Raw genomic sequence first — 144,179 nt, forward strand, 5'->3', positions numbered from 1 at the left:
TAGAGAAGTTGTTACAAGTATATAATAAGTATTTAAAAGACTTCCCTCAAATGCCATTACCGAACTTTGAGGATACAACATTGCTTGAAAATAGATTGTTGTTTGAGGAGTTATCATATGATCGTGAAGCTCTATGCGAAGAGAGTGAGAATTTGTCAAGGAAATTAAATGATGGACAAACGGTTGTATATGAAACAATAATTAACGATGTTGCATCGAATAGTGGTGGGTTGTTTTTTTGTTTACGATTAAGGGGGGACCGGAAAAATATTTATTTGGATGGCATTATCTTCAACATTGCATTCTAAATGTGATATTGTGATCAATGTTGCTTCAAGTGGTATAACTTCTTTGCTTTTATCGGGAGGACGGACTGCACAGTCTAGGTTTGCAATACCTATCTCTCTTAATGAAGACTCAACATGTAACATTAAACAAGGAAGTCGCTTCGCAGAATTGATTGTAAAGACAAAGTTAATAATCTGGGATGAAGCTTCAATGATTCACAAGCATTATTTCGAAGCGCTAGATAGAACGATGAGGTATTTGCTGAGATTTGTCAATCCTTTAAGTGTTGATAAAACTTTCGGTGATAAGATTGTTGTCTTTGGTGGTGACTTTAGGCAAATATTACCTATGATACTTAAAGGTACAATGCAATATATTGTCTCTACAGCTGTAAATTCATCTTACCTTTTGGAATAGTTGTAGAGTGTTGAGGTTGACAAAGAATTTCCATTTAAATAGAATAGACCCTCGCGTTGATATCCAATAACTTGAAGACTTTGCTAACTGGATTGCTTTTATCAGTGATGAAACAATTGGGGTCCAAATGATGGTGTTGACATCGCTCACCCTCTACCGATGATCCAATTGTTACAATTGTCAAAAATAATTTTCTATGTTTAGGAATGGCAAATGTGACCACAATTATCTTGAAAGTCGCGCGATCCTAGCACCAACCCTTGATGTCGTTAATTATATAAATGATCATATGAGCGACTTGCATGTAGCGGAGAGTAAAACATACTTTAGTTGTGATACTATTTGTAAGTCCGATTCGAATAATGATATCTTTATAGACGTGCATACTCCTGAATTCCTGAATGGGTTACGAGTATCTGGTGTACCTAATCATTCATTAATAGGGATGGCAATTGAACTCGCCCCCGATGGGGAAAACCGTTCCCCGCCCCGACGGGGATGGGTTCGGGGATTTATTTCGGGGAACGGGGGCGGGGATGGGGGGAATTTTCCAATCCCCGCCGGGGGCGGGGACGGGGACGGGGAGGGCATTCCCCGCCCCGGCCCCGACCCCGATCCCCGATCCCCGCCCCGTCCCCGAATCCCTGACTAATAATATTAATATTATATATAAATTAATATCTCTCTTGTATATATTTAATCATATTCTTGAATTTCCATGTAATTAGTATTCTAGTTTAGGTACATACATTTTATGTTCATTGTTACCGTAATACCGTACATATATCTTGTATAAATAGGCTATGTTTATTTGTTTAAATTATTATTGAACATAATGTATTATATTCTTCATTCTCTATCTCTGCATATTCTCATGGTATTAGTAGATGATTTTTTTTTTCATCTTTGCGATTTAAGATTTTTCCTTAACAAAACTGTGTTTCTCTAGTTTTGTTAAGAATGCATATTATATTATGTGTGTTTTTAAAAATAAAAAAAAAAAAAAAAAAAAGCATGAATCAAAACGGGGCGGGGATTCCCCGTCCCCGAAAAATCCCCGCGGGGACGGGGATGGGGAATAATTCCCCATCCCCGCCGGGGAACGGGGCGGGGACGGGGAATGGGGGGGACATTTCGGGGACGGGGACGGGGACCCCATTCCCCGCCCCCGCCCCGCCCCGTTGCCATCCCTATTCATTAACGTAACTCATCTTGAATATTGTTGAGGAATGTTAATCACTCGTTAAATTTATGCAATGATATTAAGTTGGTCATTACCAAATTATTTGAGCATGTCTTAAAAGCAAAAATAATGACGGGTAACAACGCGAGGAATTTGGGTGTTGATTACTGGGGTGACTTTGATCCGTTAGATCCAAAATTGCCATTTGAATTCCAAAGAAACAATTCTTTCTAATGTTTTCATATGTACATGAAACACTATATAATGTTCGATTGCTATTAGAGAAACCATTTTTTGTACATGGTCAATTGTATATTGTTGCATTAGAGTTAGCAATCCCAACGATTTAAAATATTGATTTATAGTGAATTTGAAAGGACTCGTACTATAACTACTAATGTGGCTTACTAAGAAGTTTTTTAATAATTTGTAATTTCAATTTGTTTTTAATCAAGTCTTAATAAATTTTTTTTTTTAAATAATTAGCTAAATATATACCTACCCAAGAAGTTTTTTTTATTTCAATTTCACATATATAAAAAAAAATTCCTAACTGATCGACATACTTATTTCATATATAAACTTAATAACTCAATAACGGCATGTTTGGTTCACGGAATGAATTTTGTGGGAATATAAATACTATTCCATAAGGAATGGAATATGTAAGGAATAGAATATAATTGAAATTGTATTCTATTGTTTGGTTCGGTGAAGGAATAGAGTTTAGGAATGTTATTTCCGTGTTTGGTTGGTGGGAACTGCTCGCCGCTTTGTCGCGACTCCATCGCCACCCTCCGACTGCCCGAACACAGCCTCCGTCACTGGCTGAAGGTCGAGGGATGAAAATTGTCGGGAACCACCCGCCATCGCAACCGAAAGCCGATCATCAATCCAATCACCCCGGTCGCTTTGTTGAGTCCCCGCAGTGCTCCCAGGAGGTCGATCGACGACGTCGCCCGACGCCCGCTGGGATGGTCGCGGGAAATTGCTCCGAAGTCGAGGACTGTCGCGAACCTTTCGCGATCGCAATCGACCTGCGATCTCCATTCTGACCACGACGATCCCTTCCTTGGGTCTCTTTGACTTGTCTGGTGAGTGAAGGAAGGCCATTGCCAGCCGGAATCGTCGCCAGAGCCGTCGTCCCAAAAGTCGAGGGACCATGAGCGGAGGATTAGGGGTAAAATAAGAAATAGGAAGTCAGTTGGTGGTGCCTGGAATTTCTTGAGTAGTGTTTTTCTTTGTTATTTGTTGGTGGATCTTTATTGTAAAACTGAGTTGAGTTATAGTGAATTAGTATACATCATTGTTTTACACTCAACTTATATCATGTTCATTAATTTTATTTTAACTACTGCTTAGCAAACATTGAATTACTTTTATGATCGTGGTGGTGGTGGTAGTGGCGGTGACAATGTCGGTGGCTGTGGCGGTGAAATATGAAACAAATTTAATTGGGGGTAAAATATGAAATAATAACTTTAGGCTATTCCTGAGAACTCAGAAATAACCTAATTCCAGAGGGCCCAGGAATCTCTATTCCCCTTACAAGGGGAATATGTCATTCACAACAACAATGTTCCTGGGAATAGATGTGTTTACCAAACAAATGAATAGATATATTACTGAAAATGCTATTTCAATAAATACATATTCCACTAGGGATGACAATGTGCCCCGTCCCCGTTGGGGATCCCCGTCCCCGTTGAGGACAGGGATGGGGACGGGGAAAAGTTTCGGGGAACGGGGACGGGGATGGGGAGTTTGTGAAATTCCCCGGTGGGGACGGGGACGGGACGGGGATACCCCTTCCCGCCCCGCCCCGTCCCCGAATAATATATATATAGTTTTAGGATTTAGAAATTAGATATAGATTATTAGAATTTCTTTTTGCGTGTGGCTAATACAGTGTACTATTGATTTAAACATAATTAGTTAATTACATAAAACACAGTTACTGTGTATATTGAATATTACATAGAGTATAATGTATGTAATTAAACATAATTGTATAAAGCATTGTGTATATATATTGAATAGTATAGAATATATGTATTTAAATTCTAAACATAATTACATAAGCATTGCTATACTAATACTGTGTATATATTCAAATATATTATATATTATTGAATATTGAATGTTGAATTTTTCTTTTATAGATTTCGATTTTTTTTTAAAATTGTACAATGGGTTGATCGGGGACGGGGAATCCCCGTCCCCGCCAAATTCCCCGTGGGGACGGGGACGAGGAATTGTTTCAAATCCCCGCCGGGGATGGGGACGGGGACGGGGACGGGGTTGGGTTGGCGGGGACGGGGACGGGGAGTATACTCCCCGCCCCCGCCCCGCCCCGTTGCCATCCCTATATTCCACGAACCAAACGTGCTATAAGTGTAACATGATATCATGTGTATACATGAGTCTTATTAACAATATAATACGAAGTATGTTTTATTAGGACTATATAAAACCCACATCACATACCCCCATAAGTCCTTCGTTTTACACCAGAGTGACTTCAAAGGCTTCTGAACATGTACGGACAGCCGTCGCGGGAAACTGCTCCGAAGTCGAGGACTGTCGCGAACCTTCCGCGATCGCAATCGACCTGCGATCTCCATTCTGACCACGACGATCCCTTCCCTGGGTCTCTTTGACTTGTCTGGTGAGTGAAGCAAGGCCATCGCCCGTCGCCAGAGCCGCCGTCCCAAAAGTCGAGGGACCATGAGCGGAGGATTAGGGTTAAAATAAGAAATAGGAAGTCAGTTGGTGGTGCCTGGAATTTCTTGAGTAGTGTTTTTCTTTGTTATTTGTTGGTGGATCTTTATGGTAAAATTGAGTTGAGTTATAGTGAATTAGTATACATCATTGTTTTACACTCAACTTATATCATGTTCATTAATTTTATTTTAACTACTGCTTAGCAAACATTGAATTACTTTTATGATCGTGGTGGTGGTGGTAGTGGCGGTGACAATGTCGGTGGCTGTGGCGGTGAAATATGAAACAAATTTAATTGGGGTAAAATATGAAATAATAACTTTAGGCTATTCATGAGAACTCAGAAATAACCTAAATCCAGAGGGTCCAGGAATCTCTATTCCCCTTACAAGGGGAATAGGTCATTCACAACAACAATGTTCCTGAGAATAGATGTTTTTACCAAACAAATGAATAGATTTATTACTGAAAATGCTATTTCAATAAATACATATTCCACGAACCAAACGTGCTATAAGTGTAACATGATATCATGTGTATACATGAATCTTATTAACAATATAATACGGAGTATGTTTTATTATTAGGACTATATAAAACCCACATCACATACCCGCCATAAGTCCTTCGTTTTACACCAGAGACTTCAAAGGCTTCTGAACATGTACGGACAGCCGTCGCGCGGCGGCGGCCGTACGCCGCTCCCAACAGGCGCCAACTTTAATCGAAACCCTAATCTATACTATCAGCAGAGTCCCAATGTCTTCCCTATTCCCTTCCAAAACCCTTATTTACAATATCAGAATCCTAGCTTTCCATTCCCAAACCCCAACTTTCAGTTCCAGCCTCAGCCTTCGAGGCCGACGGCTTCCGTCGAGAGGATCGATAAGGCAGTGCTGAAGGCTCACCGCGAAATTCTCGCAACTGGAGAGGTTGTGTCAGCATGGAAAGTGTCTCAATCAGCTATGGTAATACTCCAGGCTGACACCTGGGACGCTTTGGGTTTCCAAATGCAGCAAGTGCCCTCTCTTCACCGCCTTATGCTCACCGAAGGAAAGGTAAGAATGAATATTGGTTCTATCAATCGTTGGTTGAATTTACTGTGTTCCCCAATTTGTGCATTTAATGAAAACTATAAATTTGCTTCTTTTAACTCATGAATTCAATGGCAAATTTACCAGGGAGTATAATTTATAAGCTTTCTTGTTGAGCTACTTCTGTCATTTTCCCAACTATTGTATATTTGTATTGTAAGGAACAAATCAGTATTGGTGACAAAAATTCCAGCTAATAACTAAGGGGGTGCGTGGAACTTAAGTATCATACTGATAACTATCAAATTGGAACTGTCTTGGAGCTCTATCCTGCACATAATCAGGGTGAGATTCCTGCAACTTTGGGCATACCAGTGAGCAGGAGTAGGGGGTGACTGAATCCATCTAACAGCTTGCACAAAGCTAGTGTCAAAGCCTTATTGAGGGAGGACATGGTAACATGTATATGAAAGTGCTATCTTACATTATATGTGCAGCACATTCAACTCCTTAGGTATAGCCTTATAGGAAGGAATATTAGGTTAACATGCTTGAATGTTTATACTTTATAGGCACCCTGAGCAGTGGTGGATCCTGGATTTTGAACGAGTGGCCACACATTTATTAATATAATAATATCATTAAAAAATTGAGTGATGGAAAACTAATGAAACTATTATGAATTATAGGTACGTAACATAAATTTTTTAAAAATATTATTTTCAAAATTTAGCAGGGGCAAGTGCCTCATCAAACTTCTTATAAATCCCCCTGACCCTGTTGCTCAATTGTTTTTTTGATGGGGGTTTATAGAGAGGATTTATTAGCTTACTTGTTTCTGGATTTTGAAACAATGATAATATAGAGTCTAATGCAATGTAATTCGAAGTAGAGAGAATTGAATTGTAATTTTTTTAACATTTGGCTTGGCATCTTTCCCTATTCTAAATAACTTCGATTACAATTATAATTAAAATAGAATTTATTAAAACAATGTCTTTAGAACCATTATTGCAGTACAAAAACACTTTATCTCTCATATATTAAAAAATTACAATATACTGAGAAAATGCATAGTTAATTGGAAAATAGAAATCCATGCAAACGAAGACTTGTTGTCAATGGTATATGCTATGTGCTACTGTTCTTTAAAATCGGAATGAATTGTTATTATTTTAAAAATTGTGACAACTGTTTTTTTTTTTTTTTTTTTGCTCTTCTAATATATGTATATGTATATATGTGTGTGTGCATGTATGTGTGTGTGTATCCATGTACTATTGTTACCTTCAGAACATACTTTTGAGAGAATCATAATGACATGACCAGTGCAGAGCACAAGCTAAACCTATAGTAATTTTGTATAATATATCATTTAATTGCGGAGCTTGTTCATTTGTTTGAATACTTTTCAATTTTGATTTATTTCTTTATTATCAAGTTCAACTGGCAATTAACTGTGATTAGCCAGGTTGTATAATTTTGTGCACCTCTTAAGGGTTAGTCCTTCACCTTTAAGTGTATTGGGGCACACACTAAAGTTGAATGGATAAAATGGATCAATTAAGATTCATGGGAATATAAGATAATTAAATTGCTCTAAAGTTTGAGGGGCATACATATAGTGTCTCCTTGTTTTTCTACATTCGTATGCAATTGGAATCTTGTAGACCTTTCAAAAATTTTCTTATATCTTTTATCTTTTTGTAGGTTAATGCCTTCATTCACTGCTTTGTTGGTGCTCGAAGAATTACAACATTGCATGATTTGGAAATTGCAATATGCAATACAGAGGGGGTTGAGCGGTTTGAAGATCTGGAATTGGGGCCTTTGGTGAAACACCCATTAGTTATACATTATTTTTCTCTCAGTGCTGATGTCACAGAAGTTTGCAGAATAACAAGTGAGGAGATAGTGTCATTGCTTTCTGAGTTCATGGATATGAATAAACAAAGAAAAGTAGAAATTGAGGAGCTTTTGGATTTTATTGCAAAAAAGAAATCTGTAACAGCCAAGGAAAAGCTTGGTGTGCGAATTCAGAGCTTGGGGTAGGTGCTCCTTTTCCTTTAAATGAACATTTGGTGATTTATATTGGTAGAACAATAGATGCTATTGTGGTTAAGTTACTTTACCATTGTTATAGTGAGACAGCTAGTGTGTTTGAATTATATACCTTCACGTCAAAATTTCATCTTTTATGTGACCTTGGGAGCCCTAGAGCAGACTTCTCTTTCTTGGCTTGTTTCCTGGTTCTGAAGTTGAGGAATATTTTTAATTGTATTTATGAGTGCTTCACTTAATTACATGATTATTAGCCCATTAACTTCCTTACCCCCACACCTTCAAACCTCTCCTTTTGACCATAAAGTGAGCCCTTATAAGATTTTTTGTTATCATAAAAAAAATCCTTTTCTTTCCTCTTAAATGTGAAAATGAAAGGAATAAGGATTGAATTATTCCATTGTTCCATAGATGGAATAACACAATGTAATTTTTCTAGGTTAACAATTGAGTATTGCTAATGTGCTTGCTGTGTTCTGACGGGAATGCCAATATTAAGCAGTCAAGTTGTTGTCCCCATTATCATAGCAGCTGTACAATGTATAATTTAGTTTTATGTTTCTTGTAAAGAAGTTTGATCATTTTCTGTTGACTAAGTTCAGTGTAAAGACTATTTGTTCATAATTATGCTTATTTGAAATCAATTATACTTGCGCAAATTTGTTCCTCAAATATTAAATGCTCTTTTCTTTCTCTCTGATTTTATTTTCAGGATGCATATCACATTAATCCGACAAGCATGGCAGTTAGAAATCACCACCGTGACTAAATATCTTGAGAGGCTAACAAGGGAATCTAGTAAAGAGACCACAAATCGTTCTCTCTTATCCTCACAGAAAAAGCTGATGGATGAACATTTCAATGCTATATCAGAGCGTGTCAAATCATTTTCATCTGTTAATGGAATTCATTGTGGAAAACACATAAAGTTTGTATCTTCCTGTTCCGAGGATAGTGCCAGTGATGATGACAAATCTGAAGATGAACAACATGGAAATGATGCACAAAATGAAAACAATAAAAGCTCTGACAGAGTGAGTACTTGTCCCTATCCATCAGTTGCTGAAGAAATTACACGTCTGGGATGTAGCAAGAATAGTAAACAATCCAAAAGAAAGAGAAAGTATAGCAATGTTCAGAGTCCTGTTACTTCACCTCAAAAAGTGAGCAAAACAAAAAGGATCCAAACACCATTCAGTAGGAAAGATCGGAAAAATTCTGGCATAAAGGATAAATGGCTAGTGAAGCAAGAATCAAGTCAATCAACTGATTCAATTGATTGCTCATATAGCAGTGATTCAATGAAGATGTTCATTACCACTTGGAAAGAGACATGTCAAGCAAACAATGTGGATGAGGTATGGAAGACACTCATTTCATTATGTTATAAGTTGATTCAAAGCCCTTATACCTTTTCTCTTTCATAAGCTTTCTGGGTCAAATCTTGGGCTGTCAGTTGTTGGCTATAGGCTTCTACCTGAAGCAGGCATAAGAGAATATTTATGCTAAGATGATGGTGGTTGAGGTGGCTATGTAGTTTCTGTGTAGTATTGTACATGTTGATGTGTTAATCCACTAATTCCAGAAGTCTGTTGAAGCTGAGTGCCTTGATTTTACAATTTTCTACAAGTAAAAGTAAAGGGATGATCCTCTATAAATCTACAATCATGTCCTATGCATCAGATATATTCGTTAGATGCATGATATCAATTTGGGTGGTGGGTGTGTGGGGATTGGGGCAATAGATGATTAGGTGCAATTGTGTTTCTGCTTCTTCTATTCCCTTGTTTTCATTTTCTGATTTAGGGGTGTGCTTGTGAAGTTTGCATGCAAGATCCTTTCCTAATAACTAAAGAATCGTGTATTAATTTCTCCTGTCTCCACAATGTACAAGTCTCTGCTATATATAATCACTATGTCGTTATTGGTCTACTTCTCTTTTAAGATGTTAGTTATTTCTATAAAATGCTGATTCTGGTTTATTATTGTTGTTTTAGGTGTTTGAGAAGATGATTCAATTTTATAAGACAAGGAAGAGAACAACAGCAAGAAAGTTGTTTTCCTCATACCCATTTGTTGGCTTGCTTCATATTGCTGTAAGTTTATTGGAAGCATTAACTTTCACATTATGAATTAAGTATAGTAAATAATGATTCAGAGACACCTCAGAAAGTAAATTCATATGCACTGGAGTATTTCTTCTTCTTAAGTATTTCTATGATCTTCTGCAATCACATTTTGTAATTTCTTTTAGAATGATCATTAATTAGAAAATTGTGGAGTTTATTAATTGTTGACTATTTCCATATAATGCCTGATAGTGATATTATTATATTGGTTTTGCATGCATTTCATCTTTGTTCTAGCTAACATCTGAAAACCCATCAAATTATCTCAAATCACAATAGATATCATACATATTCCATCTACAGACTCCAAGTTATATTTCTTTCATGGAAAAGTTATTTGCTCATTATCTATTAAGTTTGATGACCTAATGTGTCGTTATGGTTGTATAATAATGTGAGTTACTTAGTTAACAAGAATAACCACAGTTTTGTAAAAAAATGTTAAAAACTCACATTTTGTTGGACCGAAATGCATATAAACACCGTTTTTCTTTTCTCAAGTATTAAGTTTATACTGGTTTAGTTAAGGGTAAATTATTGACACATGCTTGGACAATAGGGAAAGCAGGTCTACATGAACAAAATTCAGTAATAGAAAAACTTTATCTCACATTCATACTGTATGTAATATAGTTCCGTCCTCAAATTAATGAATCTGAAAGATTGTAAACCAAAAGAGAGAAGAAACATGGTCATGCATATAGAAACTTTTATCACTTCGGGCATGCCATCATGTTATCCTTAATTAAAATAACAAACTTCTTGTTGGGTGTCTTGACTTACATCAGTTTTATCCTTATTCATATGATTCGGTGATTGATACTATCCTATCATAACTTTAGATCCTTCTAGGGGGATGTTTTGTGTTGTATTAACATCTTTGTATGTTTAGGCAGTTGACTCATTGAATTTCATGTGTTTGTGATAGGTAACATCTATTAAAAATGGAATGTGGGATAGCATCTATGATACCTTCCAAAGTTTCAGCCAACTTGATGTAGCAAACACAGTTTCTGAGAATTGTTCTGATTTTATATCCATTGATGTTGAATCACCTAGAAGGAAAGTATCCAGTCTTTCTCCAAAACTTTTGGCACCTGAACATGGTGAGTCAAATTGTGCTGATCTTTTATTCTCCTTTGCATGTTTTATATTTCTCTGAGTTCTTACATTAATGATTGTTGGGCCTAACTTATTTCGGAGCTTACGTACTCTAAGTCTCTAAAAAGTAGTTGGGCTAAACATTTAAAATGTAGAATTGTAGAAAAGCTTGACAAAAATAGTTGGTCATGCTTATTTTTTTCCCAGATTCTGGTGAACTTCTGTTTGATCAATCTAAAGATTTTTAATTTGGTGCTCTAAAACCTCTCAAACTCCTATAAATTTTTTTGATTGCTGATCTGCAGATCTCACTTTACTCAAAATCTTGTATGTTTCTACAGGTGTCTCAGTTGACGACATTGTGAGCAAAATTTCTGCATATCTAGAGGTTGACAATGACAGATTTAACTGCATTAGTTTATGCACAGATAAGTTCATTATCCTGAGGAAACTCTGTAAGCTTGAATCTTGGCTGTCGGAGCAGTTCTCTACTAAGGGATTTGAGTCGCTTGGTTATGGGGATATATGGTCATTCATGGAAAAACACATGCATCTTTCTGTACTTGCTTTGCAAAAGAGCTTGACAGGTGATACTTCTGAGAATATTCCTTTGAGGGCCTCAATGCTTGAGCTTCAGTTGGATGTTTTACTGTCGCAGGCTTTGCACCGGTTATTGGACAATGAAAAGTTAAACATGAAAAAGGTTTCAGAGTTGCTAGCTAGACAATTTCCTTTAGTATGTTTTCAGTTGGTACAGAGTGATTCATTGGTAGAATTTGATGATATTACAAAGGAGAAAGCTGATATGAGCTCGAAGTGTGTAATATTTTCTGAAACTTTGTTGAGAACTGATGCATTGAGTAAAAGTGGGAGAAATATCTCAGAAACATCTGGCTTGGAAATTAATATAGGAAGTGAAGCTGGTTTTCATAGTATGTTAACATCCAAAGATGCTATTAAAGTTTTGCTCAATGCTCCAATGCTGACAGATCTAAGCTTGTGGTCACACTGGGACATTGTATTTGCTCCTTCGCTTGGTTCTCTTGTTGGTTGGTTGTTGAAAGATGTTAATAACAAACAATTGTTATGTTTGGTGACAAGAGGTGGAAAAGTAATTCGGGTAGATCATGCAGCAACCACTGATTCATTCTTAGAAGTTCTTCTGCAAAGATCTCCTTTTGAAACGGCAGTGAAGCTGTTATCTTTGTTAGCTTTATATGGGGGTGAAGAAAAAGTTCCTTTGGCCCTCCTAAAATGCTACACTCGCAAGGCATTTGAAGTTTTCTCAAAAAATTCTTTGGAGATAGATTCAATTGATAATCAGAGTATGCCAATTGGTTTAAATACTGGCTCACTGAGAAGTGAGGCCAAAGTTGGAAGAGCCAAGTCTGTTGCATCAAGATTTATACTTGAGTGTCTGGACTATCTACCTGTTGAGTGCTGCTCTTTTGCTGTTGATATTTTGCTCTCTGGTTTGCAGCAGTTTACGAAAGATGCTCCTTCAGCTGTGCTGGATGAATGCAAAAAGATTAAACAGCGTGTCATGCTTCATGAAATAGGGTTTTCACTCGGTATTGTGGAATGGATTAATGATTACCACACATTTTCTGCTTCGTCATCAGTGACTAGCTTATCAATGTATTCTGAGTCTTCATGCTTACAAGACAACAAGCCTGAGCTAAACACCAGCTCAAATCTATTGCAAGTAGTATCAAAGAAAAGTCCCTTTTCTGAAGTTAAAAAGGATTTCTCTTTTGAGACAGCGCTGCATGATGGAGATCATAGAGAAATGAGTCACATTAATAATACTTCTGATGTTTCTGTTGATTGTTTGGGTGGAGGCCCCCCACATCACTTGTATGACCTTGACCTCGCTCCGGCCCAGTTTATTGAATCTATCAGGCAGGAAGAATTTGGTTTGAATCCAGATATTTCATCAGTTGAAAGTGAATTATTGAATAAGCAACATGCCCGGTTAGGCAGAGCACTCCACTGTCTCTCACAGGAGTTGTATTCTCAGGATTCACATTTCCTTCTGGAACTGGTAAATATTTTATGCATTCTCCTTTTTTTTTTTTTTTTTTTTGGTCTAGTTTCAGTAAGATACAGCAGCCTGGAACTGGCATGCACTCTACATGTTTGCTGCAGTATTTCACTACTCTAGCTTTATTCTCATGTTTAAAAAATTATTCACTACTCTAGCTTTATTCTTGTGGCTCAAAAGTTTCTTACTGCCTGTTCTACCTCCTTTTTGGTATGCAGCAGTAATTTTGAACGGTGAAGTTATGGTTAACAGTATGGATTTTACTGTCTACCATGTGACCGAAATATTCTCAAGATGATATATTTGTAAATATTTAGAAAATACTTTGGAGTACTGAACTGAGTTAACATATTTAGCTATATTGGTATGCTATGGATTCTTTACTTTTATTAATATGGAATTATGGATAACAAGTTTGATGTTTGTTCTTTACTTTATTAATATAGGTTCATACTTATTAATGTATCTAATTGCATTGCTAGTATTCTTAGCTGAAATGGTGGCACAAGGTTAATGTACTTGGTATTTGCAATTTTGCACTCAGCTGGAGTAAAATTAATATTGTTTTGTTGCCTCTTCTTTTGGTGTCAATTTTAATGTGTTTTAAGACTCTTTGTCCAGATTATGGGAATATCTAAATTATTGTGCCTTTGGGCAATATTTGTTTGGTTCAGGTTCAGAATGCTGATGACAACATCTACCCTGGGAATGCTGAACCCACATTGACATTCATTCTTCAGGATAGTGGCATTGTAGTGCTAAACAATGAGCAAGGATTTTCTGCCAAAAACATCAAAGCACTTTGTGATGTTGGAAATTCCACAAAGAAAGGACATAATTCTGGATATATTGGGAAGAAAGGCATTGGTTTCAAATCAGTGTTTCGGGTATTGCACATTATTACATCTGTTGAATTTCTTATTCTTTATATTCTCAACCTGAGTTCTCTATTTTGCAAAAAAAAAAAAAAAAAAATCTGCTGGAAAAAAACCTTAATTCTCTAAAAGCTTACATTTTCTTCTTATGGTTTCAACTTGTCAAAAGCTTTATATGCACAAAAAATGTCATGGTTTCCCTGGTTACCATACCTTAAGAAGTACGTAGCTTTTATCTGATTGAACAAATTAGTTGCAGCAGTTGCCTGTACTCGAAATATGATTGTTATTAACTACGCAGGTTTAATCCTCATTACTTCTGCTGCTTATGATAAAAATTCTGAACTAAAAGGTGTTCTCAGCTTGTATTCATACAGCCTCTAACTCAAGTACTTTTGGTTGTTCTGCAGGTCACTGATGCTCCAGAAATTCATTCCAATGGTTTTCATATTAAGTTTGATATAACTAAGGGACAGATAGGTTTTGTTTTGCCAACTCTTGTTCCTCCTTGTGACATTGATTTGTATACCAGACTGGTTTATACAGATACTGAGCCCATCACTTCTAACTGCTGGAAGACATGCATTGTCCTCCCTTTTAGATCAAGCATGTTAGAAGATTCTGCTATAAATAACATTGCATCGATGTTTTCAGATCTTCACCCATCTTTGCTTCTTTTTCTTCACCGCCTTCAATGTATCAAGTTCCGAGACATGCTCAGTAATTCATTTATTGTTATGAGGAAAGAAGTAGTCGGCGATGGGATTGTTAGAGTTTCCTGTGGTAAGGAGAAAATGGATTGGCTTGTGGTATCCCATAAATTACGGGCTGATGTAATTCGTTCTGATGTGCAAACAACAGAAATATCCGTGGCTTTTACATTGCAGGAGACAGTTGATGGAAACTACAACCCATACCTGAACCAACAGCCTGTTTTTGCTTTTCTTCCTCTGAGAAAATATGGCCTGAAGTTTATTATTCAGGGTGACTTTGTTTTGCCTTCATCCAGGGAAGAAGTTGATGGAGATAGCCCTTGGAATCAGTGGCTACTCTCTGAATTTCCTGACCTGTTTATTAATGCAGAAAAATCATTTTGCAATCTTCCATGCTTTAGAAATAATTTAGCAAAGGGTGTTGCAGCATATATGAGTTTTGTTCCCCTTATAGGGGAAGTGCATGGATTTTTTTCTAGTCTTCCTCAGATGATTCTTTCTAAATTGCGGATGTCCAACTGCTTGATTCTAGAGGGTGAGGAGAATGAGTGGGTTCCTCCTTGCAAAGTTCTGAGAAATTGGACTGAACAGGCTCGCACTCTTTTGCCTGATAGCTTGCTTCGTGAGCATCTTGGCCTTGGTTATTTGCATAAAGATATAGTTCTATCTGATTCTTTAGCAAGGGGTCTGGGCATTGAGGAATATGGACCCAAGGTTCTTATCCAGATTTTATCTTCCTTGTGCTGTATGGAGGATGGTTTGAAATCCATGGGCTTGCCTTGGCTATCAGCATGGCTAAATTCCATCTATATGATGTCATCCTCAATCTCTGGGCAAAGTTCACCTGAATCTGAGATAGGATCAGATCTCATAAAGACCCTGAGAAAAATTCGATTTATTCCTCTTTCAGATGGAAAATTTAGCTCAATCGATGAAGGTCCTATTTGGTTGCATGCTGATGCATTGAGTACTGGCGTTGGTGACAAGTATGGACTAGACAATTTCCCAAGGTTGTATGCTGGACTTAGAATTGTGAATTCTGCCCTATTTTCTGCAGATACAGCTTATGAAGCATTGTGCTTTCAAGGATATACTGTAGAAAACATATCAAGGATGATGTATAGAGTTGGTGTCCAGCAGTTATCTGCACATGAAATAATAAAGATGCACATTCTACCTTCTTTTTCTGATGGTCAACACACCTTAGCACATAATGAACTAACGACTGATTATCTTTCTTTCTTGATGTTCCACCTACAATCAAACTGCCCCATCTGTCTTCTGGAAAAAGATCTTATCATTGGTGAATTACGTAACAAAGCTCCCATTTTAACAAATCATGGTTACAAGCGATGTGCAGAGGTTCCAATCCATTTCAGCAAAGAATATGAGAATCCTATTGATATGAAGCAGTTAGTAATGGGAATTAGTGTGGAGTGGCTTGAACTACATAATATCTATCTAAAGCATCCAATTACACAATTGCTGCCAGGAGGAATTTCAAAGTGGAGAAACTTCTTCATGGAATTGGGAATCACTGATTTTGTTCAAATTGTTCAGGTTGAGAAAAGCATTGCTGATCTATCTCCCATGGTTCTACAGAATATAACATGGGATAAGGACTTAATTTCTGGAGGATCAAATGTCAAAGATTGGGAATCTATAGAATTGGTTCATTTGCTATCACAATTGTCTGCTAATCATGATAAAGAGAAATCAAAGCATCTTTTGGAGATCCTTGATTCATTATGGGATGATTGTTTCAGTGATAAAGTCAAAGGTTTCTTTTTTAGTTCAAATGGAGAAAAGAAAGTCTTTGAGTCTTCATTTGCCAGCAGCCTCTGTAATGCACGGTGGATTGTCTCGAGCATGGATGATGAGCTCCACCATCCCAAAGACTTGTTTTATGATTGTGAAGCAGTGCATTCAATTTTGGGTGCCTTTGCACCTTATGCTGTTCCAAAGGTTAGTTTGCTTATTACCTTTTTATATGAGCTTATATATATCCAGTTCAAACTGGTATTGTTGCCAAATATATGTTTTAAGGTCTTATTGTGTATTTATTTGCAATTTGCATAGCAAGTTTGGACGCCAATTACTGAGAAAAACCTTTGTAAAATGGTGCTGATAGCTTGCCCTATAATTCTCTAAATAGCCATCATTTTGTGTGGGCTTGTAGTAATTTACCCCATAAAAGGCTTCTTCAGAAAAATTAGACAGAATATTTTCAGAAATATCATGTCATGATTGTCATCTCTTCCCCTCCTATCTTCTCCTTCTCTCTCTTAAGATTTTTAATCTCTGCAGTCTGCACATCTATTTACTGCTCCTGTGCCTTTCAAAATCTAGCCAGCCTCAAAGCAGTCCTGAAACACCCATATTTCTTTACTGTACCAGTCCATCTAAGCCCCACTTCATCCCTCACTTTCACAAGTTCGAGGGCAACCTACACAGCTTATTATTTCTCTAGGTTAAAGCCCTGCTTGTTTGGTGTTTGATGCTGGAGTTAGCAAAAACTATTTAAAGGTCATAGCATCCAAAAGGAATAAAATTTGTTCATTTTTCTAAACTTGTTTTTCCATTAGCTTCAAGTTAATAAAGGAAATATACTGCAGATTTGCTATATATGTAGAAACAATAATGGCGTTATTCTTGAACCACATTTTTTACTTGGTTTATAATCTCCCATGAAATGAGATCCATGTCATAAATCTGTGGGAATCATTCTGTGTGTTATTGCATCCATGAACATTCTTTACTAAATGTGGAACTAATTAGTATTGCAGCTAATATAATTCTACTATTATTCCTAGTCCAAATATTTCAATGTTTTTGCTTTGTTTTTCTTTGTTTTGCTTTCTCTATTCTATTATTCGTTGCATGTGATATTACTTTTTTACTTTATTAGTTTTACTAAATAATCCCATTTGTGGAATTTTAAGTTGCACAACTGTCTTTTTGTAGCCAGATAGGTGCCTATTATTGTGTAATCTCATTTCTTACTACTCCCTCCGTCCCATTTTGTTTGTCTAGTTCGGTTAACGAGGTTTGACTGAAGTTATTTTTAATTCAATTTTTTGTAATATTAAGTTTAATATTAGTATATAAAATTTATATATTTAGAAACTACATTAGAAGTACTATTAAACACAAAAAATCAAATTTAAAAATAATTAAAAATTACTAAAGAAAATAAGCAATGAAGAAAGGGTTGGTTTGACCAATGAATAGTAAACCGGACAGGTAAAATGGGACAAAGGGAGCATTTTATATATATATATATATATATATATATATATATATATATATATATATATATATATATATTGAGTACATACTATATTATCTATATAGTATTACTGCTTATGAATAGACCTATTATATTGAAATATATGGACACTGCTCCTTTTTGAATTACAGTTTTGCTTACTTTTTCTTAAAGCAGGTGAGGAGCAAGAAGTTGGTGAGTGCGATTGGTTTGAAAACTCAAGTTACAGTTGATGATGCTTTCTCTATTCTTAAGGTTTGGACAAGATCTGAATCATCTTTTAGGGCCAGGTATACCATCTTTTTGGCAATGCTCACAATATAAGAATAGTCTCCTTGTGTCCGAAGCTATCTTATTGTTTTGTTCTCAGTACTATTTACAAGTGAAACCTAAGCTTTTTGAAAGATGCATAATTTTCACTTGCTCATCTAATTTTCTAATTCTCTCCCAGGTTGTCACAAATGTCTAAATTCTACACATTCATATGGAATCAAATAGCTACTTCTGAGCTACGAGTCGTGAATGATCTATGTGATGGTCCTTTCATATTTGTCCCACACATATCTGGTTCTTCCCCTGAGGATGCTGTATCTGGTGTATTTTTATCACATAAAGAAGTCTATTGGCACGATTCAATGGGTTTTACTGACCAAATGAAAATGGTCCGTCCTGAATGTGTCACGGGGTTGACTCAATGCCCTGTTTCTAAAATGTTATGTGGTGTGTATCCTAGCCTCCATGATTTTTTTGTGAATGTGTGTGGAGTGGATGAGTTCCCTCCTTTCCATGGCTACCTTCAGATTTTGATGCAGTTGTCAGCTGTTGCTTTACCTTCAGAGGCAGCTAAGACTGTAAGTATCTAACAGTCTAATACTAGCAAATATAAACACTGCCCTTTTTGAGGGTACTAGTGTAAGAATGCAGCTAAGTTTTTTTTTTTTTTTTTTTTTTTTTTTTTTTTTTTTTTTTCCAGGTTTTCCAGGTATTTCTGAAGTGGTCTGAAGAATTGAAATCAGGCTTGCTTAGCTCTGAAGATATCAAATGCTTGAAAGATAATCTTCTGCAAAAGGACTTTTTGGTGCTTCCCACAGTACAGGATAAATGGGTATCTTTGAATCCTTCTTTTGGCATCATCTGTTGGTGTGATGATGATAAGTTAAAGAAAGAATTCAAGCATTATGAGAACATTGACTTTTTATACTTTGGAGAACTTAATAGCGAGGAAAAGGAGTTGCTTCACTCAAAGGTCTCAACTCTCATGCAAAAGCTAGGCATCCCTGCAATTTCTGAGGTAAGCTTGACCTCCTTTTGCCCACTGTTGTACTTGTGTACACTGTACAGTTGTCCCTGGATCCTTCAAAGTTCAAAGAGTGGTGCTGAATGGGACTGTTTCTATTGCATACTGTGGGTTTTCTTCAGCTGCCTGTGTTGCTCTCTAAATTGGCTTTAAAAAAAGAAAACTTGGCCCTTTTAAAGTAAATTTTGCTTGTTTGGTTATGTTGTTTACAAAATCATCTATTGCATAAATCTCTAGAGAGGTGATTTTGGGTATTTTACTGGAAATAACTGGAGCCAAATTACTTACCCAGATTTTTTTTTTAAAGAAAGGAAATATATGGGAACAAGTTTTTACAGAGCTCCATTTATTTGTAGCAGAAATGCCTTGGAAGTTATAGCTCTGCATTATTGTTATACTAATCTATCTCTACTGTGTTTGTGTCTATCTATTTATTTATTTATTCATATAGTAAGTCCACGTGCGAACATCAGAGCATGCATTAATGTACTGAAGTTGCATTTTTCTGTACATCCCCACTTCTACCAACTATTATGTGTCTTCCCTCCATTTAAAAACTGAATGCAATCCTTGGTCGCTTTTTCTCATAATCTCACTCTTTTTTGGATAAGCTAGTCTATCTCTCATATATGTATGTATTTACATATGTATGTGTATGTATGTATGTATATATTGAATGTATGTATATCACTGCATTCTTTGAGACACTAAAGTTGCAGTTCTTTTACACACAACACACCCGTTTTTCCCTCTAAGACTACAAATGGACCATGTGATCCGAAGATATATAGAAGTTAGCAACTATAAGAGAAAATAATGTATCCATCTGCTTAAGTTGCAGTTTTTTAAAACCCCTGCTTCTGCCCACACATTACCACTGGACCTGCAAATATGCATGTGTAAAGGTTAAAACCAAGAGGACAATATGTTCAATATAAAGCAAATAGCATGCTATGATTTTCTAGTATGCTTCTAGTGCAACATAATTAAATTCTGCAAGCATGGTCATAAATATTTGTATTCACCTGAAAGTAACTCAGATTCATGTTCTTTCATCTATATGGTTTTTTGGATGAATGTTATAATATGTAATATTCCTTTGTTGCAGGTTGTAATTCGTGACGCAATATATTATGGTGTGTCTGACCCTAGCTTTGTTGCTTCACTGGTCAACTGGGCTCTTCCATATGCTCAGCGCTATATATACACCAATCATCCCAAAAGATTTTCTCAGCTCAAGCAATCTGGATTTGAAAACCTGAGATGTCTAAAGATTGTTGTTGTAGAAAAGTTGTTCTACAGAAATGTGATTAAAGGATATGAAATGCGATCCAAGAAAAGGTTCGAGTGCAACTCTCTTCTAAAGGTATCAAAACTTGGCAGTACATTCAGTATTGCGTTTGTTTGCTGTTCAGTACATTTAGTTTTTAATGCTGTTCATTTACTAAATAACCAGAAAATGACAGTTGCTAGGAGGAGGGAAGAAGTTCCTTTCTGGGTTGTTTGCTAATTATAATAATCCTCATAAAAACTAAATTATGTCTATCTATAGATGCAATTTAAAAGGCTAAATAATTTTGTAACTTGCTGCTGCAATGTTGTTACTTTGTTTAGTAGGAGTTTCTTTTCTGTTATTTCTCTGAACTTCAGTTAACTTGCTGCCCTAAAATGTTTTCCTCTTTCCTTTGCCTGAGATTCTGTGTTTAGAGTGAATTTTATTGAAGGTGCCTTGTTTAAAAAAATGTATATATTTGATCTAAATTCCTAATGTTTTCTGTGGTGACTTACAGGACACTGTATTGTATGTTTCTCGAGAATTAGATTCACACTCTGTATTTATGGAACTTTCTCGCTTCATTGGTGGTGGAACCCCTGATCTCAACTTGGCCAATTTTCTTCACATGATCACAACCATGGCAGAATCAGGTTCAACTGAGGAGCAGACTGAATTCTTCATTATAAATAGCCAGAAAATGCCGAAACTCCCTGAAGGAGAACCTGTTTGGTCCCTTTCAGATAGCGCGTTTTCAATGGAAAATGAGGAGGCACTGATGACTAGCTTTGAATCCGGAGCAACTAATGAACCAAATCCAGTCAAGTTCAAGAAGAAACCCGGGATAAATTCTAATTGGCCACCTGCAGACTGGAAAACTGCACCTGGTTTTCATTCTTCCCGTGCATTTAAATTAAAAACACAAGCAGGCAATGGTGACCAAGTTTTAAGGGAGGATGAGATGGCAGAAATTATGAGGCATCCAGAAAAACACCCTCTTGCCCCAACTGAGATCAATTATAGAGGAATCATTGAAGAAAATTCAACATCAAGTTTACCTCGGGCAGGTGCACAAGATGCTGGAATTTCAGAAGATAGATCGTCATATATTCCCATTGCTAATATTACACCTGGTATGAATATGGGTTTTGATTCTTTTCCTGTTGTGACTACATCAGAAGATACAGTTTCAGCTTCAAAGTTGTCTAATTTGAGAGATGGAGGTCATCTTTCTCTCAGCCCAGCCGATGCTCAACAGGCACTTTTAACGGGTAGACTAGGAGAATTTGTTGCTTTCAATTACTTCAGCGGAAAAGTTGGTAAAGCATTTGTGAAGTGGGTGAACGAAACTATTGAGACTGGGCTGCCTTATGACCTCGTAGTGGGAGATGAGGAATACATAGAAGTGAAGGCAACCAAATACGTCAGAAAGGATTGGTTCACAATAAGTGCAAGGGAGTGGCAATTTGCAGTTGAAAAGGGTGAACTTTACAGCATTGCACATGTCATATTATCAGCTACCAATACAGCTACAGTCACAGTATACAAAAATCCTGCCAAACTTGTCCAGCTTGGTAAGCTGCAGTTAGCCATTACAATCAATTGACTTCTATTCTCGGATATTGCCCAGAATGCTGGAATTCTGACGATCCTTCACTAAACGAGTGAGATCCGAAGAAAACAAACTCTATTTACTAGACATATGATGGGGATGGGATATGAGCAGTGTTAGATTTTTTTATATAGGATGCTGAGCTTGATTCATTGCGGCCAAATTTCATTTGGAGATGTATCATTGTATCAAATATAGGAGCAGGGAGGAAGTAGGTACATAATGTAGTTTATAGTGATACTGGGCTAGTGGGATAGGTAGTTTTTTTGCTTTTTTTTTTTTTTTTTTTTTTTTGAAGCAAAATATACATGTTTTGCTTTAGCTTGTAGTGTTGTAGACAGAATTCATTAGAGATATCTAAAGCAGAACACTGAATTACAGTATTAATCTTTATTTATTTGAAGATGAATTACATTTGTCGTTAATGTCTATTTCCCTCATGTTCGACAGTTTTTGATAAATTTTGGTTAATATCTGTCTTCCATATCATATATAATCAATATTTAGTGGAAGTCTGGAGCAATAGCTTGAGCTTGACAATATGATTATTACAACATTATAATTTACGTTTATTGCATACTTTCTTTACAGGCAAAAAAATGTGTGAGATATCTCGCGGATTTTTGTCGTCCGTGAGATGGGTCGGATTAATATAAAAATGTAATACTAATTAGGAATAAAGTGTTTATTACTTAAAATTGTAATACTCTTGAAGAAAAATATAATACTTTTACATTTTGATTTAAAAGTATTACATTTATAAGTAACAAACACTTTATTCCTAATTGGTATTACATTTTTCAGTATAAGTATTACATTTCCATATTGACTCATAGAATTCTAGATAGATTTAACGAATCATAAACACTTTAAAAAAGATGCAATGATATTTTTGTAAATAATTCGAACTTTGAAATGCAAGTAAATTGTATTAAAAGTACCGTAACAATTTCATAGAATGCACCCAAGTGCAAGTAAAATGTATTAAAACTATTTAAAAGTGCAAGTAAAATGTATCAAAAGTGCAACAATATAATGTACACCGAGCAACAATATTAAGTGCACCTAGTGTTATCATTAAGTGCATCAATGTGAAAAGATAAATTATTTCCACTATTAAGTGTAAGCACACTTGCATATGTTACTTGTACTTTTAACACATTTTATTTACACTCAAAGTTCGAGTTATTTATAAAAATGTCACCACACTTAAAAAAAAATACATTTGATTATTGATCTTTTCAAATGGACAGCTCAGATTAATCATTATTTCTCTCCTGGGCGCCGGTTTTCCCTGGAGTGCTTCCCTATAAGGCTATAATAATCTTCCATGTAAAAACTATGGACAAATTTGGGTCTTCCATCTTGAGTCTTTTTGTGGCTAGAATTTTTTTCTTATTTTTTATAGTTATTTACTCTTTTAAAAAATAGAAATGAGTGCTTTGGTAATTTGGAGCGTGTTTTGAATGTTGAATGTGATTTTAGGAGTTCAATTTATGGTAAATTCGGATTCTCTTGACGCTATATTGTTTAAGTATAATATTGTTTATTTTTATGATTGATATATATGTATTTTTTTGCGGACAATGTATTGATGTGCACTATGGACTCAATAGATGTGCATTTATACTGTTAGTTTTGTGCATTTTAGATGAGGAACATTGAGGACGAATCATATCCACTTATCAGGATTCATCAATGATTAATGTTTTTAGTAAAAAAAAATATATAAGGTCACTTTTATAATTTAAGTTTACAATATTTATAAAACATGCATTTGCATGGTGTGCATTTTGATTTTCTAGTGTGAATTAGAATGGATAAACATAGAATGGGAGAAAAATTCAGACTATCCCCAATTCCCCATTTAGACGGTAGAGTTGATTTTTGGTCAAACAGATTTGTCATTTAGGATTGGAATAAGGTTCAAATTGGCCACTGAACATAACCTGAAAGTGCAATTAGACCATTGAACGAAAAAAAAATGCAATTAAGCCACTGAACACTCAAAAAATGTGCAATTTCACCTGATAGCAGGTTACCATCAATTTTAGCAGGTTATCTGCTTACGTGGCAGCTGAGTTGACATTTTTAATAAGTTTTAATTAATTTTTAATAAATTTTAATAATAAATTTTTATTAATTTTTTTTTTAAAAAAATAAAAACGACTTTATTTTATTTTTTATTTATTTTTTTCTAATTTTTTAATAAAATTTATTATTAAAATTAATTATTAAAAATGCCAACTAAGCTGCCACGTAAGCAGGTAACCTGCTAAAATTGATGGTAACCTGCTATCCGGTAAAATTGCATACGTTTGGAGAGTTCAGTGGCCTAATTGAACATTTTTTGAGAGTTCAATGGCCTAATTGTACTTTTTTTTTTCGTTCAATGGCCTAATTGCATTTTCAAGTTACGTTCAGTGGCCAATTTGAACCTTAAAGGAATTGACATGCTAATTCGGCGGATATCTTTGAGGCCTTTAAGTTTATCGTAGCCATTGATTTATTAATTTAAATGGCTATGATTTGCCCACAGTTTTTACGTGGGAGGTGGTTTCATATGAGCATGACTCTCAAGTAAAATGTGATTATTGATCTCATGCAGATGGTAATTTTGTCTTTTTAATGCTTGCTTAATCCAACCAACACTAATACAAATCCTGAAGTCTATTTTTTCGACGACAAGTCAAACAATGAAATGAAATTCCTATGTTATTTCTTACCTGTCAATGACTTTGTGGTCTAGTGGCACCAAGTTGCTCTCCCATATGAGAGGTTGTGAGTTCAAGCCTTAGTGGATACAGTATTAACTCTGTGGATAAAAATGTTATTTCTTATCTATTTCCATTTCTTATGCAATAAGATTTCTAATCCCTCAAAATTCATTCCGTGAACTAGTGTGATAGTTATAATGTTATATGCTAATAAAGTCTCACATAACTATGTAAATATAGCAATATAGCATCTCAATAACTCAATTGAAGGCTGAACCGCATTATCATTTTGATATTAGAAACTACAATCAGTACAAATAACTGAATAAGAAACTCATTGGATAAGACTGGAAACATAAAGAGATCCTGTAGAAGTGAGAAGACAAATAAGATAATTTTCACATAAAAACAGGTATGTGGTGACATTATTATTGATAACATGATTTCAAGACTAGTAACATAGTCAATATTATCTTCCCTTTTCTCTTGTTGGGAGGGGAGAACAGTGAAATTAAGGAATACAAAATCAAGCAGATGATCATGAAAACTCACCGGTCAAAGATTAAATTGAGCCCCAGCCTCCACCCCCAGGGGTTAAAATCTGAAGGACCTCCCCAGCCTGAGCCTGAACAGTGTTTTTTCCACCAAGATACACAGAACGGTTATCTTTTGTAATGAGGTAATTGAAGCCACGAGCACCGTCTTTGCCCCCCTTTAATCCCCTTGGGGTATGCACGCGCCTTTCTGAAAGGATACTCACGACAACTGGCCGTCTGAATTCTATCTCCCTGAGAAGGCCATCCCCTCCCCTGTGTAGTCCAGTTCCTCCACTGTTCTCTCTTATCGCAAACCTGTGCAATATAACTGGGTACCGCTGTTCAAAAATTTCTGGATCAGTCATACGGGTGTTTGTCATATGACACTGGACCCCACTGGTGCCGTTCCAAGTTGGGCCAGCACCGCTTCCACCACCAATTGTTTCATAATATCCAAAAGTGTCATCCCCAAAGGTTAAATTGTTCATGCAGCCCTGTGAACAAGCACAAGCCTGGAATGCAGTAAGAATGACATCGGTTATTCTCTGAGATGTAAGAACATTACCACCCACAACAGCAGCCTTATCACTTGGGGAGAGAAATGAGCCTGGAGGTATATATATCTTCACAGGAGCTAAGCAACCTTGATTAAGAGGGATGTCAACATTTACCAAACAGCGTAGGCAATAAATGACTGCAGCAGCTGTCACTGCTTCCGGAGCATTCCAGTTACCATAAACTTCAGGACTGGTACCCGAGAAATCAAAGAGTGCTTCTCCCTTTTCAGGGTCAATAGTAAGTTTTAAGTGTATAGTAGACCCATCATCCATGTAATCTTCTTCTTCAATGGTCACCAAAGCACCACTTTCCCTGAACTCAGATGATTCAGAAGAGACTTTAGCAGCAACAGATTTGAGCATTTCTCGCACTGCTCCTTCGGCGTTTGCCTGCACATAATTCATGTATGCCTGGACAGTCTCCAGGCCATATTGATCGATAAGCTCCTTTATAAGGGTAATTCCTCTCTGATTTGCTGCCACTTGTGCATGAAGATCCGATAAATTATCTTGAAGCCTGCGTGTTCCTGGAATTTTATGAACTGGCTCATCAGAACTTGGGAACTGAAGTAGGTTAGTGATTCCTTCTTCCTGAAAAATACCCTTCTCTACAAGCTTGAAGGCTTTTATAGCAGCTCCTTCCTCCCATATGAACTTTGAGAAGGGTGGCATACTTCCAGGAGTAATACCTCCAATCTCTGCATGATGCCCTCTACTTGCAACGAAGAATATCAATTCACCTTGATTAAAAACAGGTGTGATGACAGTAATATCCGGCAGATGGCTACCTCCAGCAGAAGGATGATTGGTAACCAAAACATCCCCTTCATGCAGATTATCACCCCAGTACTGCAACTGCCACCGGATTGTACTAGACATGGCCCCCAAGTGAACAGGAACATGGGGAGCATTTGCCACCAGGCCCCCATCAGGACCAAAGAGTGCACACGAGAAATCTAGCCTTTCCTTGATATTTGTGGATATGGAAGTTCTCTGCAGGGTGCGGCCCATCTGTTCAGCAATTCCCATAAACCTGTTGTTGAAGATTGAGAGTTGGACAACATCTGCAACTTTTCCCTCTACTTTCAATGTACTTGAAGTTGTCTCAATTTCTATTTTGATGTTGCCATATTTGGTAATAGTTGATTTACAGTTGGGTTCTACTATCACTGTGCTGTTACCATTCATAATAATTGCGGGTCCTGAAATAATATGGCCATATGCCAGATCCTCAAGCTTGAACAAAGGAGTATCAAACCATGCATTCCCAAAATAGACCTTGTAATGAGTTTCAACTTTAGGGGTGCATGAGGCAGGTTCTAATGCACGTGGCTTCAATATATTAGTGACTCCAATACCACGAACTCTTACATCACATATAAGTATATGCCTGTTTTGGAGTTTAAATCCATATTCCCGTTGGAATAATTTGACAAACTCACAGGCATAATCACCCTCAGACCCATCATCAACAGGTCTTTTTACCATGATTGCTGTATCTGTTCCCTCATACCTTAGATTTAAGTATGTTTCAGTGATGATATTTTCCTCTCTGAACCCTTGTTGTTGCAGACTCTCCTTCACTTGCTTCAGCAAAACACATTCTCTGTGAGAAGCCTCAACAACAGATTCAGGGCCATAAACAGCAGAATATGGTTCCTGTGCCTCTTCAATCACATCTGCCATTCCCATCCCATAAGCACTCAAGATCCCACAGAACCTGTGAATTAGAACTTCTTTCATACCCAATGATCTAGCAATGGCACAGGCATGTTGAGGTCCTGCACCTCCAAAGCAAGCAAGAGCATGGTTGCTTGTCTCATGGCCCTTCATCTCAGTCAATTGCCTTATTGGACGGCACATGGTTTCATTGGCCACATTCACAAATCCCTGTGCAATCTCCTCCACAGTCATATCCTTTGCTAAAGGATCCTGAGTCTTTCTATAGGAGTTGATATCCTTTGCAAGTTTCTCAAACTCTTGTCTAGTAGCATCAACATCAAGTGGCTGGTCTTCATTGGGACCAAAGATAGATGGGAAATATTCAGGAATTACATATCCCAAAATAAGATTTGCATCTGTTACAGCAAGCTGCCCTCCTTTCCGATAGCATACCGGTCCAGGGTGAGCACCTACAGATTCTGGTCCCACTCGAAAAGATCCAAACTGAAACTTTAACTTTGAGCCACCTCCAGCAGCTACAGTGTTTATGTCAAGCTGAGGTGCCTGAATAATAGTGCCAGCAACCTGTGTTTCAATAACTTGTTCGTAGCTACCAGCATACCGACTAACATCAGTAGATGTACCACCCATGTCAAAACCTATGAGGGCCTTGTTTGTCTCAATTCCAAAAAGTGTCTGTGAGTAACCAACTACACCACCTGCAGGACCAGACAGAATTGCTTTGTGGCCAGAAAATCTACTTTCTGGTGCAAGCCCTCCATCTGATTGCATAAATAAGACGTTCAACTTCCCTAGTCCTTCATCAAATTTTGACATGAACCCAGATAAATATTCTTTAATAACTGGAGTCAAGTATGCATCCACACTTGCTGTGAAACCTCGAGGCACAGCTCGAACCATAGGAGTCAGAGCTGATGATAATGATACATGCCTAAAGCCCAAACTCAAAGCTAGCTTTTCCACAAGTATTTCATGGTGTGGGTAAGTATAGGAATGCATCAGAACCACAGCTAAGCAACTGATTCCTTTTTCCAGCAGAGATTTGAGCAAAGGCTTTAGAGCTTCTTCATTGAGAGGCTTCACAACTCTTACATGTTCACCTGAAACACCCTGAAATATTGAGTCACAAGAGTCTGAATTTAATTCCTCCTTATCAAGGACGAGCTCAACTCTCTCGTCGACCTCTACAACCTCCTCATAAAGATTAGAGGGTTTGGATACAGTGAGGTCAAAAATATTTGGACGAGCCTGGTTACCAATTTGCAGCAAATCTCGGAAGCCTCTAGTCACACACAATGCAATCCTCTCGCCTTGTCTCTCTAGCAATGCATTTGTTGCCACAGTTGTACCCATTCTTATCCATTCTATCTTGTCTGTAGGTATTTTGGTATTACGGGGAATCTTCTGTCCAGTAAATTCCTCCAAAACCCTCCTAATTCCTTCTACAGGAGCATCATCATAATTAGATGGATCAACAGACAGTAGTTTCATAACACGACCTTCGGACTGTCCTGGAATCTCAGCATACACATCAGTAAATGTGCCCCCTCTGTCAATGCAAAATTTGAGTTTCTCTTCATTTAGGCTCCCCATTGCCACAATCCTGAAAATTATCTGAGATTAGAGATGGCGATCACTTTTTGTAAGTAGTAAATAAATGTATCTGTATAGGAATACAACAAAATGGAATCCATCACAATGATAGAAATGCATGGGAAGGATCTCGAAATAAGTTTATTTTATTCAAAATACTAAAACCTACCAAATTAACAATCCAAAGGTTCTGAACCAAACATAAAAGGGTGATGTAAAGTACCTCAAACCAGACGTTAGAATGAAACGGAGAAGCAAAGGAAGCATAAAAATCACTCTAACTGATTCAAAAACAAAAGTCGATAAAAGAACTAAACTAGTCCGTCTTCTCATTTAAAACTCATTAGAAACCTTTTCTTCTCCAATTTCACCTGGTGTGAGGAGCAGAAAAATACTAAAAACAGATAAATTGCTAATACATACACACATACAAACTGTTTCAGCTTAATCAACAACAAGCAGAGTAAAATCATCAATCCTTTAAAAAAAGCACAAAAAGATGCAATACTCCATCGTCGTTCATTCAAGTCCATAAGCTCAAGATCAATACCAAACAGGGTCGAAGATGCTTGAAATTTTTCGTTTTCAGTTTGTTTTTGCACCTCTGTCATCGAATCATCGAGTAACAATTCTTACTAAGCAATGAGTAGGACTAATTCGATTCACATACACTTACTACATCAACTAATAAAAAAAAAAAAAAAAAAAAACAAGAATTTAGACAATCATATAAATCAGTTCACGATAAACATAGCTTTGACTAGACATTAGCAACAAGAATAAATCAGATAGGTTACGATGACTAACTGATTGCACTGCGAAACGGAAACTGCGGCGGAGGTTTTGGTTGCGTAATCTTACGGTGGTGCAGAGGCGAGCGGGAAGAAGAAGACGATAACAGCGTCCTCTCCAGTCAGACCAGCCTCATATAATTATTTTTCCACTAATTTGGGTATTTCTATTTGTAGGATTTTGTTTTATTTAGACAGTATTCACAGTAGTGTAATTAACGGCGGCGCTTTTGCGACAGTGAGCTTTAGAAAGAGAAAATGATGTGTACTCTCCCACTTAAGTGAAAAATTACTTTCTCGTTTTTTTAAATCAAAATGTTTTTATTCCATTAATGGTTAAGAATTTCAATTAATGGTTTATTCCGTTTGAAAGTATTAGTGAACGGTTTCGATTTTTTTTTTTTCTTCTTTTTGAAAACCAAGCAACTTCAATCATTATAACAAACCCGAAATACAATCAGGTGGGATAATGTCCCACACACCAAGGACAGATGATGAAACAGTTGCCCTCATCAGTGCGTGAACCATATGGTTTGCTGATCTTTGGACATGGCAGACAACAACGTCGACAATATCCCTAGCAAGAACCTTACCATGCTTTAATAATAATCCAACATATGATAAATCTACAGACTCAGAATTATAGTTGGTGCAGAAGTTTAAACAATCCGTCTCAAGAATTATATGTGACATATGGCGCTGTTTAAGGCAAGTCAGGGCTTCCTTGATAGCCAATGTCTCTGCCATATAAGGATCAAGTTTGCTACGTAAGAGACCATCATATGCTGCTACAAAGCTACCTGAATGATCCCGGATCACAGCACCAAACCCCATACCATTCGCCATAATAGTAGCATCCACATTACACTTCAGTCGCCCTACCGGAGGTAGAGACCAGGAACTAGACGAAGAAGGCAAGTTGTGGCTAGCAACTGGAGAAACGACATAAGTCCTGTGTCATATTAATAGTCCATTCCTTAGAATGCCAAAGCATATCATTGCGCACCTTTCATAGACTCCACAACCTTGCCGCCATACGCAAATCTTGTTCCAAGTCATGTATATCGAGAATCTCTTCCACAATTGACCTTAAGGAACGACCATTCGAAATGGTGTTACAGCCCCAAACCTGAGTAGCAATTGGGCAGTTGAAGAATAGGTGAACGGTAGTTTCTGAACTGGAGGTGCACAACAGACAACCACCACCAACAAACACATGTTTAAGTTGTAGATTTTCTCTTAAAGGGAGGACATTACGCATACAACGCCATAGAAAGTTCTTTATGTTAGGTGGTATTCTTAATCTCCAAAGCCTTTGCCATTGCGTGAATTCTGTAGCACTCTGGGAGTTCATATCGGTGGAGACATGATTCTGGTATCCAGCACGGACAGAGTATAAACCTTTTATGTCTCCTTTCCAACTCCACAAATCAGCATATTCCAGTGAAATAGGGGTGTGCATAGTACGAACCACATCAGACTCCATAAATAAATCTCGTAGCAGTTCTTCATCCCATTGTCCATTGTTCGTTAATAAGTTGCACACTCTGGCTTCCTTTAGTTCATCGATACAAACAGTGTCCAGTCGGGGATTATCAACCTTTGCAAACCATGGCCAGCCCCAGACAAGAGTATCAAGGCTGTTACCCACTCTGCGTATCACACCAGATTTGAGTAAGTATTGACCAGCTAAAATACTACGTCATAAAAAGCTTGGGATGTGACTTAATGAGGCATACAAATATGTTTTAATTCTTTATAATAATTCATAAATTATATTATTAAATTAGTTTTTCAAATTGTATCATTTATGTATTGATGTAATGACTATTTTGTGATTTGAAACTATGAATTTACAAATTTTAAGATTTTAAAAAAAAAAATTGAATTAAAATATTTTAATTAATCCGTTAAAAAAATTGATTCAATTAATTCAAAAATATGAATTTTGATTTGGTTAATGGATAAATTATTTTGCAAATTTGGTTAATTCGGGTTGAATATTAAACGAATGAATAACCCTACTCTAAGGAGTTCTTTCTCAAATAATGATAGGTGTATTTTTTTTTTTTTTTTTTTTTTTTTGTACGTGCAAGACAAAAAGTATACTTCAACACCAACAATAAATTAGGTCAGACATTTTTTGGAGAGGTTATCCCATTGTTAAGTTAGTAGGAATGAAGTACTATGATACCTGCAATATTGGTATTTTACCCAATTCATGCATATTTAGCAGAGTAGCCTCACATTATGGTTTCTCTCCCTAATTAGGGGTTTCTCTCGCCTCTCTCCCTTCTAGGGTTCCAGCGTTTTCATTCTACCAACTGACGGCACCGGCGAGATCGTTCTTACTGACCGACGGCATCATCGACATCATAGTAGCGTGGTCAGCACAGCAGAATGATGGTGGAGTTGAGGTGTTGTCCGAGCGCTAGGCCGACATGGCAATTGAAGAAGAAAACAAGGGTGTTGCAGCAGACCAAAGTTTCCAACCGGCGCCGGGCGAAACGGGAAAGGTGTATTTGGTTGTTGGCCGTTTCTTGATAGTGAAGTTGATTAAGGTGGAGTATATGCGGCAGATTTTAGCATCGGTTTGGCAGCCGGTCATGGAAATGCGGGTGACAGAATTGCACTTTAACTTGTTCCTCTTTGCCTTTTACCACGAGACAGATATGGTGAGAGTGTTGGATGAGGGACCCTGGTCCTTTGATAATGACACGCTAGTCTGCAGGCAGGTCTGTGATGGGTCTCTCCTGGGGGAAGTAAAATTGGATACCGTTGATATGTGGATACAAGTGTATGATCTGCCCATGAGATATACATCTAATGAGATTCTGGAGCAAGTTGGAAATTATGTGGGATCGTTTATTCGGTGTGATAATCGTCATGTTGGTGGCCCGTGGAAAACCTTCTACCGTGTACGTGTTGCGGTACCAGTTGACAAACCATTAAAGCGGCGCATGAAGCTAATACGGCGGGATAAGTCCTGGGGCTGGGTGAATCTCAAGTACGAGAGACTTCATAATTTTTGCTTCTGTTGTGATATGTTAGGGCACCTCGACAAATTTTGTGTGAAGGCTAGGGCTTTGGGTATCAAACCGGAGTTCTACTCGTATGGTACCTGGATGAGAGCAGGGAAAACCCGTGGACCGAGGCATGTGGGCGCCTCGTGGCTTCTACCGCCGGTGGACACTGTACGACAGCAACCAGGGCAGCCGAGCATGGCGGAGGAGGGCACGGCTTCCTCGGATGATGGCCAAGGGGATGTACGCATGGCAAAGCCGCATGACTTGGAGGAGGGGGTCATAGCTTCGTCCAAACGCTGTCAACCGGCGGTGATAGCTCGCCGGTGGAAGGACAGACAGACAATGGTGGTTCATAAAACTTGTTGATGGCGGGTCCCGGATCCCAGACCCGCCCGACTCAATGTGTACGTTAAGCTGGAACTTTCGGGGCTTGGGTAATCCACGAAAAGTTCGTGAAATTGTGGACATGGTGTCCCGTAAGAAGCCTGACTTTGTCTTTCTAATAGAAACTAAAGTGAACCGTACACATGCAGAGCGTATTCATGTTTCGCTTGGTTTTGATGGTCTTTTTTATGTGGATTGCGTTGGATTGAGTGGTGGACTTGCTCTGCTACGGAGGAAAAATAATACAGCAAGACTGATGAGTTTTTTGAAGAATCATATTGATGTGGAAGTAAGTATGACTGGTTTGCAGAACTGGCGCATGACTTGCTATTATGGTTTCCCTGACCGCAATAGACGAGGTGAGGCGTGGGATTTGATTAAGTCATTAGCTCTACGGTCAGATCTACCATGGGTCATGGTGGGCGATTTTAAGGACCTCTTATTTCAGTATGAGAAAAGAGGCGGCAACCCGCACCCGGATATGCTACTTCGTGAATTTGGAGAGACTATTGAACAATGTGGACTATCCCAGTTACCTATGGACGAATATCCGTTTACGCGGGAGAAAGGAAAAGGCACACACATGTGGATTGAAGAGCGGTTGGATAAAGTACTGGAAACAGATAGCTGGTGTGGTCCTGTGACAGGGGCGGGGGTATCTAATTTATTGACTAGAATGTCTGATCATTCAGCCCTCTATCTGGGAATTCATGATCCAGTTGGAAGGGGAGGAAGAGGAAGAGATTTTCGTTTTGAGATGGCATGACTTTATGATGAGGGGTGCAAGGATGTGGTGGAGAAGTCTTGGGAGGATGAGAGGAATATGGGCCTGCAGGATTGTATTGCATATTGTGGCAATCGCTTGTCACGATGGGGAGGTGACCTATATCATAAATTCGGTGAGCAGATTATGAACCTACGAAACAAACAGTTACACCTGAGGGGGCGAACTGATCCAGCCTCACTCGCTGAACTCCAGCGCCTGGAGGAGGCCCTCACCAGTATGGAAGCCTAAGAAGATGCCTATTGGAGACAGAGAGCCAAGCAACACTGGCTAAATGGTGCTGATGCTAACACGGAATTTTATCACAGGTATGCTTCCCACCGAAAGAAAAAGAATACACTTTTTAAACTTATGAATGATTATGGGGAGTGGAAGGAAGGCGATGCTATGAAACATATTATTTTGGAATACTTTGATAATATTTTTTGCTCTAGTAATCCTACGAATGGTGATGCCCTGTTTGCTAATGTGATTCCACGAGTTACCCAAGCCCATAATGAATCACTATTACGGCCCTTTGAATCGAGTTAGGTTAAGGAAGCTCTTTTTGCAATGTTCCCTGATAAAGCACCTGGCCCAGATGGTATGAACCCGGGGTTCTATCAGCACTTTTGGGATGTCTAAATAATCGCTCTTTCCCTTCTGGTTTGAATGATACGGATGTTGTGCTGATCCCAAAAAAGAGTACTAAATAATCGCTCTTTCCCTTCTGGTTTGAATGATACGGATGTTGTGCTGATCCCAAAAAAAGAGTACCCCTGAAGTGGTATCTGATCTTAGATCTATAGCTTTGAGTAACGTGATCTATAGAATAATGACTAAGATGATTACTCATAGAATGAAGCCCTTGATGGAAAGTATTATATCTGACACCCAAAGTGCTTTTATACCTGATAGACTGATTACAGATAATATCCTCATAGCAGCTGAGGTAGGGCATTATTTGAACGGGAAAAAATGTGGGGTTGTTGGTTGAGGAGCTCTCAAACTGGATATGGCTAAAGCCTATAACCGTATGGAATGGTCCTTTCTTCATGGAATGTTAGTGGCTCTGGGATTTGATGGCAGGTGGGTAGAGCTAGTTATGTTATGTGTGACTACTGTCTCATATAGCTTTATGATTAATGGTTTCGGTAGCTGGCCGGTTACACCCACCCGTGGCCTAAGACAGGGAGACCCTTTATCCCCTATCTGTTTATTATTTGTGCGGAAGGTCTTTCCGTGTTATTACAGCAGGCACAGAATAGGGAGCTAATACATGGATGTAGGATTGCTAGGGGTGCCCCACCTATCTCCCATCTATTTTTTTGCAGATGACATCCTACTTTTTTTCAAAGCAAATGTGCAAGAAGCCACTGAGATTAAAAATTGTTTGTCTATATATGAGAAGTTGTCTGGACAGGGAGTCAACTATCATAAATCCAACATATGCTATAGCAAAAATACATGTCAGGAGGACAAGGATGAGGTGGCCCAGATCCTAGGAGTGGCTCAGGCTCCAAATTTTGGAAAATACTTAGGTTTACCCTCTTTTGTGGGAAGGAATAAAAAGGCAGTTTACTTATATTGAGGATAAAATTAGACAGGGGATTGGATCATGGAACAAACAATTGTTATCACAGCAGGCTGGTAAAGAAATTTTATTGAAAAGTGTGGCCCAAGTTATGCTTACTTTTTCAATGAGTGTTTTTTTTACTGCTTATATCTGTCTGCACAGCTATTGAGAGACTCATGAACCGTTATTGGTGGGGATCATGAACTGACCGGGGGCATTCACGGGAAAGTATGAGATAAATTATGCATCCCGAAAAAATATGGTGGTTTGGGCTTCAAGGATTTGAGAGCATTCAATTTGGAAATATTGGGCAAGCAGGCATGGAGATTGCTTACTAACATTGACTCATTGGTGTCTCGTGTATACAAAGCCAGATATTATCCTAAGGAGACCTTTTATGAAGCATGCTTAGGAAATAATCCCATGTATTGTTGGCGCAGTGTTGTGGCAGCTAAGGGGCTAATATGTAGTGGTGTGAGACGGTGTATTGGGATTTGGGAATGGAAATTCTACCTTAGTCTGGAAACATCTCTGACTCGAAGACAAGCTAGATCCAATGATTCAAACTGAGATGCCACCGCAACTAGCTGGGGCCAAAGTCATGGGGCTAATTGATCAGGATATTGGCTCGTGGGACCATCATTTGCTCACTGATATCTTTCAACAAGTGATGTACCTAAAATCCTCAAAATACCAGTTTCCTCCGAATATGATGATGTATGGTATTGGCATGGGGATCCTAATAGTTGTTACTCGGATGGCTACAGGCGCATAATTGAAAATGTGGCTCACTCTATGGAAAATTAAAATATCACCCAAATGAAAAACTTTTCTATGGAGAGCTATAAGTGATAATCTTCCCACTACCAACAACTTGCTTATAAAGAGGTAGAAGTTGATCCGATGTGTGCCATGTGTGGAATCATTCACGAGGACACTATGCACTCATTAGTTTTGTGTGGCTTTGCAAATTCCATATGGACTCAATCCAACCTTCCACTCCCCAATGTTGTGCCATGAATGGTTTAGTGCAATCTTGAATGTTCTAGACACTAATGGAATTATGTTCGCAGCGCGAAATGGTGCTGTTTGGGATGCTTGTCTACCGATGCCAAAGAAGTTGCTTGCAACCGCTATGGCCACTATGCAAGCTTGGCGGAGAGTCCACCACCGAACAGCTGCTCTAGCGCCGGCCGCACACGCTACCGCCGCAGCCAACACTGCCTCTACTGCCGATATGCCACTGCCGGCCGAACTCAAGGCCCACGCCACTGCCTATACCGCCCAGCAGCCACCGCCACCACTATTGCTGCGACCTGGACAGCCCCACGAAATGCCAATAAGGCCAAAAAAAAAATGTTATATTGATGCAGGTTATCATCATGGGACGAATTCAGCTACGATCGGAGCAGTCCTCCTCAATGCCGACAGCCGCTACATTTCGACCTTCAGCGCCCCCCTCCTAAGTTGCTTCTCCCCTCTTATGGCCGAAGCGTTTGCATGCAAAGAGGCCTTGTCATGGCTAAGGGCGCGTGGAGAAGAGTCTATACAGCTACACACAGATTGTCAAACATTGCAGTGTTATCTATCTGCACCAGACATCCCGTCTCGATCGTACATTGGGTATGCTATCAATAGTTGCATAACTTACATGTCTGCTTTTAGTTCTTGCTCAATCACTTCTATTCCTAGATTACAGAATTTACTAGCACATACTTTAACTACTACAGCTTTTAATTACACTATAGCTATGTACTGAGACAACTTCCCGCCTGACTCTATTTCAGTTTATCTATAAATACAACCAAATTGGTTGACCTTAAAAAAAAAAAAAGAAAGAAAACAGAGTAGCCTCAAAAATTTCATGGCCAAGCAATTAAACATGTAAAATGACCAGACATCTAAAGAAAAGTAAAACCAAAACTTCATTGATCACATCAGCGAGTCCAAACAGTTGAATCAAAGCAAAACCAAAACTTCCAAATTCAAGTTAGTCCCTGTCATTCTGTGGGAGAATAAAATATGGTTCATGGCAAGGAGGAGGAGGATACTTTTACAGTCAAAAATTAAATACTACTCCGTATTAGAAACTGCCAGAATTTTCATTTACAATACATTCTTCAAAATGTGCAAAAAGAAAAGAATCACAAATGCTTGCTCATTCCTGACATTCCTTACACCTATAGGGGAAAACAAGCTTGTCTTGAGTGAGAAGCGCACTACTGTGACTTTGGCTTTTGAACCTTCACGTAGGGGAAGAAACCTATCAAGTGCTTAATTGTTGGATTCCATCCCCGCTGCTGTGCACGGCAATACATTAAGAATGTGTTTGCAAAGTATGAATTGAAACCCATGAGCACATGCCATAATGCATGACCCTGTGGATTGATGCTCCACCTTGAAATGTCCTTGCAAAATTGACGATCAAATAACCAGCACATGGTGCCAACCAATAATGTGGCCAAGTATAACTTTGCAAGACGCTTTGCCAATCGGTCTTCAGTATAAATGTAATATTTGTACATACGAGGAATGCAAAGAAGGCATAGTAATGCATAATGCACCTTAAACCCGATTGCAAAGCGAACTTGTGAATGCACAATGGCAAACACTGCACCATAAAGGAATAAAAAGGTGGGCATAGTACTCCGGTAATGCCAGTCTGGTGAGTAGAGGATGTAAATATAAAGTAGCATTTCCCATACCATTGGTGTCTCATCACCTTGTTGTTGCCTGCCAATCAAGATCCTTGGTTATAATAAAATAACAATACACAACATGGCAAAGAGAGTTTTTTCCCATGGACATGACAAAAGGGATGAAACTTTTTCCTATGGACATGACTATGTATGCACAAAGTGAAAGAGGTGGATGCAAAGAGGGCCCAAGGAGGGGGAAAGTATGATGGGGATGTCAGAAGTTGGGAGACATACAAAGTATGGTTACAATTCAAGTATGATATGGGATAGTTACATTGACAATGATGACTTGCAAGTTGCAAGGCCAGAAAATATAATATTGCAGGTTCTGAACAAGACAGAGGGTTGATGGACACTGGAAGGAGTGGGGGGATATGTGGATTTCAGAGAATTACAAGGACTCTTCTTTGATTGGATTATAAAAGTGCTAAAATTCTGTACCAGAGATTGAATCAAGGTGGCAAGTAGGAACTGACATGCAAAATAATCATAGGAGAAAGACGTAAACCAAGGGGATTGAAGGGACTCAACAACAACACTACAAGTAAGATCTATAGCAGAGAAAGAAAATCAGAGGCTTTAAGAAACTGTCCTTGGTAGCTACTGGCAAGTACTTGACCATTTCAAATTTTGTGTTAGCTCTGGGTGAAACAGTTTTTGGGCCAACAGGATTTGACATTCAGAGTTTTGTGAATGCTAGTTTATATATGGGGTTTACCTACTTGGTGCTTTCCATCTCATAAAACAAGCAAATGAAAAAGCATTGAAATGTTAAAAAAAATTAAAATTTCATGTGTGCACACGCGAGTGTATTTATGTATGTAGGCACAACCAACACTTGGCAAAAAATCTCAATATGGTGAACTCTGTCAATTGATAGACAATTTTTCATGACTTCAATGACAGGTCAAGTACATTAACATGACAACTAAAGGTAGTGGAACACTAGTATCGAAAAAGAAAAGTTCTAATCACTGAGGGGGATAAAAGATTTTATCAAATACTGATTCATTTCCCAATTTCCCATATATGTTAAAAAAAATAAATAGCCAAGGATTTGGCTAGAATGTATTCTTGCATGTATATTTTATACCCTATTGAAAATTTGAAATAGTAAAACAGTCAAAAGTAAAAACAGAAATAACATATTAACACTGAATAATAATGCATTTACAAGGATTACAGGTCCACATCCATCACATAGAATAGATGAAGTTAATAATACCATTTACAATAATGGGAGATTCACCTCAAACATGGAGCAAATAGAGTTCAATTGCCTCACTTTCAAGCATATTGTCTGTTCAGATCTTAAATCATTTGACACATCATGACTAGAAAAATTAAAGTTGACTAAGAAATTCTGAATGTTCTCTATAAATATAAACTTTCACACAAATACGAGATTCCATGTAACAACCCCAAAATTACCAGTTAATAACATACCCACAACATCCAAGTCAAGGGTTGGATTTTGCATGACAGTGGCATTCTTTTAGCTTCTTCATAGTTCATATAGCAGTTTGACAAAAAAAATTATGGAAACTTATTAATTATCATAAATTCTGAGACAACTAAACAACTTTCATATGCAATCAATTGATGAGATTCCTAGAACTACGGACATTCAATAAAAACCCAGCCTACAGTTTACAAGCAAAAAAAGTGTTAGAGCACTCACATTCGCTGCAGTGTGGCATGATAAAGCATGCTTCCTATGGCAAGTATTATATTTGATATGTGGAGGACACTGAACCTTTTTTCAAACCTTTGTCTCAAGGCATTAACAAGACCAATGAAGGCCAAGAGAATGCATGGAACATTTGAGATGGTGTTGAAAAACTCTGCGATATAGGAAGAGTGAACATAATTTGGTTCACACCACTCTTTGGTAGATGTCACAGGGCCCCAAAAGCTTGATGTGCCACCTGCCATTCGTCAAAATTTGCACCTAAAATTGGAAAGGAAATGGATACTGGTTACATGAAATAGTTTGCCAGGGAGAACCCCTAAGTCACTAAAGTTGCCACCAATAGCAGTAGCTGCAATAGAAAACGCTTACCATACACAAAAAGTCAAAAATAGTTTAAAACAATCCATACAAAACCATTAAAACATGAAACATTTCAAGGGTCAAGATATCTATGTTAGCTCAAAACAGTTCAAAAGTTTTTAATGTGAAATTCTCAGATAAAGTAGTTTTTTTCCTGAAATTTTCTAAGGGGGGTGTATTCAATCAAGACTTTTAAAGAGTTCCAAAGACTTTTAAAGTGATGGATTTTAAATGACTTTTGTAGACTTTCCTAGAATCTTTTAAACTTTTATTAACTTTGTAAGAGTCTTTAAAAATCCACAGGACAAACATTTATAGACTTTTAAAAACTTTTTCATATTAACAAGTCTACAAAAGTTATTAAAACTCTAAATTGAATACACCCTTACAAAACATTCCATAACTTTTATTAATACATTATTTATAATTCTCTTATAAAAATATATTTTAAATTAATGTATTGCAATAAAATAAAAAATAAATATTGATTGTCACAAAAATACAGTATATTATAACAAAAATACATATATTAATAATCAATGAACATATAATAACATAAAATTATGTTAATTATATATAAAAAAAATTAAGTATATTAATTCTACTGGTTATAAAAAAAATTATAAAAGATTTCTGCTGCGAACAGCAGCAAGATGCTGCTACTGTTCGTAGCAGATTTAAGTAGAGTTAAAATCTGCTGCGAATAGCAGCAAGCTGCTGCTGTTCGCAGCATGTTTGTTGCTGGGAACAGCAAGCTTGGCTTGGCAAGCTTGCTGTTCGCAGCAAAACAAAATTGCATAAAATATATAATAATAAAAAATAATTATAAATTATTATGAAAAGTTTGAAACGTACCCTAAAATTTGATAGAAATTGATAAAAATAAAATTATCTGGTTTAGATAGAAGAAAAAGTCGGTAGAGAAAATTGAAAAGTTTGGGGTTGGAGGGTCGGATTTCATCTATTTATATTAATGAAGAAAAGAAATCCTATTCTGATAGAGTCTATGAAAGTTGATAAATATTTGAATACCAGTAGACTTTTAAAGACTATAAAAGTCTGATCTATTTATATTAATGAAGAAAAGAAATCATATTCTGATAGAGTCTATGAAAGTTGATAAATATTTGAATACCAATAGACTTTTAAAGACTATAAAAGTCTGAAACGAATACCAGTATACTTTTAAAGACTTTTGAAAAGTCTGAATCGAATACAGTAGACTTTTAAAAAGTCTTTAAAAGTCTAAATTGAATACCACCAAACTTTGAAAGTCGTTAAAACTCTTTAAAAGTCTGGATTGAATACACCCCCCTAAGAAAAGAAAACCTTAACATCAAATTCTCCCTAAAACAATCATTTTACACCCACATTTTAGACCTATGTACTTTACAATAAATATTATCTTCCCTGATCCTCAAACCAGACCATTCAAGTTCTATACATATTATTACAATTGTGATTCGACTAAAAAACAAGCCATAACAACACAACTATCATAAGTATAAAGTAGGCATCAGCCTTCATATTTTCCAGCACTCATTGCAGGGTTTGATTTCCATTTAAAATGAAGCCTCTAATTATAGATTCATAATTAGCTATTACCTTGGCTTTCGAACTCTGACTTCCACATTAAACAAAACTCTTGAGAATAAATTAAAAACAAACAAACTTCTCCAAATTGTGAAATCCAAATCTAAGGCAAACCACATTCAATTACTAAAACCGACTCTAGCAAATGCCAATGGCACATTACAAAGCCGAGCAAATAATTTACAATAAAAACAAAAAATTGACAAAAAAAACACGAGTGGTGATATATATTCATCTGTGCATAAAAACGCACAAAATTATATGAATTTCGTGCATGTATTCGATTTAATATACACGTATACAGAGAGAAACTGACCTTTCAAAATCAGATCTAGGTTTTTTATTCCAATTTCAGTACCAATTCTCTATAATCTCCAACGCGATCTCTGAATTTTGCGTCTGTAGTTCTCGCCTGCGCTCCTAGGGTTGGATCTCAGGAGACAAAAAAACGAAGGAAGAAAACAGAACGTTTTTTTCCCGGACAGGAGCTTGGCGACCGGTTCATCAATCATCCGGTTCCTAAATTCTTTTTATTTTTAATTATTTTTTTTTCTTGAGAGGAGTTCAGTCCATTTTGGTACACGAGAAGTCCGAATAAAATACTGCCTTAAAATGTTCACTTCATCGTTATTCATAATTGTTTTCTTTGTCCCATAGCTATTGTTTCTTCTTGTCCATGAAAAAATATTATTGGTTTTCATTTTAGAAGGAATATTCTTTTGATAGATGTGTTCAATCCGTTGGAGATAAAATACAAAATAAATAAATGTATACTTTATTAATTATTAATTACATTCTTTTTTTAAAAAATAGAACTCAATTCATTAAATCAGAGCCAAGAATAGAAACAAGATACTGGGGTGGTAAATCAAACCACTCCTCGCGAGCCACATCTAAAAGTGTTAGCTACTCTTGTTCAACTCTGTCATATTCCGCACTGCCAGTTGGGTCTCTTCGAGGCTTAAGGGCCTCAAGCTGTCTTCTACACCGATCAATTCGCTGCTGGAAGGCCTTATTATATGTACGACCCCAACGTTCAATGTCTCGGGCACAACTCGACCCTATGGAAAACATCCAGGCCAGATGTCCTACTCCAACTCTGCTTCACCACTTCCTTAAACACCTCTTTCCGAAGCCACATCTTATCAAAGCAAAATCTCTTGCGCCGAGGTTGGTGGTTGATAACTATCGGAGTCAGTAAGAGCGGAATGTGATCACTATATGGGAAGGCAAAGATGTCGCCGTAGCCCCCCTCGAACTGCTCCAACCACGACTCAGTAACCAAGATCTTGTCCAGCTTCTCTTCAATCATATTCGGTGTCCCTTTAGAGCGCTGCAAAGTAAACTGGTATCCAGCAAAGGCAAAGTCAGTTAGGCCACAATTATTGATGGCCTCCCGAAAACCTGCCAACAACCATTCTGGATGGGGTAGTCGATCCCGTTTCTCACTCTGGTGTAGAAGGTCATTCAAGTCGCAGAGGATCACCCACGGCAAACTACTGATACCAGCTAAAGTTCGCAACAGATTCCATGACTCCCGTCGATGATGCCTCTCCGGGAAACCATAGAACCTTGTTAGTCTGAACTCTGGGGTGCCCACATCCAGTACCAAAGTGGCGTCAATATGATTAGATGAAAACCCCATTACCTCTACCCGTATAGCTTCGTCCCACAAAAGAGCCAGGCCGCCACTATGTCCATGCGCATCCACCACCAACATGTTATTAAACCCTAATTTTATTCTTATTGGTTCCATTCTGTGCTTCACAAGTAAAGTTTCCATTTAAAACACAATTTTCGGCATCTTGTCACGGACTAAGTCCGCTAACACTTGAACTGCCGTCAGGTTGCCAAGCCCCCGGCAATTCCAGGACATAATATTCATAATCCTTGGCGGGCTTGCTCCGCAAGTCCCGCCTCCTGCAAGTTTTTTTTTTTTATATCCTGATGCCTCACACTCCATCCCCACCGCATCAACCCCATCAATTCTTCTTCGTTTAGGGTCAGAAACCATCACCTCTGGAACCCTAAGACCGTCAGTTGCTACCTTCTCAGAGGTAGCCAACGAATCCACAACAGTCGTCTTCCACTTCTGCCGTTCAACAGTGGTCTCCAGCGGAATCCAACGCTGCCCGTTCGACGGCATACCCCTCCTATTGCCAGCCCAGAGCCATGCTCCGTAAGGCCTATTAACACTTGCTTCACCAGGTTTCTCATATTTGTGACAAAACCTTTCCCCATGGCCTATGATCCCGCATAAGAAGCAGAAAGTAGGCATACATTCGTATTTAAAATCAATGATCGCCCACCCTCCGTTATCCAACCTTAACTTCATCTGCTTCTTCAAGGGTTTAGCCACATCAATTGCCACCCGAACGCGGTAGAAGGACCTCATTAATTACAAATTTTTATAATCTAAATTTTCCAATTTCACCAAATGTATTATCCAAAATCTCAATATTCTACTGCTACTAAAAACAAATCTTAAGTGGGTCTTTTCAACTACTAGATCAATGTCTTAGGGGCTATTAATTTATATTTTTCAATTAAAATTGAATATATTTGACTTGTCTGTACATGTGAGAATGTCTTGAGAACGCATCATTCGATTTAATCATCAAGTTTAAGTGTATATTATGAGTCTTTGTCTTGTAAATTAAGCTATAACGTGTGTTTTTTCAAACTTAAAGGAGCCACTTCTACGATAGATACTAACAAATAATAAGAAGTTAGGTATATTTTATCAAAAGTACGGTAACCTAATTATTTAATTTCGTCGACATTGTTATGATCGATATAGTAAAAAAAATTATATTTCAATAATGCTCAATGAGCATTAACATTATGTTTGATTTATGGAATGAAAATAGTGGAATATGAACAAAATTTTACCATGAATTAATAAAATATAAAATATAATTTTATTATTTGGTTGAATAAGAAGTAAACACTCACAAAGTACCTTGTGGTCTGATGACATCGATCACTATTACTATTTCAAACGAAAGGTTTCAAGTTTGAGTTTCATCCCAATTCATAGAGTTTATGTCTAGCTTCAAATGGATGAAGGTTGATGGATTGGAAACTTAGATACTAAATGTATCTTTTAAGTTTAGAGAGAGTGCTAGGTGTTCATTACAACTAGGCTTGCTAAATTCACTTAGAATGTTCAAATTTCAATTCAACTCTTTGTTGAAGGAATTATTTATTTATTTATAACTTGTAAGAGATGAATTCCTTCATTTTGAATTCAAATCCATTTGAATTTTCTAGTTAACCCTTGTTCTATATTATTAGTAAAAAAATAATTGTGTCTAAGATTTTTTTTTTATTCAAACTTTGTGTTGTTTTACGTGTAGTAAATGTTTTCCTCTACATTTTCAAACACTACATTTGAAGATTTACCAAAAAGTGTAACCCCATACTTAATATGCCAAGATATACCTTATCTTCACATATGCCAAGATATACCTTGTCTTTTCCATTAATTGAGTCTAATAGCTCATTTTTTTTTCTTTTTTTTTTTAAACCAAAATTTTTAATATAAATCTTCTGTTCAAATATCTTTACTAGATGAATAACTCTTGGACTGTGGGACTTCTCCCCACCTGATTGTATTTCCGAAATTTTGAAGATTTAATATATGCTCGTTATTTGGTTTTCAAAAAAAAAAAAAAAAAAAAGAAGCAGAAAACTCTTCTATTTGAATATAATGACTCTTTTATATAAAGATTTATTTATGTTTTTATTTTTTTGCCAAGACTTTTGATGCTTTGTCTTTTGATTTAGCTCTCCTTTGTTCAAATAACTCTTCTAAATGGTAATCTCTATTGAGATTTTAATAGCATCTATTCTACATATCACCAGTCTTATAATTCTTTTGGTTTATACTTGCCAAATGAGTAATGATTTTAATTGAAACTTTTGGGGCTAAGGCTGCTTTTATCCTGGCCTGAAATTTTTTCAAAGGCAAGCTCACATGGAATTATAAGTTATAAGTAGTATTTATATTTTAATCATTTTAATGAATAATTCTAATTTGTACTTTCCGGATTCGATTTCCTACTTTGTTTAATTTTAATGATTTCAGGTGCTTCAAATATGTAAGTTTTAATTAAGTTTTAGTTTTATGATTCGAATAGCTATGTAACACGAATTATTTTATTTCAAGTTTTTATGTAATATAATTTCTATTCAATTATTATATACATAATATGAATAATTTGTTTAACTAAAAATAAATATATATACATAATCTTTTATTTTTGTTATTTTAAATATTTTATTATAATTTATATATTGATACAAAATAATAATTGTAGTGACAAATTAAGATTTATTGATAAAAGATAATAATTGTTTAATGTGATGTGAAAGTGGCATAGTATTGCAGGGATATAGAGAAAAATAGTAAAAGAATTACAAAATTAGTGATGTGGAAGTAGGACCCACTTTTAAAAGTTTGAGAATATTGCAAGAATAAATTCAGTCTAAAATTATCTTATTCCTAAAATTTACTCCCTTTGCCATTATTTATAAATTCATTTAAAAAAAAAAAAAAAAAACATGATGTGGCTTGCCATCCTTGCAAGATTAGCAAGGATTGCAGTCTTGGAAAGTGGGAAAAAAAAGTGTAATATCATGAGTGGGGAAAGAGTCTTTGTTACTTATTTTATTTTTTTTTACCATTTTTAATAATTTAAATTAAATTTAAATAATAATAATAACATTGATGAAAGATAATAATTTTTAAATGTGATATGAAATGTGGACCCACGTTTAAAAGATATAGAGAAAATAGTAAAGAAATTGTAAATTTGAAAGTAGGACCCACTTTTGAAAGTGAAATAAAGATAGCCTAACAATTTTATGAAAAATTTATCTATTGTTGAAAATTCTAATTTCCTAATACAATTGTACAACTTCATTAAAATTTATAAATAAATAAAATAATCATTATTATGGTCACATGCATGCATATTATTATTTTTCATCCTTTTTTTTTTAAAATCCAATTGATATCATCATAATGCTCGTATATTCTATTTTTTAAAGAGTCATGAAAAACTCGAGAGTATATTTGTTATGTTAATTGAGTAGAAAAAGGGACAAAAATGTGGCATAACAAAATTATTCTCTATTTTTTTTAAGAAGGAGACCAAAGAACGATATTCAATGTAAATTATAATTTTACCTCTAATTTGAAGGTTTGGGTGAAAATTACTTTAATTTTTATCCATGTAAACAACAATCATTAAATGAAATTTTAGAAGGATGACTGAGCTTCTTCATGCTATGCAGGAGGAGCAAGATTCAGGAGGAGCAAGATTCAGAAGGCTGCAGTGATGATGTGTTTTTCAACAAAAATTAAATGAAATTTTTGATGAAATAATTAAAGACACTAACTAAAATTTAAGTTAAGAGAATTAAATTTAAAAGTATCATAACAATTGAGGACAAAAACTAATTAAATATAAACTTTCTTGATACAATGTTATACTTGATTGATCATTTTACTCCTTAATGTGACGGACACTATATGCTATTATTAAATTAGAAGAGTAGAGAATAGAAGCACATATAGAAATACTAGTCGGACTTGCCCATGCCTAAGTGTCTAGGTTTGCACAAATACTCATGTATGGATCTCAAATACTATTTTAACATTTGGTAATCATCACAAGTTGTTTTTGCAAAGTTATGAATGAATTAAAATATTAATCATATCCAAATGTATACACAATTGATAAAATATAAAAACCTCACTCTACTTATCATAAATTATTTAACTAAAAAAAATTAGCATAAACCCTAAAATTATTTGCAATTATTTAACCCCTAAAAAAAAACTAAAAAACCCTAAAATCGATCAGCTACTCCTGAACTTACAAATTAAATGAGAGATGAGAGAACTATATTGGCTATTGGCTGATGCTCCGATCTTCATCAGCTTGATCCCCAGGTTTTTTATGTTCATCTTCTTCTTCTTCAGTGATGAACCTCTTCCAATACCAGTGCTTTTTCCAAGCTCTCTCGTTCATCTCATCTATGGGGATTCCCTTCGTTTCCGGCAAGAAGAATATCGCGAAGCACCCCATAACCACAATCCACACCGCGAAGAAGAAGAAGGTCCCGGATTTCATGTGGCACATCATCGTCAGGAACGCCTGAGCTATGATGAAGGTGCAGATCATGTTGGTGCTCACGGCGAAGAAGAATCCGGCGGTTCTGGTCTCCAGAGGGAATATTTCGCTGGGGATTAGCCAGCCTAGAGGGCCCCACGACCACGCGAATCCCGCAACGAACACGCACACCACGATCACCAGAATGTGCGCGTATTTCTCGGGGATGGCGTTCGTGGATTGCAGATGTACGGCCAGGATCCCGCCCGCGACGCACTGGCCGGCGAGCATTTGGACGGCGCCTTCCACGAGTAGGAACCGCCGGCCGAAGCTGTCGGCGAAGAGGATCGTGACGACGGTGGAGACGGCGTTGACGCAGCCGGTGATCACGGCGGATAACAGCGCGGCGTTCGCGCCGAACCCTACCGTCTGGAATAAAACGGGAGCGTAGAACATGATCACGTTCATGCCGGTGAATTGCTGGAAAAGGGCGAGGATGGTGCCGCAGACGAGCTGGGGGCGACTGGACCGTTTCATGAGGTTTCTGAAAGGGTGTTTGATCTTGTTCGCCATTTCCGTTGCGGCGACGATCTCGTCGTACTCTCTCTCCACGTTTTCCACGCCGCGGATCTTCTTCAGAGCGGCTAATCCTTCCTCTTTCTTGCCGCGCTCGATCAGGCTCGTCGGAGTCTCCTGGATGAGGAGAGAGCCGAAGCCAAGGAACAGGGCCGGCACGGCGGCTCCGCCCAGCGAAACCCTCCACCCGTATCCGGCCAACCTCGAGGCTCCATAGTTGATCAGATTCGCAACCAAAATGCCAAAGGTGATTAGCAGCTGAAAGCTACAGTTGAGGGCTCCTCTGTACTTTGGTGGAGCAATCTCTGATATGAACAATGGCACCGCCTGCATGTATGATATTAGATTTTCAATTCCGAGTTTTATTATATGTATTCTCAATATAAATATAAGTCAATAATTCACATTGCTCCTATTTAGTAAATAATTGTTAGCTGATAAATGTTAGCTAATTAGGTTATTAGAAGTTAATAACATTAGTTGATTATAAGAAGGTTTTTGGTAAATTAGCTGTTATCTGATAGTATAGCAGTTTGGTATAACTCCTTTTCTCAAAAAGTTAATTGAAAACTTGATTTGAACAGTTTTTTGAATTTTAGTATTTTAAAATTGATTTTTTTATCAAAGTCAAACAATTATTATTGGTCAAATAAGTCAAAATTGATTGATAAGAAAAAAATATTTTTAATCCGTCAAAACCTACAATTTTAACCCCTAGAACAACAAACTAAAACTATTAAACTCTATTCAAATTTACCTAGTATATGAGTATTTTAGTACTTCTTAATGTTTCTTCTCTTGATATTTCATTTATAAAATAGGGATAGTGTATCAAAAAATTCAAAATTGAAGAGGAAAAATCATGGAAGAAAATTGTTTATTCTCTATTGTTTGATGGAATATCAAAAATGAAAAGGTTATAAAGAATAAATATAATAAATTTTTAAAATACTATATTAAGTAACATTTTAATAGAATTTAATAGTTTTATTTGTTGCTTAAGAGGAAAAGTAGGGACTAAAACTGTTAGTAAAAAGCAATTGAGCGATTAAAAATGTTTTTTAGCTTTTTTTTCTTCTATTTCATAACAACTTACAATTACTACAGATTAAATAGTATATTACCTGGTTGCCAAAGCCAACGCCGGCGCCGAGAAAAATGCGGCCAGCAATGAGCATACCAAGATTCATGGCGGCGGCGTTGAGGACAGCGCCGGTGAGGAAGAAGAGGGAGGCGAATTGCATGGTCGGTTTCCGGCCGAAACTGCGGCAGCATTTTGACGCTATGAAGCTGCAGATCATGGCGGCGAGGTACAAAGAAGAGGTGAAGAGCTGCAAGTATTCATTATCGAACTTGCAATAGTTGTCCTCCTTAACCTTGTGTTTCTTTACGTAAACTGTCGGAAAAAACTTCTTCAAGAAATCATCTATGGATGTCACTCCACCTACCAATAACAACAAAACAAAAATGAGCTGAGGCCACGAGTTTAAATCGTTCAAATCTCAACCCTCTGAGCCGAGCCAATCTATGAGCAATTTAGAAATTTAGACTGATTTACTTTCTTGTAATAACGTTTGTCTCTCTAGATTCGCCCTTAATATCTACTCATAATAATCAAATGTACCAATTGCAAAAGCGGGGGAGTAAATAATAAGAAATGAAAGAAAAAGCACCTGAAATACCAATGTCGTAGCCAAACATGAAACCACCAAAGGCAGCAACGATGCAGCAAAGGAATACTTGTCCGGTGAGTTTTGCCGGAAAATCACCGGAACCCTTCTCGACGGCCATCACAGAGGCAGGCATGGCTACTTACTTTTCTGCTCCCAAGATTTGTAGAGAATCTGTGGTGGTTTAATTTGGATCTATATACATACAAGTGACGACTTGTGTATCTTTTTATAGTGTTTTTTGTTTAGTTAGAAATTTAGAGCAGTTGACTCTATGAACAGAAATATTTTAAAGATAATTTAAGGATAAAAAGAAATATTTTAAAGATAATTCTAATTTAAAATCTGGATATATATAAGTATAACCCTGGGATCTCTCAAACCGTACGTATAGCCATAATAATTGGGACTTAATTAATGCTTATCTGACTAATTCAGCAATGCCTGCTTACAATGTGGATATTGGTATCATCATCATTTATTCATTAACAGACATACTAATTGTTAATTGTTAATTACTCTGATCTTCTTTAATTAATTAGAAAATAATTACGAATAATTTTCAATTCTATTAGGTTAGTGTATACTTTTTTTTTCGTGCACCTATTAATTCACACTTTAATTTCTTTCAATAATTGTATAAAAAAAATTAAAACATGGTCTTATTATGGCTGCACATGATCTTATTTGTTCAGGAGTGCGTCAGAGAATTGGTAATAGCACAACGTACAACTCTAGTCTGGGGACATTCCTGGCTATCAGATAACCCCAGTCCACTAGTCCAGACAATTATGCCTGAGGAGTTACGAGGAGCCCTAGTGGCAAGATTGATTGATCACGAGACTAATACGTGCGATCCCTATATATTGGCAGATTTGTTTAATTCTGAAGACGTGATTCGTATTTCAGTAATACATGTTAGCCCTATGAGAATTCATGGTATTGGATGAGTGACCCAAAAGGGATGTATAATGTGAAGAATGGCTATATGCAATGATTATGAGCATACCCCGTGCCTTGATAAATGGGCTACACTATGGAAGTTAAAAGTTCCCCCAAAGTGAAGAACGTTTATATGGAGAGCTTTATGTGATATTCTCCCTACCACAAACAACTCACTTTTAAAGAGGATGGAAGTGGATCCTACATGCCCAATGTGTGGGATAACTCATGAAGACATTATGCATTCTCTAATATTATGTGATTATTCTAAAATAGTTTGGAATGTTTCACAATTACCCATCACAAATATTGTCACCAAATTCTTCCCAGCTTGGCTCACGGGTGCGATGAATATTTTGACAAAGGAACAGAGTGACTTATGGAAGCAGTTCTTTATCAAATATGGAGAGCCCGAAACGAAGCGGTGTGGAGTGGTGGGCTCCCGAGACCCGAACGTACATGGAGACGTGCAGCGGTGAGCATGCAGACGTACACCGTCGAGCTCCTCAGTTCGTGCCATCGACGGTGATTCTGGACGGCCAGCTGAGATGCTATGTGGACGCGGACTACAGAGCAGCAACCGGAGAGGCGACGTATGGAGCGGTTCTTCTATCGCACGACGGATCATTTGTTACAGATACAAACGGTAAACTTCCAGGATGTTTCTCACCTCTTATGGCTGAGGCACTAGCTTGCAAGGAAGCACTTATCTTGGCTAAAGGAACAGAATATATTGACTGTGGATCTTACAGACTGCTCAGAGTTACGGAATATCATACACTCAAATACAACGGCCATCTTATCCTACGTTGGGGTCATTGTGGACCAATGTAGGACCGCCATGACTATGTTTACTCATTGCCTTAGCTTTTACATTATATTTCGAGAACAGTTAATTTACATGCACATACTCTAGCGACATTAGCGTTTGATAAGGAACACTCTATGTATTGGGATTCAGTCCCGCCTGACTCTATTTGTACGTACATTCATTAATATATGGCTATGACCTATTTTTCAAAAAAAAAAAAAACATGGTTGAAAAAATCGCTAGGCGCTCTTTAGACGCCTAGGCGACCGTCTATTTTTTATTTTTTAAAAAATTATTAATTTGAAGCATAACAGTGAGCTTAACAGCTCTTCAGTCTTCCGCTCCTAGTTTATAACTTTTCAACTTTCAGCTAGGTTTTCTAGACATAGCCTATAGAAATTGATCAATATGTTATTTCTTTGTCAATATTGAAATTGTTCACAATATGACAATAAAATTCACAATTTCAATAGATAATATATTAAGTAAATGTTTTTTCAATAAACTATTTAAAATAAATTACATCTGACATTTAAGTGACTTTTTAAAATTATATATGATAATAATTTCACATCTAAAGTTTAATTTCTATTGTTTAAAATAAGGGGGTTTAAGCGAAATTAATATTTATTTTAATCCATAAAAAAACATTTGACCCTTGCCCAAAACGGAGGCTACGGCTGTGAGAGCATGTTTGTTACGATGCACACAATCACACAGAAGCAGACATCCTCTGTCTTGAGTGGTGACCGGCAACACCATGTGCACTCCAAAAAATATATATATAATTCTTTTTACTCAATTTATATTAAACTAATCTTGAACCCTCTCAAAATTTTTGCTCATAAATTTTTTTGTTTACTCTATACCCAAAGAATCTATATCCATACTTCAACTTATTCCAGAGTAATCTTGAGCTCTCAAAATTTTTGTTCAAGAATCTTTTGTTTACTTACAAACAAGAAATCAATCTCCACACTTCTGTCAACTTGAAAAAGTTCAAAGACCGAGATTCTAACCTGAAAAGTCTTAAATCTAAAATATTATTAGTGAAAAATTAGGAATCAAATCTTCACGGTATCAAACCCAACGCCAACGGGGTAGCTAATGAACTATTTGTATGGAGTGGAATCTCGAGAAATTCATATTCAATTTTTATAAGTGACGATTTCTTCTAGACAGCTTCTGTGCCTCTCAGAACGAGCAGCACTTAAGGTGCTGACTTGATATATGGTGGTCTATCACTTGAATTAGTCCAGCGGACATGTGCAACCCAATAATATCCCCCATCTCACCAAAGTGCTTTCTCCTCTCCTGTCATTACCAAAAAGTCACAGATGTCTTCAGTTTACCGGTAACCCATCTCTCTCTCTCTCTCTCTCTCTCTCTCTCTCTGAGTTGGGTGTTTGTTGGCACCACTGACCAGTGACTCACTTGCCAGGAAAATCTTGACCCAATAGCAGTCTTAGCTCTCTCTTCTCTCTCTCTCTGTTGCTGCTTCAAGAGCTTAAGAACAGTTCAAAAATGGCAGTGAGTATTCCGTTTGATATATTTACTTCATTCCTACTATCTATAGTGAGTCTTTTGGCGCACCGTTATTGATATTTCTGAGTTTCTTTTTGCTGCAACTGGGTTTTACACCGGATTTCTTTTTCCCTGATTGATCTATAGCGAAATTGAGCTTGACTTGATTCTTCGGTAGTGTAAGATTTGGAAAAAGATGAACCTTGGGAATTGTGATCTTTGGGGGTAGGGGAGGGGTTGTTCCCTATGCAAAATAGCTAAGACATAATTTTATCAGTCAGTGCCATGTTTCGATGACAGGATACTAGACTCAACTCTCCAACATAGTCCATTTGGATCTGGATGGATTGTAGTTGAGCATTTGAAGTTGGAATTGAAATGTTTATATATACTGTTATAGGAAACTAATTGCGGCTTAGGCTCATAAGTTGTATGCTAGCATAGAGTGTTTATGGCTTATGATTTTGAACTACCTCAAACTTCAAAAGCTGAACATTTTGTTTTATCAATTGATCATGTTCTCGGTAACTATAGACGAATGAAGTATTAAATTGGATGATTAGAATCTCTTGGTATAATATGCCTTTAATTTCGGATATTTAATATGTTCCTATAGTAATCTTAGATTATGCGGTGCTAGAGCTTTCATATGACATTGACATGGTTATGTTCCTATGTTGGCTTTGAGCGAGAGAACTATGAGGAGCATATGATTGATTTCAATTCTCATATTCAAGAACCTACAGATTTTAACCACATTTCTAACAGATTTTGTCTATTCTTTAAGTTGTGATTTGGAGTTCTTTGTACGTATAAGTTAATGATTTTAGGGCTAAGAATTATTGGTATTCCCGAATTATTTATGTAAAGTCAATTAATCCGTATCATAAGGTTTGGAGTTTCAATGGGGTAAACTCAAGATCTGTGACCCAAAATTCTGATTTAAGATATGGTTATTGTGATAAAAATGTTTTTGGCTTATTTTCTGGAACTCTGAACGAAGTGTATGAAATGAAGAAACAAATTTCTTTCTTACCTATTTTCTCTTCTGGTGGGGGTTGATTATGGTGTTGAGGAAACCTTTGGGAGGGGAATGCATTCAACCCAAGATACAAGGAAACTCTGCAACCATACAGAGAAGGGAGATAAGATGTAGGCATCGGTCTTAATGCTTTAGTCTAAAATTTTATTGTAAAATGGACCGGAATTGAATATATATTTGTATTTGTGTATGCCTGTATACTAGACATCAGTAGCTACGCCCATCCATCATGAAATTCTTGTCATTTATAATTCCATGTAATCATTGCTCAGCTAGGTAGTATACATTCTTGCCTTTTCGGATAGAGATTGACAATAGTAAAAAGCAAACAAAATATCACACCAAATTTTTTATGATAACATAAAGGAGGATCATCTCAGAACACACTAGAACAAGGTAACTTCAAGGTGGGTAGTGGGAAGAGATCTCATTTCTGGTCTGATTGCTTGATTGGCCATTCTCCTTTTGAAGATATTTTTCATAACCTTTTAGGATTTGATACATATCCCAAGTCTATGGATGTGCAAAGTTATGCATTCAAATAATGTTTTGAAGCAACTTTGATGACCAAATTCCCAAAGAAGTGAAGGTGAATGCAAAATTGGATGAATTACAATGGCTGAGAGATCTAAGGGCTCTTACTATAGGATCCTGAAGGTGAACAATACCCCAAATTTCCTTGGAAGGCAACTGGAAGACCTTTAGTTGCATAGCTGCTCTTGACTCAGTCCTTTTGAGTTCCATTGACTCTGTTACAATGTAGTATCTGTTCATAACTACTTTCTCAACCTACTGAAGCACAAAGAGTCAATACCGCCTCCACTGAGGCTCGAACCTACAACCTCCCATATAGGAGAACAACTTGGCGCCAAGGGTCCTTGGCGCTCTTGACTCAGTTCTAATATTCTTCCAGAGGCAATTGACACTCTGGCAGAGAAGGGAACATGTGCTGGTGAACAGGTTCTATACGTGAAGAAACAGTTGACCATATTTTCTCATTATTCACCCTCTGAAATAGCAGCTAATATCTGGAATAATGTTTTTGGTGTTTTCTGAAATGCACTAGTTGATACTTGATACTGAAGATTACAAGGAGCTCGTTGTCTAGAGGTTGTTAGTTGTAAGAGTCCCACCTTGAAAAATAAGAGAGAAACATATGAGTTTATAAGGCAATGAGTTAGACTAGCTAATTGATTGGATCCAATCTTTTAGTGTGGTTTGGCGCAGGGACATTGGCTCTCTTAGTCACAGGCTTATGAATAGACTTGTAGCTGATTGTGTAGACCTATTTAGCTCTTCAAATTACGAGTCATTGTTAGGGTATGACCTAAGACGGCCCCTTCTTTTGCTATCAAGTTACTGAAATGTGCCTGGTTTCAATTTTTTTGCATCTTGAAATCATGATTTTTAGAATATGCATTGTAATTAGCTTACATTATATATGGTTCAAATTTGTACAGCAGCACTTGCAATTACCGACTTCTGGCAACTTGGAAGGTGAAGGAGTTGTCCCCTATGATGCCAATTCTGAAAATACTGAGAAGATTAAGAAAGGTGATTACATGAATCCTCAAGAAGATCCCGAGGCTGGATCCAAAGTCTTAGATGGCGTAAGGACATTAACCGACTCTCCTCAAAATCAACATAGTGGTAGTGCAAGACCCGAAAGCAGAAAAACAGATATGGAAACGCCAAAGGGTCCTGCAGAACCTTCGAAACCAAAACATGAGCGGCAGCTGAGTCAAGAAGAAGGCGATTTACGTAGAACTACTGATTCCCCCTTGCAACATGAGAGTGCTGGAAGAAAATCTCCTCTTGAGTCACCTCTTCACCGCAATGCTGGTGAGACCCCAAGGAGAGCTTCTCGTCAAAGTGATCGCAGCCTTGAAGTTTCACCACTGCACCCTCATTCCCACGCAAGGCTTGGAGGTAAAGGGAGCGGGGTTTCTTCTCCCTCGTGGGAAAGAAAAGGTTCATCTGAAGGTGGCCGGGGAATAGCTCCCTCAACACCTGCAAGATCCCGGCTTAGACCAGTTGCAAAAGTTGATGACACAGTAATGCTTCTTCCCCTTCTTTCATCTTCTAAAATTCTTATTTAATTTGTAGTTTGTGTCTTAAAAGGAAAAAAGAAAATCATAAGCAACTGCTTAAATGGCATCACTTTTATGATTGTCAAAGATTTAGCCATTTGCTTTTTAAATTTTTATAAAAGTTTAAGAAGTTATAGATTGAATTGTCTATATAGCATGTTTTAGTCTTCTGTCTAATCTAGCTGACATTGGTAGAGGCATTACTTTCACTGCAGCCCGATAACAGTCCCGTTGTTCCCAAATTTGGAGACTGGGACGATAATGATCCCGCATCAGCTGAACAATTCACTCAAGTATTTGACAGAGTGCGGGATGATAAGCTGAGTGGCGCTGGAAAAGTACCCGCATTGCCAGGCGATGCATCATACTCAAACAGTGAGAGGCAATACAGAAAAGAGAATGCAAAGGTATGCTGCCATCTCTCATCTCGTCAAAAAATGTTTTTAGAACTTTAGTCTTTAGCTAGAGCCGGATTTTGAAACGAAAATTTCCTAATTAAATTTGTTCCAATGTGGTCCAATGTTTTCATTTTTTTTTTCTTCTCAATTATCTGATCTCCCAGGGCTGTTCATGCTTTCCATGGCTTAGAAAGTGACAAAGCGTCAAATTGACGAATAGAGTGGAGCACACGAGGCGTGTATACTACATATTTCTCGAGATCGAGTCTGGGTTATTGTATATGGTTAGTCTGGTTTAAGTATATTCTTCCTGTGTTGTTTTGCATGAAGATAATGGAGAAAGAGATTCAAAGAAAAAAAGGAAAATAAGGGGCCTCTTCTCCTCAAGTATTCTGAGATAATATATATGGTTTCATGTTATTTGTATTGCATATGTTGTAAGTCCACATACTCTATTGTGATGAACAGAAATGAATTCATGTTCTTTTCCCCAATAATTTTTTTTTTTTTTTTTTTTCTATCATAGATACAAATATAACCAGTTTGAAATATGAACATGTAATTGTACAAATACTATGAACAATGGCGAATCCATATTTTTTGTGACTGGGTAGTGGGTACTACTTGATTATAAGGTAATTCTTGATTATAAAGGTAAGGAGTATGATTAGGAAATGATTCAGTTACCATATTGATCAGATATAATTATTATATAAAGAGCCCTAGTCTTCTGCTTAACAATTATTTCTCATACACCATTTATCAAAAGCTATGGTTGAAGGTTAGTATTCTATGATATCAAGAGCTTGATTTATTTCGGCCTAGCTTTTTTTTTTTTTTTTTTATTGTATTGTATATTAAAAAAAGAAAAAGAAAAACGATTGGATTTTTTTTTACTATGCTGCTACGCTCGCCGGATCCGTTTCCTTCACGTTGGTTGACCGACAATTGCCGGCGGCGACGGAACAACGTGCAAAAGGCCGTTCGGAGGCCGGTTGCATCGCGGTTGCGGGCAGATGGCGGCGGCGTTGGCATTGCGTCGAGGTCAGCGGCGGTGGCGGAGCTGGCTTCCCCGGCGACGACGCTGCTGAGTTTCCCTCCTTCAGGCGATTCCGGCGACCTAGCTTCTGCCGTTCCCGTAAAGTTGCCGTCGATGCTGGTTCGCTGCCTGGTTTTGTTGAGAGAATAAAGATGATGAAGGGTTACATAGTTGGGCCAGGTCTGGCCCAAATCTGCCAGGCCTAGACCCTCCTTTAAAAAAATATTTTTTTGGCCCGATTTGGTTTTGGCTTATTTAATTTCTTTCTTCATCATATTAAGATTTCTTCTCATTAAAATTATTCAATTGATTTTGCCGAAAGTTAATATTAAATTATTATTTAATTTTAAAACAAATTATTAAGTGTTAAATTTGTTTGCATAATTTTAATTGATCAAAACATGTTAATTTTAATTTAATTGCATAATTTAAATAGTTCCGTGACCTAATTGTAGTTTTTATTATTATTATTTTTTTTAATTCCATAGAACAATTGCATATTCGGGTATAGTTCACTGATTTATTTAAACTTTTTTTATTTTTGAAAACACCTATTTAAAGATTATTTCTTTATTAATTGATTTTGATTTGAATTTTGATGATCTGAAGCTTCATTGTTGGAAGAGCTTGGGGCTCTTGGAGACCCTGAATATGGACGCCTTATTTTCAAAGTGCCTGACGTCCTAAGAAATGTGAATAAGACGGCGTACGAACCAGAAATCATTTGAATTGGTCCTTATCACTGGGGAAAGGAAAGCTTAAGCACGATGGAGAAGCACAAATTGCGATACCTCAACCAACTATTGGATGAAAAAGCAAAAGAAGCTGAAGAGCTATTAGCAAAGCGGGGAAGAATTGAGTGCAGCGATGATAATAATATTAAAGAAAAAAATTGTGAAACCTTCCTACAAGAGTTGAGGGAGGTGGCAAAGGGAGCTCGAGAGAAGTATGCCGGATCGTTTAGTCTTAACGACTAGCAGTATTCAAGGCTTCAAAGGGGAATTTTGTGACCAATTATGTAGGCTTCTTAGGCAACCTTATTGAGTCCAAGGAAGACGTGGAATTGCTTTGTTACCATGGAATACTTGATAATAAGGTGGGCGAATCAAAATGAGTGGTTGATTTGTTTACAAAAATAAATCAGCGTGTCACGATCGACAAATTTAACTCTCTCTATGCTTATATCTACCGCGAGTTAAACGTGCATTGCAGCAAAAGAAGAAACTATTGGAAGGTGAAATTGTGGGAACCTCGGGGAATAGCTTCCATTACTTTAGTTACCTTGGGAATTTTTTTAACTGTTATTATGCTTGCCTTTCTGTTTTTTTAACTAAAGTTTAACAAAAAGCACCATCAGTAAACCTTAGTAGCCTCCTTGTCTCTATTCTGACATTTCTTTTAATCTTGTTAGTTAAATTTAAATGTTAATTTTACTTTATTCAAACATTTCATCAATGAAAAGACTAAGGGTCTGTTTGGAAACCCGAAAAATGACTTCTGGAAAATGACTTCTAGAAAATGAGTCATTTTCCAAAAGTCATTTTCCTTTCATGTGTTTGGCTGCACAATGGAAAACTGTCTTTTGGTGTTTGGTTCATTTTCCAGAAAATGATAGAAAATTGTCTTTTGGTGTTTGGTTCATTTTCCAGAAAATGAACAAAATGGCATACTAAAACATTTTAATTATTATATACCGAATATTACAATTTGAAATCACAATTACATGTTAGAAACAACATAAATGCATAAATAATCAAGTCTTGAAAATTAAAATTCACAAATTAAGCAAAAGCATTTTATTATTTAATCAGTACAAAAAAAAAATAACAGCAACATGATTTGACATAAAAAATCAAAAAAAAAAAAATTGCATCTGGTTTCGGAACTGGTTTTTCGCATCGGAAACCAGATCTGGTTTCCAATGCGGAAAACCAATTCATTGGTTTCCGATCGAAAACCAGTGAGTCACTGGTTTCCGATCGGAAACCAGGGAAACCAGTGACTGCACTGGTTTCCGATTTGAAAAAAAAATTCGAAAAGGGGAAGTCATTTTTTGGGAGAAGAAGGTTTGAGCGTGTGTTGATTGGAAGATGGAAAATGACTTCCGCAAAAAAAAAGGTGAAGTCATTTTCCGGATTTTAGCCCTCATTTTCCATTGACTAACTAGCATTTTCCTTTGACCATTTTATTTTCAGCCTTCCCAAACACCAAAAATCCGGAAAATGATTTCCAGAAGTCATTTTTCGGGTTTCCAAACAGACCCTAAGTTGATTTTTTGTTAACGACGATGTGACGTTGCAATGGTAATAGCAAATTTTTCATTATTCAATTGAATAAGTTTGTAGGGACAATCTCAATTAGACCCGATAATTATAGACACAATCTGTTAACATCACACAAAGAAAATAACGGGTTATTGTTTCCTTATCGTGTCCCGAGACGGGCTGACCCGTTATGTTTGTTTTTTAACGGGTCAAATCGGTTAACCTATTAAGAACATGTTTACCTTGTGTTGACTCGTTTATCCAAACACATTTATATTTAAAACCCGTTCCACCTAGGGTGCATTTGGAAACCCGAAAAATGACTTCCGAAAAATGTTTTCTGAGTTTTCAGTGTTTGGCAGGAGTGAAGATAAAATGAGGTCAATGGAAAATGATGTCTTAATCAAAGGAAAATATGTATGTTTTGGAGGAAAATAACTTTTTTTTTAGGGGAAGTCATTTTCCAATACACTATTGGTATAATCATGGTTGCAAAAATCGCGCCTAAGCGCCGAATAATCGGCGCCCGGCTGCCGCCGCGAGGAAGACCGGAATTGACTTCCTCCGCTGCCGGCCGGCTAGACCGCCTAGCTGGCTGAACCGGCGTTGAATTTTAATACATATATATATATATATATATATATATATATATATATATATATATATATATATATATATATATATATATATATATATATTCTGCATTGTAAAGTGGAAAAAATTCGGGAAGACATAACTTTTGACTCGGTTGTCCGTTTTGGACAATTTTTTTTTTTTTTTCAAATCATGTATTGGTCCACTAATTTATCAAAAAAATGCTTCTTTTGCTCTTAATTTTAGTTTTTTTTTTTAAATGTATTTAGATGGTTTAAACAATCTTTTGAACACTTTTACAACCACTTACGTAAGTAGTTTGTAAGAAATAACTATGGAAACTTTATGTTTTATTACTTAATTTTGAAACTTTTTAATTTTAATTTTTTTTAATTAAAAAAAAAATCGGCGCCTAGGCGCTAGGTGCCCCCTTGACGCCTAAAGAGCGCCTAACGTGTTTTGCAACATTGGGTATAGTGTATACATTACTATATACTATACATGCCTAACTTATGATATATATATATATATATATATATATATATATATATATATATATATATATATATATATATATATATATATATATATATATATATATATATATATATATAATCGCACTCACATGCGAATGCTTCGCCCAAGAGCGAAATAGGAATGGATTCTGTTCGTCCACATGTCCAGATCTAATGGATGAGAAACACTAATTTTTTTAAAAAGCGTGGTGGCATTTTCGTAAATAATTGAACATCGAAGTGCAACTAAAATGTATTACAAGTGCATGTAAAATGTATTGTAGGTGTAAGTAAAAATTTACACTGAGCATCAATAGTAAGTGCACCACTAGTTATAAGTTGTTGCACCTATAGTTATAAGTAGTTGCACCTAAGTGCATGAATGTTTGCGGGTGGTTTTTAGGGTATTACTACCCGCTGAACTCAGATAAATGAATGTTAACAATGCAAAATTACATGCACTTATAGGTGAAAGTAGGTGCACCTATAGTTATAAGTAGTTGCACCTATAGTTATAAATAGTTGCAACTATAGTTATAAGCACACCCAGGTGCATGAATGTTTGCGGGAAGTGAATGCTAACAAGGCAAAATTACATGCACTTATAGGTGAAAGTAGGTGCACTTGTAAGTGATTTTACTCGATGTTCAATTATTTACGAAAATGCCACCGCGTTTTTTTAAGCTATTAGATCTGGACACGTGTTGCGCGTTGATTCGTTCGCATATTCTTTTCTGGACACTTATTCGCACCTGAGTGCATCCCACTCTCTCTCTCTCTCTCTCTCTATATATATATATATATATATATATATATATATATATATATATATATATATATATATATATATATATATATATATATATATATTAGATCTGGACACGTGTCGCGCGTTGATTCGTTCGCATATTCTTTTCTGGACACTTATTCGCACCTGAGTGCATCCCTCTCTCTCTCTCTCTCTCTCTCTCTATATATATATATATATATATATATATATATATATATATATATATATATATATATATATATATATATATATATATAGAAGGATTTTATAAAAAATATGAAACAATTAAAATTTTGAAGTATTCAATTCTTTTTATTTTCCTGCTCATTTTTTAAAAAATGAACCAAACACACAAAGAGAGGTTTACGTTGGGTAGCCAAACACCGAAAAGTAAAATACTTTTAGAAAAATGACTCATTTTCCAGAAAACAATTTTCAGAAGTCATTTTTTAACTTTTCAAACGGAACCTTAAATGAAAGTGTTTTTCTATTTAAAACATCTAATGCATGGATAAGATTAAAACAAATAGATAATATAAAACAATATATTAAAATAGGGGTAGGTGTTACAAGATTCGGTTCGATTTTCTTTGGTTTAAAATAGGGGTACTCGTACCCTATGAAATTCCTGAAGGATGTTTAGCTCTGTTCTTCCTTCAATGATCAACTGTTATCAATTGACGAAATTTTATGCAACACTTCTCTGGAAATTCAATGGCAAATAAATTACCATGAGTCACACAACATTTTTTAATGTTAAGGCTAAAAGATTCAGCATACTGTTTTTTTAGCTTCCTCACACAATAGGGGTACTGTTTTTTCTTTAATTTTATCACTACCTTTATCACCTTTGTCGCTTCCAATCATTTCTTGTGTAACACATAATCTTAGTCTACTTTTACTTTTGCATCAAATAGGTATTACAATTTGTGCTTCTCCATTGTGCTTAAGCTTTCCTTACCTCCCCAATGATAAGAACCAATTGAGATGATTTCTAGTTAGTACGCCGTCCTATTCACATTTCTTAGGATGTCATACACTTTAAAAATAGGACGTTGATATACAGGGTCGCCAAGATCGCGAAGCTCATTCCATATTAGCCCTGAACCTCTAGATCAAAAAAAAAATTTAAATTCACATCAAAATCAATTAATAAATACTTAGGCTCCGTTTGGAAAACATTAAAATGACTTCTGAAAAATTAGTCATTTTCCAGAAAATATTTTCCTTTCCCGTGTTTGACTGTACAACAAAAAACTGTTTGTTGGTTTGTGTAACACCCCACATTTCTAACTCTTAATTACATCTCTAAATAGTCATTATCATAAACTATGCAGCGGAAAACTAGAAGATAAATAGTGGGAGTGTCACCGCCACAACCACTACTCTTGGTGATTGCACAGGCTAAAGGGGTAAAACTACAAAATACGATTAAGTCTGAGTACTAGAAATAAATACTGGAAAAAAATAAGGGGAAAAACGTCACCCCAACACAGTCTACAATAATCCTCCAACATGAAGTCATAATTCTAAATCTATAACATCATCATAAATAAAACTAGAGTTTAGACATCTCAAACTAAGAGACTAATCTAACTCGATCTCTTCTCACTGCTGGGCCCACCTGAAAGGGGTTTTGCAAGCAACACATAGACAAACAGGAAAAACACCCGTTAGCACGAAGCTAAGTATAACCACACTCAACCCTGTAAAGCATTCTAGCATATACTCTGAAAACATTTGATATCTTTATAGCAATAAGCTAATCTCAAAACATCTTTAGATTATCATATTCTTTCTAAATGCTTGCACCCTATATTATCAGCTGGCATGCTTATATAAGTATAAGGCTGATCACGTAGATTCATCAACATATAGATTTCTCAAATAGCTTATCAAGCAATTCATGCTTACATATAGGATCATGTTAAAAGACCATATAACAGGTGTTCACATGCTTCCACACTCTTATCACATAACTTATTAAGTAGAACTTCTACTACATCACAATAATCATGCTCAAAGGAATACCTTAAGTTAAGCTTCTCATTTAAACAATTCTCTTACGATGCTTCATTCGCATACAATCATGTATAACATTATGGTCATGCTTCTTATGCAATCTAGTGCAACAATATAATCATACTCGTATGCAATATAGTGCAACAATATAATGATACTCTTATGCAATCTAGTACAACAACATAATCATACTCTCATGCAATCTAGTGCCACAATATACTCATACTCTTATGCAATCTCGTGCAACAATATAATCATACTCGTATGCAGTCTAGTGCAACGATATACTCATGCTCTTATGCAATCTCGTGCCACAATATGATCATACTCGTATGCAATCTAGTGCAACAATATACTCATGCTCTTATGCAATCTCGTGCAACAATATACTCATACTCGTATGCAATCTAGTGCAACAATATACTCATGCTCTTATGCAATCTCGTGCAACAATATACTCATACTCGTATGCAATCTAGTGCAACAATATACTCATGCTCTTATGCAATCTCGTGCAACAATATACTCATACTCGTATGCAATCTAGTGCAACAATATACTCATACTCGTATGAAATCTAGTGCAACAATATACTCATACTCTTATACAACCTCGTGCAACAATATACTCATGCTCTTATGCAATCTCGTGCAACAATATAATCATACTCGTATGCAATCTTGTGCAACAATATACTCGTATGCAATCTTGTGCAACAATATACTCATACTCTTATGCAATCTCGTGCAACAATATATTCATGTTCATATGCAATCTAGTGCAATAGTATAATCATACACTCATATATAAATTAGAGTACTTTCTGTGGAGGTTTCTTTGTTACTTTCTCGAGTCTCTCTTGACCATCTTTCTTTCTATCGAGTTTATATTGACTCTCATACTTGAGTCTCTGTTGACTCTCTTTGTTGAGTCTCTGTTGACTCTCTTTCTTTCTCTTATACTCGTATACGACTTAGGGTTTCACAGAAGTGTGACTTACCCTATCAGGAACGGCATAATTCCGACCCAATATCTCCTACCGTCTACGGAACCAATCTCGTGGTTCAAACTATTTGGAATCAGGTATCGAACTATTAGTGTGCACACCCCCTAACCATGATTCCAAGCCCGGCGGGAAGTTTCCAACCTCGTAACGTGGGAATACGCCGCGTTACATATATTGGGACCGCAATGTCCATAAATATCTCCCGAGAGGAACATAGTCCAAACGGTATCCTCCAACACCTCACCGATTAGATAATACATAAATATATATCTCATGCATGCAAAAATTCTATTACTTCTCAATGCATCAAAGAATGATATACCACATGCTTATGATTTTTGAAAGTATTCTTGGACTCACGTTGGCCCTTTATGCATCTTTGAAATATGACTCATGTGAAATGTCAAAATGTTCTATCACATGCTTCTAAATCATGTATACTCTAACATGAAGTATTCAAAAATATATCAACATGCTCGGTTTGCAAAATAGCAATTTCTATACATTTCACTCAACAAGTATGCTTCTATTCTCATTGATCAAATAATACAATTTAATCATGCTTTCATAATAAATCATATTCTCAAAGGATCATGCTTTTTTACTCAATAAAAACATTATTTGATCACATAAACAACAATTTCTCAAACACAGAGAATTTAGCAAAATATGCACTGTGTAACATTTCTTCACAAAATCCTTCTTAACATACTTGTTTTTAATCCAAATTCCACGAAATCAAAGCCAAAACGTGTGTCAAGACGAACCCAAAGAGCCGAGCCACAAGGGCCCGTAACACTCGGTCTGAAACGACACGTAGTTGAGCGACAAGGGCCCAGCCACTGCACAAAATTGCTTCACAGACCATACTAAGGGACCTGGGGCGGGACTCTTCATGGTCCATCCCTGGAGCCCCGTTGATGCGCCGGGACTAGGCAACGGCCCTCCTCTAGGGCCGTGCTCTAGTCCCGTGCCACCACGGCTAGGGCCGCCGCTCTGATCTGGTGCATGGCATTTCTCCTGCAAAATCTCATCCAAAGAAGTCCAAAACAATCTTAACAACTCACAAACACATGCTAAAACACTTCTAAGCATAAACACATCAAAAACTCATACTTTCTACTCATTTATACTCAAAACTAGGTTTCATAGAGCCAAATTTAAAGAGGAATCCATGAGGTTATACCTCTTGTAGCTTCTTCTTCTTGTGTGAATTTCTTCTTCCTCTATACTTAGCTAGAACCACCCTCACTTCCTAAACTTGCCAAACAAACATACAAGCTAAGCCTAAGGATATAAACCTCAGAGATTTAGAACAATGAAGCTAGAAACCTTAAAGGAAGATGAATGAATGGATAGAAAATGTTTACTGTGAGTTTTCTTCTTCTACCAAAGCTTGGAGAGGCAAGGATGGGATCAGGATAACAATGAGAATAGTGGAGTATAAATAGGGTGCAAAACCCTAGGTAGATGCTTAATGATTGGTGGAGGACAAAATGGTCTTTTGGCTTACCTCTTTAAAATATCAGACATGGCCTTGTGGTTCACCTTGTATCATGGACCAAGGGCTAGAAATGCTAACTTTGGATACTTTGGGGTTGAAAATGAATTTTTCCAAAAGCTATTTGGATGAACACTTGTTCAAAAATTCTTTTTTGAATTCTCCCGGTCTCACTCAGATACAATTCTCGATTTAAATCTTGGTACGTGAAGTACCCGAAAATTTAGGAATTTTCGAATAGAATTCATTTCTTCGGTGTCGAATTAATTTTTAAAAATGTGACGAAATTATTTTATTCAACCACCGATTACTTGCACAAATTTTTAATGGAGTGAAAAAGCTACTTTGGGATTTTTTAATACTGGATTTATAAAATGAAATTTTGGGTTGTTACAGTTTGTTTGTTTATTTTATTTTATTTTATTTTTTTGGTTCATTTTTCAGAAAATGAGCTGGAAAATGAAAAAGAATTGTATACTTAAACATTTTAATTCAATGATATTGCAAAAAAAAGAGTAAAAACCAGTCGGTCAGATTGGTTTTCCAAAAATTTTCGGCCAGGAAACCATTTTAGATGTCAGATCTGGAAAAAAATAGCCATCAAAAAAAAATATTTAACTATTCGAGAAAATTTTGTATGGCGGGTCGAAAAAATAAATTTTAAAAAAACTAATTCATGAACTCCTTTTTTCTTGAATTTTTTTTTTTGAAGAACCTACACTTATATAACTTGATATCCAAAAAAAAAGGGTTGAAAACATGTTCCAGTAATCACATAAAATTTTGTTAAGTTCTTGGCAGTGTGATATCTAGCAAATTATGTCTGACACAGTTTAAGGGAAAAATTCGAGAAAATTACTTCTAGGCCTTGGATTGATATGAATTTTTTTATATGTTCTAGACTTGTTGAACTTCATATCTGAAAAAATTTGTATCAAATACTCCCAGAAAATTTCCCAATCTAGGTAAAAAATTTCTGAATTTTCTGGCAGTTCCAGTTATATATATATATATATATATATATATATATATGTATGTGTGTGTGTGTGTGTGTGTGTGTGTGTGTGTGTGTGTGTGTGTGTGTGTGTGTGTGTGTGTGTGTGTGTGTGTGTGTGTGTGTGTATGTATATATATATATATATATATATATATATATATATATATATAGAGAGAGAGAGAGAGAGAGAGAGAGAGAGAGAGAGAGAGAGAGGATTATATTCAAATAGAAACCACCCTAAAAATACAAACATGTGGATGTGTTAATGCCGTTGGATGCTAGTGTTGGGCGGCTGGAATTTGTTGATGGTTTATGCCTTTTTATTTCATAGCGTGCAATTTGTATTTTTAGTGTGGGGCAATTGTGGTATTTCACTTACTTATTAACTTAGTCGATTCTGTCTCTCTATTTTCAAGCGCCCATTTCTTTTGCTGAGCATTCAGTTCTCTCTTTCTCCTTTCACAGTTGATGTGCGATGTCGTTCATTGCACTCGCTGGTTACGTACGGGTTCTCAGTTGCGTGTCTCTCCTCAATGGGCCATTTGCGAAGAGAATATGCAATCCAACTCCAAACTCAACAAAAACACATATCAACAAATATACCCTATCATACAAGCTCTAAACAAGCATAAACACAAGATTATGCTCACATCAACAAGATTATCAAGATTACACATTGTAGAGTTTTAAAGTAGGTTTTCATGGATATAGGGTTATCTTAGCTTAGCAAAACCTCAAATTTCCTCCAATAATCACCCTAGCAAGCCATCCTCAACTTGATCTTCATTAAAGACCCCAAACCCAACACATAAAGGAAAATAAGAATTAGATATGAAGGAAACCTTTGAATAAAAGATGTAGATAGGTATATCTTACCCTTCCTATGCTTGGTGAAGAGGAAAGATGTAGTCTTGACTAGTTCTCTTGAGTGAGAAATGAAGAACAATTTTGATAGGGAGAAGTGGTGAAAGTGGCATGGGAAATGAAGGAGTAGGAAGTAGTGATTTAAGTTTTGTTTCTAGCTAAGGAGTTTAGATACACTAGTGTGTATACACTAGGTCATGAGATAAATCGATTGTTATATCATGCACCGCGCGTCACACACTACAGTGTGTCTAAACCGATACTGTCTCACGTATTATTTTTATATTATCAAATGAAACTACAGTATATATAAAATGAAACTGGATAACATTTCATATATTTGAGTGTATATTGTACAATGAAGCTGTAAGTATATTGAAATGATCACGTAGTTGTGTTTTAATGAAATTATAGTGTATATAAAATAAAATTAAATAACATTTTCACATATTTGAGTGTATAAATATTGAATGAAACTGTAGTTATATCGGAATGAAACTGTAGTTGTGTTGAACTGAAACTGCAGTGTATACAAAATGAAACTGAAGAACAGAGTTATTTTTTGCGAAGATTCTGTTTCTTTTCATTAAATAAAACGACGTCGTTTTGACATTGTCGGTTTAGACACACTGTAGTGTCTGATGCGCGGCAATCATGCACCGTGGTGCATGATATAATTTGTCGAGATAAATGTTTTGGGCTAACAAGATCAAATAAATCTAGATAAGGGAAATATACAAGGAAGCCCATGCTAGAATATATTATAAGGGTCCAATTATATGAATTCACTCAAGACTTAAGGAATTGGGCCAATGTTGATTTCTAGGATAGTATTAGTGGAATTAAATAAGAGAATTGTGTTTTCAAGTGGAATAAAATCTATACTTACGAAAATATTCGTAGAGAACGGTTGAGATTTTAGAATAAATTTCGGGGTGTAACAAATTTTTTAATTATTACAAACTTTTAAGTTTTTAATATTTATAAAATTGACCTATTTTTTCTTTTTTTCTTCATTTTAAGCAAATCTCTATCGTTAATCTACCCAGATGAATTGATCATATTAACTAATCCTTACTTTTTACATGAGAAGTTTTTCTAACCTGAACCTTTCTCTATGAATGAATATTCGATATACTAAAAATGAACATCTATATCAATGGTCATTCTTACAATGTGGACCATGGTCCACGGTATAATTATTTACCCATAAATTGGCAACTCCACCAAGAGTCAATTGTTATAATCGTAAATCATATTCTACATTGTAAGGTTGACCACTAATATAAAGTTCATTTTTTAGTTCACCTTTACTATACTTTATGCTCATTATATTTTCATATAAATATATTTATTTTTAGTGTACTACCTAAAAATAGTTAGAGTACTAAATTGTTAATTTTAAAAATTGTGAACTGAAATTAACAATACCTCAATAATCATAGGATGAAAAGTGAAATTAACTCATTTTTTTTTTCTAATACGGAATTACGGAGTATTAATTTTGTAAAAAAATATAAATAAATATACCTTCAACAGGATTACAGGAAGATGGCATTTGAATTGACTTGGGAAAACCTTTGTTATAAATTTACTTGGTAAACACGTCGAAATTGGCTTACAATTTACAACTTTGACGATTGAATATATGGCATCATAAATAAACTTGAAATAATGTTGTTTAATTAATTAGCTGAAATTCGGAACCAATTGGAGATACTGACAGAAAAGCCGATGGCTTTTCCGGGCGGTGACTTTTCGCACTTCCGGCAGGAAGCTCAGCTCCATCCGCAGTCACTCTTTCCGTCTTTCGAAAACAAATCTTAGGTATTAATCCATTCTTCCCTCTTCTTTTTCTTTAATTATCTGTTTATGGATTACCTTTTACATTTTATGGAAGAATTTTAAAATGCTTCTGCATTACCAAATTATATTTTGGGTTGTTTAGTAAATCCTGTAATTGTTAGTTCATAGCGGTTAGCTGATTGAGTTAGTTTAACTAGTTGATAAGGTTAGCTGATTGTAGAAAGATGTTTGGTAAATCAGTTATTAGCCGATAGCGGATTACATGCAAAATGAGTTTTTTTAAAGTTGATCGAAAAAATTGGTTTGATCAACTTTTTGAATTTTAACGTTTTGGAACAATAAGCTGTTACAAAATTCTAATTAATCAAACACTTACCTTGGTTGTTTAACCAAGTCAAACAACTAATTAATAGTTGTCAAATAAGTCAAAATTGACCGATCAGCTAACTATGTTACCAAACATGACCTTTATGTTTTGGATTATACTTTAAGCATAAAGTGTATATAATCTAATCTAACGAAGAATATTGCATGTTAAAATGCCATCAACATTTTATTAGGAATTAAACAAACATCAATTTGTTATTCTAGTCCACTATTTGATTCTTTTAGGGGCATTTGATTTTGATTTTTGAGTACATAACATAATTAAGGTTTAATTTATTGGTTCAAACCTTTTAACTTTTGTAATTTGTAACAATTATAACCAAATATTTGCAGTGAGTTAGCACTGCTGGAATTCAGCATTTTTCCGACCACCGAAAAGTGGTCGGAAAAGGGAGATTTCTGGTCGAAAATGTTATTTCCAACCAACTTATCGACCACTTTATGAATTCGAAAAAAAATTCCTCACTATTATCGACAACTAGTCAAGATCATCAGAAATACCGGCTTCTTTTTGAAGATGTAGAAACTATTAGTTGTCAGATAAAGAGAGCAAATTTTCTACCACTGGTGGTCGGTAATTGGTCGAAATTACCATCCACCGATGACCGGTAAGATTTACAAAGAAAAAATTAAAAAATTTGAATTACCGACCACTAGGTGGTCGGTAAGATTTACTAACAAAAAAAAAAATTTAAAATTCTACAAATATCAAATGAATTAGACATGTTACAATTATACAAATTTCAGCACCACAATATTAAATTCTACAATAGAATTAACAATTTATGGAAATCAAACATTAGTCAATCATTTAAATCAAGGTGTAGCAATTGTTTCACCATAAAAAATACATTTGTCAAAATATTAGCTAAACATGTTAATAAGGCTGTAGCAATTGTTTCACCATCCAAAATACATTTTCAAAACATTCAAATAATGCACTAGATGCCATTGTACTATATGCAACCTCAAGTCTTGAGGTCTAGATTCCAAACAATATGAACTCCTGACAATAAAGACAGACTATTGTCAGCTCTCTACTACTCCAAAAACCTTATTTAAAAGAACCAAATTATTTTAAAACAACACAGAAGAATGATATTGATCACTTTTGGGAAGTTAAATGTAGATGTCTAATTCTATGACCACTAATACTGTAAGAGGAGGAATTGTACTCGCACAAAAATAGAAATTTAGAAGATTTATTGCTAACCAGCTTGAGGCGAGCTAGGGTCATATGAACTCTAGCCTGCTAGCCAACTCGCAAGAAATTAGGCACATGGTGAGGCAAACCAGCTTGCTTTGACGGTACTAAGCAAAAAAGACCAGAGAACAAGGTCCCGACAAGGTGCGGACCCTAAAGGTCCGTCTCCTAAGTCTATCTACAGGACTAGGTAGGGTTGGTTGAGCCTTGACCTAGTCTTAAGGGGTGCCTCATTTTTTGAAAAGCTTGTTAGGGGCATTGACTTGTATAATTAGCCTTGTCTTGTTTAGGACAATCATGTTCAATCATTACACAATTTGTAATGCTCAAAACGTTAATCTAAGAAATATCTCAAATCGATATTATCTTTATTAACTTGTACCCCATTATTAACTTGTACCCCCACCAACAGGATTCAAACTTGTAACCATTCATTTGGAAAGTTAACAGAGGTGTTAGAAATATAGCTGTAAAGCTGTGAGTTTGGTGAGGTGAACATGGAGTATAGCTGTAAAGCTGAGTTTGGTGAGGTGAACATGGAGTATAGCTGTAAAGCTGAGTTTGTAGTAGTATATATACTTATGTATATCAGTGAAGAAGAACACAGAAAATAATACAAACACATTGGTTGATATCCTCTCTCTTTCTAGCAACATGGTATCAGAGCAGTAGATGTGGGTGGTGGGCTTTGGTCGGAAGGAGGAGGCGCCGCCGCCGGGAGGATCGGAGCATTCATCGGAAGGTCCACGCGCCGCCGCACTCCCGGAGTTCCGACACCACGCGTCAGCACGTGCGGTGTTTTCCGACGTCGCTCCGGTCGCCGCCGACGCGGCTGGGTTCGTCTCAGTCCGCCCGACGCGTCTGTGTCAATATCCCCGTCCGGTGTTGAGGGGTTCTGCGTGGGCTGTGTTTCCAGAACTGGTTCTGTGTGCGGGTGTGCTGCCAGGGTGCTGCGTGGACTGGGTTTTGGCATAAAATTGAAGTCTACATCTCCAGGTTGGTTTTGTGTGTTTATTATGGCAGAAAATAGGACTATTACTGTGGTGTCAACTCAATCTAAATTGGTTGATGTGGTGTTGGCACCGGATGGGTCCAATTTTGGGGAATGGAAGTTTTTAGTTGAAATAAATTTGAAGGGTATGGGTAAAGCTGGACATTTAATTGAGATATGTCCGGATGACCTTACCGAAGCCCAAGCGTGGCAGAAAGATGATGACGCCTTGTTTTCGCGTATAATAAATTGTATTGATAGGAAGATAATCCTATCTTTACAGCACTGTAAGAGTGCGAAGGAAGTGTGGGAGTTAGTGAATCAGTGGTTTAGCGGGGCAAGTAATTTAAGGAAGTTATATCAGTTATCCCAGGATGTTCATCGACCGTCTCAAAAAGGGCGGGACATCAGGGATTACTATTATGACTTCAAGAATGTAAGTGAGGCGTTGTGTGCTGCTATGCCAATTACTGATAAAGTGGATAAAATGAAAAAATAACGTGATCAATTGCATGTTTTTAGTTGGATTTCTGGACTGGATAAGGAGTATGATGTTTTAAAATCACAATTATTGGGGAATAAGGAATTAGACTCGCTCGACCAAGTTTTTTCTATGGTTCAAAATGCGTCAGTGAATCTTGGTACTGATAGTACGTTGGAGAAACAAGTCTTTTTCTCACAGGGAGATAGTGGGACAGATAGTCGAGGAGGTCGGTCCAGGGGACGAGGTAGAGGGCGCGGAGGAGGTCGGGGGCAAAGGGCTTGCTATAATTGTGGTGATCCCGGTCATCTACGTAACCAATGCCCACAACTCTCCAACCATAGGAGGTTTGCTAATTCTGCTTCTAAACCGGAAGGGACGGTTATGATAAATGAAGAAGAGATGGCTTTGTTTAATCAGTTAAAGTTGTCTTCCTCGCAATCTCCCACTAATCCAAGGTCATTGCTGTCTCCGTCAGCTACCTTTGTTCAAACAGGTAATCCTATCGCTTGTGTTTCCTCCTCGTCTCGACAGTGGGTCATTGATTCTGGAGCCATTGACCACATGTCAGGTAATCTAAGTATGTTTTCCGAATATTGTTCCCTTAAATGTGGTCCTACCATTACCTTGGCAGATGGTTCATCCACCTCTGTTTTAGGTAAAGGTAGTGTGAGTGTTAGTTCGTCGTTACCTCTCACTTCTGTGTTATATCTCCCAAAATTCCCGTTCAATTTATTGTCAATTAGTCAAATTACCCGGGACCTAAATTGTTGTGTCATGTTCTTCCCTGGATATTGTCTGTTTCAGGATCTGTTGACGAAGACAATTATTGGTAAAGGGAAGGAGGTCGGTGGGCTGTACGTGTTAGAGCGGCTGTCCAAAGATTCTGGAGGTGTTTCGGTTGGTTTATTGGGAAATATGTCCCCGTTGCAGTTGCATTCCCGGTATGGTCATCCGCCTTTGTCTGTCTTAAAGAAGTTGTGTCCGGGATTAGAATCTCTATCTGGCTTGCAATGTGAGTCATGCGAGCTTGCTAAGCATTGTCGGGTGCCATACCCTCCTAGAGTCAATAATAGAGTCGAGTCTTTATTTCAGTTGGTTCACTCAGATATATGGGGGCCATGTCGAGTAGTATCAAAATCTGGGTTTAAATACTTTGTAACTTTTGTAGACGATTTCTCTAGACACACTTGGCTATACCTCATGAAATCTAGAGATGAGTTGTTTGGGATTTTTTGTAATTTCTGTGCAATGGTCAAAACTCAGTTCAATAAAATAATACAGGTGTTGCGGAGTGATAATGGGACTGAGTATTTTTCCCGTTCCTTCTCGAGTTATATGAGTCAGAATGGGATGGTACATCAGTCGTCTTGTGTCAGCACTCCCCAATAGAATGGTGTGGCAGAACGCAAGAACCGCCATCTGTTGGAGGTTGCTAGGGCGTTGTTGTTTCAAATGAAAGTCCCTAGGGTTTACTGGGCAGATGCTGTTCATACAGCGTGTTTCTTAATAAACCGCCTACCTACAAGGGTCCTTGGGGGTCAGAGTCCTTATCATTTCGTCCATCCATCCAAACCATTGTTCTGCCTCCCTCCTAAAGTGTTTGGGTGTACGTGTTTTGTCCAGGATGTTCGTCCTCAAAGAGGGAAACTCGATCCTAAGTCATTAAAATGTATTTTCCTGGGATATTCAAGTACTCAAAAAGGGTATCGGTGTTACTCCCCGGATTTGGGGCGATACTTGGTTTCTGCAGATGTCTCATTCTTCGAGAATACTCTATTCAGAGAGGAGTTCTCCAGTTCGTCTGGTTGTAGTTTCGAGACAGATAATTTTCTGACATATACTGTTACTATTTCTGACTCCGTAGGAGTGGATTCTAGGCCTCCTGTTACGCAGGTTTATCACAGGCGGCCCAAAGAAGGTGATACACATGCAGCCCCACCGGTTCCACCAGTAAATCCTCCCTTACCAGAATCTTCGTCGACAGACTAGGATGTTCCTATCGCTGTTCGGAAAGGTACGCGTCGTTGTGTTCATCCCGTTCCGTCCTTTATGTCATATACCAATTTATTGGCGTCTTCACGTGCTTTTGTGTCCCAGTTAGAGTCTGTTCCAATTCCAAACACTTTGAGTCAGGCCTTAGCACATGCTGGGTGGAGACAGGCAATGGAGGAGGAGATGACTGCCCTTGAAGACAACCATACTTGGGATTTGGTACCCCTCTCGGACGGTAAGATTGCAGTTGGTTGCAAGTGGGTTTATGTTGTGAAAATGAACCCTGATGGGTCTGTGGCTAGACTTAAAGCTCGTCTAGTAGCAAAGGGATATACACAAACTTATGGTGTTGATTATACAGAAACATTCTCCCCGGTAGCTAAGATAGCTTCAGTTCGTATCTTTATTTCCTTAGCTGCGTCTAACCATTGGCCTCTGTATCAGCTGGATGTCAAAAATGCCTTTTTGCATGGCGATTTGGTTGAAGAAGTCTACATGGAGCAACCTCCGGGGTTTGTTGCTCAGGGGGAGTCTGGAAGTGTGTGTAAATTGAAAAAGTCTCTATATGGCCTGAAGCAATCTCCACGGGCTTGGTTTGGGAGGTTTAGTAGTGTGATTATGGAGTTTGGTATGCAAAGGAGTCAGTGTGATCATACTGTCTTTTTCAAGCATACTAATGATGGATGCATTCTCTTGATTGTGTATGTTGATGATATAGTAATCACAGGTAATGATGCAGTAGGTATTGAGGCTCTTAAATCTTTCCTCAAAGAAAAGTTTCACACGAAAGATTTGGGAGTGTTGAAGTATTTTTTAGGGATTGAAGTTGCTCGCTCTCGGAAATGAATATTTCTCTCCCAAAGGAAATATTTGCTAGATCTGCTTGATGATACTGGGTTGTTGGGATCAAAACCATGTGAGACCCCTATGGAGCAGGGTGTGAGACTTGTAGCTGGTGAGGGGGAGGCTTTTGATTCTCCAGAAAGATATAGGAAGTTGGTGGGAAAGTTGAATTATCTCACCATTACGCGTCCTGATATTGCTTTTCCGGTCAGTGTGGTAAGTCAGTTCATGCAAGCACCCATGCGAACTCATTGGGAGGCAGCAGTTCGAATTGTGAAGTATCTCAAGAATGCACCAGGTAAAGGCATTCTATATGCTAATCATGGACATGCGAGAGTTGAGGCATTTTCGGATGCTGATTGGGCAGGTTCGTTAAGTGACAGGAAGTCTACAACAGGGTATTGTGTGTTCGTAGGAGGTAATTTGGTTTCTTGGAAAAGCAAGAAACAGACTGTTGTGGCTCGGTCCAGTGCAGAATCTTAGTATAGGGCGATGTCTCATGTGACGTGTGAAATAACTTGGGTGCACAATTTGTTGAAGGAGGTTGGTGTGGAAGTGATGAAGCCCATACGTTTATGGTGTGATAATCAAGCAGCAATACACATTTCAAACAGTCCAGTGTTCCATGAGCGTACCAAGCATATTGAGGTAGATTGTCATTTTGTGCGTGAAAAGATTCAACAAGGCCTCATTTCCATGGCTCATGTTCGTAGCGGCGAACAACTAGCTGATGTGTTCACCAAAGGGCTTAGCAGGGACAGGGTTGAGTATATTTGTAACAAGCTGGGCATGATTAATATCTATGCTTCAGCTTGAGAGGGAGTGTTAGAAATATAGCTGTAAAGCTGTGAGTTTGGTGAGGTGAACATGGAGTATAGCTGTAAAGCTGAGTTTGGTGAGGTGAACATGGAGTATAGCTGTAAAGCTGAGTTTGTAGTAGTATATATACTTATGTATATCAGTGAAGAAGAACACAGAAAATAATACAAACACATTGGTTGATATCCTCTCTCTTTCTAGCAACAAGAGGTGTCATCACACTATATAGTAAAATCGATATTTTTTAGAAAAGGTAAATCAACTGAGAATTTAAAAGGATAATGAAAGATGTAATTATGTAAACTCAAAATGAGGTGAACCTGTTTCCTAAAAAACAAAAAAAAAAAAACAAAATAAAAATTAAGAGGTGAACCTTTAGGGGCCGTTTGGTTCACGGAATGTTAGATTACCTTAGGGAATGTTAGATTGATGGGAATGTTAGGTTACTGGGAATGTTAGATTACTGTATTTGATTAAAATTGAGGTATATAATATAATCATGTTTGGTTTAGGGTTATAATAATAATAATAATAATAATAATAATAATAATAATAATAATAATAATAATAATAATAATAATAATAATAATAATAATAATAATAATAATAAGCTAATATAAAATATATATCTTTAAATAATTAGAATTAAAATGACAAAATTTATAAATATCAAAGTTATCTTACATTACCTAACAAAATCAAGGGAATCACATTCCCTTCAAAATCTTATGTGGAGGGAATGTTATATTCCCTGGGAATGTTATATTCCCTCAGAGAATATGAACCAAACATAAAAATGTAAGTTTAAGAATGTCACATTCCCTTGGTTATGTAATATAACCTGAACCAAACGCCCCCTGACAGTTGACACCGTGTGGCAGTATTTACACCAATCGTTATATCCTACACCACGGCGCACATAGCACTGTGCGCCGCGCGCCTCCCAAAACGACGTCGTTTTGGGGTTGTGTTGGGAGGCGCGGTAGGAAGTTGCTGAGATTATGTGTATTCGTTCACAACGTTATGTGTATTCGTTCACAACGTTATGCGTATTGGTTCATACAGTTATGTGTATTTTTTATACAATTATGTACATTGTTTTTATACAATTATGTACATCCGAATCAGAAAATTTGTGTGTATTATGTTAAGAGTTGATGTGTATTATGTTAAAAGTTTATGTTTATTATGTATTATGTTAGATTATGTGTATTATCTTTTAAAAAGAGTATGTATATTTTGTTAGGAATAAGGGTCAAATAGGCCATCGAACTGCACACGAGAATGCAATTAGGCCACTGAACCCAAAAAACCTACAATTAGGTCCCTAAACTAACCATTTTCATTCAATTTGTCAATTTTGCAGGTTTCTTAAGTTTCTAAAAGGTTAATTACCCATCCACCTAGGATGCATATGTGACATTTTTTTAAAATTATTTATTTTTAAATTAGTTTTTTAATATTTAATAAATAAAAACTAAAATAATTTGTTTTTTTTAAATAAAATAATTTGTTAATTTGTTACAATAATTTGTTAAAACTAAAATAATTTGTTAAAATTCGCAAATCACCAATACAAATTAATTATTTTAAAATTCAAAAATTACCAATGACGATAGTTTTGATTAAATAATTTGTTGATTTTTTTTATTTCTTTACTGATTATTCTTTATTGCTAATAATACTAATACTGCTTCTTTTTTAAAAAACAATAAATTATATTACTGTTAATACTAATAGTTATGGTTTTGTTTAATAATATGATACATTTACTAATAGTATTACTGCTTTCTAATATATTGCTTTTACTGCTTTATTTCCCTTTGTAATATGCTTTGGCCAGGAACAAATAAAAAAATCAACAAATTATTTAATAGAAACTATCGTGATTTGGTGATTTTCGAATTTTAAAAATAATTAGTTTGTATTTGTGATTTGTGAATTTTAAAGAAATTAACAAAATATTTTATTTAAAAAAATAAAATTATTTTAGTTTTTATTTATTAAATATTAAAAAATTAATTTAAAAATAAATAATTTTTTTAAAATGCCACATATGCATCCTAGGTGGAGGAGTAACCTGTTAGAAACCTGAGAAACCTGTAAAATGGACAAATTGAATGAAATTGGTTAGTTTAGGGACCTAATTGTAGGTTTTTTAAGTTCGGTGACCTAATTGCATTCTCGTGTGCAGTTCGATGACCTATTTGACCCTTATTCCTATTTTGTTATAACATTATGTGTATTCATGTATAACATTATGTGTATTCATGTATAACATTATGTGTATTCAAGTATAACATTATGTACATTCTTGAACATCGGGTTTTTTTTTTAAAGAAAAGCCTACTGCCATTCACTGGGGCGGGAAATTTCAAAAAAAAAAAAAATTAGAACGACGTCGTTTTGCATCTGGGCGCATAGTGCAATGTACGCCGTGGTGTAGGATATAAATTGTCGTATTTACACTATTTAATTATCTACTAAAGGACTGGACCCACTGGCACAGGAATATATTTAATTGAGGCTCTTATATTGCCACATGGACTAGCGTATTAATTAATTACTCCGTAATTTTTCGCGGAGATCCACCCAGACAACTTGAAGCCACGTGCTGCATATTTGTCCACAAAAAATATAAAACGGAAAACTAACGAAAAATCATGGCCACTAAAATAATTTTTTTAAAACAATAAAAGAGCCAAAATCTGTATACCTTCAGTGTTGATCAAACACAGGAAATAGAGAGGACGAAATGAGAGAAGTATGGCACGAAAAAAACATGTAAGTCTTTTTCTTTGCCCCATATTATGAGTCCAGGTAATATAATAGTTGATAAAATATATCATTCTGAATCATTCCTATATGATTTTATATTATGTTTTCCTGAATAAAAACCATGACAGATATTCAAGAACTCGACTATTTAATTCTTAATTTGTATTATCTTAATATTGAGTGAACCCGATTGACATATCAGCCATCTGATGTGCAACCTTCCCAAGAAATAGGGGTACACCGTACACAGTAGAAATGTTTAATAAAGGGGAAAGTATCAATTAGCACCTTAACATTTTAAATGTATAATTACATTCAAGAATTAGTTAATGACCTGCTATCACAGATTATTAGGGATCCGCCCACCCACCCTCCGACATATTTTTAAGCAAAAAAAGTGACCAACAATCGGCAAATGATCTCTGATCACGGAGAAGAAGGCAACACACCTCTCAATCGCCTTTTCTGTATTCATCGATCTCCAGACACTTATTTGAAAATCACTTTTTTATTTGAAAATTCGCCAAAGGGATTGTTGATTAGAGTAATTGCACCTTTAAACATTGAATGGTTCAACAAAAGTTTAAGAGTCTTTCCCTGATCATTTAAGAATCCATCCCCTTGGACTAAGGGCCTGACAAATTTGTATTGCAACCTGAAAAAGTTTGTTATATAGTGGGGATTGACGGAATAGGGACAAACTCCTAGATACTCAACTAAATAAAAATCTAGAAAGAAAACTCTTACAAAAATGCCTATTTACAATTCAAATCCCAATTCCAAATTATGGTAATATGATATTACAAATCTACAACCTCTATAACTAGACAATGATGTACGTCATGGTATCACAATCTAAACACGAAAAAGAGGTTGATGGGATTTGCAAAAATGAAATAAGTGAGCAGTTTTTTTTTTTTTTTTTTTTTTTTTTTTTTTTTTTTTTTTTTGTGTTTTTTAGTGAGCCGGTTTTTCGTTTTTATCAAGATATTCTAAGAACTTAACTGATGCAAGCGCAGCCGTCCATTGTATTTCTTCACCTACCCGCCTCTGCAGTCTGCATTATAACAGTACACAAGCAAAAGAAAAGATGAGATTCTTTCATCCAGCAAGTGTAAACACATATCCAGGAGAGGAATAATGATGTATCAGAGAAAAGCACAACTATATTGTGCATCTTTGTTCAAAATCTGGATACAACCCCATTAACAATGTCTAACTAAAAACTTCAAATTACCATTGCTAACAGAGACACATCTGGCTATGGCAGATGTTTTAACATCTTAATAAGAAAACAATAATAATTTATTGAGAAAAGGTACAAATAAACCATTTGAACTATTTTAGGATAACAATTTGACAAACAAAAGGGTTGAAAAAAATTTAGAAAAATAGACAGTTGGGTGCACAAGTGATCAAGAATTGAAAACTCAAAACCCACTAGTAAAGTGTGTGTATTGAAATATTTTTTGTTATTGGTTACAAGCCCTTAAAGCATACAGTCTCACAACATTGTCCTTTTAAAAATTGCCACATCACAAGTAAACCTAGTATGTTCTATCAGCCACAAATTGAACTAAATAAAAACTCCGAAAATAATTAAGCCTTAATAAAAAATAAAAATAAAAATAAATAAATAAGCATTTTAGAGAATAAGCAAAAGGATTATTACTTACTTTTGAGAAATTTCCTCAATTTGCTCTGTTTCGTTTCTGTAGGCATTTGCACATGACTTAATTTCACAGAAACAAAATGAGCTGGATTCCCACACAGTAGACATTTGTTGCCATTACCACATTCACAATGTGTATGAACAAGGTAAGGGAATGACTTGCAACTAGCCATCTTTGCATTGTTCTCTGTGATACTGCCACGGCATTTCTTGCAAATAAGCAATGGTTTCTCAATTTCTTGAACACCTCCAAATAGAAAAGGTACAATTAGCATTTTAGAAAATAAGGACATGGATTAAAAATAGGGAAAGTTTGCATCATGAATAATAACAAGTGACCAGAATATGTTATTGTCTCAGGATCACATGTATAAACCATGTGTTCAAACTAAAATTAATATATTGATAAACAAAAGTCTTAGAACAGAATGAGACACATAAAAACACAGACAAAAAGAAGCTTTAATTTCTTGTTTTAAGATAAGATTGTTAATACACAATATGTAGTTTATGGAGAATATACCTATTGAGCTGCCTTCTTCAGGTATTATCTTAACTTTCTCTACTCCATCCACACAGCCATCGTCAATATACTTCAAAGTTCATACATTGTGAAGAGAAAATGCATTTAGTAGGCACTATCTTAACAAAGTAAAAAAGGACCATTAATGCTTCAGTTGCCACACAGCTATATTGCAAGTACAGAGAGTTTTACTATTTTGTTGTTATTAAGTTGTATTTTGTTTGTTGCAATGTAGGATTTAGGATTATTGAGAATTGAATATAGATTATCTGATTTTCCCTTCCCTTCTTCTATTCTTTCCTCCCTACTTTCTGATCAAATTTTCCTTCCATTTCTACTGATTTCTTACTTGACACTGCATATCTTAGCTCAATATTTCCAGTATATTACAAGTTTGCCGCCTAGGCTGATTTGATTTTTAAAACATTGGGTATCAGCTTGGACTTTAGGACAACCTCCCATGAATGGAAATCTGCAAAGCATTGTTCCAACACAGAGGTAGAATAGTACCTGTGGGGGTTAATAGGCCTGGAAATCCCAGAACAATGGAATTGAACAGATTGAGGGAATAAGGACTGTGCTTTACGTGCAGGGAGAGATGGCAGCCAGGGCATAGGTGCAGGGAAAGAAATACGAACAGAAGAAAGAGTTGAATAACTTGAATTAGAAACTGGTGGTTTTAGAAAATGGAGAGCTGAAACCACACAAGTATCCTTTAATGCTGTTTACAGTAGGGGAGGGTTAATAAAATTAAACTCCAAGGATTAGGGCAGACAGACTTTTTCTATACTGATAGACAGTGGCATTACTCACTCCTTGAACCCACAACTTGCTCAGAGTAAAGAGTAGAACATCTGCAAGAAGCAGGTTTAGTAGTGACAATAGTTAATGACGAAAAAGTTAGGTGTGACACTTCCTGTCCTAAATTCCAATGGAACATGCAAGGCAATTTGTTTGAGCATGATGCCATGATGTCTACCTACTGAAGCTTGGGGGATGTGACATGGTCCTAGGAATGGACTGGATTCACAAGCATTCAGGACTTCTCTTAGAAACTGCTCCAACCAGCAGTACCCAACTATCAAGGTAAAAGGGTCAAGTTTGAGGGACTAAGCCCCAACAGGCAATGTAAACAGGTTGAATTCCAGGAGATTGGGTTAATAGTACAGTGACCTTAGAATTTAGGGACTTATAAAAGGGCCAAAGTTATCTTTCTACTGGCTACATATGAAGCAGAAAACTTCTAATTATGTCCAGGGGTGTGATATTTGTCAGAGAACATCCATAGCTCTGGCCTCTTACATTGCCATGGGTATTTTTGAAGGAACTGAAGTAATGATTGTGTATTCAACTGATGAGTACAAGTACAAGAGTATTTATATACAATAAATACATAAATGTAGGAACTATAAAAAAACAGCTAATACAAGAGTATTTAGAATGAAGATTTTCTCATTTTTCCCTTCCCTTTTTCTCTGCTTTCCTTTCCACCCTAGATTCTGATAATACTATCATTTAAATATTTAAATTTAAATAAATTTATAATATCTGTATCTGTACAATACTATCATTTAAATATTTAAATTTAAATAAATTTATAAAGCCCTAATTTTCGGAAAATAGAAGAAACTCACACGTGCCATGTGATAATACCACCAAGGTCCGATGAATAGAGAAGATGGCCGATTAGATGACGGTTATGAGGCTCGGAATTGGATGACGATTAGTGCCGTAGCGCCGAAAAGTTGAGCAGCGATTGCGAAGGAGGGAACGAGAAGAGTTGGATGTCAGGACACACCTGATACGGGCACGTATCCACGCGCCATTGTACACGTGGCACTTGTTCTTTTTTATTATTATTATTCGTCCAATGGTTGAACCCCAACCCTAAAGGCCGTGTTTATTATTATTACTAGTTTTTTACGCACATTGCGCGATTGAGATAATATTCAATGTTTTTTTTTTTTTTTTTTTTTTTTTTTTTTTTTTTTTTTTAAATAACTACTTTAAAGTATATCAAGATAATATTATATTAAAATTGTTCATGCATAGATAATAAAATGTTGAATTTTCATATTTAAATAGGTAATTCTAAGTTTACAAATGCAAGATAATATAGTCAATATTGATTATAATTGTCAATAAAATAATTGTATAGGTATGGTTAAAACTAAATACGGGACATAAGGGAGAGCAAATAAAAATTAGGGCATAAAATATTAAATATATACTAATATTGAATAGCTAATTGCTGATTGCCAAACAATGACATTGCGAGATTGTTTCCCATTTCAATTTGTTGTGTGATTTGAATACTCTTTTTGTCAATAAATCTCCCAAGTAGTTAATATGATTGACTTAATTATATTTTTTATTTTTTTTAAAACAATTATTATTATTATTATTATTATTATTATTATTATTATTATTATTATTATTATTATTATTATTATTATTACTAAATATATGCATACCCTTAAGTCATTTTACATGTTAATCTAAACAGCTAATTTTTTCAAATATCTTTTTATCAACCGTTGATATAATTCGCTGGTCAAATTCGTTAAATTTCTTTTTTTGAAATTATTTCTCTTGTTTAATTTATTGATAATGAATAATTTTTTTAGAATAAAGGAATTATAGACACATAATTCTAAATTACAGAAATGCATATGTATTATTTTTTGTTATAGCTACTAAATTATTATTTAATTTAATAAGAGTAAAATCGAGTACTAATTATGCCACTTTGATTGGGATGTGGTTCGAATCTAAGACCTTTCTTATTGAAATCAATAAGTTAACGGTGAACTAACCGAAATTAACAGAAAAGATAATATTTAAAGGAAAAGTTAACGGATAATCATATTCATTAAGGATAAATTAGGAAATCTCAAGGAAAAATTAAAATCTGATCAATCTGAGCCATTCATTTGATTTAAAAATTTGACCGCCATTTTTTCTACCCATTATAGGCCTAACTCTCTTGGGCTCTTATTAGTATAGTAGAAATCAATAAGTTAACGGTGAACTAACAGAAATTAACAGAAAAGATAATATTTAAAGGAAAAGTTAACGGATAATCATATTCATTAAGGATAAATTAGGAAATCTCAAGGAAAAATTAAAATCTGATCAATCTGAGCCATTCATTTGATTAAAAAATTTGACCGCCATTTTTTCTACCCATTATAGGCCTAACTCTCTTGGGCTCTTATTAGTATAGTAGATAGATAGATTATTATTATTACTAGTAGTTATACACGTGCGTTGCACGACCATGATATTATGATGCAATATATAAAAGATTGTTATATTGAAGATATAGGACCAATAAGGATTTCGATGTAATAAATAGATAAAATATAATTTATTGACGTTCTATAAACATAACAATTACACATTATTAAAGATTTCTTTATAAACTACATTTTGAATATTGTTTAAAAGACCTCTAGATTCCCCCACAAATTAAGATTTTAAGACCATCAGGATTACTCACCCTAGAAACTGCTACATATAATTGGTCATGGTTAAAAACTGATTTTTTCAGTAACAAACCAACATGTGAAAGCGTTTGACATTGACTTTTGTTGATTGTCAGTGTAGTACGATATTCAGGAAATGTGCTGTCAATAATTTGTCTAATGGGATCGTCCTCATTTTCCAATACAAAGAAAGTTTATAGAGTGTTCGTACCATTACTGATTGTGCTACTTGGCATAGGAAGAACACTATCAAATTGTTCAATTACACGCCTCTTATTATTACTTGAAGTATTTACACGGATAATATGAGATCTAGAGCTGGTAGCTGATACTATGTTGGAATTATCTACAAAGAACAATAAATTAAATGTAATTAAAAATAACTCCCCAAAAATATTATAAATAAACAGAAAGCATTGACAAAGTTAATTATAAGTTGTAAAATTGAATTGAGTCCATCATATTGTTTCATTTGTTAGTGCAGCTTGATCTAAAACTTTTGTTGATAATATGTGATATTCAAATATTTAATTTTACTAATTTATTATTGTTTTTGTGATCTAGCTTTTTTTATATTTCGGATTGAAATGTTCATAGTACATATGGAAATAGCAATATGTTTAACTGTAAATTCAATCACCATACCAAGCATGTAGAATAGACTATCTTATTGACATGACTGCTCAGTTTAAATTTATGATTTTTTTATCTTACTTTTTTTGTACATTTATCCAAACTAATTAATCATACTATATAGTACATAGAATGATAGAATGATACAGTATAATATAATAAAAAAAAATGACGATAAGCAATAATAATGTTAGGGAAGTAAAACATTTAAATTTTATTACACATTATTGAATACTTCTGTGTATAAGACATTAGTAGCCGTGTTTACAGATTGTACATTTTCGTCACAAATAAAAATGTTTAATTCCTTAGGATTCCTAACTCTTGACACTGCTACATACATTTGATTATGATTAAAAAATCGGCCGTTAATAAATCCACATTCGATAGTGTTTGACCTTGACTTTTATTTATTGTCATTGAATATGATAGTATCAAAGGAAATTACTTTCTTTAAGACTTATTGGACATTCGCGAAACCAAAACCTGCATTGAGCTTCCAAAACATAATCAACTAACTTTGTAAGAATAAGCTTTGTACTATTACACAATCCTAATGAGTGATCAATATTTCTCAGGAGCATAACAGTGAACCAACACTTAACAAGTTCATAAAAGATGTATTATTATAATTTTAATAATGAACAAATATTTTTTTGTAAAAGATCCATCAGCCCAATTGGTTTAATATGCTTTCTATTTCAGGCCCAAATTATTTGCAAAATTACAGCCCAAGACCCGGCCCAAATATTGTTTGATAAAACAATTCTTCTTCTGTGTAGGGCTGTGCATCGGACGGGTTCGGACGGTTCGGTTTATAGAATAGTCCACCCGTCCGAATTTCGGATTGGGAAAAACTACCCCAATCCGTTCGAATTAAGTACAAAATCCTTTCGGATTTCCCCTGTTCGAATAGGGTCGGGTGGGGGTCGGTTTTCAGTTTCAATTCGGATTATACAACATACCAAAAAAAAAAAAAAAAAAAACTGTTGAAAGTTGAAACTTAATAACTTAAAACTAAATTACCAAAGCTATTTAGGCATTTAGATACATATTTCAATTTGCAAATTGCAATTACAATTCACAAAAGTTAAAAGTTCAAACTGACCAAGTCCAACTGGTGTTCAAAAAGCAAAAATGAAGTTTACAAAATCAACAATTCTCAAATCTAAACTATTACTGATTTACTGGTTTACACTTTACAACACTAAACTACTCAAGTACTCAGCTCAGCAATCAGCATTCATCCATTCCTCATCTTCCTGCTCAATTATAAAACCATTAAAGGCTTTAAAGCCAATAAAGACAAAGAGAACTACATGTCTACATATGACATATAAACTCAAGATAATAAATAATAATAATAATAAGAAAGGCTCAGATTGCTTTTTTTCATATCATTTTAGAGTTGGGGGCAAATTACTTCATGAGTTTTGTCTCAGAGCAACATACCAAACACCCAAAGTCCTTTTAATTCAGACAAATGGTGGAAGCATCATCATAGCCATAAGAAACACAAACTAAACAGAAAGGAGACTATGAGAGGAAGGGAAGTGATATACCAGAATTCCAGAGAAGGCATAATACCAGAGATCTATCTGAGTAAGGGCAGCAACATTTATAAAAAAGTTACCAAGCCACTTAGCAATTAGCAGTTCTGGAATCTTACCTGAGTTGCCTCAAAGAGTCCACACATTTAGCAATCAAACTAAACAGAAAGGAATGTTATATAAACTAATAAATTATAAAAGTATTACAACAATTGTTGGGAGTGTTCCAACATATTTAGTGAAGAACCAGCAGCTCCAATGGACAATTCTGCACAAAAAGAAAAAACAAAAAAGAGTTTAGAAAAGGTAACAATTAACAATTTATAAAGTTGAAACCTAGAAAGTTAGAAAATAAAAAGAGTACCCTTCTCTAATCTTTCAACATCATCCAAGTTTTCCTCAGCAGAGATTGGATGATTGGGTGCCCTCAACCAATCTTGTGCACAGACTAGGGCTTCAACAATTTTAGGAGTTAAGGAACTCCTAAAGGCATCTAATACCCTACCACTAGTACTGAATGCACTCTCAGAGGCAACAGTTGAAATGGGAACAGCCAGCACATCCCTTGCCATTTTAGAGAGTATAGGAAATCTATCACTATTAACCTTCCACCATCTTAGGACATCAAAGTCCACATTTTCTTCATCTTCCACTAATTTTTCACTTAGATAAATTTGGAGTTCAGTTTCTTTACTGCTTCCACCAGTCTCTATTCTCTGTTTTTTAAGCTGGCTTTTCATTCTAGCCTGAGGTTTTCCAACTGAAGTTTGAGAATGGACAGGTTCAAATTGCATAGATTGCACAGTAGGGGATGCAGACTGCACATGGTAGGTGGCTGTATAATCATTAAACAACACAACCATAGAAGATTGAACCTTTTCAAAGCATGATTTTCCTTTATCATCACCATATAATTGGGCAAATTGGGCAGGCATGTACTCAATCTTATCCCTAGGATCCAAAATATTGGCATAGAATATCAAGAAGTTCATTTTTTCAGGATATCCCCAATATTTTTCAAATTTTTGTTTCATATTGGACCCCATTTCCTAAAAAAACAGACATAACACAGAAAAATAAAATCAAAGTCAAACACAATTCACAGATTCATACAAACACATTCAGAAAATGTTAACAATTTACCTTTTCAGAGGTTGAAACAGAGTTAACCATGTCATCCAGCATGCAACCTAAGTCAGAAATCTCAGAAAAGAAAGTATTTGAAGTGACATAGAGAGAACCAGATATCCTCACAGTCATCTCATAGAAGCCTTTCAGAAAATGGACTAAGCTTTGCACAGAAAGCCAATCCATAAAATTTGGAATAGAATCAGATAAGTCAGCACTCATTGAGGAATCATTCTCATAAGCTTCAAAGGCCCTCTGGTATTGAAGGGCAGTGTTGAGCATCATGTATGTGCTGTTCCATCTTGTTGGAGCATCAAGTTGTAATGCACATTTGGCTTCCACCCCATTAAGCACAGCAAGCTCTCTAAACTTCTTGAGTCTGGCAGGAGAACTCCTCACCCATCTCACAACATCTCTAACTTTCTTAACAGAAGGACCTGCATATCTCAACCCATCCTGGACCATTAAGTTAAACACATGGGCTATGCACCTCATGTGCATATATTGAACCCTAACAGAAGACCCACCCCAAGACAGAAGTTTGTTCTTGAAAAACCCCAAAGCTGTGTCATTTGAAGAGGCATTATCAACAGTAACAGTGAAGACATTTTTTATCCCCCAATCAAGAAGACAACTCTCAAGGGCTTTGGCTATGTACTCTCCCTTATGAGAAGAAATTGGGACAAAGGAAATGATCTTTTTGTTAAGCTTCCACTGATCATCAATGAAATGTGTAGTAATGCACATGTAATTTATCCTTTGGATAGAGGTCCATGTATCAGTGGTCAAGCTGACCCTTTGGGTGCTCACCCTAAACAACGTTTTTAGGCTTAATCTCTCATCTAGGTAAATCTGGTAAATGTCTCTAGAAATGGTCCACCTAGAAGGGATTTGAAACCTAGGACAAGCAACTAAAATGAATTTCCTAAAGCCATTTCCCTCAACAATCCTAAAGGGAAGTTCATCAACAATGATCATCTCACACAATGCCCTCCTAATAACCTCTTGGTTGAAAACCCAAGTCCCCAAAACCCCCTCAGAAGCTTCTGTTCCAGAGGTATAAACCTCATTAAAGGTGAGAAGAGACTGCATTGTATCCTTAGAATGAGGATTTTTTAGGCAGGCCACCATATGGTTTCTCAATGAGGAAGTGCCATGCTTTTTACTTTCACATTTATAAAGTTTTGCACAATAAAGGTATTTGTCCTTAACTACTAGTCTCTCAGTATCACCTTCACCTACAGGACCACGGATCTTTTCAAAATGATCCCATACTTTGGATCTAGACTCCACCTCTTTCCTCTTTTTTGTAGGAACAACAGGAGGAGAAGGTATAGGATTTGTCTGAGGATTTCTCTCAGTACGTGGAGCTTCTACTCCATGCTCCTCATCAGTTGATGTTGGAGGGTGTCCAGATGCACTGATGCTTTCCATCTATAAAGATGGGCATCAGTAAACAAATATATCCAAATAAAACAGACAACCAAACAGATTTGAGATTACAAATCATAAACAGGTAACATATTGCAACATATTTTAGATTAAAGCTTCCACCATACGTAGAAGTATAGAACATACTCAACATAGTCAAGCAGATTAGCAGATCATATTACATATTACACTTCCACCATTAAATCCATAAATCAGATTTGCATTTTTCAAATCATCATCTAAATGGAATTGCCCAAACCTTACCGCCTTAGGACTTAGGATGTTTAGGGCTTTGTGCTCAACTGCTCATACAATCAACACAAATACACAATACAATTCAATCTCATAATTCATAAAATCCATAATCACATTAATCAAATTTAGGCTTCCACCAACAATATGTAACATAATTACATATATACAGTCTGTACAAAGTTAAGGGTCCGATTACCATAAACATGAAACCATATATCAGGAATTTGACAAATTCATCATTTATATGGAAAGCCCCAAAAATTAGGGCTTAGTGAGCCAGTGAGTCACTGACTCATGTACAAATTAGGGCTCACAAAGTCACAATTTCATCACAAATCGCAGAATAATGCAAATAATCAGAATATACAGAAACCCCACAAACTATCCAAGTATCAATCATAAATAACACAACTTACACAAGAACCCTAAAAAACCAGTATTAAAAACATGTTTTCGATTTACTTGATTTCTCCAATATTTTCCCGGAGAACTAGGTCTTCAACTTCACTCTTCAAGCAATCAACACAGCCACACAGGGACACTGGACGTCTGGACACAGGGGCTTCCACCAAGGCTTCGCTGGCTTGAGAGTTGAGGCTTCCACCACTGGTCCACGGTCCACGGCTCAAGAGTAGGGCTGTGCAGAACGAGTGAACTATAGAACCCTCGAAGCCTCTGAGAGACTGAGACTCTGAGAAGATAAGAGAGTGAAGAGTGTCTGAGTCTCTGAGAGTCTGAGTCTCAGAGAGGGTGAGACTTGAGAGAGTGAGAGAGAGAGAGAACTGAGAAGTAGAAGCTGCGCAGCTGAATAATGAAGCCCTAAGCAAACCCTAGCTCGTATAACACATATATATATTATCCCCACACGACATCGTATTATCCATACACACACACACACACACACACACACACACACACACACATATATATATATATATATATATACATATATATATATATATATATATATATATGTATATATATATATGTATATATATATATGTATATATATATATGTATATATATATATGTATATATATATATGTATATATATATATGTATATATATATATGTATATATATATATATATATATATATATATATATATATATATATATATATATATATATATATATATATATATATATATATATAATAAAGTTCAAATGCGGCGGGGTCTTCCCGTGCGGCGGTGCGGCGGAATTCCAGAATACACCAACAGTGTTAACAATATGCACCAACAATGTAAGAAAACACACCACAGTGAAATGCAATAAAACATCACAAAATACACAACAGACTCAAAAAAATACACCATATAACTCACCACCCCCAATGGTGTATTTCCGAACAGTGTATAGTGTTTTTACTCACACCTAATGGTGTGTGTTTGGTGATGCGGGGTTCTGTTTACTCTGTTTTTTGTGGTGTATTTTCCTAACGTTGATGGTGCATATTTGTTGAACTATTGGTGTTGCCGCACCACCGCACCGTAAGACACTGCCGCACCTGAACTCGACTCTCTCTCTCTCTCTCTCTCTCTATATATATATATATATATATATATATATATATATATATATATATATATATATATAGTTTCGGGTTTTCGGACGGATCGGGTTGCTTTTTAGCCAACCCTAACCGATTATATATTAAATCAGAAATTCCAAATAAAGGGCGTCGGGTTGCTAATCGGGTTCGGTTATCCACTCCGAGAACGATGGCGGGGCGCGGGTCGGACGGGTTTGACGAGTTTTGCACAGCCCTACTGCTGTGTCCTCACCAGGCCGACCTCCCCTGAATTCTCTCATCTGTCATTGCCTTCTCTCTAACACTGTCCTAATCTCTGTTGCCCGATCTTAAAAATATGAGTTCGTTCTTTAATTTCACCAAGATCTTAATGTCTCGGCGAGCTAATCATGACCGCTGGCATCAGATCAAGAGTGTGTACTGAAATCCTAGGTGAGATCTATTTTCCGGTGGACTTGTAGTTCGCCGATCTTCGTTTTGAGTGGTAACTTTAAGGCAAGAACATTTACTTATGATCTAGATGGAGCTAGCCCTAATTCGCGAAATCGTCTCTAAGCCAAGTTAACTACCCTTGTTTTTTTTTTTTTTTTTTTTTTTTTTTTTTTTTTTTAGATTCGTATCCTACTTTTTTTTTATTATCTAATTTAATAATGATGTTTCCCATTTTTCTCATTGGTTACTGATTTGGAGATTTATTATGAGTGACTAACAAATTTTTTCAAGTTTTTGGCAAATGATGAAGATGTAATTCTTATGCCTACACAACAATTTTTTAAAAACAATGTTTGGTCTGATAGGTGGCAAATGATGAAGTAGTAATTCTGATGCCAAATTTTACTTTAGTCTGCAAACTGCAATGTTAATAAAGAAATGTTTTCTTTACAGTAAGAAAATGTTTAATTTAAGCCCAGTTTTTAGCACATGAAGAATCATTCATTCTGATACCATGTTTTTATAAAGAAACCCTATTTAAGTGTACCTTGCAAACTGTAATTTAGATAAAGAGATTGGTAATTTTCCTCCAGTTTAGATAAAGAGATTGGTAATTTAAGCCCAGTTTTTAGCACATGAAGAATCATTATTGTATGCAGGATCTTATGGGTGAAATAATAGATCATGGGTAAGGAAAGGATTATATAAAAATGGTAAAGAATGGATACATCTTCATCGTGAAACAGACACTTTCACTCTTTACCTTCGATAGATTCACGGCCCTTCTTTCTGCAACTTCATGAAAAGTACGCTCCAAGCGAAGTTCTATAGCATAGGAATTTCAACGGCCAAATATCTCAAGCAATACTGCAAGAGTATACATTGGACCCATTCTGATTCGTATTTGTATTGTAATGAAGTTTTTATTCTCAGTAGTTGTGTTTTATATGAACTCAATGTTTGTTCTTAAAAAAATATTGAATGCAGCAAAAGAAAGTGATATATCTAGGTTGGAGAAAATGTATAACATCAGATTTTAAAGGACAAGGAACTGATTTCAATGTTAAAGAGTACACAAAATTTAAGAACTCAGTTTAAGTGTATAGTGGGGGATAAAACTGATAATCAGACAGTAAGCGAGCTGCCACGGAGCAGGCCATGAAGCACAAGCGACAGCGCGAGGTCGGAGGATCCGCCAGCAGAAAGAGGACCCGCACGGAGACTAAGGAGAGGCGCCCGGAAGCGACTAGGCAGCCTGAATACGTGACGACACGTGGAGCCACATTTCCTAATCAGGCGACACGTGACGATACGTGACGACACCAAGGTAGACCCAAACCTTCCAAACTACCACCTCACCAGAAATCCAGTCTACCCCAGCAAAGACAACACGTGGAGCCACATTTCCTAATCAGGAGGCCAAAATACGTGACGTCCAGGGGTGAAAGAATGGATCCACGCACCGGCTTCGGGGACGAAACTTCTTGTAAGGGGGGGAGAGTGTAACACCCCGTGTTACGACCCCTAAACCAAATTAATTAATTAATCACCCACCCTAAAAAGGGAATTAAAACCCATTAATTAGCTAAAAGGGGTCCACCATAGTCCATGGGCCTTTATCCCTAAAGCCAATCCCTTAGTCCTATAAGAAATAGAATTAGCAAACCCATACCACTTAGATCCTAATTAGAACTCTTAATTATATAAATAGGGACATAGGAGGCACCTAGAACTCACACAAAAATAACTTTCACCACACAAGAATTCCCAAGAATCCCCGTAGGAGAAATCAAGAAAGAAGAAATCTTAAAGAAAGACCCTTCATAGCCAAGGAAATTAATTAAGGCTAAGAGGTAACCCATGTCTCAACAAAACCAATTTTCTTCGCTATAATCTCCTTCTTTGGCTCCTTCTATATGCTTGTGTCTTGATGAATTCCTCTATGCTATTTGTGATATAATCTTGATGATTGATAAGATGATTTATGTGATCTTGACGATCTTGATGTTGAAAAGAGATTCTTGATATTAATGTGATGATTCTTGACGAATCTTGATATTTGTTGATGTTAAAGATAAAATATGATTTTTGATGTTTTGGGTGGGATTAGAGTCCTAGGTTGGATTGGGAATTTTTGTTATAATGTTCTTGATGTATATTTGGGTGGAATTCGCATGTTCGGGTGTTGTTTATATTTAGAAGTCGTAATAGGATGAGTTCTACGTGATTCTTGCTTTTGATCCATTAATTGCCTACGTGGTGTCGTTAATTGCGTTTAAAAGTGCATGTCTAAGCATGGTTTCGGGTTCCATAAGGGATCCCGGGACGAATTTGTGATAAAAGAGTCGGTGGGGGTAGGGGAACCCGCCACCTACCCGCTGCGCGAAGATCACCGCTAGGCAGCGGGCAGCCACCGGGCAGACGCCTGCCCGCTGGCAACCCGCTACCCGGACGATGATCTCCGGCGGGCAGCCGGCGGGTGACCCCCACCCACCGGCTACCCGCTGGTCCGGTACCTACCCCGGGTCCTTGTCTCCCCCGTTTGATGTTCCCTACTCCCCGTGGTGTCCCAACGGACCCCATTTGTCGTGCATGAGTCTAGATTGAAGTTTCGGGTACCATTCGTAGGGTAGAAGACTCTTAGGAATTGCATGCTAGTTGAATCGGTAGCCCGTTGGCCTAGGTGGAAGTTGCATGAACCCCTTAGGACTATTCTTAGTATGTGAATGATCACACATAAGTTTATTTATATGTCTCCCCCTTCCCAATGTGCTACTACGTGCTACTATGTGTTATGTGATGCATGATTCCCCAATTTGGTTGCGATCGAATTGGGTGTTCCTAAGCTGCGGTTCAGAAGTTGGCTGAAGGCCAAATTGATTGTCTATGAGTTGCAATTCATCCTACCTGGTTGCGGTCAGTGATTCACTTCTTGGGCTGCGGTCCACATGGGTCTCGTGTGCTATGACCCACCGACCTGGACGCGTCAGGCGGTGTTTAGGGCCAATAAGCCCGAGGAAGGCTGTAGTCCACCGAATGAGCAATCAGGCGGTGTGTAGGGCTACGGCTGGGTGCGATCCACCGAGTGATGGACCAGCGGTGTGTAGGGTCGTAGTCTCCGAGGATCATCGCCCACCGACTGAGTCCCTCAGCGGTGTGTAGGGCTTGATCCGCTACGATCCACCGACTGTGCCCGTCAACGGTGTGTAGGGTCGCAAGTCCCCCCTTGTAAAGGGGATCACAGTCCACCGACTGAGCGCGGCAGCGGTGTGTAGGACTGTGGTCCGACACTGAGTTCGTCAACGGTCTTTAGGGTTGGTTGCGATCAACTCCCTTCATGCTGCGGTATGAGGTAGGGTGCTACGGGGCCGTGTTAGTGCTATATGCACTAACCCTCATGTTCGGGGCATGCGATTGGTCCCGTGGTGCCACCAAAGTATGCTTATGTGATATGAATGATGATTGGATGATGATCTGTGACCTTAGCTGCGTATTCTTTATGATGTTATCTCTACTTAACTGTCTATCATTGATTAATGTGCTTGTCCCTATTTGCTGAGTCTATTCCTGATTTTAAAAGCTAGAGTCTCCTAAGCATATATCTTCCTGCTTCAAAATGGTTTTCCTATATATATTTATATATATATATATATATATATATATATATATATATATATATATATATATATATATATATATATATATATATATATATACCTATACAGTATTTCAACGCGTTGGAGTGGGTTACCAGCATCATTCGCTGAACAGATATATTTGGCTTTCAGGCATGGATGATTAGCTACCGGAGCGCGCTAGAAGAACTTGGATTAGATAGATAGTTTTGCCTTTCGGCCTGCGTGCCATGACGTTGTATTGAGGATAGTTAGTTAGTTTAGCCTGTGCATCTGAGTTCTCCAGCTCAGATGTGGCATAGCACCCCGCACACTTATGTTTAGTAATGCTCTGTTTGGGATTTAATAAGAAATTACCTTTATTATATAAGTTTTAAAAGTTTCAAAATTTCGGGGTGTTATAGTTGGTATCAGAGCCTAAGTTTGACCCTAGGATAAGATTCTTAAGACCAGATTTTAGGACATTAGGCTTAAACTCTAAGAGCTCAGGAACATAGGATTTAGGAAACATAGGACGCGCGGTGAGATTGTGAGACCCCTAAAACTTTCCCTCACACTAATTCTGTAACACCCCAAAATTTTGGAACTTTTAAAACTTATATAATAAAGATAATTCCTCATTAAATCCTGAAATATACATAAGAGTATGGGGTGCTATGCCACACCTGAGCTAGAGAACCCAGGTGCACAGGCTAACTAACTAAAATCCTCAATGATGTCAATACATAAGGATGGCACGCAGACCGAAAGGGAAACTAGCTACTCTACGCTCCAAATCTCTAGCGCGCTCCAGTGTCTACTCATCTGTGCCTGAAAGCCAACTATATCTGTTCAGTGAGAGATGCTGGTAACCCACTCCAACGCGTTGAAATACAATATAGGTATATATACATATATAGATATAGGAAAACCATTTTGAAGCAATAAGATATATACTTAGGAGACTCTAGCTTTTAAAACCGGGAATAGACTCAACAAATAGGGACATGCACATCAAACAGTAATAAATAGTTAAGTAGAGATAACATCATAAGGAGTGCACAACTAAGTTCATAGTTCACTTTTCAATTCAAACACATCATCATTCAATCATCAATCATATCACATTATCATTGATGGCGCCACGGGACCAATCGCATGCCCCGAACATGAGGGTTAATGCTTATAGCATTAACACGGTCCCGCAGCACCCTACCTCAGTACCGTGGTATGAGGGGAGTTGATCGCAACCAACCCTTTGAGAACCGCTAACGAACTCAACGTCGGACCACGATCCGGCTCACCGCTGACGCACCCAGTCGGTGGACCATAGCGGATCAAGCCCGGCTTACCGCTGAGCTATACTCAGTCGGTGGGCGAAGATCCTCGGAGACTATGGCCCTACACACCGCTGTCCCATCGTTCGGTGGATCGCAGCCAGCCGTAGCCCTACACACCGCCTGATTACTCAGGTCGGTGGACTACAGCCTTCCTCGGCTTATTGGCCCTACACAACGCTTGGCGCGTTCAGGTCGGTGGGTCATAGCACCGAGGCCCATAGTTGGACCGCAGCCCAAGAAGTGTATCAATTTGGCCTTAGCCACTTCTGAGCCATAGCTCAGGAACAATCCATTGGCCTTCAGCCACTTCCAAACCTTCAGTCCGGGAACAATCCATTCGGTCTTCAACCGACTTCCGAACTTTAGTGTGGGAACCACCCAATTGGCCTATAACCAAAATGGGGGATCATGCAACACATAACACATAGGAGCACGTAGTAGCACATTGGGAGGGGAACGACATATAAACAAACTTACGTGTGATCATTCACATGCTAAGAATAGTCCTAAGGGTTCATACAACTTCCACCTAGGTCAACGGGTTACCACTTCAACTCGCATGCAATCCCTAAGACTCATCTAACCTACGAATGGTACCCGAAACATCAAACTAGACTCAAGCACGACAAACGGGGTCCATTGGGACACCATGGGGAGCGGGGAACATCAAACGGGGAAGCCAAAGACCCGGGGTGGGGTACGAACCAGCGGGTAGCGATGGGTGGAGGGCCACCCGCCGGCTGCCCGCCGGAGAACAATGTTCCGGGCAGCGGGTCGCCGGCGGGCAGGCGGCTGCCAGGTGGCCGGCCACCCGCTGCCGGGCGGTGTTCTTCGGGCAGCGGGTAGGTGGCGGGTTCCCCTACCCCCACCTACCCCCACTGACTCTTTTATCAAATATTTGTCCCGGGAACCTTCGTGGAACCCGGAACCATGCTTAGACACTTTTAAACCCAAATAACGACACCACTTAAGCAATTAACGGATCTGAAAGCAAGAATCACGTAGGACTTATCCTATTACGACTTCTAAGTATAAACAACACCCGAACATGCAAATTCCCACCCAAATATAAATCAAGATCATCACAATACAAATTCCCAATCCAACCTAGGGCTCTAATCCCACCCAAATCATCAAGAACATATTTTATTTTTAACATCAAGAAATATCAAGATTCGTCAAGAATCATCACATCAAAATAAAGAACTTCTTTTCAGCATCAAGATCATCAAGATTATCAAGAAAGCACATAAATCATCTTATCAATCATCAAGGAACATAACACAATTATCATAGAAGAATTCATCAAGACACAGGAATATAGAGGGAGGCCAATGAAGGAGATTATAGCGAAGAAAATAGGTTTTGTTGAGACATGGGTTACCTCTTAGCCTTAATTAATTTCCTTGGCTATGAAGGGTCTTTCTTTAAGCTTTCTTCTTTCTTGATTTCTCCTAAGGGGATTCTTGGAACTTCTTGTGTGGTGAGAGATTATTGTGGTGTAAGATCTAGGTTCCTCCTATGACCCTATATATATATATATATATATATATATATATATATATATATATATATATATATATATATATATATATATATATATATATATATATATATATATATATATATATATATATATATATATATATATATATATATATATATATATATATATTCCTAAGAGTCCTAATTGGGGTCTAAATACTATGTGCTTGCTAATTCTATTCCTTATAGGATTAAGGAGTTGGTTATAGGGATGTGGGCCCATGGACTATGGTGGACCTTTCTTAGTTGATTAATGGGTTTTTAATTCTCTTTTTAGGGTAAGTGATTAAATATTTAGTTAGGGTTAGGGGTCGTAACACGGGGTGTTACACACTCCCCCCTTACAAGAGGCTTCGTCCCCGAAGTCGGTGCGTGGATCCACTCTTTCACCCCTAGACGTCACGTATTTTGGCCTCCTGGTTAGGACATGTAGATCCACGTGCTGTCTTCGTTGGGGTAGACTGGATTTTTTTGGTGCGGTGGTGGTTTTGGAGGGTTCGGGTCTACCTTGGTTTCCTGCTCCTGAGCTGGATGCCCCGCGAGTGCCCAGCATGGTCTAGATAGTTTCCACCCTTTGATCCAAATCGTGTGTTGCGCGGATTAGGGACGAGAATCCCTCGTCCATGATTTGGTTCTGCCGGGTGAGCTGCGCGAGGATGCGTTCGTTGACGGATTCTTCATTTTGGCCCCTTGGGTTTCCTCTTGCTTGTGCGAGCGCCGGTGGGTTCGGCTCGCTATCTTCTTCTTGTTCCTCATTTTCCCCCGGTTCCCCACATTCTTGCATTGCCCGCTTAAGTTTTTTGTTGGAGATATCCAACTGATCCACCAATTCCCTTCGTTCCCCCTCGGGTTTAAGGCAAATCTCTTCGAGGGTGATGTTCCGTCCCCCTTCGGTGTAGTAGATGTCATTGCGATGGAGATTCTGAGCATTAAAAACCATGCCATTTGCGGTTTTGACCTCAGTGTGGCTCAGATCCACCCCATTTTTCTCCATGATCCAACTTAGGATCATCCCGTAGGGTAGGCTAAGCCGGTTGCTAGTTTTGCAAAACTCCATGTGTTTCAACATGAGGGCCGGTAGATTGAACTTGATTTTGTGCTTTAAGAGATAGGCAAAAGTACACTCCAAACTCCCCACATCTTTGCTTTTTTTATTTGTGCGCAAAAGGCTATCAGTCACAATCATAACCAATATCTTTTGCTCCACGGTTAGCCACTTCCTATTTGGCCGTGTAGCCGAGGTGAAACCTTCCTCCTTTCCGAGTAGGTACCCGAGGTAATCCTTGTACCCCGTATTTTGGGTACCAATCCACCCTTTCCGGTCATAGTCAGACACACCCGTGGTGGTCAAACTTAAGAGTTTGGCCAAACGGCCTTCGGAAAGTATGATTTCCTTGCCTCGGACCTTAGTGGTGATTTCTAGTTTATCAACTCGTTTGATGGCCACCAAGTGTTGATAGAACTCCTTCACCAATTCGGGGTACGTATCCCCTTTAATGGTGAGATAAGTATCCAAAAGCCCATTGGTGGTTGAGCATGTCGACCAATTCCGGAGAAAATTGATCGGGTTCGAGTGCTTTACCTCCGATAACGGTGTAGCCGACGTTGTTCCAATCCGGGGTGCGGATTCTGAGGGGCTTTTTCGGCATTTTCTTGAACTTTTCTTCTAGGTGGCGTTTTCCGGCGGACGTCCGGCGAGATTCCGACGAGGGTTCCGGCGGTACGACTTCTCCGGCGACACGGGTTTTTCGGCGGCAGCGAGGGGCGGCATGGCCCGTCAAGGTAGCGGTGGTCTTGGGCGGTGCCGGGGTTGGCAGTGGGCAACGTCAAGATGGCTGTTGGCGGCTCGGTTGGTGGCGGTGGCTTGGAGGGTGTTGGTTGGCGTCGGGTGTGTGTGTTGGTCGGCGGAGAGGTGAGGGGGAGAGAGAGAGAGAGAGGGTGTGTGGGGAAGAAGAAGAAGGGTTTTTGATTTGGGGGTTTTTGTGGGTTTTAGGGACTTGGAGGGATTTGAGAAGGGAGTGTTCCCTTAGGGTTTTAAGAAACACTTATAGCTTAGTGGTTAAGGCTTTGATTTATAAGTGGGAGGTCCATGGTTCTATTCCCATTGGTCGCACTAGTCTTCCTTGTTGTGTGTTCTTTGTCTTTTTCCTTCTTTTTGTCTTCTAGTGGTAGGGAATTTGATTGGTCCTCCTTGTGGTTGTTCGTTTCCCCTATTTATGCTAAAATATTTCGATCTTATTTAAAATAATTTCGAAGTGGCTAAACTAAACAAGTAGTTTTACTATAAGGGTGGTTACAGGGGGTTTCTTAGGTTATCCTAAACAGAATTCATCTTCTTGGTTTTCCTCTGGTGGATTCGCATGATCCTCGTCTTCCGGGGTCATGTTTTCTTCGTTGAGGTTGCCCTCGTTCCCGAGTTCGGCTTGTGTGCGGCTCATGATGAATACTTTTCTGGGGCACCGTGGTTCCCTTGGTTGCTTGTGCCTCCGTGCTGGCCCATGTTCATGGGGAGTGAGCTTGAGGGTTGTAAGCAGTGGAAGGCCTTGTGTCCTTCTTTTCCACAGTTGAAGCACCGCAAGAGGTTCCCAATGCAGTCCCTGCCTCTATGGCTTTGGTTGCATTTTGGGCAAGGGAAGCCCCCTGTATTGGCTTCGTTGTATCTTGGGGGTGGTTTTTGTCCAGTTGGGTTGTTTGGCCTTCTGTTGGTGTCCGTTCTCGTTCTCTTTTTTGGTGGTGCACCTCGTCCTGTGTTCCTTTTTTGAATCTGATCTTGAACCCCACGTTGTAGTGGTTGGATTCGGTAGAGGTTGGCAGCACTGGAGTAAGCCACGTTGAGGGTCCGGGGCCCGCTTACTACTAGTGCTTTCCGAGCTTCGAAGTTGAGGCCCGATACAAACCTTTCTATTTTTGTTAATTCTGTGGGGACTAACTCTGGCGCGAAGCGTGCCAGTTCGAGGAATGGTTTATGGTATTGCGTGATGGTAGTCGTTCGTTGTTTTAGGTGGAGGAACTTTTCGTGCATAGAAGCTTTTACGTGTGTCGGGTAGAATCGTTCTCGCAGGCGTGTTTTCAGGTTTTCCCAGTTGAATCCTGGTTCTTGCCTGTAAGTGGGTCCCTTGTGGATCCACCAAAGGTCTGCCTCGTGTCCGAAGTAGAACGAGGCTATCTCTACACGACGTTCTTATGGGCATTCTACCAACCCCAGAATCTTGTGGAAGGTCCGTATCCATTCTTCGAGGATGACGAGATCTTCTTCTCTTGAGAACGTGGGTGGTCGATGGTTTGAAACTTGTCGGACGACTTCTGAGTTTGCGTTCGGTGGAGGGAGTGGTGGCCTGTTGTTGCGGAGGGCTACGTCGCTTAGTGCTTGGGCGACTTGGGTGAGTTGCTGTAGGGTTTGAGCCAGGGGGTCGTGTGTGGTGGGTTCCGGAGTCCTTGATTGTCTTCTGTTTGGTGCCATGTTGCTTGATCTATAGAGTCAATGTTTATAGTGGTTTAGAGGGTTGCACCCTTACCTTGGTGTGATAAGCGAAGGGGGTTTCTTTAAATTAGGGAGGGGTAATGTGAGGGGAGGTCATGTGTAGGTTTCTCAATCTCACCGCGTGTCTTAAGATTTCTGAGTCCTATGTTCCTAAATTCCTAGAGTTCAAGCCTAATGTCCTAAAGTCTGGTCTTAAGAGTCTTATCTTAGGGTCAAACTTAGGCTCTGATACCAACTGTAACACCCCGAAATTTTGGAACTTTTAAAACTTATATAATAAAGATAATTCCTCATTAAATCCCGAAATATAACATAAGAGTATGGGGTGCTATGCCACACCTGAGCTAGAGAACCCAGGTGCACAGGCTAACTAACTAAAATCCTCAATGATGTCAATACATAAGGATGACACGCAGGCCGAAAGGGAAACATGCTACTCTACACTCCAAATCTCTAGCGCGCTCCAGTGTCTACTCATCTGTGCCTGAAAGCCAAATATATCTGTTCAGCGAGAGATGCTGGTAACCCACTCCAACGCGTTGAATTACAATATAGGTATATATACAGATATAGATATAGGAAAACCATTTTGAAGCAAGGAGATATATACTTAGGAGACTCTAGCTTTTAAAACCGGGAATAGACTCAGCAAATAGGGACAGGCACATCAAACAGTAATAAACAGTTAAGTAGAGATAACATCATAAGGAGTGCACAACTAAGGTCATAGTTCACTTTTCAATTCAAACACATCATCATTCAATCATCAATCATATCACATTATCATTGATGGCGCCACGGGACTAATCGCATGCCCCGAACATGAGGGTTAATGCTTATAGCATTAACACGGCCCCGCAGCACCCTACCTCAGTACCGTGGTATGAGGGGAGTTGATCGCAACCAACCCTTTGAGAACCGCTGACGAACTCAACGTCGGACCACGATTCGGCTCACCGCTGACGCACCCAATCGGTGGACCGCGATCCCCTTTACAAGGGGGGACTTACAACACTACACACCGTCGATGCGCACAGTCAGTGGACCATAGCGGATCAAGCCCGGGTTATCGCTGAGCTATACTCAGTCGGTGGGCGAAGATCCTCGGAGACTATGGCCCTACACACCGCTGTCCCATCATTCGGTGGATCGCAGCCAGCCGTAGCCCTACACACCGCCTGATTACTCAGGTCGGTGGACTACAGCCTTCCTCGGCTTATTGGCCCTACACATCGCTTGGCGCGTTCAGGTCGGTGAGTCATAGCACCGAGGCCCATAGTTAGACCGCAGCCCAAGAAGTGTATCAATTTGGCCTTAGCCACTTCTGAGCCTTAGCTCAGGAACAATTCATTGCCCTTCAGCCACTTCCGAACCTCCGAACCTTCAGTCCGGGAACAATCCATTCGGTCTTCAACCGACATCCGAACCTTAGTCCGGGAACAATCCGTTCGGCCTTCAGCCGACTTCCGAACCTTAGTCCGGGAACCACCCAATTGGCCTATAAAAAATGGGGGATCATGCAACACATAACACATAGGAGCACGTAGTAGCACATTGGGAGGGGAACGACATATAAATAAACTTACGTGTGATCATTCACATGCTAAGAATAGTCCTAAGGGTTCATACAACTTCCACCTAGGTCAACGGGTTACCACTTCAACTAGCATGCAATCCCTAAGACTCATCTAACCTACGAATGGAACCCCGAAACATCAAACTAGACTCAAACACGAAAAACGGGGTCCGTTGGGACACCATGGGGAGCGGGGAACATCAAACGGGGAAGCCAAAGACCCGGGGTGGGGTACGGACCAGCGGGTAGCCGGTGGGTGGAGGGCCACCCGCCGGCTGCCTGCCGGAGAACACTGTTCTGGGCAGCGGGTCGCCGGCGGGCAGGCGGCTGCCCGGTGGCGACCCGCTGCCGGGCGGTGTTCTTCGTGCAGCGGGTTCCCCTACCCCCACTGACTCTTTTATCAAATATTTGTCCCGGGAACCTTCGTGGAACCTGGAACCATGCTTAGACACTTTTAAACGCAAATAACGACACCACGTAAGCAATTAACGGATCCGAAAGCAAGAATCACGTAGGACTTATCCTATTACGACTTCTAAGTATAAACAACACCCGAACATGCGAATTCCCACCCAAATATAAATCAAGATCATCACAATACAAATTCCCAATCCAACCTAGGGCTCTAATCCCACCCAAATCATCAAGAACATATTTTATTTTTAACATCAAGAAATATCAAGATTCGTCAATAATCATCACATCAAAATCAAGAACTTCTTTTCAGCATCAAGATCATCAAGATTATCAAGAAAGAACTTAAATCATCTTATCAATCATCAAGAACATAACACAATTATCATAGAAGAATTCATCAAGACACAGGAATATAGAGGGAGGCCAAGGAAGGAGATTATAGCGAAGAAAATAGGTTTTGTTGAGACATGGGTTACCTCTTAGCCTTAATTAATTTCCTTGGCTATGAAGGGTCTTTCTTTAAGCTTTCTTCTTTCTTGATTTCTCCTAAGGGGATTCTTGGAACTTCTTGTGTGGTGAGAGATTATTGTGGTGTAAGATCTAGGTGCCTCCTATGACCCTAGATATATATATATATATATATATATATATATATATATATATATATATATATATATATATATATATATATATATATATATATATTCCTAAGAGTCCTAATTGGGGTCTAAATACTATGAGCTTGCTAATTCTATTCCTTATAGGACTAAGGAGTTAGTTATAGGGATGTGGGCCCATAGACTATGGTGGACCTTTCTTAGTTGATTAATGGGTTTTTAATTCTCTTTTTACGGTAAGTGATTAAATATTTAGTTAGGGTTAGGGGTCGTAACACGGGGTGTTACAAATTCACACCTAATATAAAGAACTCCCCTTCGCTTATCACATCAAGGTAAGGGTACAACACTCTAACCCAACGTTACTATAAACATTGGTTCCATAGATCAGCAACATGGAACCAAACAGAAGACAATCAAGGACTCTAGAACCCACGACGCACGACCCCCTGGCTCAAACCCTACAGCAACTAACCCAAGTCACCCAAGCATTGACCGACGTGGCTCTCCGCAACAACCGACCACCTCCACCAAACATAAACTCATAAGTCGCCCGACAAGTTTCAAACCATAGACCACCCACTTTCTCGGGAGAAGAAGATCCCGCCATCCATGAGGAATGGATTCGGACCTTCGACAAGATTCTAGGGTTGGTAGAATGCCCAGAAGAACGTCGTGTAGAAGTAGCCTCATTCTACTTCGGACATGAAGCAGACCTTTGGTGGATCCACGAGGGACCCACTTACAGACAAGAACCAGGGTTCAACTGGGAAAGCCTGAAAACACGACTGCGAGAATGATTCTACCAGCACACGTAAGAGCATCGATGCACGAAGAGTTCCTTCACCTGAAACAAGGAACGACTACAGTCATGGAATATCATAAGCGATTCCTCGAACTGGCACGCTTTGCGCCAGAACTAGTCCCCATAGAGACAACCAAAATAGAGAGATTTATATCAGGCCTCAACTTCGAAGCCCGAAAAGCACTATAGTAAGTGGACCCCAGACCCTCAACGAGGCTTACTCCAGTGTCGCCAATCTCTATCGAATCCAACTATGCTTCAAAAACAGATTCGAAAAAGGGACACAGGAGGTGGGGCGCCACCTATGAAAAGAACAAGAAACAACGCTAACGCAAGGCCAAGCAATCCAGCGAGACAGATGCGACCCCCAGGAAACAACGAAGCTAATACAGGGAGTTTCCCTTGCCCGAAATGTAACAAAAAACATAGAGGCAAGGACTGCATGGGGAATCCCTTATGATGCTTCAACTGTGGAAAGGAAGGGCACAAGTCCTTCCACTGCACTCAACCCTCGAGCTCACGCCCTATGACCATGGGCCAACGCGGAGGCACGAACAATCAAGAAAATTACGGTGCCCCCGGGAAAGTGTTCGTCATGAGCCACACGCAAGCTGAACTTGAGGACGAGGGTAACCTCGACGAAGAAAACATGGTCCCAGGAGACGAAGATCACGCGCACTCGCCAGAAGAAAACCAAGAAGATGAGTTCTATTTAGGATAACTGACAAACCCCTTGTAACCGCCCTCGTAGTAGAATCGCTTGTTTAGACTAATTACTTCGGAATTATTATAAATAAAGAGCTAGATCAAAATGATATTAGCATAAGGGAAAAGAACTAGACTATCCACAACAACAACAAGGACCAACCAAATCTTCTACCACTAGAAGACAAAAGAAGGAAAAAGACAAGGAAGACTAATGTTTCCAATGGGAATGGAACCTTGGACCTCCCACTTATAAGTTAAAGCCTTAACCACTAGGCTATAAGTGTTTCTTGAAACCTCAAGGGAACACTCCCTTCTTAAACCCCTATAAATCCCTAAAAACCCCAAAATCTCCAAATCAAAAATCCTTCTTCTTCTTCCAAACACACAACTCTCTCTCTTTCCACCCCTCCAAAGCCGCCATCACCACCCTCACCTCCACAACCTGCCGTCGCACCACCGCCCATCGCCCAGCGGTCGCCGCTCGGCCCCCCGCCAGTAGATCGCCACCGCAACCGACCGGCGACACTCCGTCCGCACGCCACCGCCACAGCCCGGTAGCCCACTGCCGCTGCCGCCCGAACGCCGCCCTGCTTCCTCCTGCTGCCCACGCAACCATCTACTCCGCCTAGGACCAGCCACGCTGCGCCGCCGCCGCCGCCGGGAACCCTCGCCGGAAGACCGCCGGAGCCTCGCCGGAAAAAGCATCACCGGAAAACGCCACCGCCGTCCAAAAATGAGCCGCGCCGCCGGGAACCCTCGCCGGAGCTTCGCCGGAAGATCGCCGGAGCCTCGCCGGAAAAAGCATCACCGGAAAACGCCACCAAGAAGAAAACTCAAAGATGCTGAAAAAGCCCCTCGGAATCCGCACCCCAGAATGGAGCAATGCCGACTACACCGTGATCAGAGGTAAAGCCCTCGAATCCGACCAATTCTCTCCGGAGTTGGTCGACATGCTTAACTTCCAAGGGCTCTTGGATACTTATCTCACCACTAAAGGGGATACATACCCCGAATTGGTGAAAGAGTTCTATCATCATTTGGTGGCCGTCAAGCGAGGTGATAAACTGGAAATCACCGCTAAGGTCCGAGGCAAGGAAATCATACTTTCCGAAGGCCGCTTGGCCAAGCTCTTAAGACTGACCACCACGGGTGTGTCAGACTACGACCGGAAGGGGTGGTTCGGTACCCAAAACACGGGGTACACGGATTACCTCGGGTACCTACTCGGAAAGGAAGAAGGCTTCACCTCGGCCACTCGGCCAAACAGGAAGTGGCTAACCGCGGAACAAAAGATACTAGTCATGATTGTAACTGATAGCCTGTTGCCTACAAATAACAAAAGCAAGGATGTGGGGAGTTTGGAGTGTACTTTTGCTTACCTCCTAAAGCACAAAATCAAGTTCAATCTACCGGCCCTTATGTTGAAGCACATGGAGTTTTGCAAGTCTAGCAACCGGCTTAACCTACCTTATGGGATGATCCTAAGTTGGATCATGGAGAAAAAGGGAGTGGACTTGAGCCACACAGAGGTCAAGCCCGCAAGCGGCATGGTTTTCAATGCCCAGAACCTCCGTCGCAATGACATCTACTACACCGAAGGGGGACATTACATCACCATCGAGGAAGTTTGCCTTAAACCCGAGGAGGAACGGAGGGAATTGGTTGATCAACTGGATATCTCCAACAAGAAACTTAAACGGGCAATGCAAGAATGTGGGGGACTGGAGGAAAATGAGGAACAAGAAGAAGATAGAGAGCCTAATCCACTGGCGCCCGCACGAGCAAGGGGAAACCCAAGGGGCCAAAATGAAGAATCGGTCAACGAGCGCATCCTCGCACAGCTCACCCGGTAGAACCAAATCATGGACGAAGGATTCTCGTCCCTAATCCGCGCAACACGCGCTTTGGACCAAAGGGTGGCAACTACCGAGGCCATGTTGGGCACTCGAGGGGCATCCAGCTCAGGAGCAGGAAACCAAGGTAGACCCAAACCTTCCAAACTATCACCTCACCAAAAATCCAGTATACCCCAGCAAAGACAACACGTGGAGCCACATTTCCTAATCAGGAGGCCAAAATACGTGACGTCCAAGGGTGAAAGAATAGATCAACGCACCGGCTTCGGGGACGAAGCCTCTTGTAAGGGGGGGGGGGGGGGAGAGTGTAACACCCCGTGTTACGACCCCTAAACCAAATTAATTAATTAATCACCCACCCTAAAAAGGGAATTAAAATCCATTAATTAGCTAAAAGGGGTCCACCATAGTCCATGGGCCTTTATCCCTAAAGCCAATCCCTTAGTCCTATAAGAAATAGAATTAGCAAACCCATACCACTTAGACCCTAATTAGGACTCTTAATTATATAAATAGGGACATAGGAGGCACCTAGAACTTACACCACCATAACTTTCACCACACAAGAATTCCCAAGAATCCCCGTAGGAGAAATCAAGAAAGAAGAAATCTTAAAGAAAGACCATTCATAGCCAAGGAAATTAATTAAGGCTAAGAGGTAACCCATGTCTCAACAAAACAAATTTTCTTCGCTATAATCTCCTTCTTTGGCTCCTTCTATATGCTTGTGTCTTGATGAATTCCTCTATGCTATTTGTGATATAATCTTGATGATTGATAAGATGATTTATGTGATCTTGATGTTGAAAAGAGATTCTTGATATTAATGTGATGATTCTTGACGAATCTTGATATTTGTTGATGTTAAAGATAAAATATGATTTTTGATGTTTTGGGTGGGATTAGAGTCCTAGGTTGGATTGGGAATTTTTGTTATAATGTTCTTGATGTATATTTGGGTGGAATTCGCATGTTCGGGTGTTGTTTATATTTAGAAGTCGTAATAGGATGAGTTCTACGTGATTCTTGCTTTTGATCCATTAATTGCCTACGTGGTGTCGTTAATTGCGTTTAAAAGTGCATGTCTAAGCATGGTTTCGGGTTCCACAAGGGATCCCAGGACGAATTTGTGATAAAAGAGTCAGTGGGGGTGGCGAGCTGTCGTAGGCTCCCAAATTAAAACCTTACAAACGTAGTTGCGGGAGTAAGGATCGATCCCACGATGAGTAACTAGTTTAACTTTTGTGCTCAAATTAAAGGTAGGGGGGGGGGGGGGTTTGGAATATGATGAGAATAAAGATTAAATAAAAGAGAATTTAAATAGACAAGAAATTTAAATGAACGAATAAAGCAATAATATATCGGAAACACTTATAAATAGAAAACCTTGGTTAGTAAAGATCCACCACCGGAGTTAACACTGATCATTGATTAATAAAGTAATTAATATGCAGCTGAATATTTGTCGTGAAATTATTTCATTTCTGTTTTTCCCTTAGTTGTAGGTAAATAAAGCACAAGCGGTTTAATTACCCCTAACTACTAAATAATCTAAGACAAGCGCTATAGATTTAATTTAATAACGGCAATAGGAACTAGGAAAACCGACAAACTAAATAACACAAGCACAAGCGGTTGCATTTAATTTAGGAAAATATTCTACCCGAGACCAATTATCACTAAGCCGTCAATAATTAACCTCAGTCGCTACTGAATATTAGAATAATTTGTAGCACAACATTAACTAATATAGCAAATAATTATATCAAATAAATAACTAGTAGGCCTCCCTAGCAATTAAATGACACAATTATTCAAATAACTTAGAAGAATATTTAATACTCAAGTGCATAAAAATATATATAATAAAAATAAATAAATAACCTTACAGCGTAATGAATCCGGGGCTTCAATTTACTAAACCAAGCTAGAAGAAATTAGTCACGAATGGACATTGATAACAACCTTAAAGAATATTCGAGAGGGGAAGAATGAACAAAGAATGAACATTTTACAAATGGAAACTTCTACTATTTATACACTTTCCAAAATACCTAAACTATTTCCTACCATTCATTGCCTATTTTTGTGCCTCTCGTCTGAATTCCTCCGCAACGACCAAATGCCGTGAGACCGTGAGAATAGCTCATACTTTCCTATTGACTCGCCTGTACGAAGGAAAAGAAAAGAAGCATGATATATGTTTACAATGATTTGGACTAAACCATTCAAATAATATTATAATATACTAGGAGTTCAAATAATGATTTGCATGAAATAATACTTAAAACATTCATAATATACTAGTACAGTACGTAGTATGTATTCTTATATATTATTTATTACATATATTATATATTATATTATATATAAAAAGATCTAATTATAAGATAATATTAAATAAGTAATGCAAAATTATTATAAAGATGTACCTAAAATATGAGTGTAAAATATGCCTATCAAATTCCCCCACACTAGAACATTTGCTTGTCCCCAAGCAAAAATATTATTTGCGAAGTAAATTGAAATGAAATTCCTAAAACTCATAACATATCATGAACAACAATCTGAAGCACCCTGCAGTTAATAAGGTAGCACCCATGTTTGATGATGGAGAGAACTAAATAAGTAAGCGCTCACAGGCATATCGCTCATTATTCAAGTGTTTGATGGGGATAGATTTCACTCATGTTCATTCGTATAAAATTGTTCTACCATAGGCTTGCATATCTTCTCAATCACCACTACAAGAGTCATGCATGACACAAATCATAAGGACTTTTCACAGGTTGTAATGGGGCTAGGCCGCTAGGGTTAAGGTATGGAACATTCTTGGAAAGTAGCTTAAGCAAAAGCTTTCAAACTAGAGGAGCAAAATAAATACAATTAGTCCAACACCCTCAATTTTTCATTCAAAGCATCTCCCATTGACACTTCAACTATCATAATAAAGACTTCCTCAATATTCCCTTGCATAATTTATTTGGACATAACTTCAATTCAAAATTGCTGATTGTTTCTCATTTTTCTCATAAATTTCAGCAACATTTTTTTTTTCAACATACATTCATCATTTCTCCCATTTCTTCATTTTTTCAGTCTCCATATTTTTTTTGGAATCATGAATTGTCTTCGTTTTCTTTTTCATAGAAGACTAGCGACAAATCGGTAATGAAGATACAACCCACCTCATTCTCAATCATATTAACACAAGAAAGTGACCCCCCCCCCCCCACACTTCTTCCTCACAACCTCACGTAGATTACAAGAATAATTCAAAATTTGCTCCACTAGTTATTTAGCTGGGTGAAGGCATTATTTTTAGATATAAAAGGCTTGTAATGTGGTTCAAAATAAAGAAAGGAATGGCCATAAAGCTCAAAGTGGTTAACAAGGGGAAATAAATCATAGGACAAACCAGTTATTTGGCTAGTGAGGCTCAAGATCAAATAATGGCCTTAATCACACTTGAATCATGCATGGTCTAATTAGCTTTAAAAGAGAATCAAGGCAAGTTCTAGAGAAACAAAATTATGGAAGAAATCGCACAATAGAAAGAAAATAAGACCGAAGTGTCAGTCAATGGCTCAAAACACTCATAGGTTTATTGCTTACTTAATATAGCCACTACATATCAAACAAGAAATGCTAACAAACTAATCACAATTTGCCAAACTATTTATTCAATCACATTATGAATTTCAGGAAAGGAAATATAATTTTTTTTTCAAAATAATACTTATTTTGCATAAAATACTAGTTAAATATTTGTGAAAATGTTTGAAAATTTTGACATAAGCAAATAAATAATAAAACTAAATTCCCTCCCCCACACTTATTATCAACATTGTCCCCAATGTTGAATAAAAAATGCACAGAAAAAGGGTTATTGAATGAGAATATGGAATAAAAGAAAAAAAAATGGAACAAACACACCTTAGGTTGCCTCCCAAGCAGCACCTTTGTTTATCGTCGTTGGCTCGACTTATGACAATTCTTTAAATTTCCATCGTCTTTTTTAGTACCTTCGATGATTATGAGTATTCAAAGAAATAGTCCCGTCATGCAGACTATTACTCAAAGATGATTTATTATTTTTTTCTTCTTTATTTTCATTATAAGCAATTTCCTCAAATTTAACTAGATTCAAAGAATCAACAAAGATTGCAAAATTATCATCACTAGGAGATTTCATGGTATCATAAATATTAAAAGTCACAAGTTTAACATTGGACTCCATTGTAAGCATACCACTATGAATATCAATTTTTGTTTTTTGCAGTTTTTAAGAATGGCCTTCCTAACAAAATATGAGAAATTTTACTATCATCTTCCATATCAAGCACATAAAAATCAGCTGGAAAAACAAAGTTATTAACATCAACAATCAAATCCTCAATCACACCCCTAGGAAATGTTGTAGATCCATCAGCCAATTGAATGACTACATTAGTTTTATTCAGGGGTCCAAGATTTAAAGAATTATAAACAGAAAATGGCATGACATTAATAGAAGCTCCTAAGTCTAGCATAGCATTTCCAAATTTCACACCACTTATAATGCACGGAATAGTAAACATACTTGGATCTTTGCACTTTCCAGGAAGATTGCTTTGACTAACCATAGAGACATTCTCTTGCACTTTCACTTCCTCAATTCTTTCATTATTTCGTTTTTTTTTCATAGTGCGTACCTCTTTTAGAAAATTTGCATAGCGAGGTACTTTTTCCATATAATCTAAAAATGGTTTATTACCCTCACATTCACGAAAGGTCTCATACAGATCATTATTTGAGTTTCCTCTTATTGGTTCTAAAAGAGCTTGAGGAAATGGGGGTACTGGTTCATAATCAGAAAAAGAAGAAAGCTTACCTTGGGACTTCTTTTTATTGTTGGCAATGTTCCCTACACTTGTTTCTTTGTCTAAATCAGCATTCTTTTCCAGCGACATACTTCTCACAGTAATTGCACTTATATTTTCTTTAGGATTAACAATCGTTTGAGAGGGTAATTTTCCAAAACTCTGTGCTTCCAATCGACTTACCGTAGTTGCTAGTTGGCTCATTTGTCTTTCCAAGTTTTGAATACTGGCCTTTGTTTCTTGAATACTAGCTCTTGTCTCTTGTTGGAATAGTTGTGTTTCTTGTTGAAACTGCAAAGTGTTAGTAGCAAGAGAGTGAATTCCATTTTTGGTCCTACTATTATATGGGTGTTTCCAATTTTAGTCCACCTTAATTTTTTTTGCCACTTTATGACCACTATTATTGAATGTGGTCCACTTTTAGTCCACTGTTAGTATTTCCATCAAGAGGCCGTGTAATCTAGGGGTATTTTGATCTTTCTTTTCATCCAAGACTATGTTTGACTAAAAGAAATGAGAACATTAAACCTAAAACCTAAGAAACCTCGCCGGTCCATGTTGGAACGAACGAAACGATGTAGCTTTGGCTTCCCATTCTCGTTGTTCGAAGAGCCATCTTCGAATATCGGAGGAGGAGGACGAAGCGTCTGGATTAAAATAGAAGAGACAACCATAAAAGACCAAAATACCCTTGGATTATACGGCCTCTTGACGGAAATATTAACGGTGGACTAAAAGTGGAACACATTCAATAACAGTGGTTGTAAAGTGGCAAAAAAAATTAAGGTGGACTAAAATTGGAAACGCCCCTATAACATTAGGACCAAAAATGGAATTCACTCGTAGCAAGAGATTTAACAATATCTTCTAGATTCGTACCTGAGCTAGAGTTTTGGGTTGGTTGTTGTCTTGAAGGAAATGGTTGTCTGTACTGCTGAAAATTGGAACGATTCTGAACAAACTGGTTCCCTTGTGAGTTCCCATAGCTAAGGTTTGGGTGATCCCTCCATCCAGGATTATATGTATTGGAAAATGGATCATACTTACCTTGAGGTTGTCCAGGAAAACCTCCAGCCATGTTAACTTGTTCAATAGGTTCTTCTTGAAGAGTTGGGCAGGCATCAGTTTGGTGCCCAACTACCGAGCAAATTCCACATGATTTAACAGTTTGCATATTTCCTACTGCTAATTGACGAACAAGAGTAGTTAAACCAGAAATTTGTCGTTCAAGATCAGAAATATTTACCTCATTCACTTGCATAGACGGTTGGACTATTCTATTGCCAAATTGTTGAGAATTTGCAGCCATGTTTGCAATTAGAGTTCTTGCAGCGTCTGGTGTCTTGTCAACTAAAGCACCACCACTTGCAGCATCAATCATGCTTCTATCCATTGGAAAAAAGTCCTTCATAAAAGTACTGAATGAGTAATTGATAACTAATTTGATGGTGTGGGCAGCTTGCACATACTTCTTGAAACGCTCCCAATATTCATACAATGACTCTCCATTGTTTTGCCTTATACCATAGATTTCCTTTCTAATGTTGGCCGCCCTTGAAGCTGGGAAATATTTTTCAAGGAATGATGCCTTTAAGTTATTCCATGTGGTGATGCTCCCAGAAGGTAGATAGTATAGCCAATCCTTCGCTGAATCTTTCAAAGAAAATGGGAAGGCTCTCAACTTGATTTGTTTTTCAGTAACCCCTGTGGGTTTCATACTTGAACACACCACATGGAATTCCTTCAAGTGCTTGTGAGGGTCTTCACCTGCAAGTCCATGAAAAGAAGGCAAAAGATGAATTAATCCAGATTTCAGTTCGAATTGTACATTAGCATCCAGAGCGGGAAAGGTGATGCATAAAGGTTGCTGATCCAAATTTAGAGCTCCAAGCTCTTTTAAGGTCTGATTTTGAGCTATGGGTTCCTCTTCTAAATCAGAATTGGCGGAAGGTTGGGGATCGGTAGCCAGATCGCTAAACTCCAATTTCCTCAAAGCTTGTTTCTTCCACCTGCGTACAGTTCTTTCAATTTCTGGATCGTACGACAAGATTTTTTGATTAGCAGATCGAGTTATATGCATAAACCACTAAAGATATTGCAGCAATTATGTAAAAGTAATGAAAGAAAAGATTTTTTTTTAAAATTTTTTTTGGGACAAATTAACGAGAAAAACAAATAAATAATTAAATAAACACAAAATAAACAAGAAAATCTCCCCGGCAACGGCGCCAAAATTTGGCGAGCTGTCGTACGCTCCCAAATTAAAACCTTACAAACATAGTACCGGGAGTAAGGATCGATCCCACGAGGAGTAACTAGTTTAACTTTTGTGCTCAAATTAAAGGAAGGGGGGGGGGGGGGGGGGGGTTTGGAATATGATGAGAATAAAGATTAAATAAAAGAGAATTTAAATAGACAAGAAATTTAAATGAACGAATAAAGCAATAATATATCAGAAACACTTATAAATAGAAAACCTTGGTTAGTAAAGATCCACCACCGGAGTTTAACACTGATCATTGATTAATAAAGTAATTAATATGTAGCTGAATATTTGTCGTGAAATTATTTCATTTCTGTTTTCCCTTAGTTGTAGGTAAATAAAGCACAAGCGGTTTAATTATCTCCAACTACTAAATAATCTAAGACAAGCGCTATAGATTTAATTTAATAGCAACAATAGGAACTAGGAAAACCGACAAACTAAATAACACAAGCACAAGCGGTTGCATTTAATTTAGGAAAATATTCTACCCGAGACCAATTATCACTAAGCCGTCAATAATTAACCTCAGTCGCTACTGAATATTAGAATAATTTGTAGCACAACATTAACTAATATAGCAAATAATTATATCAAATAAATAACTAGTAGGCCTCCCTAGCAATTAAATGACACAATTATTCAAATAACTTAGAAGAATATTTAATACTCAAATGCATAAAAGTATATATAATAAAAATAAATAAATAACCTTACAGCGTAAGTAATCCGGGGCTTCAATTTACTAAACCAAGCTAGAAGAAATTAGTCACGAATGGACATTGATAACAACCTTAAAGAATATTTGAGAGGGAAAGAATGAACAAAGAATGAACATTTTACAAATGGAAACTTCTACTATTTATACACTTTCCAAAATACCTAAACTATTTCCTACCATTCATTGCCTATTTTTGTGCCTCTCGTCTGAATTCCTCCACAACGACCCAATGCCTTGAGACCGTGAGAATAGCTCATACTTTCCTATTGACTCGCCTGTACGAAGGAAAAGAAAAGGAGCATGATATATGTTTACAATGATTTGGACTAAACCATTCAAATAATATTATAATATACTAGGAGTTCAAATAATGATTTGCATGAAATAATACTTAAAACATTCATAATAAACTAGTACAATACGTAGTATGTATTCTTATATATTATTTATTACATATATTATATGTTATATTATATATAAAAAGAACTAATTATAAGATAATATTAAATAACTAATGCAAAATTATTATAAAGATGTACCTAAAATATGAGTGTAAAATATGCCTATCAGGGGTAGGTGGGGGTAGGGGAACCCGCCACCTACCCGCTGCCCGAAGAACACCGCCAGGCAACGGGCAGCCACCAGGCAGACGCCTGCCCGCCGGCAACCCGCTGCCCCGACGATGATCTCTGGCGGGCAGCCGGCGGGTGACCCCCACCTACCGGCTACCCGCTGGTCCGATACCCACCCCGGGTCTTCGGCTCCCTCGTTTGATGTTCCCTACTCCCCGTGGTGTCCCAACGGACCCCGTTTGTCGTGCATGAGTCTAGATTGATGTTTCGGGTACCATTCGTAGGATAGAAGAGTCTTAGGAATTGCATGCTAGTTGAATCGGTAGCCTGTTGGCCTAGGTGGAAGTTGCATTAACCGCTTAGGACTATTCTTAGTATGTGAATGATCACACGTAAGTTTATTTATATGTCTCCCCCTTCCCAATGTGCTACTACGTGCTACTATGTGTTTTGTGATGCATGATTCCCCAATTTGATTGCGATCGAATTGGGTGTTCCTGAGCTGCGGTTCAGAAGTTGGCTGAAGGCCAAATTGATTGACTATGAGCTGCGGTTCATCCTTCTTGGCTGCGGTCAGTGATTCACTTCTTGGGCTGCGGTCCACATAGGCCTCGTGTGCTATGACCCACCGTCCTGGACGCGCTAGGCGGTGTGTAGAACTAATAAGCCCGAGGAAGGCTGTTGTCCACCGAATGAGCAATCAGGCGGTGTGTAGGGCTACGGCTGGCTGTGATCCACCGAGTGATGGGCCAGCGGTGTGTAGGGTCGTAGTCTCCGAGGATCATCGCCCACCGACTGAGTCCCTCAGCGGTGTGTAGGGCTTGATCCGCTACGATCCACTGACTGTGCCCGTCAACAGTGTGTAGGGTCGTAAGTCCCCCCTTGTAAAGAGGATCACAGTCCACCGACTGAGCGCGGCAGCGGTGTGTAGGACTCTGGTCCGATGCTGAGTTCGTCAGCGGTCTTTAGGGTTGGTTGCGATCAACTCCCTTCATGCTGCAGTATGAGGTAGGGTGCTGCGGGGCCGTGTTAGTGCTATATGCACTAACCCTCATGTTCAGGGCATGCGATTGGTCCCGTGGCGCTACCAAAGTATGCTTATGTGATATGAATGATGATTGGATGATGATCTGTGACCTTAGCTGCGTATTCTTTATGATGTTATCTCTAGTTAACTGTCTATCATTGATTAATGTGCTTGTCCCTATTTGCTTAGTCTATTCCTGATTTTAAAAGCTAGAGTCTCCTAAGTATATATCTTCCTGCTTCAAAATGGTTTTCCTATATCTATATATCTATATATATATATATATATATATATACCTATACTGTATTTCAACGCGTTGGAGTGGGTTACCAGCATCATTCGCTGAACAGCTATATTTGGCTTTTAGGCACAGATGATTAGCTACCGGAGTGCACTAGAAGAACTTGGATTAGATAGATAGTTTCTCCTTTTGGCCTGCGTGCCATGACGTTGTATTGAGGATAGTTAGTTAGTTTAGCCTGTGCATCTGAGTTCTCCAGCTCAGATGTTGCATAGCACCTCGCACACTTATGTTTAGTAATGCTCTATTTGGGATTTGATAAGAAATTACCTTTATTATATAAGTTTTAAAAGTTTCAAAATTTCGGGGTGTTATAGAGTGGGATAGGCACGGTTCGTTACGACAGGAGAGTCGCCCGCGATTGTTATCTACAGGCTTGCAGAGGCATGGGTAAGCGTGAGATGCAGGCCCATGAGATGACCTAAAGACCTCCGAAGAAAGCAATGATACCCCACCCGGAGCCGGTCGTGGAATTGGAAGAAATCGAGATCGACCCCAACGACCAGATAAGCGGGTCCGGATTGGGGTCGGTCTCCCGGAAGAAATACGGGAAGGAGTCATAAAGGTACTTCAAGAGAATCGGCTTGTCTTCGCTTGGGGTCCAGAGGATATGCCGGGAGTCGACCGGTCTATCATTGCTTACCAACTCGCCGTAGATCCCGACCACCGGTCGATCATACAGAAGAAGCTCGCTACTTGGCCAACGATAGGAGGGAGTTTGTGAAAAAGGAGGTAAACACGCTGCTGGCTGCGGGTCATATCCGAGAAGTCAAGTACCCAGAATGGTTGGCGAATGTGGTACTTGTACCGAAACCCCCGGCCTGGCGAATGTGCGTGGATTATACCGACCTCAACAAGGCCTGTCTGAAGGATCCATTTCCACTACCCCGGATCGATCAACTAGTCGATGAGACAGCGGGGTCGGCCTTGTTAAGTTTTATGGATGCTTTCAGGGGGTATCATCAGATCTTCATGCACCAGGCTGACGAGGAGAAGACTGCGTTCTTGATGCCGGATGGGGTGTATTTCTACCGAGTCATGCCCTTCGGACTCAAGAACGCCGGGGCTACCTACACTCGGATGGTCGCCCGACTATTCCAGGACCTACTGGGAAAATCCATGGCGGCCTACGTGGACGACATGCTAGTTATAAGCCGAGAAGAAATCAAACACGCGGAGGATTTGGCCGACTGTTTCCAGGTGATGCTTAGGTATAATCTCCGACTTAACCCGAAAAAGTGTGCCTTCGCAGTACAAGGTGGGAAGTTCTTGGGATATATGGTGACCAAGAGGGGCATCGAGCCCAACCCCGAGAAAGTGCAGGCTATCATAGACATGCAACATCCCAGCACCGTTAAAGACTTGCAACTGTTGACTGGTCGACTGGCTTCCCTCAGTCGTTTCCTGAGCAAGGCGGCGGACAAAATCGTGCCTTTTTTCGAAGCCATGAAGAAGAAAGAAGGTTTTGCGTGGACGGCCGAGTGCCAGTAGTCATTCGAGGAGCTAAAAAGATATCTTTCTACACCGTCGGTGCTGTCCACCCCACAGGTAGGAGAGCCATTGTTTTTATACTTAGCAGCCTCCCCCAGGGCAGTGAGTTCAGTGCTTGTCCGGGAAGAAGAACGTGCCCAGCATTCGGTATTTTACGTAAGTCGTTCTTTAAAGGCCGCCGAGGCGCGGTACACGCCCCTGGAGAAAATCGTCTACGCCTTGGTGATTACTGTGCGCAAATTGGCGCCCTACTTCCAAGCTCATACCGTTCGGGTCTTGATCGATCAATCCCTGGGAAGTGTATTGCGAAATCCCACATCGTCTGGTTGACTTGTAAAATGGGCAGTAGAACTGACCCAGTATGGGATTGAGTATCAGCCTCGCCCATCCATCAAGGGACAGGCCCTAGCCGACTTCCTGGTCGAGTGCACTACAAGGGAAGGCGATAAGGAGGACGCCATGGAGGATAATCTGGGCGAATGGTGGGAGATGCATGCGGATGGAGCAGCAAGCCGTCAACACTACGGTGGCGGAGTCATGCTAATTACACTGGAAGGATTCCGGCTGTACTATGCCTTAAGTTACCCATTCCCAACATCTAACAACGAGGCCGAGTATGAAGCTGTGCTAGGTGGTCTGCGACTTGCCAAAACACTAGGAGTGGAACGCCTGCGAATCAAAACCGACTCCCGTCTAGTGGTCGGACAGATATCCGGGACATGCGAAGCTAAGAATGCCCGGATGGCCGAGTACAAGGAAAAGACGATAGAGATGCTGAAGGGATTTGGAACGTACGAGATAGAATACATTTCACGGGCTGACAATACAGAAGCCAACATATTATCAAAGATCGCCCTGGAAGGTGTACCGGATCACCTCGTCAGAATCTGTCAAAAGGAGGAGCTTAGTCGACCCAGCATAGAGGAAATGACCCTGGAGATTCAATAGGTAACAGTCGAAGAATGGGATCGGGAGAAGAATCCTGAGATGTTCTGGATCGAAGACATCCGGCGGTACAAGGAAAAGGGGGAGTTTCTGGAGGACCCGGGAGTCGCCGCCAAGGTCCGTCACAAGTCCCCGTCATTCGAAATTATTGACGGACAGATGTACAAGCGGTCGTTCGGAGGTCCTCTCCTTAGGTGTTTGCTCAGGCCCGAGGCGGATAAGATAATGGACGAGGCCCACCGTGGAATCTGTGCCGCCCACCAAGGCGCCCACACTCTCGCCCGAAAGTTAGTCGTCCAAGGGTACTACTAGCCCACCATGATGAGAGATTGCATTGAATGGATAGCCAAGGGCGTGGTTTGCCAAGCATTCGCCCGGAAAGATACTCGGTCCGCCACTTTTTACACGCCAGTCACCACGGCCATCCCGTTTGCAAAATGGGGGATTGACCTGTTGGGTCTGCTGCTAGTCACCCCCGGACGTTTGAAATTCTGTGTTGTAGCCATCGATTACTTCACCAAATGGGTCGAGGTCGAACCACTAGCCACCATCACCGAGTACCAGTGTTGACGCTTCCTGTGGAAGAAGGTGATTTGCCGCTTCGGATTACCTGAGCATATAGTCAGTGATAACGGCCGACAGTTCGACTGTCAGCCCTTCGCCGACTTCTGTCGCCGACATAGTATACGACACACCAAGGTATCCGTCGCCTACCCTCCAGCTAACGGGCAAGTCGAGAATGCGAACCGAACAATAGTGGACGGAATTAGGAAGAAACTGGAGGACATTGGAGGAAACTGGGCGGACGAGCTTGACCGGGTTCTATGGGCCTATCGAACCACACAAAGACGGGCGACTGGAGCAAGCCCGTTCTCCCTAGTGTACGGCTTCGAAGCCAAGGTCCCAATAAAAGTCGTCGAGCCTACCCATCGAGTCCGCGGCTATTCAGACGAAGGGAATGAAGAGAACCTCAGAATTGAGAAAAACTTCTTGGAGGAGCGAAGGGAGGCCGCGTACGCCCGGATGGTGGAATATCAACAGGCCGTAAAAAGATATCGCGAACATAGGATCTGCCCACGGAACTTTCAAGTCGGCGATCTCGTGCTCCGAGATCGACAGGCAAGTCAGCCCACGGAGGGAGGAAAATTCGTGGTCAAATGGGAAGGGACTTACCGCATCGCAGCCGTAGTTCAAGCCGGCACCTATAAGTTGGAGACCTTGGAAGGGAAGCCCATCGACCAGATCTGGAACATGATCCATTTGAAGAAGTTTTATCAGTGAAAAGTCAACTCTGTACGAATACTCGAGAATTCAACTTTGAATAAAAGGGTATCAATTTCTATCTCGAAAACTGTTTCTAAGAAAAGAAAAAGCCTAAGGGGTCGCCTCGACTGAGGGACTCGGCGAGAAAAGATAGGAAACAAGGGCCCAGACCCTTAGTCGTTTCCGAGAAAAAGCCAAAAGGAGTCGCCTCAACTGAGGGACTCGGCGAGAGTTAAAGAAACGATGGGGTACTGACCCTAAACTGTTTCTAAGAAAAGAAAAAGCCTAAGGGGTCGCCTCGACTAAGGGACTCGGCAAGAAAATATAGGAAACAAGGGCCCAGACCCTTAGTCGTTTCCGAGAAAAAGCCAAAAGGAGTCGCCTTAGCTGAGGGACTCGGCGAGAAGTTAAAGAAACGATGGGGCACTGAACCTAAACTGTTTCTAAGAAAAGAAAAAGCCTAAGGGGTTGTCTCGACTAAGGGACTCGGCGAGAAAAGATAAGAAACAAAGGCCCAGACCCTTAGTATTTTCCGAGAAAAAGCCAAAAGGAGTCACCTCGGCTGAGGGACTCGGCGAAAAGTTAAAGAAACGATGGGGCACTGACCTTAAACTATTTCTAAGAAAAGAAAAAGCCTAAGGGGTCGCCTCGACTGAGGGACTCGGCGAGAAAAGATAGGAAACAAGGGCCCAGACCCTTAGTCGTTTCCGAGAAAAAGCCAAAAGGAGTCGCCTCGACCGAGGGACTCGGCGAGAGTTAAAGAAACGATGGGGCACTGTGTAACACCCCGTGTTACGGCCTTCAATCCCGGATTAATTATTAAATTAATCCCGTTAATAATAATTAAATATGATTTAATTCGGTTAGGTTTCCTTTAATTAATTAATAAAGGTCCGCCATGAACCGTGGACCCTTGCCTAAATTAGAGTCCTAAGCCTATTAGGAATAAAGAAAGTAAACCCTTTACTATTCAGATTCTAATTAGGAATCCTAGACCTAGTTATCTATTAGGAATAAAGGAAGTAGGCCTTTTACTATTCAGACTACGATTAGGATTCCCTTTAATTAATTAATGTGGTCCACTATGGACCATGGACCCTTATCCCTAAACCCAATCCTTAGTTCCAAAAGGAATAGAATTAGCAAGCCTATAATATTAGTTCCTAACCAGGACTCCTAAATATATAAATAGGGGACTTAAGAGGCACCTAGAACCCCCCACCACAATAAACGTTCCACCACCCCAAAGTGCTCCAAGAATCCCCTTAGAAGAAATCAAGAAAGCAAGAAAGCTTAAAGAAAGACCCTTCATAGCCAAGGAATTAATTAAGGCTAAGAGGTAACCCATGTCTCAACAAAACCTATTTTCATAGCTATGATTTTCCCTTAGGGTTTCCCCCATATGATTGTAAATGGCGAATTACTATGATTATTATTGATGTTGATTTAATGATTTCATGGGGAATCTTGATAATCTTGATATTGGGAGTTCCTTGATAATTATGATGTTCTTGATGATTAATTGGGATTTTGATGATTATGTGTTGTGCTTGATGATTATGATGTTCTTGATGATTAATTGGCATCCTTGATGATTATGTGTTGTTCCTACCGAATTTTGCAATTAGAAGACGAACCGTATTCTTGTTGATATAAAAGTGATTAGAACCCTAGGTTGTATCGTATGATCTTATTCTTGGATTATCGGGTGGGAAATCGCATGTTTGGGTGTTGATTATGATTAGGAAAGCATGTTAGGTTATGTGCCGTTCGTTTATCGTATTTGATCCGTTAATGGTCTATGTGTTGTCGTTAATTGCGTTGCAAAGTGTCTAAGCATGGTTTCGGGTTCCACATCGGTTCCCGGGGCGAAAAGTGATGAAAAGAGTCAGTGGGGGGTAGGTGGGGGTAGGGGACCCGCCACCTACCCGCGGCATTCACGGGCAGCTCCGGCAGCGGGCAGCCGGCGGGCGGGCAGCTGCCCGCCGGGCACCCGCTGCCCGGAATAGTGTCAGCCGGCGGGTGGACCCCCACCCACCGGCTACCCGCTGGAATTTCTCCCACCTCGGGACCCCAGCTTCCCCGTTTGATGTTTCCCCGATCCCCGTGGTGTCCCAACGGACCCCGCTTGTCGTGCCTATGTCTAGTTTGATGTTTCGGGTACCGTTCGTAGGTCTATGAGTCTATTATCTTGCATGCTAGTTGAATTGGTATCCCGTTGACCTAGGTGAAAGAAGTATGAACCCCTTAGGACTATTCTTAGTATGTGATGGATCACGCATAGGTTTGTTATACGCTTTATCCCCCTTCCCAATGTGTAATGTGGGTTGCATGTGCTTGCTGTGTGTTATGTGTGTGTGTTACCCCAATTCGGTTGCGATCGGATTGGTTATCCTGAGCTGCGGTTCAGAAGCTGGCTGCGGTCAGATGGGTATTCCTGGCTGCGGTCAGATGACATTCTCTTGGGCTGCGGTCCACCGTTTGGTTGCGATCAAACGTTTCTATACGAGCTGCGGTTCGTCCTTTATCCTGGCTGCGATCAGATGACACTCTCTTGGGCTGCGGTCCACTGTTTGGTTGCGATCAAACATTATGATGAGCTGCGGTCATCGGTCGGTTGCGATCGACCTCCCCATGTTGCGATACGGGCATGGTGCTGCGGGGCCGTGTCAGAGCTATATGCGCTGACCCTCATGTATGGGCATGCGATTGGTCCTGTGGCGCCAACAAAGTGTGTTATGTGTTGTGATATGGATGAGTTGTGATTATGAGTGTCTTGGGGGATGTGACTAAGGGATTTACATTGGGGATTGTTCATGTTGGGTTATGATTATTGTTTATGCTCTGCCTTATCTGCCTTATCTGTTGTGAACTGCATATGCTCGTTATAACTGTTGCTCGTGTCTAGCCTTATCTGTCGAGTCATTCCCGGTTTTAAAAGCTAGAGTTCGTAGGATATATCTTCATGCTCAAAATGGTTTTCGTATATCTATATATATCTCTATATGTATTGTATTTCAACGCGTTGGAGTGGGTTACCAGCATCTCTCGCTGAACAGATATATTTGGCTTTCAGGCACAGAAGATTAAGTCACTGGAGTGCGCTAGAACTTAGAAGTAGATAGTTTCCCTTTTGGCCTGCGTGCCACGTTTACGTATTTATGCTTTGAGGATATTAGTTAGTTAGCCTGTGCACTTGGGTTCTCTAGCCCAGGTGTGGCATAGCACCCCGAACGCTTGTATTTATATCTTGGGATTTAATAAGATTCTACCTTTATTATAAGTTTTAAATATCTTGAAAATCTGGGGTGTTACACACTGACCCTAAACTGTTTCTAAGAAAAGAAAAAGCCTAAGGGGTCGCCTTGACTAAGGGACTCGGCAAGAAAAGATAGGAAACAAGGGCCCAGACCCTTAGTCGTTTCTGAGAAAAAGCCAAAAGGAGTCGCCTCAGCTGAGGGACTCGGCGAGAAGTTAAAGAAACGATGGGGCACTGACCCTAAACTGTTTCTAAGAAAAGAAAAAGCCTAAGGGGTCGTCTCGACTAAGGGACTCAGCGAGAAAAGATAGGAAACAAGGGCCCAGACCCTTAGTATTTTCCGAGAAAAAGCCAAAAGGAGTCACCTCGGCTGAGGACTCGGCGAAAAGTTAAAGAAACGATGGGGCACTGACCTTAAACTATTTCTAAGAAAAGAAAAAACCTAAGGGATCGACTCGACAGAGGGACTCGACGAGAAAAGATAGGAAACAAGAGCCCAGACCCTTAGTCGTTTCCGAGGAAAAGCCAAAAGGAGTCGCCTTGGCTGAAGGACTCGGCGAGAATTTAAAGAAACGATGGGGCACCGACCCTAAACTATTTCTAAGAAAAGAAAAAGCCTAAGGGGTCGCCTCGGCGAGAAGTTAAAGGAACGACGGGGCACTAACCCTAAACAGTTTCTAAGAAAGAAAAAGCGTAAGGAGTCGCCTCGACTGGGGGACTCAGCGAGAAAAGATGGAAGGGTCCCAACCCTTGGAAATTGTCAAAGCTAGATTAGGAAGGAGTCGTCTCGACTGAGGGACTCGGCGATAAACGAAGGAAGGGCTCAAATCCTTAGATGTTTTTTTGCGTGGAAACTTAGAGGAGCCGGCGAGCGGGAAAATTCAAAACAGTTGAGAAAGAAGTATGAAAAAGAAATTTCATTAATTCAAAAGGCCCGAGAGGGAGGCCAACCCTTACAAAAGAGGAGTTATTAAAAGGAAAAGTCCTAGACTACAGGGGAGGGGGTGTCGACGCTGACTTCTTCGACTCGGTCTTCCGCCGATGTTCCAGCTGGACGAACAAGTGAAGGGTCTTTTGTCCAGGGAGGCGGTTCAGTAGACTCGGCTGGGTTCGCTACAGGAGGAGCCGCCGGATCCGCGGTCGCCACGGGCGCGTCAGCTACCGGCAGAGGATCCAGCACCGGTTTGAGGCCCCAGCTCTCGGGAGTGAAGGTCGGGTCGCGGGCCTGCAAGGCGGCATATATCTCCATTTGAGCCTCGCAGAAGCCTAGACGATATTCACGCTCGCCCAAGTCCAGGAGATAGTCGTCTCCCTCAGATGTCGCCAGCCACTCCTTGGAGATTTCCTCTTGTCGAGCCGCCACTGCCGCCTTCACGTCTGTAACACCCCAGATTTTCAAGACATTTTAAGCTTATATAATAAAGGTAATATATCATTACATCCCAAAGTATATCATAAGTGTACGGGGTGCTATGCCACACCTGGGCTAGAGAACCCAGGTGTACAGGCTGTCTAAGTAATATCCATTGAAACACAATGCATAATATGGCACGCAGGCCGAAAGGGAAACTAATTTACTTCTACGCTCCAGTTCTAGCGCGCTCCAGTGCTCTAGTCCTCTGTGCCTGAAAGCCAAATATATCTGTTCAGCGAGAGATGCTGGTAACCCACTCCAACGCGTTGGAATACAATACATATAGAGATATATATAGATATACGAAAACCATTTTGAGCATGAAGATATATCCTACGAACTCTAGCTTTAAAACCGGGAATGACTCGACAGATAAGGCCAGACACAAGCAACAGTTATAACGAGCATATGCAGTTCACAATAGATAAGGCAGATAAGGCAAAGCATAACAATAATCACAACCCAACATAAACAATCCCCAACATAAATCCCACAGTCCCATTCCCCCAAGACACTCATAATCACAACTCATCCATATCACAACACATAGCACACTTTGTTGGCGCCACAGGACCAATCGCATGCCCATACATGAGGGTCAGCGCATATAGCTCTGACACGGCCCCGCAGCACCCTGCCCCGTATCGCAACACGGAGGGGTCGATCGCAATCGACCGATGAACCGCAGCTCATCATAGTGTTTGATCGCAACCAAACAGTGGACCGCAGCCCAAGAGAATGTCATTTGACCGCAGCCAGGAAAGAGGACGAACCGCAGCTCGTATAGAAACGTTTGATCGCAACCAAACGGTGGACCGCAGCCCAAGAGTATCAATCTGACCGTAGCCAGCTTCTGAACCACAGCTCAGGATAACCAATCCGATCGCAACCGAATTGGGGTAACACCCACACATAACACATAGCAAGCACATGCAACCCATATTACACATTGGGAAGGGGGAGAAAGCGCATAACAAAACCTATGCGTGGTCCATCACATACTAAGAATAGTCCTAAGGGGTTCATACTCCTTCCACCTAGGTCAACGGGATACCAATTCAACTAGCATGCAATATAATAGACTCATAAACCTACGAACGGTACCCGAAACATCAAACTAGACATAGGCACGATAAACGGAGTTCGTTGGGACACCACGGGGAACAGGGGAACATCAAACAGGGAAGCCGGGAACCTAAGGTGGGGGAAATTCCAGCGGGTAGCCGGTGGGTGGGGGGGCCACCCGCCGGCTGCCCGCCGGAAAGTACTGTTCCGGGCAGCGGGTCGCCGGCGGGCAGCTGCCCGCCCGCCGGCTACCCGCTGCCGGGCGGTGTTTCACGACCGTGGGTAGGTGGCGGGTCCCCTACCCCCCACTGACTCTTTTCATCACTTTTGCGCCCCGGGAACCATTGTGGAACCCGAAACCATGCTTAGACACCTTACAACGCAATTAACGACAACACGTAGACAATTAACGGATCAAATACGAAAAACGAACGGCAGATAACCTATCATGCTTTTCTAGACATAATCAACACCCAAACATGCGATTTCCCCACCCCACAATCCAAGAATCATAACATACGATACAACCTAGGGTTCTAATCACTTTTATATCAACAAGGATACGATTCGTCTTCTAATTGCAAGATTCGGTAAGGATAACACATAACCATCAAGAGCATCACACAATTATCAAGAACAACACATAATCATCAAGAACTCCATATAATCATCAAGAACACCATAATTATCAAGAATCTCCCAATATCAAGATTATCAAGATCCCTCATGGGATCATCACATCAAACATCAATAATCATCATCATATCTCGCCAATCACAATAATATGGGGGAAACCCTAAGGGGGAATCATAGCTATGAAAATAGGTTTTGTTGAGACATGGGTTACCTCTTAGCCTTAATTAATTCCTTGGCTATGAAGGATCTTTCTTTAAGCTTCCTTGATTTCTTGATTTCTCCTAGGGGAATTCTTGGAGCTCTTTGGGTGGTGAGAGATTATTGTGGTGGGGATTCTAGGTGCCTCCTAAGTTCCCTATTTATAGATCTAGGGATCTCATTTAGAGCCTAATCCTATTGGGATTAGGGGTTGGGTTTGGATATGAGGGCCCACGGACTATGGTGGGCCTTTTTCCCTAATTAATCATTATAATTTATTCTTTCTCTTGGGCTATTGATTAATTAACTAATTGGTTTTAAGGGCCGTAACACGGGGTGTTACAACGTCCGCCTCGTAGGCTGCCGACTTCTTGTAGTCCTCCACCGAAGAGGTGGCGATGGTCGCCACCTTATCCTGCTCTTCCTCCCATTGGCAGGTGACCCTCAGCAACTCGGCGCTGTGCACCTCCAGAGTCTTGGCATGGATGGCCTGCTCCTCTAGGCAAGCTTCCTTCGTCTGACGCAGGCGAGTGGCTAGTGAGTCTCGTAGTCTTGAGCCCCCACAGCCGTTTCCTCAACTCCAACTGGAAGGTGAGGTTCTGCAAAAAAGAGAAGGAAGGTGTGACACCCCGAAATCCAAATTCAATTTAGGGATTAATTGAATAATTAATCCTATTTCAATTGGTGAATTAATTCTTAAAATTCAATAGTTGGGGACTAGTAATTGACTAGTCAACCCCAAAGTCAAAGTTGTACCTTAAGCTTTGTAAGGAGTTCCCTTGTTTCCTTACACTTCCTTATGTTAGTAAGTGTATTCTTGACCTTTCACTTGGTGTTAGTATTGTAACCTAACCTAGTAGAACACCTTCATTCTTTCCTTACACTTTCTAAAAATCTAGCTCCACCTTCTCTCTAAAAAGGTAGATAGCTTTTCTTCCAAGCCAAGTTGGAGGCTTGCCAAAACTTCAAGAGTTGCTTCCAAGATTCAACCTTTAATATATTTGGGCATCTAGGAGGGTAAGATCTAAGTTAATCTTGTGTTTTTGGTTTTATCTAAGGTGTCTTTTCTTAAAGATAGGATCTTTATGATCTTTTGGTATGTTCTTGAAGTGGGTTTGGAAGGTGAGCCTTGTGGAGAGCTTGTTGAGGTGTAAAGTGAAGTCTTTAGTCTACAAGAGGTAAGACATGCTCTACAAAATCTATTTTGCTTACTTATTTGTGATTTCTTGGATTCTACTTGTGTTCTTGCTATGAAATGTGAGTGTTTATGCATTGTCTTGTGAAAATGCATATCAAGAGCTTGTGTTTAGGGTTCATTTGTGCCATTGCTTGGCATTTCCTTTGATTCAAGTCATTTTGTTGTATTGGGTGAGATTTGGCATGTTTTGGACTTGAATTTGAGCTTGGAGTTGAAAATCCCCGAAGGGATTATTTGGGCACAGGTGTGTACCCGCGGGCGGAACGGCGGGTAGGGTTCTAACCCGCCGCCTACCCGCGGGGTACAATGGTAAGGAGGCCTGTACCCGCGGGCAGAACCATGGGTAGGGGCCTACCCACGAGGTACAATGTGGTGTTTTTGGGGGATTTGTTCCCCGTGATTCTTTTGACTCGATATTTGGTCTTTTGACTTCCCGATGTTCTTTCGTGGAACTATTTGAGTTTCTTCTTGATGTTTCGTATGTCTAGAACTATATGGTAGGTATCCATGTAGGTTTTGGTGTCTTGAATCGTGCTAAGTGTTCAACATTGTGTTTCGTTGAACCGTGATGAGTCTTGTGTGTTCTTCGGAACTACCTTTGGTTTACACGTTTGATAAGCATGCTAGTTCGGTGTTTAAATGCTAGCGTGTTTGTTGTTTGTACCTTCCGATTGGTTAATGATAACTTGTGTTATTCATCGTTGTTGTTGTTGGACTGTGTTCCATTCCTTGGTTGAGTATGGTTTAATATCTTCGTTGTGATCCGTTGATTGATTCCTGTTGAGGTGTGGTGTGTGTGGCTTTACCTTGATTGCACGATTAGTGGTATGGGACACTAGTCACCAAGGTATTGCAGCGACCCTCGTAGTGGCCGTGACGTGATTATGGAGTTGTGACCTGTGTGTCAGGTTCACGTATTTCTTGGGAAGGCGTGTGTCGCCGTGTGTGTGTACGGTACCCTCATGTACTATGAAATTGGTGGTCTTGTTGGTGGTTTGTTGGTGGGGGACGACGGTCCTAGGAGGGAAAAGGTTGGACTAAGAAGTACAGGGGTCCTGGAGGTAATGGTTGGAAGAAGAAACAAGGTTGGGGGTAGCCATAAGGTTGGAACCGGGTATAAGGAAGGCATATCAACTCGTGATGGGTGATGTCACGAGGGCTTGTGTAGCCATTGTTGTGAGTTCTTCTCTTGTGACGTGTGTAGTCACAAAGGAAAGTGTTGCCTTGGCATGTGTTGCCGTGGGTGAGTCTTATTCCTTTGCGTTGTGCATGTCGGGTGTTGATCTATTGTGTGATGATAGATCATACCTTGAGACTTCTTGTGAGTCGTGTTGTACTTTGTGGTCTTAGGATGTGTTCCCGTGTTCTTGTTGAGAGTGTTGAGTCTTGTGTTGACTATTACTCTTGGTTTTGTACTTATATATATGTATTCCGTTTCGAAATTGGCTTTAAAACTTATATCTTACCTATGTATGTTATTTCACATGTATTGGTAGGTTACCAGCATTATTCGCTGACCGGGCGTCGTCCCATGTTTTATTGTGATCTTTCAGGTGAAGTCTAGGCGAGTGCGCGGTCTAGAACTTGCTAGTTTAGCTTCGCCCTTATGTTTTGTGGCCTGTGTGCCAGCTTAGACGTAGACTTTGAGACAATGGGTTTAGATGTAAACATTGCGGATGTTGCCTGTGCGTTCATCCTTTTGGTGAAAGTGGCATAGAACCCCATGTTCCAGATTTGATCTATCTATCTATCTTTCAGTCTTCCGCTATGTTTGTTGTTTAGCTTAGTTATCTGCATGTCTAAAGGCTTTTAAATAGCATGTTTTTAGGGGGGTGTTACAGAAGGTTAGTCGGAAACAAGAGAAAAGCAATTAAGAGAAAGGGGTCAGAATACTTACGCGGTAAGACTGCCGGAGGGAAGCCTCCAGAATGTACTCGTCCTACATCGAACTGGCCGTCTCCAGGTCCTTAGGCAGGAGGACATGTTCGGCCCAGTTCTGGACCGAGTAGTTCTCGTCGAGCTCCAAGCCTAGCCGGATCTTCTTCGGGTTCGGCACATCCGACTGCTCCAAAGGGCGTTTGGAGCTCGGGCTCTCAGATGGGGGCAGAGGCGGTTGCCTAGAAGGAGAAGCAGCCGAGGACGGCGTCAGGTCCACCACATTCCTCGGCGGTGGTGGAGTCGACCTCAGAGTTGGAGAGGGGAGAGATGAAGAAGCCGCGGCGGCACCCGACGTGCGCTGAGACAACTGACGCCTCATCTTTTCGGCACGATCAGCCATTTCCGGTGTAGAGGCCTCGGCTTCGTTCGAGCTGGTAGAGTCGGAGTCGTAGGGACTTGCAAAAAAGGGAAAAAGGCCAAGTATTTGCAGTCGGATCATATAGAAGCGGATAGGGAAAATTAAGGTCACGAAAGGACTACCTAGGGTGGCCGCGCCGGCTGGCAGAATGCCCCGTTTCGCCATAGCCCCGACTCGAGACCAGTACTTGACGGAGTAAGGTCCCCAGCTTTTCAAGAACTCGGCACCCTGGATCGTGTCCTGGGTGAAGACGGCGCGCCGGGAGCACGGTTTGAAAAGAGCAGCCGGCCACAAAGTAGGGAAGGTAAAAGAAGTGAAGGAAGGACGAACAAAGAAGAAAAAGGGCTTCCAGTCCTTGATAGAATCTGGAAGACCTTCAAATAGTTGGCACCCAGGACGGGAGGCGACCTGAACGAAGCCTGGGGAGTGCGAGCCGACTTTGTTCACGGTGAACAAATACCGGAAAAGGTCTAAGTCTGGCTCGCAGAGCCACCAGTGACACAAGTTAATAAAACAAGCAAGGAGGCGGTGCGAATTGGGTACTAACTGACTCGAAACCAGGTTGTAATGACGATAAAGAAGAGAGAGAAATGGAGAAGGAGGCACTCGGAAGCCAAAGGCCACCGAGTGCAGGTGGATACCCACACAACCCTCCGGCGGGTGTTATATTCGCCGGCTTTCCGGAGGATAAACAGTGGCCGAAGGCCCTAAGAGAAAACGGGCCATATCAAGGTCCGTCGCAAAAAATTTGCGACGGAGGCCCCGACGGCCGGACGATGGAGTCAAATTTGCCCCTCGACCGTCCGGCACCATCAGGAAGAGCCGCCACCGTCGTGAGAGAGGCTGGGCTCAAAGGAGTAACCGCCCCCGAAGAAGAGGGGGTCGGTTGAGAAGAAGACGCCGAGGGGGAGGGCTAGAAGAGGAAGAAGAAGAAGAGGACGAGGAAGTCGAGGCGGGAGACCGCGCCGAGCGATGAGAAGGAGAGGAAGAAGGGGAAGACGACATGGTACCAACCTGGAAGTCCGAGGGAAAGAAAGCGCAGGAGAAGACTGATGAGGTCTCGAGGGTTTTTTTTTTTTTTTTGGGGAAGTATGGAGAAAGTAAGAAGAAGAGGGAAGAACGGGGTATTTAAATTGGGGAGAATCCCAAGGGCCAGCCACGTGTCGCGCACCTATTGGAGGTGAGCAAGGGTTGACAAGATGTGAAAGGACGCTTGCAATTAATGGCCTCGAAAAACGGAGTAACGGTTCAGGCCTAGGGTTAGCCTGTAACGGCGCGTCTACCCTAGGCCAGAGACGGGTAAAGATGACCCGACCTGTTGGCGTGAGGCCCATTGCAGGCCACGGCCTCTGGGCTATCCGAATACAGGTCGGAGGTATCCCAAGGGGATCGACGGGCCAAGCCCATCAGTCAGCATGAGTAGCTCTCGGCGAAGAAAGACCGGGTTCGTAAGTCGGACAGAGAGGTCTGCGTCGACCTCACGGAGAGAGAGATAAGATAAAAGAACGAGGAGTCGGCTAACAGTATGCGAAGAATAATAAACAATGCACACAGTGAAAATGACAAAACAACAATTTATTGATCAGAAACCAACAAAGGCCTACATCCCGGCCAAGAATTACAAAGAGAAGGACAAATCACGGCTTGGTCTTCTCCTCCGCAGGGCGAACAGGAGGCGGACCTTCCAGAAAAAGCTGAGGACGGAAGGGTGGAGGAGTCGGCTCCGGTTCCCGCACATCACCCAGATAGACAGTCGACTTCCCGTCATCGATCATCTGAAGAGGCCTCTCAAGGGCGCTGGGAGACATAGCCACCCCAAAAAAGAGGAGGAACCTCCCACACCTCCTCCTCCTCTGGTCCAGAGTCGTCCACCACGGGTTCCACTCGACATTCGGTTGACTCCACGGGGACCAGGTCTAGCATGTCTGGGGACACCACGATGGGGTCCTAGGTCGAGTCACCCACCAGGTGTCTGCCGTTGGCAAGCCTCTTCTGCCTTAGTTCCTCCAGGCGAGCATGTTCCTTGTTACGGATGGAGAAACGACGATCATCGACCTTATAGCTCATGATCAAAGATTTCTGAAATAAGAAATGGTGTGGGTCACAAGCATAGGAGGCCCTTATATAGCCCCGTAGGGGCGAATATCCAGGCGGAAATCACGGAAGGAATCGTAACTGCCGTTACGAGGCCGAATTAGATGGGGGGCTGGAATCTCTGTCAGGGAACGGTTCCACCAAATCCTCTCGAGAAGAGTAAGATTCGCACTTTAACTGAAAAAGCAAGATTTTCCAGAGATACGGAGAATATCACAGGTGTCAGACTTTAGGACTTGTCAGGCGGCCGACTCGGAGACCAGTCGTCCGGGGGTCAAGGCGAGTGGAGAATTAAAAAGTTTCCGAAGAGAAAATAATAAAAGCAGAATTTATTAATTGGAGAGGGGTGGTACACAGAGAAAGAAGCTTATTACATCATAGCGAAAATAAATAAGGTGCTCCTTTTGTAGCCCTCTCGGAAATACGGAGGCAGATTCCAGTTGAGGCGATCACTCACCTGGGGAGGAAGAGTCACTCTTAAAGAACATCTCCCCTGATGGTCCAGTGGGAGACGAGCAGAAGGAGTCCCAAAAAGCTGGTATGATCGGCAGCACCACTGGTTCCTCATCATCCGGGTACAGTTCCAGGTATCGGGCAAAATCAGCATCAGTCATCAGATCTGCAGCTGGCCCATCTAGATCGTCGAGTGGAATGGTGAAAGCCATACGGAAGGATAATTGCTCCGGGACCGCCACCTCCACAAAAGACCCATCCTGCGCAATAACCCTGGTCGTAGTCGGAGGCAGCGAGTCGGCCGAGGCTGGAACGTTCGCTGTGAGGGAAGAAATAGGAGTCGGCGGCTGCAGAATAGAGGAAGTAGCACCAGTGGAAGGTCTCTGGGAGGCAGGCCGAGGAGCTTTCTTCTTGCCCTCCCTCTCGGGCCTTGATCGCTTAGAAGGTAGAGGGTGTCGAGGCGACCCAAAGTCTAACCGCTTTCCCTTCAGAGGTGAGCGACCCATGACTGGTCAGTGAGATGATGAAAAGGTGAAGAAACTAAGTGGCTATTTATAGGATTCCCTAGGAAGGAGGAAGAATCTAAACGGCTCCGGCGAATCAGGTAAGATAGCGGAAAATCGGGACATTATTTGGGCAATTAAGTGAGAAGATTTGCTGATTGGGAGGAAGAAGGGTTACTACTTTCCCACACCACCCGAGTTAGAGGACCGGGTATGAGAAAGTGAGGGACTAGTTGATGGGGTGAGTACCCCGGCCCTAGAAGGTGGGCCCAAAAGGAGAGGCCCAGAATTAAGAAGAGGCCCAGAGTGAAGAAGAGTCTAGGACGGATAAGCAGCGGCCCAGAAAGGGAGAATATGGGTCAGTGGTAAGGCCCGGCAGAGGCCTGGGCCGAGTCCAGGAGTCGGCCTAGGCCCAGGTTAAAGAGAAGACTCGGCATAGAGCCGTTGAGAAGCATTCATCGTAGCATTCAAGGGGCTCGACTAAGCGAACCGTTAGGGAACCCAAGGAGCCGTTGGCCGGCCCGGTAACGGCACCCAATGGCCTCAAAATGTAATTAGTCTTAAGAGCAGCCTTCAATGTGCCTTAACTCGGCTGAAGGAGGGCCTACTATATAAAGGCCCCTCCACCCTTGTAAACCAGGCAAGTCCATGCCTAGAGAAGGGAGAGACATGTTCATTACAACTACTTATTTCATTCTATTTCTAGTAGCTTTATTGAAAGGTGTATCCACCAACCAAGGTTGTGTTGGACCTCCCTGGGACCAAAAACCCTAAAACCAACGATGATGATGATGATGATGATTATTATTATTATTATTATTATTATTATTATTATTATTATTATTATTATTATTATTATTATTATTATTATTATTATAAAGGTATTTATTATTATTATTATTATTATAAAGGTATTTATGTCTTTAATGTTAGAAATATACAAATGAAATAGACATGTTTCATATAATCTAACCTCAATAGCGAAAGCATAGGATCAAACATACCTCCAGCCATAGTTGATACCTTCATTGCATTGCTTGAAGAACAGTAAAGAACTGCTTTTTGTCTACCACTTGGTCTCCCATTCTACTAGATGGTGTAGTCAAAATAGATCGCAGGAGCAGTGGGAGGACCATACATATATATATATAACCTACGTGCCATCATTATAGGTTGAGTAACGGAAACCGTTACTTCCGTTTCAAACCACAACATTATGGTCATAAATGGCTTATTAACTTGCACCACTTAATGGTGACATAATGGAAAATGTTACATTCTCCCTCTTGGTGCAAGTATTAACTCAAAGAAGCAAAAGCATGAACCATAGAGATAGTTCCTTTTAATCAGAGTAGTATCTACTTATGATTACAATGCAACTTCTTCTCTAAGTACCTTATGTGGCATAAAACTTAATGAATAAAACTTATGTTTATTCTTGATTATAATTAGTTATCAAAAACTAATTATTGCCGCAATGGCTAAATTTGCTTAATAAACTTATACCACTTGATTTGTACAACATTAATGGAAAATGTTACAATTCTCCATTCGGTGCAAGCATTGACACAACCTTTATTGAAGATAAAAAAAAATGAATCATAGTGGTATGTCCTCTAAATTAAAGTGTGAGTAATACCATCTATGCATCACATGCATTTTGATTCTCAACTCAGGTTCTTTATGAATAAACCCTACGTTTATTCTTGGTCCAACCTTATGGATGTTTCTCAAATAAATATGCGCATAACCCTAGGAGAAACCATCCAAATTACATAGAAGTGACAACATAAATGTACGTACAATATAGTCACATACTAAGTTCCATGTACCATGCACGATCCCTAAAATTCTTATAAGCATGCCTTAGGTAGGGATCCAAAACTATTAGAAAAATGCTAATATATTACATGACTAACTCATTATCTTTAATATAATCGCTGACAGCTAAGTTTTTAGAGTTGACACGTCTGTCACTCCTACTCTCATTAATCTTAGCCAAAGATAATAATTGAGTAGTTCATATTCCAACGACTTAGATAACAAATTCATGAGTCTAAGCCCACATGTGGAACTTTAAACATACACCTTATAAATAATCTCCAAAACAAAAGGGAAGCCCGACTTTCATGCCAGAGAGCAATAACGAGGATTAATGTAACTTTATGAAACAACAAAAAAAAATATTGTTTGAACATAACCAAAAATCCTCAAGATTCATCTATATATATGAATCAACATCATGAATCTTTGCTTGCTTTTGTGTCTCTCAACATTGAATTTTGAGCCTTTTAAATCTTAATGGCCCGGGATCAATTTGATGAGACGAAATACTTCGATAAATGCTAAAGAATCCAACTCATGCTATTTCACCATAAACTTAATGCCATTTGTTATAATAAAAACTATTAATGTTGTTACAACATTTCAAGAAATATGTTGCACAACTTGTAGTTCAACAATTTGAACTATTGATTTTATAATAACAAGGCAATGTGTCTTATCCTTGAAGTGGGACATCTTTAGTGATCTTTCCAAATGATCACACCCACCGATCAAACGGGGTATCTTATTGGATCTTTTCAAATTACCACTCCCACTGATAAGGTGTCTTATCCTTGAAGTGGAGCAATCTTGAAGTGGGACATCTTTAGTGATCTTTCCAAATGATCACTCTCACCGATCAAACGGGGTATCTTATTAGATCTTTTCAAATTATCACTCCCACTGATCAAACCATTACTCCCACTAATAAAGTTATTCTTGAGCATAATATAAATGATATACACACTAATGATCCTCAAGTCCAACTAATTTTAACAAGGATTATAATTCCCCACCATAGTTGGACATGTAACAGACACAATTTCCAACTACTTTAAACAAATTAAATTGCTTTAGTTGAAATTTGGCTAGATATGTACAATTCCAATATAAGGATCCAAAAGTATATCATGTCCAAATTCAAATTCTCTATTGTGGTTGGGCTGAAAAACCAAGTAAGCCACAAACAGTAACAATTTCAAGTTACTAAAGTTTTGGAGTTTTAATAAAATACATGTGTTGCCAATGCAACCCATGTGACATAGAATTATAACTGGCCTTAAAGTTATAAATTCTAAAATTGGTATGATAAAATTTTATCTTGATCATCAATTTAAACAGAAGAATCCAGTGACATAAAACTTTCCTGTAGGCTAAAAATTTATTCAATTAGACTCGGCGCCTGAAATTTTATGATATAATTATTATCAAGGGGATAGAAGAATCTAGTGACATAAAACTTGCCTGTAGGCGAAAGTTTTATTCAATTAGATTCATCTACAACTTTATGATAAAACTATCAAACCATGTTCATTTTCTTAATCCCTGTGGGTAAATTAAGAAATATGATTTGATATTTTATCTTGACTATTTACATTAATATAATAAAATTATTGTGGGTATATTTTATTATACTTTATGTAATTAGTTACAAAGTGATCAAAATAACTTAATAATTTCAGTTATGAAATTGTATTGATCACTTGATATTTGTACACAAAAGAATATTAATGTACCAAGCTATTAATCCAAATTTTTTCCATGCATAATAAATACACATAAAAGAAACTAGACTAATACCACAAAATGTACACATAAAAATACTTTTGAATATGTACATATATCATAACTTTATGATAGAAGACGCCAACTTATTTATATTATAATCATATGTTAAATAAATTGACTTTCCTATTTGTAATGATAAAACTCACCAAAACTATATTCCGATACATAATTGCATGTGCGCTAAATTATGATCATAGTTTGGTGTTTTTACCCTAATTAATCATATAAGCATAACAAAATTGTCTGTGGGCTAAATTTCGTTATGTCATATACAATTAATCACAATCGATATGTCTATGATTGTATGTGATCCCAAAAAATTTCAATTAATTAAAGATGTTGTGGCTACTCCTTAATTAATCAGAATTATATGATCACTAGACGGTTATCTTGATATTTTAGGCATGCATCAACTTTAAAGCCTAAAAACAATTATGCCTCAATATGATAAACAATTCCAAGTATACTGTAACACCCCGTGTTACGGCCTTCAATCCCGAATTAATTATTTAATTAATCCCATTAATAATAATTAAATATGATTTAATTCGGTTAGGTTTCCCTTTAATTAATTAATAAGGTCCACCATGAACCGTGGACCCTTGCCTAAATTTGAGTCTTAAGCCTATTAGGAATAAAGAAAGTAAACCTTTTACTATTCAGATTCTAATTAGGAATCCTAGACCTAGTTATCTATTAGGAATAAAGGAAGTAGGCCTTTTACTATTCAGATTATGATTAGGATTCTCTTTAATTAATTAATGTGGTCCACTATGGACCATGGACCCTTATCCCTAAAACAAGTCCTTAGTCCTATAAGGAATAGAATTAGTAAACCCATACCATTCAGGCCCTAATTAGGAGTCTTAAATATATAAATAGGGATATAGGAGGCACCTAGATCTTTTACCACAATAATCTCTCACCACACAAGAAGTTCCAAGAATCCCCTTAGGAGAAATCAAGAAAGAAGAAAGCTTAAAGAAAGACCCTTCATAGCCAAGGAATTAATTAAGGCTAAGAGGTAACCCATGTCTCAACAAAACTTATTTTCTTAGCTATGATCTCCCTCTTAGGCATCCCCCTATATTCTTGTGTATTGATGATTCGTTTATGGTCTTGATGATGTGATCTTGATAATTGGTGTTATGATTTCATGGGTGATCTTGATAATCTTGATGATGGAAAGAGATTCTTGATGTTTGTGTGATATTCTTGATAAACATAGATCCTTGATGATTGTGTGCTATCCTTGATAAATTGTATTGTTCTTGATGTTAAAGGGTGAATTTCGTTCTTGTTGATTTAAATATGATTAGAGCCCTAGGTTGTATCGTGAAACTCGTACGGGTTATTCTTGATGTATTGGATGGGAATTCGCATGTTTGGGTGTTAATTATGTTTAGAAAAGCATGATAGGATATGTGCCGTATGTTTCTTGCTTTTGATCCTTAATTGTCTACGTGTTGTTATCAATTGCGTTTGAAAGTGTCTAAGCATGGTTTCGGGTTCCACAAAGGTTCCCGGGGCGTTATTTGTGGAAAAGAGTCAGTGGGGGGTAGGTGGGGGTAGGGGACCCGCCACCTACCCACGGCCAGTTTAGACGTCGCCGGCAGCGGGCAGGCGACTGCTCGCCGGGCACCCGCTGCCCGGAATCTCGTCGCCGGCGGGCAGCCGGCGGGCGACCCTTCACCCACTTGCTACCCGCTGGAAATTATCCCACTTCGGCATCCCGGCTTCCCCGTTTGTTGTTCCCCCGTCCCCCGTGGCGTCCCAACGGACTTCGTATATCGTGCCTATGTCTAGTTTGATGTTTCGGGTACTGTTCGTATGATAAAATGAGTCTTATATATTGCATGTTAGTTGCATGGGTATCCCGTTGACCTAGGTGAAAGAAGTATGAACCCCTTAGGATTATTCTTAGCATGTGAAGGATCACGCATAGGTTTCGTTATACGATTTCTCCCCCTTCCCAATGTGTTAATGTGGGCTGCATGTGCTTGCTATATGTTATGTGTGCATGATACCCCAATTCGGTTGTGATCGGATTGGTTATTCCTGAGCTGCGGTTCAGAAGTTGGCTGCGGTCAGATTTACACTCTTGGGCTGCGGTCCACCGTTTGGTTGCGATCAAACGTTTTACATGAGCTGCGGTTCATATTCCTGGCTGCGGTCAGATGACTTCTCTTGGGCTGCGGTCCACTGTTTGGTTGCGATCAACATTATGATGAGCTGCGGTTCATCGGTCGGTTGCGATCGACCCCTCCGTGTTGCGATACGGGGCAGGGTGCTACGGGATCGTGTCAGAGCTATATGCGCTGACCCTCATGTATGGGCATGCGATTGGTCCTGTGGCGCCATCAAAGTGTGCTTATGTGATGAGATATGAATGGTTTGATGTTATGAATGTTATGGAAGCGTGACCGTAGGACACATGCTAGTAAACTGTATATGCTTGGTTATGACTATTGGCTGTGCTTATCTCTATCTGTCGAGTCTGTTCCCTATGCTTGTGAATTGTATATGCTTGATTATGACTGTTGGCTGTGCTTATCCGTATCTGTCGAGTCTATTCCCTGTTTCGAAAGCTAGAGTCTCTTAGGATATATCTTCATGCTTCAAAATGGTTTTTCTTATATCTATATATATCTATATGTAATGTATTTCAACGCGTTGGAGTGGGTTACCAGCATCTCTCGCTGAACAGATATATTTGGCTTTCAGGCACAGATGAGTAGACACTGGAGCGCGCTAGAGATCTGGAGCGTAGAGTAGATAGTTTCCCTTTCGACCTGCATGCCATGCTTATGTATTGACATTATTAAGGATTTTAGTTAGTAAGCCTGTGCACCTGAGTTCTCTAGCTCAGGTGTGGCATAGCACCCCGTACTCTTATGTTATGTTTTGGGATTTAAATGAGAACATACCTTTATTATATATGCTTCAAAAAGTTTAAAATTTTGGGGTGTTACAGTTGGTATCAGAGCCTAAGTTTGACCATAGGATAAGACTCTTAAGACTAGACTTTAGGACATTAGGCTTAAACTCTAGGTATTTAGGAACATAGGACTCAGGAATCTTAGGACTCGCGGTGAGATTGTGAAACCTGCCTACCATTACATAACCTCCCCTCACTTTATCCCTCACTAATTTAAAGAACTCCCATTCGCTTACCACACCAAGGTAAGGGTGCAACACATCAACGCATCGTTACAATAAATATTGGCCCAGAGAACCAGCAGCACGGCGCCAACGAGAAGTTAGTCATGGACCCCACACCCCTCGAAGGATGGATCCAAACCTTAGAGAAAATCCTCGAGTTAGTGGAATGCCCAGAGGAACGCCGCGTAGAGTTAGCCTCATCCTACTTCGGACACAAGGCCAATCTTGGTAAATCCACGAAGGACCCACTTATGGGCAACAACCGGGGGTTCAACTAGTAGTGCCTAGAAGCACGACTACGAGAATGATTCCACCCCGCACACGTAAGGGCAGCCATGCACGAGGAATTTCTCCACCTAAAAACAAGGGACGACTACCCTCAGAGAATACCACAAACAATTCTTCCAGCTGGCTCGTTTCGCGCTCGATTTAGATCCTACAGAGACAACCAAGACAAAGAAGTCTGTGATGGACCACAAACTACGAAACCTAGAAGACCCTAATCGTAAGCAAACCCCGAACCCCTAACGAAGCCTACACCAGTGCTGCCGACCTCTATCAAATCCAACTTCTACAACAGGAAATTCAGGAACAAACCCAAAGGAAGGAGTAACAGAAGTGGGGGACCACCTGTAAAAGGGACTGGAAACGCCAATTAAATGCAAGGATGTAAAGTAACACATAAACAACATCTTTCCTCAACCTTTAGTGCGAATTTTCGAAAAGGACTCGACATGGCAAGAAGAGGCGACAGACGCGTGGAAAGTACCACACAACAAAAAGCTTCCCAGCAATAAAGGTCGTACCTTGGAACAAAGACCTCGATGGTTTTAAGACACCGTAAGAAGTACATGAGACACACAAAATCACCAAAACACCATGCGACGTCGAGGGCAGTCAATCAAATGCATTCCAAGGAAGGGAAATGCATCACCAAGCACTTGGTCACCAAAGGATTTAACAAAGAGCGAGCGACAAGCCGAACTCCAAGAAAAACCAAGAAGGCTTATCATTAAGTAAGCAAGGAAAAAATAAAGTTGGCTTATAACCAACTACCCGGTGAAGATGATGAGGTTACTATTTGGAAACCGGACCCGACCTACTGAGCGGAAAGAACATACGAGAGTCTTGACTCATCTAGAACTCATGCTTAAGGATCAATAACACTATACGATGGGTCATCCTATGTATTCAAGTCCATTTTAGTGTGCACAAGGACATGGGGCTTGTCGGGACTTGAATCTGTGCATTCTTGGGATTTTTCCGAAGGAATTCACTCTTCCTAGTCACCTTCCCGCGGGTCCCCAACGGGACCTTGATGGGACCCTAACGGGTTCTTGACGGGACCGTGACGGGGCCCTGACAGGAGCTTGGCAGGCGGGCGACCGCCCACCTCGCGCGCACTGGTACAATGTGCTGATTTCTTAACTCCTCATTTTATTGATTCATGGCACACTTGTGTGCCTCGATTGATGAACGCGAGTCTTGGGTAAGGAACCATGGGTCGCCCAAACATGGTGTCATCGGTAAAAGACCTTGACACACAAGACACTGTCGGAAAAGCACAACCAATTGCATTACACGTGGAGTTGAAGTTGGACTCTACGATGCAACCGACTAGGGATGATTGGCATAAAGGATTGTGCAAACCAAGGAGGCGAGTTGGGAACTCGTGCTAAGAACTCACAAAGGCCTTAAAAGTCAAAATGCTAAGGATGGATCGGGACTCCTTCAAACCATGGATATCGTTCAAGCAAATCAGAGGACTCCTTACAAGTTGTATGGAATCAAGAACGACGTAGTCCGTGGAGCTAGGCAAAAAGTAAAGAGCACATTTGTGCCAAGATCTCAAGGGTTATTAAGGACCCACAAGGAAATGAGACGACTCGTAAACTCACCGAGTCATTCCACAACGAGATTAGGTAACCAACTGCGCTTCAAAAAGAATAAAGAGCATGCAAGGACACCTTCATCATTAAAATTAACACAAAAGGGCACAACAAGCCAAACCTCGGGGAAGACATCAAGTCTTACTAAGAATTTCATTCACTAAAGAGGAGATGAAATTCAATAAGAAGAGAAAGTTAACCCAAAGTTTATCGACTCCCAAGAGACTTTGGGAAGAATTTGGGAAGTGCGCCCTAAGAGATTGGCTTGGTTGACCAAGCTTGGTCAAGAC

At 39.0% G+C, this 144,179-nt stretch overlaps 8 protein-coding genes and 1 long non-coding RNA gene across 19 annotated transcripts; 4 read left to right on the forward strand and 5 right to left on the reverse strand.

Annotated features, from left to right (window-relative positions):
- The first annotated feature begins 5,221 nt into the window (after positions 1 to 5,221).
- Positions 5,222 to 22,450, forward strand: LOC109178973. 2 transcript variants are annotated; one of them, XM_019328516.1, is made up of 13 exons: positions 5,222 to 5,670; positions 7,357 to 7,694; positions 8,420 to 9,065; positions 9,705 to 9,803; positions 10,765 to 10,942; positions 11,279 to 12,981; positions 13,656 to 13,868; positions 14,267 to 16,534; positions 18,012 to 18,127; positions 18,289 to 18,688; positions 18,811 to 19,128; positions 20,243 to 20,500; positions 20,925 to 22,450. In XM_019328516.1, exons 1-13 carry the CDS (start codon positions 5,275 to 5,277, stop codon positions 22,011 to 22,013), a joined length of 8,022 nt encoding a protein of 2,673 aa, XP_019184061.1. In that variant the 5' UTR covers positions 5,222 to 5,274; the 3' UTR covers positions 22,014 to 22,450. The 2 variants fall into 2 exon arrangements, with proteins under 2 accessions (XP_019184061.1, XP_019184062.1); XM_019328517.1 differs by having other exon boundaries at positions 18,015 to 18,127.
- Positions 19,999 to 30,064, reverse strand: LOC109178974 (5-oxoprolinase). Of its 5 annotated transcripts, none has more exons than XM_019328523.1 (3): positions 29,913 to 30,064; positions 25,289 to 29,115; positions 19,999 to 20,017 (listed from the first exon to the last, which is right to left on the reverse strand). In XM_019328523.1, the coding sequence occupies exon 2, from the start codon at positions 29,103 to 29,105 to the stop codon at positions 25,299 to 25,301; it is 3,807 nt and encodes a 1,268-aa protein (XP_019184068.1). In that variant the 5' UTR covers positions 29,106 to 29,115; positions 29,913 to 30,064; the 3' UTR covers positions 19,999 to 20,017; positions 25,289 to 25,298. The 5 variants fall into 5 exon arrangements, with proteins under 5 accessions (XP_019184068.1, XP_019184066.1, XP_019184067.1 ...); XM_019328521.1 differs by lacking the exon at positions 19,999 to 20,017 and adding an exon at positions 24,929 to 25,038; XM_019328522.1 differs by lacking the exon at positions 19,999 to 20,017 and adding an exon at positions 24,930 to 25,102.
- Positions 30,065 to 30,331: 267 nt separating this feature from the next.
- Positions 30,332 to 30,993, reverse strand: LOC109178932. The gene is made up of 2 exons (XM_019328483.1): positions 30,903 to 30,993; positions 30,332 to 30,828 (listed from the first exon to the last, which is right to left on the reverse strand). The coding sequence occupies exons 1-2, from the start codon at positions 30,907 to 30,909 to the stop codon at positions 30,332 to 30,334; spliced, it is 504 nt and encodes a 167-aa protein (XP_019184028.1). The 5' UTR covers positions 30,910 to 30,993.
- A 6,554-nt stretch (positions 30,994 to 37,547) lies between these two features.
- On the reverse strand, positions 37,548 to 42,559 carry LOC109179016 (alkaline ceramidase 3-like). Its single transcript, XM_019328585.1, has 3 exons — positions 42,307 to 42,559; positions 40,026 to 40,295; positions 37,548 to 38,378 (listed from the first exon to the last, which is right to left on the reverse strand). The coding sequence occupies exons 2-3, from the start codon at positions 40,277 to 40,279 to the stop codon at positions 37,865 to 37,867; spliced, it is 768 nt and encodes a 255-aa protein (XP_019184130.1). The 5' UTR covers positions 40,280 to 40,295; positions 42,307 to 42,559; the 3' UTR covers positions 37,548 to 37,864.
- A 5,177-nt stretch (positions 42,560 to 47,736) lies between these two features.
- LOC109178967 (sugar transport protein 8-like) lies at positions 47,737 to 50,529 on the reverse strand. The gene is made up of 3 exons (XM_019328515.1): positions 50,362 to 50,529; positions 49,813 to 50,132; positions 47,737 to 49,015 (listed from the first exon to the last, which is right to left on the reverse strand). The coding sequence occupies exons 1-3, from the start codon at positions 50,492 to 50,494 to the stop codon at positions 47,912 to 47,914; spliced, it is 1,557 nt and encodes a 518-aa protein (XP_019184060.1). The 5' UTR covers positions 50,495 to 50,529; the 3' UTR covers positions 47,737 to 47,911.
- A 2,917-nt stretch (positions 50,530 to 53,446) lies between these two features.
- LOC109179007 (RPM1-interacting protein 4-like) lies at positions 53,447 to 57,675 on the forward strand. Of its 4 annotated transcripts, XM_019328570.1 has the most exons (5): positions 53,447 to 53,465; positions 53,553 to 53,641; positions 56,138 to 56,731; positions 56,983 to 57,174; positions 57,330 to 57,675. In XM_019328570.1, exons 2-5 carry the CDS (start codon positions 53,636 to 53,638, stop codon positions 57,360 to 57,362), a joined length of 825 nt encoding a protein of 274 aa, XP_019184115.1. In that variant the 5' UTR covers positions 53,447 to 53,465; positions 53,553 to 53,635; the 3' UTR covers positions 57,363 to 57,675. The 4 variants fall into 4 exon arrangements, with proteins under 4 accessions (XP_019184115.1, XP_019184116.1, XP_019184114.1 ...); XM_019328571.1 differs by lacking the exon at positions 53,447 to 53,465 and having other exon boundaries at positions 53,492 to 53,641; positions 56,141 to 56,731; XM_019328569.1 differs by lacking the exon at positions 53,447 to 53,465 and having other exon boundaries at positions 53,494 to 53,641.
- An 18,873-nt stretch (positions 57,676 to 76,548) lies between these two features.
- Positions 76,549 to 76,947, forward strand: LOC109178933 (uncharacterized mitochondrial protein AtMg00810-like). Its single transcript, XM_019328484.1, has one exon. The coding sequence runs from the start codon at positions 76,549 to 76,551 to the stop codon at positions 76,945 to 76,947; it is 399 nt and encodes a 132-aa protein (XP_019184029.1).
- A 3,043-nt stretch (positions 76,948 to 79,990) lies between these two features.
- LOC109179010 lies at positions 79,991 to 105,083 on the forward strand. Its single transcript, XR_002053806.1, has 4 exons — positions 79,991 to 80,067; positions 81,780 to 83,412; positions 101,218 to 101,223; positions 105,071 to 105,083. It is a non-coding gene; the product is annotated as an uncharacterized LOC109179010 (long non-coding RNA).
- LOC109179008 lies at positions 81,010 to 84,173 on the reverse strand. 3 transcript variants are annotated; one of them, XM_019328575.1, is made up of 4 exons: positions 83,891 to 84,173; positions 82,257 to 82,326; positions 81,738 to 81,971; positions 81,010 to 81,123 (listed from the first exon to the last, which is right to left on the reverse strand). In XM_019328575.1, the coding sequence occupies exons 1-4, from the start codon at positions 83,897 to 83,899 to the stop codon at positions 81,098 to 81,100; spliced, it is 339 nt and encodes a 112-aa protein (XP_019184120.1). In that variant the 5' UTR covers positions 83,900 to 84,173; the 3' UTR covers positions 81,010 to 81,097. The 3 variants fall into 3 exon arrangements, with proteins under 3 accessions (XP_019184120.1, XP_019184119.1, XP_019184118.1); XM_019328574.1 differs by having other exon boundaries at positions 81,010 to 81,118; positions 81,738 to 81,980; XM_019328573.1 differs by having other exon boundaries at positions 81,738 to 81,980.
- Positions 105,084 to 144,179: the final 39,096 nt, after the last annotated feature.

This window comes from Ipomoea nil, unplaced genomic scaffold, assembly GCF_001879475.1.
Source record: "Ipomoea nil cultivar Tokyo-kokei standard unplaced genomic scaffold, Asagao_1.1 scaffold0875, whole genome shotgun sequence".
In the NCBI taxonomy this organism is placed as follows: domain Eukaryota; kingdom Viridiplantae; phylum Streptophyta; class Magnoliopsida; order Solanales; family Convolvulaceae; genus Ipomoea; species Ipomoea nil.

Excerpts from the sequence above, each read along its gene's own strand:
- LOC109178973 (XM_019328516.1), top strand. The coding sequence starts at position 5,275 with ATGTACGGACAGCCGTCGCGCGGCGGCGGCCGTACGCCGCTCCCAACA. Across the intron at positions 12,982-13,655 it reads CACATTTCCTTCTGGAACTG|GTTCAGAATGCTGATGACAA; the intron begins GTAAATATTTTA and ends TGTTTGGTTCAG. Across the intron at positions 13,869-14,266 it reads GTTTCAAATCAGTGTTTCGG|GTCACTGATGCTCCAGAAAT; the intron begins GTATTGCACATT and ends GTTGTTCTGCAG.
- LOC109178974 (XM_019328523.1), bottom strand. The coding sequence starts at position 29,105 with ATGGGGAGCCTAAATGAAGAGAAACTCAAATTTTGCATTGACAGAGGG.
- LOC109179016 (XM_019328585.1), bottom strand. The coding sequence starts at position 40,279 with ATGGCAGGTGGCACATCAAGCTTTTGGGGCCCTGTGACATCTACCAAA. Across the intron at positions 38,379-40,025 it reads CATGCCACACTGCAGCGAAT|GCAACAACAAGGTGATGAGA; the intron begins GTGAGTGCTCTA and ends CTTGATTGGCAG.
- LOC109178967 (XM_019328515.1), bottom strand. The coding sequence starts at position 50,494 with ATGCCTGCCTCTGTGATGGCCGTCGAGAAGGGTTCCGGTGATTTTCCG. Across the intron at positions 50,133-50,361 it reads CTACGACATTGGTATTTCAG|GTGGAGTGACATCCATAGAT; the intron begins GTGCTTTTTCTT and ends TGTTATTGGTAG. Across the intron at positions 49,016-49,812 it reads GCGTTGGCTTTGGCAACCAG|GCGGTGCCATTGTTCATATC; the intron begins GTAATATACTAT and ends TCATACATGCAG.
- LOC109179007 (XM_019328570.1), top strand. Across the intron at positions 56,732-56,982 it reads TTGCAAAAGTTGATGACACA|CCCGATAACAGTCCCGTTGT; the intron begins GTAATGCTTCTT and ends CTTTCACTGCAG. Across the intron at positions 57,175-57,329 it reads ACAGAAAAGAGAATGCAAAG|GGCTGTTCATGCTTTCCATG; the intron begins GTATGCTGCCAT and ends CTGATCTCCCAG.
- LOC109178933 (XM_019328484.1), top strand. The coding sequence starts at position 76,549 with ATGGAGCAGGGTGTGAGACTTGTAGCTGGTGAGGGGGAGGCTTTTGAT.
- LOC109179008 (XM_019328573.1), bottom strand. Across the intron at positions 81,981-82,256 it reads TGAAGAAGGCAGCTCAATAG|GTGTTCAAGAAATTGAGAAA; the intron begins GTATATTCTCCA and ends TTCTATTTGGAG. Across the intron at positions 81,124-81,737 it reads ATTGAGGAAATTTCTCAAAA|TGCAGACTGCAGAGGCGGGT; the intron begins GTAAGTAATAAT and ends GTACTGTTATAA.